Here is a 121,896-nt window from a genome sequence, read left to right on the forward strand (position 1 = left end):
ATTTTTATTTTTTTTTGCCAGTCCTGGGGCTTGAACTCAAAGCCTGAGCACTGTCCTAGGACTTTCTCAAGCTAGAGCTCTACCACTTGAGCCTCAGCACCACTTCTGGCTTTTTTTCTATGTATGTGGTACTGAGGAATTGAACCCTGGTCTTTGTGAATGCTAGGCAAGCACTCTACCACTCAGCCAAACTCCCAGGCCCTATGCTAGTTTTTAATATAAATTACAGCCAATTTAATTACCAACTTTACTCATAACCTCTTTTAAGATATATCATTTGCTATATATTCAATCCCTTTGGGGTTTGTCCGACGCTGTGTGGATCGACACATATGCATCAGACACCTGAGCTGTCAGAGAAGGGAAAGAGAAGCTCTCCCACTGCTCCTTTGGCCTGTAGGGCCGGATTATCTTCAGAACTGCCTCTAGGAGAATAACTGTGACTATCCAGCAGGTGATAAGGCAGAGCCGAGCAATTCCTTAGAATTTTACATTTATTTCACGGTTGGCTAAGAGCTGAGCTCTCATTCCTTTTACTACTTTCACTGATAAAGATTTCCTTTTAACAATTGCAATCTGAAGCATAAAACAAAACTTAAAGATTTAGGCAGCCACAGAGTTAGACAGATTTTCCATGCTTAAATGAACATTGATAACAAGAAAATAATTTGGGCAAAGCTTTGGAGGGAGAGTGGAAGTCACATGAAATTCCACCATGGGGCCATTGTCTCTCCTTAGGTGGATGTAAATCTTTTGGACTTTCAGAGAATTAGAAGAGGGGTTGCTAAATAGGCTTCTAAAAGGAGGATTGCACTTTTAACATGTAGATGTTGTAAGGGGAGGATTTGGCCCAGTGGAGGTACTGAAAGTGAATGTTTAGCAGTTTGGTAGAGCTATTTGATAGGGAAGAGGTGAGAGAAGGATTTTCCCTGCAGCTTCCTACTTTACCTTAGGAAGAAATTAAGAATCCAGATTTGGGGGGTGGCGGAGGGAAATGGGGACAAAAACATAACAAGAGGTATCAATGTGTGAGAAGTAATGCATCTCCTATCTGGCAAATGTAACCATAACCCCCCTACACATTACCTAATAATAAAAAATAAAATGGAAAAAAAATCCAGATTTTGTAGGGAATAGGCTCAAGAAAGAGTAAAGGAATGGATTCATGTCCAAGTCCTGAAGGCAAAAGGATAGCTATCTAACTGCTTCCAGGCTAGAAGCAGACACACAGTTTTCACTTAGAGAATCCAGCCTGGCTTCAGAGAGGAGGAATGTAGTTACAAGAGGAGGGATGAAAAAAAGACTTGGGCTTATGGAACTGCTGATCCAGGACAGCCAGCCTTTAAGAGAGAAACCAGAGGGGTATCCCTGGGACCCAGCCTGCTTATTGAGGAACAGTGAGGGGTACAGACCTTCCTGTGGGATTGGAGGTTGTGTAGGGACTAGATTTGGGGTAAGTACATACAAGACTTAACAAGGAAACAAAAATAAATGGGTCATGGTCTCTTGGGGGCCCAGGCTGGTGTCTTTAGCAAGGCCCACAATGGAATGCTCTACTTGGGGTGTAAAACCAGAATGACCTGCCTGGAGACAAGCTTGTGAGTGTGCGCCTGGTACTTTGCTTGATCTTGGGGAGCAAGACAAGACTTAATCCAATATATTCCATCTTTAGATTGGGCCTAGAGGGAAGAGGCAGATCCTTCAGGGCAGGAATAGTTTGCTCCTTTGACTAAATGTTGCAGTTTATAAGGGCGCGTGTGTGACGTTGAAAGAGAAAATAGTGCTTGTGTGCTTTTAGTTACTCTGCTTCAGATAAATACAATAGTAGTCTCTGAATTCCTGGGTGCTGTTTCACATGCCTGGTTTTCCCTGATCTCTCTTACCCCAAGCTTTGTCAATCCATGGGAGACCTGCAATCCTAGCTACTCAAGAGGCTGAGATCTGAGGATTATGGTTTGAAGCCAATACTGGGTAGGAAAGTTCCTGAGACTCTTATCTCCAATTAACCACAAAAAACTCCACTGGAACTGTCGCTCAAGTTGTATGGTCCTAGCTTTTGTGGTAAACTGTCAGGATTGGCTATCTAATTCTATTTTTTGTTTTTTAAATGCTTGAACTGCTTGACCATTGAAGAGCCAGAGTGACTCCATTTTGTGCTAGTAACCCCCTTTTTGCCCAAGCTTGACCTGGCTGTCACCTCCATCCCCTGTACCAGGATCTAAGCCCCAGGCCCTAGATAAACAATTCCCAGAAGAACTTCAAACCACCCCCCAGGGGTTACTGTCCAGACCCCAGGGATTACTGTCCAGATGTGGCCCAACACTTGGTGTTAAAGATTAAACTAGCCAATGGTAAATGCCCAACTTAGCCTATTATTACCCCACCCTGTTATTGTTACCCTATCCTGTGTGTGTCAGCTTGGAAAGTCTTTAAATTTATTTGCTCACTGCTATAAAAACTGCCGTAAACCTTGTGCTCCGGGCCTCTTTGTGTCACTGGCTGTGGGTGCGCAGAGGACCAAGCTCAAGCTTGCTTACATTGGTCTTGGACTCTGGTGGTCTTTCAGGGGTCCCCAGAACTTGAGTATTACAACTATCTGGTGTGGTGTTTTCCTGATGAGCAGACCACCTGTGTGTGGTGCTCTCCTTTAAAAGCTCAGCCCCAATGAAGTTTGGGGCTGCTCTCTGTCGGCCTGAAGGTGGAGAGTGGCCACTGCACTGCTATTAAACTCACTCCGAGCTCCATTCACTGAGTGCTGGTGACTTTATTGTTAGGGATTTCAGGGACCCCAAAATGGCTGGGATATTACAGCTTTGAGCAAAAAAAAAAAAGCTCAGGGACTGGACAGTGCCCAGGCATTGAGTTTAAAATCCCACAACAGACCCAAAATGAAAGAAAAGAAAGACAAAGAAAGCCAGGAATGTGGCTTAGCGGTGGAGTGCTTGCCTAGCATGCATGAAGCCCTGGGTTCAATTCCTTGGTACCACATACACAGAAAAAGCCGGAAGTGGTGCTGTGGCTCTAATGGTAGAGTACTAGCCTTGAGAAAGCTCAAGGCCAGTACCCAGGCCCTGAGTTCAAGCCCCAGGACAGACAGAGAGAGAGAGGAAGAGAGAGAGGAAGAGAGAGAGAGAGAGAGAGAGAGAGAGAGAGAGAGAGAGAGAGAGAGAGAGAGAGAGAGAGAGAGAGAGAGAATTCATTCTAAGTTCTAGGCAATTCTAGTGTAGGAAGATAAAGCTGAGTCCAGCCTGGGGAGCAGACTCAGGCACCCAGAGCAGCCATTTTGGCTGCTTAGCCTTACAGGGAGCCGGCCCCACCCACAGCTTTCTATCAAAACTTGTTGGCAAACTCTCCTTTTTCTCAGAAATTTGCCTCTGTTCCATCCACACCCAGCCTCTAAGGGAGCCTGGTTGAGCCCTAGGTACTGAGATGCCCCTAACTGAAACTTCATTGATTTCCAGACTTCTGAAAGGGGGCACTTAACAAGAGAGGTGCCCTGCTGAGGCTAGGAGGCTATGTAAAGCATGTCTGTAATCACTGGATGCATTTGTTTAAAAAAAAAAAAGTCAGGGGTGGGGGAGCCCTGACCAGGAGCTCTAGCCTTGAGAGAGCTCAAGGACAGTGCCCAGGCCCCGAGTTCAAGCTCAAAGACTGGGGAAAATAAATCCCTCCCTAAACAAACAACCCCTCTCTAAAAATAAATAAATAAATATGCAAGCCAGACTCCAGTGGCTCACGCCTGTAATCCTAGCTACTCAGGAGACAGAGATCTCAGAATCAAGGTTCAAAGCCAGCTGGGGCAGGAAAGTCCCTAAGCCTCTTATTTCCAATTAACCACCAGAAAACCAGAAGTGGTGCTTTGTGGCTCAAGAGGTAGAGTGCTAGCCTTGAGAAAGCTCAAGGACAGTGCCCAGGCCCTGAGTTCAAGACCCAAGACTGGCAAAAAAAAAAATACAATACTAACAAACCAGATCAATCCCAGTGGAGAGCTGAGATGGGACACCATGTTGACTGGAGGAGAACCAGGAGACATGTACAAGAAGACACATGGCATAATGGTAATTAGGTCCAGGACTAAATATGGTCAGATCAGAGGGCACAGTCACAGGAAAGTTAGAGTTTCCTACTCAAAACTGGCGGGTCCAGTAACCCATTGTGCAAGTCTCCACTCCTGTCTCTAGGAATTCAAGCATGCCCATTACCTGGGAGGTTCGGGACTTCTGCTGCCTCCATTGTGAAGACAAGGTAGCCCAACCAGACTTAACTCCCTACCATCCACCATGTGGCCAAGATGACGCTGCCAGATCCATCATCCCAACTTCAGCTCACTCACTCATCAAGGCTATGACAAGAAGCCCGGGGTCTTGTGTGTGCAACTGTGGCAGGCCATGCTGATGAGATGTCCAGAAGCCTCTGCCCTGACTGCCCAGCCACATTCTCTGCATTTTCATCTCCCCTCCGTACAAACAACCCTCAGCATCTGAGCACTCAAAGGTGTAGTTTATGGGCCGCCCACAGCAGTAAAGTCTCCAACACTCAGTAAATCAATCTATGAGTCATTGCGTTAGCTGTACAGCAATGGCTCCCCACATTCAGGATAACACAACAGCCCCTAGGGCCGGGAGTTTGGCCTAGTGGTAGAGTGCGTGCTCAGATGTAGGAAGATCCGGGTTTGATTCCTTGGTAGCACCTATATAGAAAATGCTGAAAGTGGTGCAGTGGCTCAAGTGGTGGAGCTCTATCTAGCCTTGAAAAAGACCAAGAACAGTGCTAAGGCCCCGAGTTGAGGCCACAGGACTGGCTAAAAAACAAACAAAAAACCCCAGCCCCATGCTTCAGTGGAACTGAGTTTTTGTTTTTCCTTCTGCCAGTTCTGGGCTTGAACTCAGGGTCTGGGCACTGGCCTTGAGCTATCTCAAGGCTAGTGTTCCACCACGTGAGCCACGGCACTATTTCCTATTTGTATGTGGTACAAGAGAATTGAACCCAGGGCTTCATGTACCCGGCCACACTCGTGGCCCAATGAAGCTGGGGTTGAGTTTTGTTTTGGTTTGTTTGTTGGTTGTGAGGCTTGAACTCTGGGCCTGGGTGCTGTCCCTGAGCTCTTCAGCTCAAGGCTACCGCCCTACCCCTTGAGCCACAGCGCCACTTTCAGTGTTCTAGTAGTTGATTGCATATAAGTGTCTCACGAACTTTAGTTCCCAGGCTGGCTTTGAACCTCGATCCTAAGATCTCAGCCTCTTGAGTATCTAGGATTACAGGCATAAGCCACCTGGCTGTGGCTGGGTTTTTAAAGGTAAAAACCACATGCAGGTGGTCATCACCATATGCTGCCTAAGCAATAACCACAAAGATGAAACCACACACAGGTGGTTAAAAGCACACGCAGGTGGTCCAGTGAGTTAAGCAATTTTACAAGTGTGGCATTTAGGAGATAAGCATAGCAGGGTATTACACAGGGCTGCATGGGAAACTCCTGCAGACTGCATGGAGCCCTCTGATTGGCTCTGGGGACTGCTATGGCCTGCAGGCTGTCTAATAATCATGAGAGTCATATAACTCTCCCTTAGGGTCACCTTATTAAACTCACACAATGCACACCAGGCAGCACTTCCCTTCCCCCACCCCAGATCCCCTGCAGCAGGAGCTCTGCTTATACTTTTCTTCAACAAGTCTTTGCTATTTTACTTCTCCCTGTCACTTGACTCATTGTTTAAGACAAAGGATCCCATCCAGGCATTACTGGTACCTGGACAGGCATTGCTTCTTGCAGTGATCCAGTGTCTGGAATGTGTGACTCATACCTGACCTGGCACTGGGACTGCTTTCTACAGTCCCAAGATTACTCAAATGAAGGTAGATGATGCTTTTTTTTTTTTTTTGGATGTTTCCCATGAACTGTTTCAGGGAGGCTGGCTTTATGGTCAATTACTTGGGGAAAGAAGGCATCAGGAGGTGAAGCAAACACCCAAGTGGAAAAACAGAATTATTGTTGCCTGGAGAAGTTAACCCATTCATCAAGCTCAGGTGCGATATTCCAGTTCAAAGATGAACAAGACCCAGGGGACCCTATCCACAGCTGAGGGAACTATACTGAATAATGTCATTCTTAGGCAATGTGGTGTAAGCCTAGACTACTAGCTACTCTGGAGGCTGAGATCTGAGGATCGAGGTTCAAAGCCAGCCCAGGCACTTAAGTCGGTGAGATTCTTATCTCCAAATAATCCTAGCTACTCAAGAGGCTGAGATCTGAGGATCGAGGTTCAAAGCCAGCCCAGGCACTAAGTCCGTGAGGTTCTTATCTCCAATTAATCATCAGAAAACTGGTGCTGTGGCTCAAGGGGTAAGGTGGTAGCCTTGAGCTGAAGAGTGTTGTAATCTGCCAGGATTAGCTGTCTAATTCTGCTTAACCACCTGCATGTGGTGTTTTCCTGGTGAACAGGACTGTCTGTGTGTGGTCTCCATTAAAAGTTCAGCTCCCCTGTGGCTGGGAGTTTGGCCTAGTGGTAAGAGTGCTTGCCTACCATGCATGAAGTCCCAGGTTCGATTCCTCAGTATCACATACATAGCAAAAAGCCAGAAGTGGTACTGTGGCTAAAGGGGTAGAGTTCTAGGTTTGAGAAAGCCCAAGGACAGTGCTCAGGCCCTGAGTTCCGTCCCCACCACTGGCAAAAAAAAAAAAAAGAAAAGTTCAGCCCCACTGAAGGTCAGGGCTGCTCTCTATCAGCTCCAAGTGGAGAGTAGCTGCTGTACTGCTATTAAACTGACTCCTAGCTCTGTTCACTGAGTGCTGGTGACTATTACTGGGGGCCCAGGGACCCCAAAATGGCTGAGATACGACAAAGAGCTCAAGGACAGTGCCCAGGCCCAGAGTTCAAGCCCTACAACTGACAAAAAATAAATTAAATTAAATACATTCAATTAAAAATAGTATTGAGGGGCCGGGAGTTTGGCCTAGTGGTAGAGTGCTTGCCTAGCATGCACGAAGACCCGGGTTCAATTCCTTGGTACCCCACATACATAGCAAAAAGCCGGAAGTGGTGCTAAGGCTCAAGTGGTAGAGCTCTAGCCTTGAGAAAGCCCAAGGACAGTGCTCAAGCCCTGAGCCCAAGCCCAGGACTGGCAAAAAATAAATAAAATAAAAAATAAAAAATAATATTGAGAACACATTACGTCACACAGATGAACCTTTTTAAACCCTCTTTTAAGGTTTCCTAAGGGGCAATTTTAGAAATACCAATCACATCATCCACATTAGATCCTCCAGTCTCAATCTGCAGGGAAGAATTCAGAGTTGGTCCACTCAGCCCTTCCAACTAGGTTTAGATGAATGGTCTTCACGCCAGCTTATTATCTCCCACCATGGGTGGACTTATCTTGGGGCTGGTCCCTTTTTCTCCCTCTCTCTCTCTCTCTCTCTTTTCTTTTCCTTCTTCTTTCTTTTTTGCCAGTCCTGGGCTTGAGCCTCAACACCACTTCTGGTTTTTTTCTATGTATATGGTACCAAGGAATCGAACCTGGGTCTTTGTTCCTGCTAGGCAAGCACTCTAACACTAGACCAAACTCCCAGGCTCCCTTTCTCTTGATACTTACATATCCAAATGGTTTTAGATATACAGAACAAAGTTTCTGATAGTAATAGACTTTCACATTTAAATTTCTAATGCTTGAAGTGAGGAACCAGAAATCCCCCTAAGTCCCCCTCAAATACTCCCTTAATAAAACCCTTAAGTGGAAATTAACTTCTCAACAAGTAAGTGTTCAGTTCTGTATTTCATAAGGCGCTTTCGTTAGGTTATAAAAATGGCTTGTAGGGCCAGGAGTTTGGCCTAGTGGTTAAAGTGCTTGCCTAGCATGCATGAAGACCCGGGTTCGATTCCTCGGTACCACATACATAGATAAAAGCCAGAAGTGGTGCTGAGGCTCAAGTGGTAGAGCTCTAGCCTTGAGAAAGTGCAAGGACAGTGCTCAGGCCCTGAGCTCAAGCCCAGGACTGGCAAAAAAAAAAAAAAAAAAAAAAAAATGGCTTGAAAAAGATGCTTGCTAAACAATTCTGTAAGAATGCTTGCTAAATGATTTTTGCTAAATAATTGCATAAAAAAGTTATAAATGGAATAAGAATAAGGAAGAACTGCACGTGCAAGACATGCCTGTGGTTTGAACCTAAAACTGTCATTTCTGCTTGCTCAAGCCGTCAGCCTTTAAAAGGACTGTGCAAAATGTAACCGGTGACTCTCCCTCCTCCGAGCTAGAGGGTGAGTTCCCAGCCATAAACCCTTGCTGTTGCATTTCGGACTCCTCGATCTCTATGGTCTTCATTGGGGGATTCCTCCGTTGGGCATAACAGAAGGATTGATCCCCACCTTATTTTCCCATGTACATACAGACACCAGGCAAGCCCCCGAAGTGCAGACTTCCTGACCCCAGGGCAATCTATCTAAGCCCAGCTGTAAACATTCCATCCTGGGCCCAGCCAAAAAGCCCTATATGATCCTTGCCTTTTTCATTAACCCTTACCTCCTTGCTTAAACCTTATGGAAACCCAACTCATGTTTCCAGGTCGAACACACACACACAGACTCCAAGCCCAAGAGAAGGCTGTGTCCCTCCATGCTCTATTTCAATAAATTATCCTCTCCTGTGGAAGATCAAGTCCACTTGTTCCCTTCCTGTCTCCTTTATTTCCCTAACAATACTTGACCCCAGATTTTACCCAAAGGAAATAAATCCCAAATTTCCTGATGCATTTTTCTAAACTAGATAAACTGGTCACAGTGTAAATAGCTTTATGTCTTAAATGCCATATCTCAACTTACAAATCAAAAGATCCTTAAATAGCCATGTTTGGTTTTGCCAGTCCTGGGGCTTGAACTCAGGGCCTGAGTACTGTCCTGGGATTCTTCAAGGCTAGCACTCTACCACTCTGAGCCACAGTACCATTTCCAGTTTTTCCTATGTATGTGGTACTGAGGAATTGAACCAAGGTCTTTGTGCATGCTAAGCAAGCACTCTACCACTAGGCCAAACTCCTGGCCCTAAAAGGCCTTTTAAATGCTAAAATCTGAAGATTGTTTTAGAGCTTAAATTCACTCACCCATTTACCTTTTTGAGTGCCATGCCCATTGGTTTTGTTCAGATTTAGTGACTTGAGCCATAAACGCTGGTCCACTGTCACGTCCATTTACCTGAGGGAGACCAAACTTTGGCACTATTTCCTGCTGCAACTTCTTAACATCTGGGTGGTCTCTGTCTTAATCGGGTAAGCCTCCAGTCAACAGGCAAATACCTAGATCCATATTTCCTTAGCTCTACTGTAAGGACTCATTTTTAGCCTGAGTAACTCCATCTTATTTGAACAACCATTGTGTTAGTATGTAAAAGTACAAACTGACCTTGCCTAAAAAAGAAAACCCAAAACAAAACTTATTTAAGTTCAAACTGACCTGACTATGAAAAGACTAAACATTACTTACAAAACAGTTTCAAAAACCAGTCAGTATTCAATAACAAGGCCCAGTAACAAGGTCGGGACAGGCCGACTGGAGACATCCAGTCAATAGAAGCACATATGTAACTGTACAATGTGTAACCAATCAGCATTTAGCAGGTCCAGAACTATGGTAAACTTGTGCTATGCAATTTTTCCCTATAAAAGTTAGCCTGGGGCTGAGTTTGGCCTAGTGGTTAAAGTGCTTGCCTAGCATGCACGAAGACCTGGGTTCAATTCCTCAGTACCACATATGTAGAAAAAAGCTGGAAGTGGTGCTGTGGCTCAAGTGGTAGAGCTCTAGCCTTGAGAAAACCCAAGGACAGTGCTCAGGCCCTGAGCTCAAGCCCAGGACTGGCAAAAAAAAGAAAAAAAAAGTTAGCTGTGAGGCTAGGAGAAGTTTTTTCTCTCTCTGTAGAGATGGCCCTGACCGGTCAGTGTATTTCTCAACGCTTTGCTAACTTTTTTACTTTCTGTCAGTCTCGTTCCTTTGATAAAGGACCCACTCCAATATTGGGGAACACCCCCAATACTCCCTCAGTAAAATGTACGTCCCACAACTCTCCAGGTAGAAGTGCCATGAGCTTTGATTCCTGGAACAGAGGTTGTTTGATTCATTACTCACTGGCACCCAACACACCTAGAAACAATACTATGTACAAGATTTTCAGGTAGGGAATTAAGTAGGTCTTTGACAATAGTTGGTAAAGCTTTGTTTCTCCCTAGCATGTGTTTTGATCTGTTTGTTGCACAAGTTGTTTCCCTAATGCACGAGAAATTAAAATGCTTGGATCGTCTAATGCCTTCCAACTGCCCCGGCAGGGTTCAGTCAACTGAGACCCGAGAGGGAGCCATACCTAAATGAGTGGGACAGACAAACAAAGAATGAGACCAAGACAGTGTTCTGATCAAGGTCTGTTTATTGAAAGTCAGAGGGGGTTATATAGGGCTCTAAAGCAGGGGCTAGCGCAGCGGAATTTTTAATTTGCAAGATTCATTATAGGCAGGAAAAGGGGGTTTGCAAGAATCTCATTATAAGCAGGAAAGGGGGTTTGGGAAGACAGGAGATGGAGCAAGTCGACCTGTCGCCATAACACTTCCAACATTTCTTTAACGTAAATCAGAATAGTCTACAAATCAACTGTCAAGATGTTTCTTAACACAGATCAAAGCAACGTAAAGCTATTACTAAGCCTATCATATTAAAAGTCCTAGGCAACAAGTTAAGAGGCCCAGAGGCAGTCTCCAACATCCAACCTGAAGGCTAAGTATTTAGAGGCATTTGTTCTTCTACCTGGGTCACAACTACAAGGTTGGTGGCTGCCAGCCTGGCTATTTTGTCAGTATCCTTGTTTCCCCTTTCCTCCGGGGAATCATTCCTTTGTTGGGTTGGGTAATGTATAATGGACACCTTTCAGGGGACCCAGACTCTGTCCAACACTGTCAAGATCTCTTCCACATTCTTTGTTTTCCTGCTGCAGTTAATCGGCCTCTTTTTTGTATAATGCCTCATGGACATGAGCCGAGATAAAAGCAGTTTTACAGTCTTGTCTTCTGCCTACCTTAGAGCTTGAGTTAGGACAATCAGTTCTACTTTCCGGGCTTCAGTTTGCCAGGAGTTCGGCCTAGTGGTAGAGTGGTTGGCTAGCATGCATGAAGACCCAGGTTTGATTCCTCAGTACCACATACATAGAAAAAGCTGATGCTGTAGCAGAAGTAGAGTGCTAGCCTTGAGAAAGCCCAAGGATAGTGCAAGCAAAGAGGTGTCCCAAAGAACACAACCTCTGATGCAGTTAGCACAAAGCTTATGAAGGCAAAAACCATTCCAGACATTGGTGGCCTATGCCTGCAATCTTAGCCACTCAGGAGGCTGAGATCTTAGAACTGTGGTTCAAAATCAGCCCAGGCACAAAAGTCCATGAGACTATTGTCTAGAAAACTGGAAGTGGATCTGAGGCTCAAAGTGGGAGAACATTAGCCTTTACCACAAAACCTCAGGGACAGGACTTGGAGTTTGGCCTAGTGGTAGAGTGCTTGCCTAGCATGCACGAAGGCCAGGGTTCCATTCCTCAGTACCACATACATAGAAAAAAGCCGAAAGTGGTGCTGAGGCTTAAGTGGTAGAGCTCTAGCCTTGAGGAAGCCCAAGGACAGTGCTCAGGCCCTGAGCTCAAGCCCAGGATTGGCAAAAAAAAAAAAAAAAAAAAAAGCTCAAGGACAGTGCTCAGGCCCTGAATTCAAGCCCCACCCCATGGACTAAATAAACAAAAAATAATAAAGGTAAACCCCACATGACTGTTGTTGTTGTTGATTGGTTGTGGGGCTTTAACTCTGGGCCTGGGCTCTGTCTGAACTCTACTGCCGGGGCCAACCGGCAGCAAACCAGGGTTCGCAGATTGGGGTTCCTGAAATAGGGGGCAAGGACTAGGAAGAAATAGAAGAGAGACAGACACACCGGGTCCGGGATGTCCGCAGTCCAGGCAGAGACTGCCGAGACTGCCGCGTTTATTTTCCACTCCCCCCTCTTCCCTCCTCCTGACCCAGGGAACCTCCAGGTGTTACATTCATATGGTAATTCTCAGGTCACTTACATAGAATAGGGCCAGAAAGCAATAAGACAATAAAGCCATCGTCTGATGCAAGTCAAGGTACAGTTCGATTCCACTCTGGCTCCCAACACTCTACCACTTGAGCCACAGTGGCACTTCCAGTTTTCTGGTAGTTAATCTGAGATAAGAGTCTCAGGGCCGGGGCCGGGAGTTTGGCCTAGCGGTTAAAGTGCTTGCCTAGCATGCACGAAGACCCGGGTTCGATTCCTTGGTACCACATATATAGAAAAAAGCTGGAAGTGGTGCTGAGGCTCAAGTGGTAGAGCTCTAGCCCTGAGAAAGTCCAAGGACAGTGCTCAGGCCCTGAGCTCAAGCCCAGGACTGGCAAAAAAAAAAAAAAAAGAGTCTCAGGGCCTTTCGTGCCTGGGCTGGCTTTGAACCAAAATCCTCAGATCTCAGCCTCCTGAATAGCTAGGATTACAGGAGTGAGCCATTGGTGCCCAGCTAAGTATGTTTTGCAGAAGTAAAGCAAGCAAGTTAAAGGTTATCTAGGGGGAGCAATCTAGGGCAATCAAAGGCAAACATTTTTGAGCAAGACTTTCCTGGATCTTAAATATTGAGGATACATCTGCAGCTCAGAGAAAGTCCTGTATTCCCCTGTAGAGTTCTGGGAACTGGAATATTTTGGAATATTCTGGTGAACATTCTCATCTATTAAGACACCAAGATGGCAGTAAAGACAAGATGACATTACTTAGAACCAGTATCCATATTGCATTCTTAACCCCAATAGAACAATGCAAAGTAGTCTGAAAAATCAATTTACTCTGCCAATCCTTCTATCTCTGGATTCTTGGAAGTTTTCTTTGATCAGCCACTGTGTGTGTGTGTGTGTGTGTGTGTGTGTGTGTGCGCGTGTGTGTGTCTTTCTGTTCCAGTCCTGAGACTTAAGACTTGAATTTAGAGCATGAATAATGCCAGTGAGCTTTTTTTTTCTTTCTTTTCTGGTCCTGGGACTTGAACTCAGGGCCTGGGCACTGTCCTGGATACTGTCCCTGAGTTTGTTTTGCTCAGTGCTAGCACTCTATCACCCGAAAGCCACTGCACCACTTCCATCTTGTTTTTATCTTTGTTTTTTCAGTTGTGGTACGAGGGAATCAAACCCTGGGCTTCTTATATGCTACACAAGCACTGTAGCACTAAGCCTCATCCCCAGCCCCAATAAGTCACTTCTTACAGCCATCCTGGGACCTCTGACTGGGTGGGGGGAGTTCTCCACCCAATGTAGAAAAGCCTAGAGAGAGAGAGAGAGAGAGAGAGAGAGAGAGAGAGAGAGAGAGAGAGAGAGAGAGAGAGAGAGAGAGAGAGAGAGAGAGAGAGAGAGAGAGAGCGCTCTTTCTTTGAAGGCAGATGGCTTCAGCTGAGCCAGCAGGGCTCTGCTTCAGAGAAATGCAAAAATCATAGCCTTAGGAAAGCTTTGCATATAGAGAACACTGTGATTCTGCCTTGATTATTACCTTAAATGGCCTGAATCACTCACCTCTGAGATTTTCCCTATCTGAAAATGCTGAGATGAATCTCCTATATGGAAGGTTGAGGTAGGTCTTCCCTAGATGGAAAAGTTTGGTACCTAAGCTTGAATCTAAGGATGTCCATATAAGGTTTGCTTTTGTTAAGGCTTGGTTTCCACCCCAAGCTTGTGGCTGTTGTCTTTAAAAGTTTGGTGTAGCCCTGCGAGCTGGCTCACACCTGTAATCCTAGCTACTCAGGAGGCTGAGATATGAGGAGCACAGTTCAAAGCCAGCTGTCCAGGAGACTCTTATCTCCAATCAACCAACAGAAAACCACTGTGGCTCAAGGGGTAGGGCGGTAGCCTTGAGGTGAAGAGCTCAGGGACAGCGCCCAGGCCAAGTTCAAGCCCCATGACCAAAAAGCAAAACAAACCAAACCAACAAACAAACAAAAACATGAGAAGGGGTATCAATGTGAGAGAAGTAATGCACTCACTATCTGACAAATGTAACTGTAACCCCTCTATACATTACCCCGGCAATAAACTTAAAAAAACAAACAAACAACGCTTGGTGCTGTAATACCTACGTCGCAGGACCACCAAGAAGACCACCGAGAGCCAGACGTTCTGAAATGCAAAAGCAAGGCTTCATTCAGGCGAGCTCTGCCCATACACCAACGCATGCATACACAGCGGAGCTTAGGAAGAAGGGCCCGAGCTGAACTTTTACAGGGCTTATAAAGGCAAAGACCACAGATTTACAGCAATCAGATGTTTGAGCAAGATAAGGTGGGGGTTAGGGACATTCCAGGGATTAGAGCTAATGGGAAGTTCCCACACCGGTTGAATCCTAATTAGCTATCTGGGAGTAGTTTCATGGCTTAAAACAATGCTGTCCCTGGCATTCATGCGAGCTCTGGTTAATTTTAACATAGACAGGTCAGTTCCTGGAATTTATGGGCACAACAATTCTGTTCCTTTAATTTATGTGCTCTTTGGGTCACTCATAGTTTAGTATAAACAACAAGATGGCTACTGCCTCAGAATGGAGGCGCTTTTTAGCTCCTCAGTGCAAGTTCTGTTCAGGGCTAATGGTCTTTGACACAGGAGTATTTCAGGCAGTTGTTAGCCTTCTTTCTTTCTTTCTTTCTTTTTTTTTTTTGCCAGCCTTGGGGCTTGAACTCAGGGCCTGAGCACTGTCCTTGGGCTTTCCTCAAGGCTAGAGATCTATCACTTGAGCCACAGCACCACTTCTGCTATTTTCTATGTATATGGTACCGAGAAATTGAACCCAGATCTTTGTGCACGCTAGGCAAACACTCTACCGCTTGGCCAAACTCCCAGCCCCCCAATTTTTGGCCTTTTAATGAAGACTCCTGATTCAGTCTTTCAAAATGTGCCTTCTCTGTTTTCTCACCCTACAACATTGTATTCAAGGCTAGTGCTCTACTAATTAAGCCACAATGTCACTTCTGGCTTTTTTGAGTGGATTATTAAAGATAAGGGTCTCTTGGGGTGTTAGGAAAATGGAGGGGGGCCGGGAGTGTGGCCTAGTGGTAGAGTGCTTGCCTAGCATGCACAAAGCCCTGGGTTCAATTCCTCTGTACCCCATACACAGAATACGCCAGAAGTGGTGCTGTTAATCAAGGGTAGAGTACCAGTCTTGAGAAAGCTCAAGGACAATGCTTAGGTGCTGAGTTCAAGTCCCAGGCAAGATTGGTAAGAGAGAGAGACAGAAAGAGAGGGGGGGCGGATAGACCACAGATTCATCAACAGGCTGGGACTATTTATTGACAGCAAAGGACACAGACCTTCCCACAGGTTTGGAGATTGTGCAAGGGACTGGATTTGGGGTTCCGCTTCTATGGGTCTTAACAAGGAAATAAACAAGTAAAAATCAGGCTGTAATGACGGGGGCCTGGGCTGGGTACTCTCGGTTGGATCCAGAGTTGAAAGTCCTGCCTGGGGTGATGGGAACTTCTGGCTGAGCTCAGGTGGGAATGGCTGCCTGCCAGCGGGCAGGTGAACATGCACCTGGTGCTTGGCTTGACCTGGGGGAATAGGGCAGTGTAAGGTTTGCCCAGAGTAAACCACCACATTGGTCCAAGTAGCAAAGCATTTATTAGAGAGCAAACTGCTGTCCCATCTCCATGGAGGAGGGCTGGGGTCTGTGTTTAAATAGTGTGTGTGGGGGGGGGAGGAGATATGATCAGGGAAATTTAGGATGTGACCTCAGAAAAAGGAGAGGTGACTGCCTCCAGGTGTGCCAGTTACCTAGGTAACGGCAGGTAGGGAGGTGTGGGGTGGGGGAGAGGCGCTTCCTGGGTGAACCTTACAACTTAGCTTTTTGATAATTGTGAAAAAATATGCAGATTGTCTCTGGCTACTTCCTGCTGGCAAGGTACATAGACACTAGTGGGGTAAAATGGAGGGGGGTAAAAGGCAGAGAGGTAGTTTTCTCCCCCCCACACCATGGAGGAGAAGGCAGCAGCCGTCTCTTGGTGGTACACACCAGTCCTTGGGTGAAGTTTGGAAGTAGTCCCATGAGGCAGGGGCTGGACCACAATAAAAGAAAAATATCACTGGAAAGAAAAGGTTGGAGGTCGGCTCACGGTTATTTACTCTGGTCTTCTTCAGGGATGTGAGACTGTTTTACCTTGATAGGTCCAAGGGGAAAACAGGTGTACCTTGAAGTCATTGTTGGTATAGAAGGGGCAGGGGCCATTTTTATTTTTATTTTTTTCCCCCCAGTCCTGGGACTTGGACTCAGGGCCTGGGCACTGGTCTTGAGTTTTTTCAAGGCTAGCATTCTACCCCTTGAGCCACAGTACTACTTTTGGCTTTTTCTGTGTATGTGGTGTCGGGGACATTCTCCCGCTCCCTGAATTCTTGGTGTAAGAATGTGCCTGCATCTTGTAATTAGGTGACTAAGCAACACATGCCTGCTCGCGTTGGTATGCAAACATCCTACCACCTGGCCTCTACCCCGAGCAAACATCCTACTACCGGACCCCCTACCCCGAGCAGTTCCTATACCCCAACCCCTTCCTGCCTCTCCTGAAGAGGCATATAAACCCCTGTGTGAAAAATAAAATTTGCATCTTGATCAGAACGCTTGTCTTGCTGCCTTTTTAGTGACCCCTGTCCCTCTCATTCCTCCCTCTAGGTACTTGGCCCTAGTTGACGCCCCGCTGGTCCGGACATGTGGTACTGAGGAATCGAACCCATGTCTTTGTGCATGCTGGAAAAGCACTCTACCACTAGGCAAAACTCCCCACCACACCCTTTTTACACTTGACAGATGAATCTACTGTAGACTGTCCCTTGAGCTTTGCCCTGGCCCTCCGGGTTCTGTCAACTGAGACCCGAGAGGGAACCGTACCTAAATGAGTGAGACAGACAAACACAAAGGAATGAGACCAAGACAGTGTTCTGATCAAGGTCTGTTTATTGAAAACCACCAGGGGTTTATATAGGGCCCTAAAGCAGGAACTAGGCTCAGTGAAAAAAATTTTTTGTCAGCATGAGTCTGTGAAAACAGGACATGGGGCAATTTGGTCTTGAAGATAAAGGTCCAGATGTTTGTGGTCTTTCCTGAGACAGAGTAGAGCAGCCTAAAACCTATCAGCTTAAAAGTCGTAGCCAACAAGTTAAGAGACCCTGAGGCAGTTTCCATCAGAGCTCGGCTATGGTGGGATTCACCAGCAGAACTTGGTGAGGAGCTGTCCACCTAGGATGTAAACCGGATGGATTAGGAGCCTTTAGAAAGACTTGATCCAATGGGGTGAGGTGGCTCATGCCTGTAATCCTAGCTACTCAGGAGGCTGAGGTCTGAGGATCATGGTTCAAAGCTAGCCCAGGCACTAAAAAGTCCATGAGACTCTTATTTCCAATTAATCACCAGAAAAACGGAAGTGACATTGTGGCTCAAGGGATAGGGTGATAGCCTTGAGCTGAAGAGCTCAGGGACAGCACCCAGGCCCAGAGTTCAAGTCCCATGACTGACCAAAAAAAAAAAAAAAAGTAAGATTTGATCTAGGGCCAGGGATTTGGCCTAATGGTTAGAGTGCTTGCCTAGCATGCATGAAGACCCGGGTTCCATTCCTTGGTACCACATACAGAGAAAAAGCTGGAGATGGTGCTGAGGCTCAAGTGGTAGAGCTTTAGCCTCTAGAAAGCACAAGGTCAGTGCTCAGGCCCTGAGTTTGGGACCTGGGACTGGCGGAAAAAAAAAAAAAAAAGAGGCCTGGGACATTCTTCAGCATGCTGGTGTAACGTGTCTAAGAGAAGTTAGGACAGGAAGATGGTGTATCAGTGGGGTCTTTGTATCATTAGTGGGGAATTTTCCATGGCGGAAAGGTCTTCCATACCTTAATTCAAACTGGCTAAGGAAAGTAGGGTGATGGGTGGGGTGGGAGGAGGCTTCCACTGGATAGATAAAGAGGCTATCACCTGTCTGGTCACTTTGTGAGATTGAAATGACCTGGATAGGCTTGAACCTAGGGATAGTAAGATAGAAGCAAGGGTCAGTAGTCTCTGTCATTGTGAGTTAGGCCTCAATCCATCCTGAAAAGGTATCCACCATAGTTTGAAGGTATTTCTACTGCTCACATGGAAGCATGTGAGTGAGTTGTTCCAGTCTTCTCCTGGGGTCTGCCCCCAGGCTTGGTGTGTGGGGAATGCAGCCCGGAGGTCGAAGACTTTGGTAGTAGTTTGTGTGTGTGTGTGTGTGTGTGTGTGTGTGTGTGTGTGGTTTTCTTTTGTCTTTTTATTCTTTTTTTTTGTATTATGGTATATTTTTTGAAAGATTTTATTAACACGGAATTTTGCATCATATTTCAAATGTTATGTTTAACAAACAAGAAGGGAATCTCTGTATGAAATCTCTGGCACATAGATTTTAGAACAATTAAAATTAAGTTGAGGGTTTGTATGTCATAGATACATATTAATCTATGTAAGACATTATGTGTATAGATTATATATCCAATCATAGATGTTTATTGTTGGGGACATTCTCCCCCTCCCTGAATTCTTAGCATAAGAATGTGCCTGCATAGTTCCTTGTCCTAAGGGCAACATTTTGTAAATTAGGATAGTAAGCCACGCATGCCTGCTTGTGTTGATATGCAAACATCCTACCACCTGACCTCCTACCCTGAGCGGTGTCCCAACCCCCTCTTGCCTCTCCTGAAGAGGCATATAAACCCCTGTGTGAAAAATAAAATTCGCAGCTTGATCAGAATGCTTGTCTTGCTGCCTTCTTCGTGTCTCCTGTCCCTTTCATTCCTCCCTCTAGGTTCTTGGCCCTACTTGACGTCCCGCTGGACAGGACAGTCTATGTCTATGTGGTTATGTTTATATCTCCAAGGTCATGTCCATAACCTTGGCTACCCAATTATTGAGTCATCGCTCTTGTACCATTTGGATCTATTATCCACAAATCAAGAATACCATGTGCCTTTTGTTCCTTTGGTGTTGACTTACCTCACTCAACATGATTCACTCTAGATTCATCCACTTCCCAGTGAATTCCATTATTTTATCTCGTCTGTTGGCTATGTAGAATTCCATTGTATATGTTAAGCTCGAATTCAGGAAGCCTTGTCCCAAAAGACCATCAGAGACCATCACCAATGTAAAAGCAAAGGAGTCTTTATTGCAAGCTCGAGCTTGGGTCTCCCACGTACACAACCGCAACCAGTGACACTGAGAGGCCCTGAGTCCAGGGGTACAGCACCTTTCATACATTTTGGAGGGAGAGGCAGAGGCTGAGCATACATCATAGTCCTTTGAACGGATTGAGTGACACCATTAGGGTGACTCGAGAGGATGCATGCCAAAGTTGAGGGTTTGTGGTCTAGATGGTGATTACCAGACTCCAGGAGCGGCTGTTCTGGTATTATAGAGATAAGCACCATCTGTGGCTCTGGGAATTGTTTTGCACTAGGCTTTTTTCCTAGTATTAGGGCAGAAAGTGGGTGAAGGGTCACAGCACAACATAGGGCCTCAGCAATATGGCAGTGAAGAGGGTTACAGAAACAGAATTAGCAGTTAGTGACTACACAATGGTGGTTACAATTTTCTGTATCCATTCATCTGCAGTAGGGAATCTGGGTTGTTTCCATCGCCTGGCTATTGTGAATAGTGCAGAGATGAACATAGCTGAGCAGGTGTCCTTATAATATCTTGGGTCATGATGCTCAGGATAGATGCCCAGAAGTGGTATGGCGGGATCATAGGGAAGGTCTATTTTCAGTTCTTTAAGAAACCTCCACACTGCTTTCCAGAGTGGTTGAACTTGCTTACAATCCCACCAGCAATGCAGTAGGGTTCCTTTTTCTCCACAACCCCACCAGCATCTGTCATTGTCTGAGTTCAGAATATTGGCCATTCTAATTGGAATAAGGTGGTATCTTAGGGTTGTTTTTATTTACATTTCCTTTATGACTATGGATGGTGAGCATTTTTTTTGCCATTTTAATCTCTTTTAATAAGTCTTTCTTTAGTTCCCTTACCCATTTAGTGATTAGTTTTTTGGGTTTTGGGGTTTAGTTTCTTGAGTTCCCTGTAGATATTGGATATTAAGCCTTTGTCTGATGAATTATTGGTAAATATCTCTTCCCGGTTGGTTGATTTCTTTCTACTTTAGTAGATATGCCATTTTTTGGTCACTGTTTAAGGAATTTTATTAAAGCAAGATCTTTATAATCCAAATTACATTTCCTCGCACAGTTATCAATTCTGTTACTTAGAATTGACATCCTGAGCTATTCCACAGTAAAGACTTTCAAAATTAAAGAAAGGAATGTAACTATGCCTTTGTGCAGAAACTTTTTGTTTTTAGGTAATCCCATTTGTTGAGTCTCTCTGTTCTGTTGTGACCCTGGGACTCTGTTCAGGAAGTTTTTGCCTGTGTCTATGAATTCCAGTGTTTCTCTTACTCTATCATGTAACAGTTTCAGGTCTGATATTGAGGTATTTAATCCATTTTGAGTTAATGCTTGTGCATGGTGATAGGCTGGGATCAATTTTTAGTTTTCTGCATGTGGCTGTCGGGTAATAGTTTTTAGTTGGGCAGTTAGACCAGGACAATGGAGTAAAGGTTTAAGAAGGTGGGAAAGTTGGGCCCCAGTGGCTCACGCCTGTAATCCTAGCTACTAAGGAGGCTGAGCTCTGAGGGATTATGGTTCAAAGCCAGCCCGGGCATGGAAGTCCATGAGACTTTTACCTCCAATTAACCAGCAGACAACCAGAAGTGGCCCTGTGGGCCAAATGGAGAGTGTCAGCCTTGAGCTGAAGAGCTCAGGGACAGCACCCAGGCCCAGAGTTCAAGCTCCACAACCAACAACAACAACAACAATAAAAATGGAAGGTGGGAGAGAGGCTATATTAGATGTGGAGGGGTCTGGTGCTGTCTCATGGTGTCTCTGGAAGAACACATTTTCCGCTTAGGAACTGTGCTCCCTGTGCTTTCTCGGCTTCTTGGTGTGGAAGTTCTTCTAGCTCCTGTGGGGTATAAGAGGGTTGGATGGAGGCAGTAGCAGGAGTGAGGAAGGTGGCTGTATCTGGGCTGCTAGCTCTGCCTCCTGGGTCTGCTTTTGAGTTGCTGACTGTGAACGCATCCAGTCCTATCTGGTATCTGCAGCAGTGAAGGGCAGTTAGTTACCTGTTGGGGAAAGGAAGTCACATTAGTAATGGATCCTTTAGTCTGTGGGGAGAGCAAAAGAGAGTGGCTGGCCAGAAGGGCTCAGTCCTTCAAGGGGACTTTTCTGCTTGGGCTGGCTTGGAACTGCGATCCTCAGATCTCAAGGAGCTAGGATTACAGGCATGAGCCACTGGCACTCAGCTCCCTTGAGTTTTTTGTTGTTTTTGTTGTTGTTTAAGGCTAGATGCTACCATTTGGGCCACAGCTCCACTTCTTCCTTTTTGGTAGTTAAAGAGTCTCATGGATAGACCTGGAGTATGGCCTAGTGACAGAGTGCTTGCCTAGTATGTATAAAGCCCTGGGTTCAATTCCTCAGTAGCACATACACAGAAAAAGCCAAAAGTGGTGCTATAGCCAAGTGGTAAAACACTAGCCTTAAGCTCAAGGCCATTGCCCAGGCCCTGAGTTCAAGTCTCAGGACTGGCCAAAAAAAAAAAAAAACCAAAAAGTTTCATGGACGTTCATGCCCAGGCTGGATTTTAACCACAATCCTTAGATCTCAGCTCCTGAGTAGCTAGGATTATAGATGTGAGCCACCAGCACACAGGTTTGTTTTTTTTAAAGAAAGAAAAAAACAGAGTGAAAGAAATAGACAGGAAGGAAAGAAGGAAGGAAGGAAGGAAGGAGATACAGAAAGAAAAGAGACAAGGAGAGAGGAAGAAAACATCCTGGAAGTGTCATTATTAATAGCGCTATTGAAATCAGCTGCTGTGTGTTGGGCAGTGTTGCATTTTTGCACTTCTGGTGTCTACCGAGGTCTCAAGGTCATGTCAAGTGTGGGTCACGTGCGGGGAGGGGTAGGGATGAAATGGGAGATGCCATCTGTCTCTTTTTTAGCAACCCTAGGCTACATTAGCAGAAGTCAAGTGGATTGGAGGAGCAGAGCGCTGGCGGGTGAGTGAAAGTCTCCCTCAGGCACAGGCAGAGGGCTTGCTACTAAATAAAGTGTCCCCCACCCTGGCTGCTGACCATGGATGGAGCCATTCAGTTCTCAAATGATGGCTGCTGGCTACTTGATCTGCCTGCCAGGGCCCAGGCTTTCATCTCTGGCTGGCACAAAGCTGCCCCGCTGCCTAATTATAGGTCACTGATACATTAAGAGGAGAAAATAGGTTGAGTAGACCTAGGGACAGGTCACTATGCTAGCTTCAGGGGGTGGGGCAGGTCTCAGTGCTCTTGGGATGAAAACTAGCCTCGTAAAGCCACTGCCAGTGGCTCACACCTGTAATCCTAGCTGCTCAGGAGGCTGTGATCTGAGGATGGTGGTTCAAAGCCGTTCTGGACAGGAGTCTGTGAGATACTGTCTCATTGTCCCCCCTTTTTTTTTTTCTTTTTCCCATTCCTGGGTCTTGAACTCAGTGCCTGGGCACTGTTCCTGGGCTTCTTTGTCGGGGTCCTTCATCCCCGGTCCCTCTCTACTAGTAGGGAGATGGGGAAAAAACACACCCCAAGCAGGCCAAGCCGCAAGAGGAAGGGGCCACTGTCCTCCCACACCCAGCCTTTTTACCCCAGAGCACAAATAGAGACGCCACGCAGCTTCATCAAGGCAGGAAGATCTCTCTCTTTATTCCCTAAATCCCTCCTCCTTATATTGGGTGAGGGAGCCTATCAGTATACAAGATGCACAGGACAAAGAGGTCCACGTGTTTTATCCCTACTTCAAGCCTCAGCAGAAAGTTATTAGACACGGCGTTACTCGGCCCCCACCACTTCTTTTTGCTCAAGGCTAGCACTCTAACACTTGAGCCACAGCACTATTTACAGCTTTTTGTTTTTTTGTTCTGGCCAGTCCTGGACCTTGAACTCAGGGCCTGAGCACTGTCCTTGGGCTTTCTCAAGGCCAGAATCTACCACTTGAGCCACAGCAAGACTTACAGCCTTTTCTTATATAAGGTACAGAGGAATCGAACCTGGGTCTTCATACATGCTAGGCAAGCATTCTATCACTAGGCCAAACTCCCGGCCCACTTCCAGCTTTTGTTGTTGTTTATATGGTACTGAGGAATCAAAGCCAGGGTTTCATGCGTGCTAGGCAAGCACTCTACCAGTAAGCCACATTCCCAGCCCATGTGAGACTCTTATCTCCAATTAAACTGTGGCTCAAAGTGGTAGGATGGTAGCCTTGAGCAGAAGAGCTCAGGGTCAGTGCTTAGAGACCCCGAGTCAGCTTCTACTACCAAAAAACAAACAAGAAACATATCTAGACATATCTAGGTGCATTCAGGGAATGCACCCTAGATTCAAAAGCCATAGAGAGCTGGGAATGTGGCTTAAATGTAGAGTGCTTGCCTTGCATGGGTGAAGCCCTGGATTCAATTCCTCAATACCACACAAGCAGAAAAAGCCAGAAGTAGCACTGTGATTCAAGGAGTAAAGCTCTAGCTGTGAGCTAGACTTTAACAGAAAGAAATAAACAAGCTAAAGGTAAGATAATATCATTGGGGGTTGTTTTAGAAGCAGAAATCTCTGTGAGCTGACAGGAAATGTTTGCTTGTTTGTTTGGGAGGGGGAGGGGTTATCTATCATTTCAAAGGAACAAATAATCTGAACCTTGCAGATAATAACGGAGAATGGAGACTTAAAGGCTTCACCTTGTCATAGGTAAACAAGGACATCATCTGTGGAAGCCAGGAGAAAATTCTAGATCTTTTTCAGCCTTGTGGGAAAAGGAAATCTTAGGTATACAAGTACCAGGGCTTGAACTGTGGGCATTATGCTCTTGTTAGCTTTTTTTGTTGAAGGCTAATGCCCTACCATATGATCCATGCATTCCTTTCCAACTTTTTGTTGGTTCACTGAAGATAAGAGTCTCATGGACTTTCCTGTGAGGACTGGCTTTGAGATCCTTAGATCTCAGCCTCCTGGATAGCTAGAATTGCAGCTGTGAGTCTCTGGGGTCTGGCTTCAGCAACATTTCCCTTCACAAATAATTTACTACTGAGAAAGCAATCAATCAGAAAAGCACTCCCATTCACAGAAAATAAAACACTTAGTAATAAATTTAAATGAAGAAATAGAAGATTTCTCTATAAACTATGATGTACAGATAAAAGAAAAGCATATAAAATGGGGAACCTTCTTATATGTGTACATTGGGAGAAATAATAATAAAATGTTAGCCACCAGTGGCTCACACCTGTAATCCTAGCTACTCAGGAGGCTGAGATCTGAGGATCGCGGTTCAAAGCCAGCCCAATCACTAAAGAATGTGAGACTCTTATCTCTAATTAACCGGAAGTGGGGCTGAGGCTCAAGGGTAGGGGTGGTAGCCTCTTACTGAAGAGCTCAGAGACAGTGCCTGTCACGCCCGGGCCCAGAGTTCAAGCCCCACTACGGAGGGAAGCGGGGAGGCGGGGCAGGGGGGAGTGTAGAAGAAAAAACACTATCCTGGTAAGAGAGATAACCTTCCTTATCTCAAGGAAACACATGCATTTTATGACAACAGGCATTCTTGCCTAGAAGAAAAAAGAAATGTCCCATACATCCAAAAACTCAGAAAGTGAAGCACCAGGAGTGATTAGAGCAAAGATAAAACACTTATTTTTGCATGATTATGAACTCAGACCACTGCCTTTGAAGTAGGTTATGCCCTTAAGCCTGACAGAAGTAACCATTTTGTCCCTCAAAGGAAAAACGCTTCTAAAAAGAGCCAAAAGCAAATATTGTTGTATGGAGAGAAACAAAGAAGCCACATTTTGAGAGATACAAGTCATATTTTCCCCATTTTAGATTGACAGCCCTCATCTCAGGACATCCATGGGCCAGGCACATTCCCACCCAAAAGTGCACATATCCCCAGCCCCAACTACGTCAGCGACATACTGTCACCTTAGTCCCATTCCCAGTCACACACTATCTCTAGTGTCCAGATACAAGATGCCCGGGCCTGACCATGTCCCCCAGTATAGGATGTTTTCTGGTGATAAGCCACAGAATGTGTTGTCTCAGCTATGTGCCAGATGTACAGGATGGTTTCCTGGCACGATGCCAGCTATAGGCTGTTTGCCCCAGGCTGGTTAATATCTCCAGGGTCCTGCTGCAGCTTCAAAGATTTCCTGCTCTTAGCTCCTTCTCTAGTCCCTCCCTGCCCCCCATAATTACCTCCTCTGCCTGAGAAAAATTTACTCTTTGGTGTCTCTGTGGGAGTTCAGGCTGTCTGCTTCTGTGGACATTAAATCTTGCTTTCTTCTATACGACTTGTGTCCCTGTGTTTTTGTGGGACGGTGTTTACACCCATCTTCTATTAACTGATAGTAAGATGGCAAGATGTTTGTGGTGTAGCTTCAGTATCCTTACTGCAGTTTGAGGACATGAGTTTGAGCTTCAGTACCTGTCCACAAAATAAAAAAACCAACTAAGGAGGAGGAAGGAGGAAGGGAAGGAGGAGGGGAGGGAGGGAAGAAGGGTGAGGGGGCTGAGCTTGCTCAGGTTTATTGCAGTGCTATTATCTTCTGAGCTCTCTTGCTTTGGCTTGGCTTTGACCTCTCCTCCTCCAGATCTGAACCTTCTGAAGAGTTAGGGTTACTAGTGAGTCCCTTGACCCTAGGCGGGAGTTTTCAAAATAGAGGATTTCAGGAAAAACAACAACAACAACAAAAGGTATTGTTTGTGGCGCTTTTTCACAGTTTTGCTGTCTAGGAACACAGGGCTGGAACAAGGCCACCGCATCAATGTCAGTGTTAGCAAAGTGGAAGACAAAGAAAGGATGGGCTGGGAGTTTGGCCTAGTGGTTAAAGTGCTTGCCTAGCATGCACAAAGACCCGGGTTCGATTCCTTGGTACCACATACATAGAAAAAAGCCAGAAGTGGTGCTGGGGCTCAAGTGGTAGAGCTCTAGCCTTGAGAAAGTCCAAGGACAGTGCTCAGGCCCTGAGCTCAAGCCCAGGACTGGCAAAAAAAAAAAAAAAAAGAAAGGAAAGTACAAGCCAGACTTCATCTCAACAGGCTAGGACAGCAAAGGACAGACACCTTTCCACGGTATGGAGGTTTGTGTGAGGCGATGGGCTCAGGAATAGGGTTTTATGGGGTCTAAGAGAAGTGGGGGGGGCTTCTCTATTGGGCCCCCAGGATGGGATGTTTACAGCCAGGCTTAGATAGATTGCACTGCTGGAGTCAGGCAGTCTGCACTATGGCCTGCCTGGTATCTGTATGCACTTAGGAAAACAGCATGGGGGACGCGGCAGAGGGGGATGTCATTCCTTCATACTCCATCTTTGAATACCTTGAAAGAATGGGCAGAGGGGAGAAACAAGTCCTTCACTCCGCAGACGGGATGAAGGTCCCGTCATCATGGCATCACTTGCACTCTTTATTCACTCTTAGAAAGGGTTTGTTAGTTCACTATGCATCTCACAGTTGTGAGACAATGCTGCCATCACGTGGTAAGATCCAGCTCATGACTTTGGACCTGAAAAGAAACAGGGCATCTAAATTCCAGAGCCCTGCTGTAATTTTCCTTCCTTCCTTCCTTCCTATCTTCCTTCCTTCCTTGCTTCCTTCTTCTCTCCTTTTCTTTCCTTTCCTTTTCCCTCTCTCTCTTTTTCTCTTTCTCCATTCCCCTTCCCTTTCTTTCCCCTTCGTTCCCCTTTCCTTTCTTTATTTTTAATTTTTATGCCAGTCCTGAGGCCTGAACTCAGAGTTTGGACACTGACCCTGAGGTGTTTTGTTTTTGTTTTGCTCAAAGCTAATTCTCTACCACTTAAGTCATAGCTTCACTTCCAACTTTCGGTTGTGAGGTTTGAACTCTGGGCTTGGGAGCTGTCCCTGAGCTCTACCCCTTGAGCCACAACACCACTTCTGGTTTTCTGGTGGTTATTTAGAGATAAGAGTCTCACTGACTTTTGTGCCCAGACTGGCTTTGAACCTTGATCCTCAGATCCCAGCTTCCTGAGTAGCTGTTGGTTATTTGGAGATACAAGTCTCCTAGACTTTCTTACATAGGCTGACTTTGAACCATGATCCTTACATCTCAGCCTCCTAAGTAACTAGGATAATAGGTAGAAGCCACCATTGTCCAACTTGGCTTTATTATTATTATTAATTTTGGTGGTTAATTGTAGATAAAAGTCTCAAGGAGGCTGGCAGCATGGACTGGTGGAGAGTGCTTGCCTAGCATGCATGAAGACCCGGGTTCCATTCCTGGGTATCACATACATAGAAAAGGCCAGAAGTGGTGCTGAGGCTCAAATGGCAGAGCTCTAGCCTTGAGGAAAAAGTGTCCAAATGTTATGCTCGAGTTCTGAATCCTTACCCAAAAGACCTCCAGAGACCGGAACCAATGTGAAAACAAAGGAGTCTTCATTGTAAGCTCTAGCCTGGGCTCTCATGCACACAGCTGCGACCGGTGATGCTGAGAGCCCTGAGCCCAGGGTTACAGCGTTTTCATACTCTTCTTTGAGGTACGCAGGGACTTCACATATCTCACAGTGATTGTTACATACTCTGGGAAAGTCATAAAACAACTCTAACACTAAGTGGAGAAGAACTTCAAAAGGGGCCGATATGGCTGACAAACTTCTTACTGATTAGTGAGCGCCACCTGGGGTGTCCCAGGAAGCTATATGCTTAACTGCAGGGCTCTGCCCTAAGCAAACACTGTGGCGCCCTCCCGTCTTAGACACACACCATTTGTCTATCTGCAGGACACTCTGCCCTGAGTAAACATCATCCATCCATCTATTGTTTTTTCTGAAAATCATTAGTACAAGGCTCTCTATAGAACTACGGTGGATCAGGGGTTTAGTCTCAGAAAGAGATCTCAAGTAAAATGAGGTTGCCCAGATCTCTCACAAATACAGTGCCCAGGCCCTGAGTTCAAGCCCCAGGACTGACAACAAAACAAAACAAAACAAAAACAAATTAAGGGGGGGAGGGGCTAAAAATTATGGCCAGGTGCTGGTGGCTCATGCCTATAGTATTAAAGAACGGATGGGTACAAAGGCATATGAGAGGGAATAATTAAAATCATGACTCACAGTCCTCTAGAGTTTCCTTCAAAGAAATAATTTTCCAAAACAGTGAGAAACTAAAGCAACTTCTGAGAACAGCCTATTTCTAGCTTTTTTTTCGTACTAATTGGGCTTCTGAAAGATTCAATGTCTAATAAAATCATACAAAGAGGCAAATATATTTTGCTAATAGAGACCAGATAAGTATAAAGAGTCCTAATCCAATATATCAGTGTGTGTGTAGAGGGAGTAGTTTTTACAGACTTAGCCAAAAAAAAAAAAAAAAAAAAAAAAAGGAAGCCAGGGCGAGGTGGTTCATGCCTATAATCGTAGCTACTCAGGAGGCACAAAAGAACCTGAGACTCTTATCTCCAATTAATCTCTAGAAAATGGGAATTGGGGCTGTGGCTCAAGGGTAGGGCGGTAGCCTTGAGCTGAGTTGAGGAGCTCAGGGACAGTGCCCAGGCCGAGATCAAGCCCCAAGACCCACCCCCTCTAAAAAAATGGGCCTGGAGTGTGGCCTTGTAGTAGGGTGCTGGTCTAACATTCAAGAAGCCTTGTTTGGGTGTGGGGAAAGAAATGGGGACCAAGACATGAGAATGGATATCAATGTTTGTGAAATCATGCACCTTCTGTCTGGTGAATATAATGTAACCCTTCTGCTAATTACAATAAAAAATATATGGAAATAAAAAAAGAAGCCTTGTGTTTGATTCCCCAGCACCACAAACATACACAAAAGCCAGAAGTGGTGCTGTGGCTCAAGTGGTAGAGCACTAGCCTTGAGAAAGCTCAAGGACAGTGTCCAAGCCCTGAGTTCAAGTCCCAGGACTAGCACACATTCCAAAAAAAATTTTTTTTGGCTGGTCCTGTGGCTTGAACTCAGGGCCTGGGCACTGTCCCGAAGCTTTTTTGCTGAAGGGTAGTGCTTTACCACTTTGAGCCATGGTGCCACTTCTGGTTTTCTGGTGTTTAACTGGAAATAAGAATCTCACATATTTTCCTGCTTAAGCTGACTGTGAACTGCAATGTTCAGCTCTCAGCCTCTTGAGTAGCCAGGATTATGGGCATGAGCCCCGGGCACAAGGCTTAACAATAAGTTTTTCAGAGTGGGACTATTATACAATTGTCTGGTGTCTTTGGTTCCCCACCTGCTAAATGACGGAGCACTCCTAGAAAATTCCTCCTCTTGATACCTAAAACAGAGATTTAGATTTTAATTTCCAAATTACCCTCTAGTGGACAGTGCTGTCACCACAGAGAATAGCTTGTGGGAAATCAGATAGTCCATGATGCTGGGAGGCTGGCTTTACTTAACAGTGAGTCTAGGCAGCTAGGAATATGACTTAGTGGTAGAGTGCTTGCCCAGCATGTGTGAAGCCCTGGGTTCAAATCCTCAATACCACATACATAGAAAAAGCCAGAAATGGTGCTTAAGAAAAAGGAGTTCAGGGATAGCACTCTGGCCCTGAGTTCAAGTTTCTTAACTGACCAAAAAAGGAAAAAAATAAAACAATGGAATACATACATACATACATACATACTTGCTAGTTCCCTAGGGAAACTGGAAATGCTGGTGGTACCAAATACATCAAAGAAAGAAATAAAATTTCAAGACTACAGTTTTCATTTAAATTGAACAAGATTTTCCTTCCTTCCCTATCTTTCCTTCCTTTTTTTTTTTTTTTTGCCAGTCCTGGGCTTGAGCTCAGGGCCTGAGCACTGTCCTTGGACTTTCTCAAGGCTAGAGCTCTACCACTTGAGCCTCAGCACCACTTCCAGCTTTTTTCTATGTATGTGGTACCGAGGAATCGAACCCGGGTCTTCGTGCATGCTAGGCAAGCACTTTAACCACTAGGCCAAACTCCCAGCCCTCTTCTTTTTTTTTCTTATGTAGTGGTACCAAGGAATTGCATGCTAGGCAAGCACTCTACCACTAGGCCAAACTTCTAGCCCATCCTTCTTTCTTTTGCTTCTTCTGAGCCATAGATAGCCCCATTTTACAGCTTTTTGGTGGTTAATTGGAGATAAAAGTCTTATTGACCTTCTAGCCTTGGCTGGTTATAAACCTAGATCCTTGATCTCAGCCTTCTGATGTGCTGACATTACAGGCATGAACCCCTGGCACCTGGCTTGAAACAAGTCTTTTGTATTTAAATTGGCATTTGTATACCATTATTCCCCAAGTTCCAGCCCAAAGATGATTTTATTTCCTTTGTGCCCATATAGAGCTTGAACTGTAACATAATGACAGGGCAAGCTCGTTACTGGTGGCTCATACCTGTAATTCTAGCCACTTAGGAGGCTTGGATGGAAGTTCAAAGCCATCTGTAGCAAGAAAGTTTGTGTAACTCTTATCTTCAATTAACTAGCAAAAAATCCAGAAGTGGAGGTATGCCTTAAGTGACAGAGTACTAGCTAGTGAAAAAGCCAAGTGAGACCATGGGGACCTGAGTTTAAGGTCCAGTACTGGCATACACATTCAAAAGAAGAAGAAGAAGGAGAGAAAAAGAAGAATTAGAGGAAGAAGAAGAAGAAGAAGAGGAGGAGGAGGGGGAGGAGGAGGAGGAGGGGGAGGAGAAGGATCAGAGCTGGACACTGGTGGCTCATGCCTGTAAGTCTAGCTACTCAGGAGGCAGAGATTTGAGATCACAGTTCAAAGCTAGCCCAGGCAGGAAGTCTAGGAGACTTTTATCTACAATTAACCACCCCCAAAAGGCTAAAAACATGGCATTTTGGCTCAGGGGGTAGAGCACTATCCTTCAGCAAAAGAAGCTCAGGGACAGCACCTAGACCCTAGAGCACCTAGAGCTCAGGGTCCAGAACTGGTGCTTGCAAACACATCCATCCACACCCTAATTGGAGGTGTGGCTCAGTTAGCCAATGAGTGAAAGTACCAAGTTCAGGTCTTACCTTGAGCCTAAAAAAAAAGAAAGAGGAAAAAACTCTCATGGAGACTTGACTGAATCAGCTGATTCCTCACCAGTAAGGTAGTTTAATAGTCATTAGATTGCTGGTTTCAATCATGTGCAGTAATTTTCTGCCTCTTAAAGCAGCAGTACAGTGTGAAGGGGTCCTTTGCCCTGCCATTTGGGCATGGAGAGAGCCTGTGACGAGAAGCTGGGCTTTCTGAACTGGGTTTCTGTTGGGGGCTGAGTAACGCCATTCTAATAACGTTCTGCTGAGACCTGTAGTAGGGGTAAACAAGTGGACCTCTTTATCCTGCCCACCTGTTGTGCTGATAGGCTTCCCGCACCCAATATAAGGAGGGGAGTTTTAGAGAGATTCTTGCCTTGATGAAGCTGCATGGCTGATCCTAGGGCTTGGGCTTGGATACTGTCCCTGAGCTTCTTTCAGGCTAGTGCTCTACCACTTGAGCCATAGCTCTACTTCTGGCCTTTTTGGTAGTTTATTGGAAATAAGGGACTCACGGACTTTCCTACTTGTAAGGGCCATGGTTGTAAGCCAGCACATCTCAGCCTCCTGAATAGCTAGGATTACACGCATGAGCCATCAAGGCCTGGGCACTGTCCCTGAGCTCTTCAGCTCAAGGCAACCACCCTACCCCTTGAGCCTCAGTGCCACTTTCGGGTTTTTTTAGTGGTTTATTGGAGATAAGAGTCGCATGGTCTTTAGTACCCTGGCTGGCTTTGAACTGCAATCCTCAGATCTCAGCCTCTTGATTAGGATTACAGGTGTGAGCCACTTCGCCCGACTACTTCTACCTTTTAATAGTTTTGATTGGACATGAGTCTGCTGCATTTTTTCTACCCAGGCTGGCTTTGAACTGTGAATACCTAGGATGACAGGTGTGAGCCACCACTGGGTTTATTATAGACTCTTAAAAATACACTGCAAACACTGAGATGGCTATGTTGCTCTTTATTTTCCTCAAACTTCTATCTAAAACCCATCTATGATGGTGGTGGCTCACACCTGTGATCCTAGCTGCTCAGGCGGCTGAGATCGGAGGATTGTACCTCAAAGCCAGCCCCTGCACAAAAGTCCATGAGACTCTCACCCTAGCTAACCACCAGAAAACTGAAAGTGGCACTGTGGCTCAAATGGTAGAGCTCTTCAGCTCAGGGGTAGGGCCCAGGTCCAGAGTTCAAGCCCCACGACTGACAACCCCCTATAATTATTGTGGAATACCAGGTTTGTTTTGGTCTTATGGGTGCCACAGTGCCTGAGTTCTGTTTTGCCGAACTCTACAGCAGCTGAGTCATATTTTGGTTAACATCTAATGAAGCAATAATGAATGAAATAGCATTAGAAATCTGTTTCTTTTTTAATAGAAGGAAATTCACTTAAGGTATAATTTCCTTTTTTGTATTTGTTTAAAGCATGAGCCATATTACAGACACACACATCTACATACATATACACGTCGTGTGTGTGTGTTTCCTGGGGTTTGAATTCAGGGTCTGAGTTATGGTCCCTTAGACTTTTTTGCTCAAGGCTAGAACTCTACCACTTGAGCCACAGCTTCATTTTGGCTTTTTTGTTGTTGTTAGTGAATCAGAGATAAGCGTCTCATGGACTTTTGGCCTTTTCAGACTTTCCTGTCAGAGCTGGATTTGAACTGTGTTCTTCAGATTTCAGTCACCTCAGTAGATTATTGGCATGAGACACTGACATCTGGCTGCATGATTTTTTTTAACCAGTCCTGGGCCTTGAACTCAGGGCCTGAGCCCTGTCTTTGGGTTTTCTCAAAGATAGAACTTTACCACTTGAGCCACAGCACTACTTCTGGCTTTGTGGTGCCAAGGAATTGATCTCTGGTCTTTGTGCATACTAGGCAAGCATTCTACCACTAGGCCAAACTCCCAGCACATCCATGTTTTTGTTAGTTTTTTGTTTTTTTAATGCTCCCCCCCACCCCAATGTGCACTCTAGAAGTGCATATTGGGTTTCAGAAAAGTGTAGAGCTTTTCCTGAATATATTCAGATCTGCTTTCAGACATGAGGGGTTCCTAATGAAAACAAGCCTTATCCTTTCACCCTCTGTCAAGTAGCAATGACTGTAATTTCACGATCTTGGGTTTATAAATTCAAAAGCGGAGAGCTAAAGGCAGAGAGAGGGAGCTCTCTAAGGAGGAAAAGGACAAAATGGATGGATCTAGAACAAATAACGTTAAGTGAGGTAAGCCAAGCTCAGACACAAGCAGCAGTTGTTTTCGTAGATCTAAAATCCACCATGGGCTGGGAATGTGGCTGAGTGGTAGAGTGTTTGCCTAACATGCATGAAGCCCTGGCTTCTATTCCTCAGTACCATATACACAAAAAAAGCCAGAAGTGGTGCTGTGGCTCGAGTGGTAGAGCTCTAGCCTTGAGCACAAAGAGGCTCAGGGGCAGTACCCAGACCTAGAGCTCAAGTATTCTTACCACTAAGCCACATTTCCGGTTCTGTCTTTTGTTTTTTTATTGTTTTTGTTGGTCATGGGGCTTGAACTCAGGGCCTGTATGCTGTCCCTGAGCTTTTTGTGCTCAGTGCTAACTCTCTACCACTTGAGCCACAGCTCTGCTCCCATTTTCTTTGATGGCTAATCAGATTTACCTGCCCAGTTTGGCTTTGAAACCATGATCCCAAGATGTCAACCTCCTGAGTAGCTAGAATGTTGGCGAGAGCACCAGGGCCCGGGGAGTTTTTGCTTGTCATCTCAGTTGGGAGGGCAGCGTGGGTCTCCACACCGGGCCACTCTCGTCAAGATGGAGTCTTGCATTTTTTTTTCCCACCTGGCCCAGAACTACAGCCCTTCCTATGTCACCCTCCCAGGTAGCTGAGATAATGGGAACCCAGGTGGAGCCAGGAGCGTGGCCTAGTGGTAGAGCGCACACCTAGCAATGCACAAAGCCCTGGGTTCGATTCCCTGGAACCACATACACAGAAAAAGCGGGAAGTGGCGCTGTGGCTCAAGTGGCAGAGTACTAGCCTTGAGAAAAAACATGTTCAAGGACCATGCCTAGGCCCTGAGTTCAAGCTCCAGGACTGGAAAAAACAAAAGGAACCCAGAACTCCAATGGATATGGAGGGTTAAATGACCTTACCCAAATCCTGCAAGTCATGCACATGAACTCAAACCTTGTGGCTAGTGGTACAAGGCAATGTCTATTTCAGTGTCTCCACGGGGACATGATTTGTGATTCTCAAGGGTAAAGATGGAGAGGATGCAGAGAGACCTGGGGTAGGAGAGAGGCATGTGACCTAGAAGTTCCATTAGAAGCTGATAAATCTTGGCCATGATGCTCACGCCTATAATCCTAGCTACTCGGGAGGCTGAGATCTGAGGACCATGGGATCAAAGCCAGCCAGGACATGAAAGTCTATGAGACTCTTGTTTTTTTTGCCAGTCCTGGGCTTGGACTTTCTCAAGGCTAGAGCTCTACCACTTGAGCCTCAGCACCACTTCCGGCTTTTTTCTATGTATGTGGTACCGAGGAATCGAACCCGGGTCTTCATGCATGCTAGGCAAGCACTTTAACCACTATGCCAAACTCCCGGCCCATCTATGAGACTCGTATTTCCAATTAACCACCAGAAAACCAGAAGTAGAGCTGTAGCTTAAATAGTAGAGCACCAGCCTTGAGCCTTGAACTCGGGGACAGAGCCCAGGACCTGAGTTCAAGCCCTGCAACTAAGTAAAAAGAAAATGAACCACCTGCGGTGGTGCATGCCAGTAATCAGTGAAGAGGATGAGTCTGAGACCAGCCGGGCTACACCTTTGCCAGGTACCAGTGGCACTACCTATAAACCTAGCTACTCAGAAGGCTGAGCTCTGAGGATCATAGTTAGAAGCCAGCAGAGCAGAAAAGTCCAGGATGCTTTTTATTTCTGATAAACTATTGAAAAAATGCCAGAAATGGTTCAAGTGGCAGAGCGCAAACTTTGAGCACAGAGGCTCAGAGACAGCATCTAGGCTCAGAGTTCAAGCCTCAGGACCAATAGAAAGAAAGGAAGGAAGAAAAAGAGGAAGAAAGGAAGGAAGAAAAAAGAGAGAGAAAGAAAGAAAAAGGGAGAAAGAAAAAAGAGAGGGAGAAAGAAATAGAAAGAAAGGAACATTGGCAGGTCTTTAGAGAAGCTGTTCTCTGCGTTTATTTTCTAATCTGTAAACTGGTAATATTATGACTATTTTATATATTTTGTGGGTTTTGAACTTAGGGTCCAAACACTGTCCCTTCTTTATTTACTCAAGGTTTGTGCTCTACCACTTGAGACACTGGCTGGCTAGAACTTCCATTCTCAGATCTCAGCCTTCTGAGGAGCTAGGGTTACAAGTGTGAGCTACTGGTCCTTGATTCACTTTCTAAAATTTTTAAAAAGAAAGGAAGAAGTAAAATGTGACAACAAAAACAAATAACCAAAAAAAAAAAAAACTGGGTGAAGTGGCTCAAGCCTGTAATTCTAGCTACTCAAGAGGCTGAGATATGTGGATCACGGTTCAAATCTAGCCCGGGTACTGAAGACTGTGAGACTCTTATCTCCAATTAACTACTAGAAAACCAGAAGTGGCACTGTGGCTCAAGGGATAGGGCTGTAGCCTTGAGCTGAAGAGCTCAGGGACATGCCCAGTCCCAGAGTTCCAGTCCCATAACCAATGACAGCAAACAGAGAAAGAGAGGAAAGAGAAAAAGAAATAGAAGCTGGGAGCTGGTGGCTCCTATCTGTAATCCTAGCTACTCAGAAAATAGAGATCTGAGGATGATGATGGTTCAAAGCCAGCTTGGAATAAAGTTGCTGAGACTCTTATCTCCAATTAACCACTAGAAAATTGAAAGTGGGGTGTGTGTGTGGGGGGGGAAATGGGTACCAAGACATGTGAAAGGGTATCAATGTATGTGAATTAATGCACCTTCTATCTGGCAAATATCATGTAACCCTTTTACTAATTACAATAAAAAAAAAAGAAAATTGAAAGTGGCCCTGTGGCTCAAGTGATAGAATACTAGCCTTGAGCACAAAAGTCCAAAGAGCTTCCAGTCTCCAAGTTCAAGCCCCAGGACTGGCATCAAAATAAAAGGAAAGGAAGAGAGAGAGGGGCGCTAAGAAGTTGAGTTGGGTATATAAAATTGCCAAAGAATGAACTTCTTTCTATTAGGAGTGCAAGAAAGCATTTTAAAACGGAAACACACGTCATTGGTTAATGGATGATTTTGCTAGGTCGAGTACAAATGTTCTGAGCAGGCCTGTTAGCCATGGCATCCACGTGGTTGCCATGACCACCGAGTAAGCACACTTCCAGCAGCTCTTACAACGGAGAAGTGTTTGATTACCATCTGAAAACTACTCTCTAATGTAAGACTTTTTTTTAGATCTGGAACAAGGGCACAGGCTATTGTCCTGATGCTTTCATTTATTGGCTGGCATTTCACTAATGAACCATGCCTCCAGCCAAGGGAATTTTCTTCCTCTTCCTCCTCCTCCTCCTCCTTCCCCTCCTCCCCCTTCTTTTCTTTTTTCTTTTTTTTTTGCCAGTCCTGGGCTTGGGCTCAGGGCCTGAGCACTGTCCTTGGACTTTTTCAAGGCTAGCACTCTACCACTTAAGCCTCAGCACCACTTCCAGCTTTTTTTTCTATGTATGTGGGGTACCAAGGAATCGAACCCGGGTCTTCGTGCATGCTAGGCAAGCACTCTACCACTAGGCCAAACTCCCGGCCCTCCTCCCCCTTCTTCTTGTTGGTTGTGAGCTTGGATTCTCAGCCTTGGCACTGTTCTTCAGCTCAAGGCTAGTACTCTACCACTTTTGAGCCACAGTGGCACTTCTGGTTTTCTGGTGGTTAATTGAAATCTCAGGGACTTTTGTGCCTAGGCTGGCTTTGAACTGTGATCCTCAGATCTCAGCCTCCTGAGTAGCTAGGATTATAGACCCACTTCTGGGTTTTGCTGAATAATGAAGTTAAGAGGCTCATGGACTTTCTTGCTCATGCCAAACTCACGGCCCCTGCAAAACTCTTATCTCTATCTACTCAAAATAAAGAAAATGAAAATGGAGCTGTTGCTCAAATGATACAACATCCAGGCTCTGAGTTCAAGCCCCAGGACTGGGGGGGGGGGGAGAGTGGGGGAGGGAGAGAGAGTGGCAGGTATCATTCACACATAGATGGCAAGTAGATCCTTGGAAATTGTCAGAGTAGGGTTTACACTGTAATCTGCTCTACTGGGAAGGCTGAGATCTAAGGATCTCAGTTTCAGGTGAGCTAGGGCACAAAAGCCCTTGAGAATCGTATGTCCAATTAGCCAGCAAAAAGCCGCAAGTGGAACTGTGGCTCAAGTGGTAGAGTACCAGCTTTGAGCAAAAAGGTAAGCAAGAGAGTGAGGCTCTAAGTTCAAGCTCTAGTGCCTGCACATGTCCACATGAAAAAGAATTCCTAAAATAAGGGTGTTTTCTACTGGTGGAAATGTAAACTAGTATAATCACTCTGGAAAGCAGTCTGGAGGTTACTCAAAAAACTAAACATAGACCTTCCCTACAGCCCAGCCCTACCCCTCCTAGGCATCGACCCAAGCAACTGAATCAGGATATGATGACACCTGCACAGCCATGTTCATCACTACACTGCTCACAATAGCCAAGATATGGAAACAGCTCAGATGCCCCACAATAGATGAGTGGATCCAAAAAATGTGGTACCTATATACAATGGAATTTTACACAGCCATTAGAAAGAATAAAATAGTGTCATCTGCAGGGAAATAGATGGCATAGGAACAAATCATGTTAAATGAGGTAAGCCAAGACCTTACAGATAAAACTGTACATACTCTCTGATATGTGGAAGTTAGATCTAAAACATCCTGGGATATGATAAATGATACAGGACTCGAGATACTCATACACAGTGAGATCAAAAGATATTCTTAGAAGAGAACACAAAGGCACAAATGCCTAAGCACCTCTCCATATTGATATAAACTAACATACAGGCTGGGACTTTGGCTTGCCTAGCACGCATGAAGCTCTGGGTTTGATTTCTCAGTATCACATACACAGAAAATTCGGGAAATAGTGCTGCGGCTCAAGTTGTAGAGCTCTAGCCTTGAGTTCAGAGACAGAGCCCAGAGACTGAGGTGAAGGCCCAGGACTGGCAATAAATGAATGAATGAGTGAATGAATGAATGAATGAACTCCAAGGTATGGGGGGTGGGGGAAGACTTTCCTTGTTTCATGGTTCTGCCTTCTTTACCTTCTAGTGTATTGACATGTACATCTTTGGGAGGGTGAGAGGAGGGGGCACAGACCTGGAGGGAAAAGGATGAAAAAGCGCAGCACTCCCTGGACACTGGTGAAAGTAAACTATACAACTTGTGGGTGGTGATGGGAAGGAGAGACTGGGGGAGACTGAGGGAAGGAAAAGTGTCATTACCTGACTCATATAATTGTAATCCTCTGGACTCCACCTCTATAATAACAATAACGTATATTTTTTTAAGTAACAGCTTTTTTTGAGGGAATAACTGCCGTGCCTTGGGCGGTGCTGGGAGGTTGTTTTTCTGTCCACAATGATAGTGGGATAAGTGAAGGCCGAGAAGCTGGGGGAGGTCGGGGTAGGTGGTTCACATCTGCAATCCTAGCTACTGGGGAGGCTGGGCTACGAGGATTGTGGTTCGAAGCCAGCCTGGGCAGGAAAGTCTGTCTGATGCTCCTCTCCAATTAATTAATCACAGGAAAAGCCAGACGTGGCGCTGTGGCTCAAGTGGTAGCGCGCCAGCCGTGCGCGAAGGAGTTCAGGGTCAGCGCCCGAGTTCAAGCCCCACGACCGGCGAATAAATAAAATAAAATAAACATCTGGGCGAGGCCGGGCGATGCGTGGTGAAGGCCTGGGGCTCGGGAGGCCATCGCTGCCCTGGGGGCGGGGGCGAGGGGCGCCCGGGCAGCCCGGCCTCTGCAGGTGCAGGGCTGGGGGATGGCGGGAGGGGCGGGGGAGGGGGGAGGGGGAGGGGGAGGGTGCCCAGCAGGATCTGTCAGGCTGCTGGCCTCCCCAGGCGGATCGGAAGCGGGTGAGAGCGATGGGGGGGGGTGTCCGCGGGGGTGGGGGCGCGGCGGGCGGGGCCTGCGATCGCCGCTCGGGAGGGAGGCTTCTGTCCGGTCCGCGCCCCCCCCCGCCCCTGCGCGGAGCGCAGCCGGCACTGCATCATTTCTTTTTTCTTTTTTCTTGTTTTCTGATTTGCAAGGCTGCGGCAGGGCCGCAGGGGAGCCGGTGGAGAGCGCGCGGCGGGCGGGCGAGCGAGCGCGCGGTCCTCGAGCGCGCCGGACCTGAAGGAAGACTGCAGTGACGCGGGGGCCCGGAGACATGGCGGCCTCTGAATAAGCAGAATCCCCGGGCGGCCCCCGCCCCGCCGCGCCCACCCCAGCATGCCCGGCCGGCGCTGAGCGCAGGCCGCCGCCCCGGCCCCCACTCCCCGGCTGCCGCCGCCCCGGCCCCCGGCCTCGCCCGCGCCTCCCGCCCGGCGCCCCGGCTCGCGTCTCCGCCCTCCGATCGCGTCCTCCCCGCTCGCCCTGGACCATGGCCGCCGAGGAGGCCCTGCCGACGGCGGACCACTACCGGGCGGAGATCGAGCGGCTGAGCCGGGAGCTGGCCGAGACCACCCATGAGAAGATCCAGGCGGCCGAGTACGGGCTGGTGGTGCTGGAGGAGAAGCTGACGCTCAAGCAGCAGTACGACGAGCTGGAGGCCGAGCACGACGCGCTCAGGCAGGAGCTGGAGCAGCTCAAGGAGGTGAGGGCAGGGCGGGGGGGGGGCCCTCCCCAGACCCCCACCCCGGCGGTCCCCAGGACCCCATCCAAGAGGCCTTTGTGGATCCGAGATTCGTGAGAACAGGGGCCATTGTGACCCCGCTTACACACACACACACGAGGAAAATAATACCCTGAGAAATGAATGCTGTCTGCGCTGGCATTGGGAAGGCCGGGTAGGTAGGGGCGAGGGGAAGGAGCTTCCCTCCCCCACCTCCGCATCTAGGTTGCAATGTCCGTGTAACTTCTCCAAACCGCCCGTGGCCGCCCCCGTCATCCCGGCTTGCTCAGGAGGCTGAGATCGAGGACGGCAGGTGGAAGCCAGCCGGGCCAGGAAAGCCCAGGCGACTCGCATCTCTCCAGTTCACCAGCAAAAAAGCTGGACGTGGAGGCGTGGCCCAAGTGGTAAGAGCCTTGAGGGGGAAACGCAAGGGACAGCACTCAGGCCCTGAGTTCAAGAACAGTACTGGCACAAAACACAAACCGCACACACACACTGCTATGATCTCATTGTTGATCGCATTATATACCCAGCTTTGTCACTGCGGATCTAGAATTTCAGGCCCGTGGGGATGTGGCATGTAATGGCCCTGGCTGAATTGTAACTGGTCTGGGAGAGGGCTAACGATGGTTAGAGAGCCTTCCGGCCATTCTCGTCCTGAGACTCACTAACTTGGCTGGCTGACTTTGCAGTCTTGATGGTGTCTCTGACTGAGCCAGGCAGGGCCAGGCTGGAGTCCCTGGGATGTCACCCTGACCGTAGCAAATTGCCTTCCTCTCTAGATGATCTGACAAACCACATCTGGGGAGCCCAGCCTTTGACATGAGGCTCTTGAGGTTGAAGTGACTTCTTACATCACACAGCACCCGTGGAGGTGGGAACACTGGGCCTCTGTAGTCTTTTGGTATTTGGTGGTGGTTGTTTTGTAAAGGTTAGCTATCAGCTACTTACACCTAATTTTTAAAAAATTGGCTAAGGCGATAGAAGAAAATAAGGTGCTTGGATTTTCCATTAAGCATTTATAAGAATAGACATACTAGCAAAGTCTGCTTTATCTGTTTATAGAGACACAGTAACAAGTTAACCAAGAATAAATTTGACTTTACATATGCTCTGCTTTTCTGGGTGACAAGTTTTTCACTTAGTTAATAGCTAGTTAAGTTGTTTGTTGATTTTTTTTTTTGATCGGTGGTGGGACTTGAACTCTGGGCCTGGGTGCTGTTCCTGAGCTCTTTAGCTCAAGGCTACCACTCTGCCCCTTGAGCCACAGCACCATTTCCAGTTCTGGTGGTTAAATGGAGAAGAGTCTCACGGACTTTTGTGCCCTGGCTGGCTTTGAATAGCAATCTTCAGATCTCAGTCTCCTGAGTAGCTAGGATTACAGGTGTGAGCCACTGGCGCCTGGCTTTATTTATTGATTTTTAAGTGCATACTGTCATTTAAATTGTTAGCCATGTAATATACAGAAAAATCTTTTTTCTTTGTAAGGTTGTTTTAGGGGGAAGAAAAGGTCTTGTTTGTTGTGGTTTTGCTGAAAAGACCTGGTTTTTGAGATTCTGAAAAAATCTGCCTTCTGATGTAATACAGATAGGATAAATGTCTCATGTCTCATTTTTATTCAGATGATGAAGTATCAAAAATCAGTGTACTAAAATAAATCCAAAGGAGAAAAAAAAATTTTTCATACTAAGCTGCAAGTTCTGGTTCCTGATTTTTCTTGCTGGGCAGATCTTCCCATCAGCCAGTCTTGTTTATGTTTTTCAATCACATTTATAGACTTATTTATATACTTACAGTGCCAGCCTGGGACTTGAATTCAGAGCTTAGGTGCTGTCCTTGAGCTTTTGTTGCTTAAAGTTAGTGCTCTACCATTTGAGCCACAGCTCTACTTCTGGCTTTGCTTTTTTTTTTTTTTTTTTTTATTTTTGTGGGTCATGGGCCTTGAACTCTGGGTCTGGGCACTGTCCTTGAGCGCTTCAGCTCAAAGCTTCTACCTTATCCCTTGAGCCACAGCTCTACTTCCCGTTTTTTTTTTTTTTTAGTGCCTAATTGGAGATAAGAGTGCCACGTTCTTTAGTGCCCAAGCTGGCTTTGAATTGTGATCCTTTGGAGTAGCTAGGATTATAGGCGTGTGCCTGGCTTTTTTTTTTAAGTTTATTGGAGGTAAGAGTCTCATGAACTTTTTGGCTGCTTGATTGCAGGTAAGAGTCTCTCCGATTCATGTGCCTGTTTAATCCTCAGATCTCAGCCTCCTGGGTAGCTAGGATTACAGGTGTGAGTCACATTACTGCCCTGCTGATGTTTCCTGTTTGAAAAGTAAGTCCATCATAGGAGCCTTTCTACAAGTGGATTTTTCCACCAGCTAATCTTTTCCTGGTGTTTCAAAAAAAAGGGGGGGCGGTGGCTGGGAATGTGGCTTGGTGGTAGAGTGCTTGCCTAACATGAATGAAGCCCTAGATTGGATTCCTCAGTACCATATACACAGAAAAAGCTGAAAGTGGCTCTGTGGCTCAAGTGGTAGAGTGCAAGCCTTGAGCAAAAGAAGCTCAGAGACAGTGCTCAGGCCCTGAGTTCAAGCGCCTAGACTGGCCAAATAAAAAAGGGAAATTCACAATAATTGTGCAGGTATTGGAGGTGTGGTTCAAGTGGTAGAGTGCCAGCCAATGAGCAAAAACATTAGATAATGAGTTCAAGTATCTGATTATGCCAATTGAAGTATTCCAATGAGGGTGGCATACAGAAGCTATTTTTGAGCCAGTTGCCTACATCTTTAATTTTAGCTTATTGGGGAGTAGAGATTGGAATTATGAGTTGAGACCAGCTTGGATAAATCAGTCCACAGTTCTCATTTCAACTGACAGAGTTGGGCATGGTTACATGTTCTTAATGTCCTGGCAGCAACTGAAAATGTAGGGAGATCGTAGTTGATGGCAAAATGTGAGACTATCCCAAAGGCTAGGCAAAAAGGACTAAGGAAAAGTAGAGGGAGAATGCTGCCTATAAAGTTTAAGACCTTGAGTTCAAATCCCAGTATCACTACAAAAGGCATACATATTTTGACAAACATATTTTGTAAGAGCATTGCTTTTACAAAGGAAAGTTTAGTTTATTATTAAGAATTATGGGATATGTTGAGTGCTAGCACTTGTGGCTAACTCAGGAGGCTACGATTTGAGTATGAAGGTTTGAATCCAGTCCAGGCAGTCAAAACTGTTTTTTGTTTTTTGTTTTTTTTTTTTTTCTGGTCCTAGGGCTTGAACTCAGGGCCTCGGCACTGTTCTTGGATACTTTTTGCTCAAGGCTAGCACTCTGCCACTTAAGCCACAGCACCACTTCCATCTTTTTCTATGTGTGTTGTACTGAGGAATTGAACTTGGGTCTCTGTCCATGCTAGGCAAGCACTCTACCAGTAGACCAAACTCCTAGCCCCAGACAGTCAAAATTCTTGGGTCATGGGGCTTGAACTCTGGGCCTGGGTGCAGTCCCTGAGCTCTTCAGCTCAAGGCTACTGTCCTATCCCTTGAGTGCTACTTCTGGTTTTCTAATAGTTAATTGAAGATGTCTCATGGTCTTTAGTGCCCAGGATGGCTTTGAATCTTGACCCTCAGATCTCAGTCTCCTGAGTAGCTAGGATTTCAGGCATGAGCCACCGCACCCAGCCCTCTAAGAGGTTTTTATCTTCAATGAACCAGCAAGAAGCCAGAAGTAGAGGTGTGGCTGAAGTAGTAGAGCATTGGCCTTGAATATAAAAAGCCAAATAAGAATGTGAAGACTTGGGGGCCTAGTGGTAGAGTGGTAGAGTGCTTACCTAGCATGCACAAAGTCCTGGCTTCAATCCTTGGTATCACATACACAGAAAAAGTCAGAAATGGTACTGTGGCTCAAGGGTAGAATGCTAGCCATGAGAAAGCTGAATGACAATGCCCAGGTCCTGAGTTCAAGGCCCAGGACTAACAAAAAAAAGTGAGGATTTGAGTTCATTGCCAGTATCAGAAAAAAAAAAAAGAAAGAAAAGAAAGAAAGAAGAAATAATTAAACTTTGTTGTTAAATTATAGAATACAAGTGGCATACATGAAATCCAATACCTCCATACCACATACCACTTTTTCTGTAAAAAGCAGGAAGTGGTGCTGTGGCTCTAGTGGTAGAGCACTAGCCTGAGTTCAAGACCCAGGACTGGAAAAAAAAATCAATGAAGAAATCAGGGGATCACTTGTAAGTTCTTTCAACAAATATGAGCCTTTGAAAAATAACTGGACCAATTTATGGGAATGTCAGCAAAAAGTTATTGCATTAAATCCAAGTGAGGCATTAATGCTTTTTTTCTTTTTTTCTTTTCTTTTTTTTTTTTTTTGGTGCTAGTACTGGGGCTTGAACTCAGGGCCTTGGTGCCGTCTCATAGCTTTTTAACTTAAGGTTGACATGCTACCATTTGAGTCACACCTTCACTTCCAGGTTTTTGGAGAAAAGTCTTATGGACTTTCCTACTTGGGTTGGTTTTGAACTGTGATCCTCAGATCTTAGCTTCCTGAGTAGCTAGGATTATAGGCATGAGCCACTGGTGCCTGGCTCTATGGCTTAATCTTTGTAAATTACTTTGGTGTTTGGGGTCAGCATCTCAGAGAGTTGTTCTTTCTTGCCTGGACACTGATGAAAAAGCCAGGAAGGAGTGTATCCTGAGGATGTACAAAATTATTAAGATGAATTCCTTCACTAATGCTTTTATAATTGTTTCTTTCCTTTTTTGGCCCAGCTTGGTATTGTTTAGGGATCTGCTTTGTGCTTCATTACGTGGACTGATACAGTCTTACACACTTGAAAGAAAAATGAAAGTGATGTGAAGACAAAGTGACTTTCCCCCAGCTCACACAATTGGCTGGGCTTGTTCCTGGCTAATGCTCTACCCCTTGAACCATGCCCCCAGTACACTACCTTGCTGGTTAGAGTTGAAGTTCTAAGGTCTTTTCTGCCCAGCTCTAATCCTCCAGATCTCAGCCCCCTTGGTAGCCCCTGGTGCCTGGCAGAATTCTTGCTTCTTTATGGGCCACTTATAGAGGCCTGGTTGATTTTTGTATATTTAGGATGTTGTGTCAGTCAATACTATGTGTCTGAAATCTGGGCCAAAGTGGTGTTTGAAGAAGAGTTATGGTTCCAAAATAACCTGAAAATGACAAAAATCCATACCCACATACATATCTTAGATTTATTTTTTATTTTTTGTTGGTTGTGGGGCTTGGACTCTGGGCCTGGGTATTGCCCCTGAGCATTTCAGCCCAAGGCTACCACTCTACCCCTTGAGCCGCAGTGCCACTTCTGGTTTTCTAGTGGTTAATTGAAGAGTCTCACGGACTTTAGTGCCTGGGCTCACTTTGAACCATGATCCTCAGATTGCAGCCTCCTGAGTAGCTAGGATTATAGGCGTGAGTCACCTCACCCGGCAGATTTAACTATTTTTGTTGTTGGTTGTGGGGCTTGAACTCAGGGCTTGGGCTCTGTCCCTAAACTCTTTTGCTCAAGGCTAGCGTTCTTCCACAGCTCTACTTCTGGCTTTCAGGTGGGTAATTGGAGACAAAAGTCTCACCACTCTCAAATCTCAGCCTCCTGTGAAGCTAGGATTATAGGTGTGAGCCATGAACAGCCAGTTTTAGATTTCTATTTTTAAAAGTGGAATCCTGCAATTAATCAATGTCTTAGCAATACTAGGGTTTGAACTTAGGGATTTCTGCTTGCTAAGTGGTCATTCTATCACTGAGCCATAATGGTGGGATTTTTTTTTTTCCCATTTGTGAATAAACGTGAAAAAAGTTAAGAATCAGCCTGAGCTTTTATTTTAAGATCTCTTATTGTTAATCATTCATTCATCTATTATTCATGTATTAATTTATTTATTTACATTTCTAGCCCATACTAAGGTTTGTACTCAGTGCTTACTCAGTTGGTTTGTGCTTTACCATTTGAGACGCTGCTCCAGTTTATTTTTTTTCTGGTTGTTTTGAATATTGAATCTCCTGAACTTTTCTGCCTGGGCTGATTTTGAACAAGATCTTCCTGATGGAAGCCTTCAGAGTAGCTTGGATTACTGGCCAGAGCCCTTAGCACTGGCTTTTTGCTGTTCTTATTCTTTTTGTTTTTACAAAAAAACACAACAACAGCAACAACAACAAAAACAAATCATGTGGTAATTTGTAATCTGGAGTTATCTTGAATAGTATATCCTTTTTAAATGCATGCATCTGAAAAAGCTGGAAGTGGGCTGGAAGCGTAGCCTTGTGGTAGAGTGCTTGCCTACTATGCATGAAGACCCAGGTTCAATTCCTTGGTACCACACACACAGAAAAAGTCAGAAATGGTGCTGTGGCTCACGTGGTAGAATGCCAGCCCTGAGAAAAGCCCAAGGAGAGTGCCAGGCCCTGAGTTCAAGCCCCAGGACTGGGAAAAAAGAAAGAGAGAGAGAGAGAGAGAGAGAGAGAGAGAGAGAGGGAAAGGGAAAGGGAAAGGAAGAAAATATGTGCATTATGAGCATTACAGGCTCACCCTTGTAATCCTAGCTACTCAGGAAGCTGAGATCTGAGGGTGGTGGTTTGAAATAGAGACTCTTATTTCCAGTTAATCACATAAGGTCAGAAGTGGAGGTGTGGCTTAAGTGGTAGAGTGCTAGCTGTAAGCACAGAAGCTCACAATGCTCAAGCCCTGAGTTCAAGCCCCAGGACCAGCACAAAAAGAAGGAAGGAAGCAAGCAGCAGGTGTATAGCTGGCACCTAGGAGGGAGACAGATACTTTTGGGGTGCATTAGTGCTCTTGTCTCCTTGTCTGGTGGGCTGTCCCGGGGATATGTGGCTGTCAGTACCTGGCTCACGTCCACGACAGCAGCAGCCGTTCCTGCAGTGACCACGGCATGTCCATCCTAGAGCTTGGTATAAAGCCCAGATGACTCCAGCCTTCGGGGCTCCTGCATTTTCCTCTGTTTACCCTCTGACTGCTTGAGTTTTGAGACACAGTACTTCAGACCACAGGCTGACTTTCACAAGAGCCTGTTTGGTTGCATTGAGTGAGGGCTGTAGCCTCTAGAATAACTCCTTTTTTACACACGAAGAACACATACGTGCATGCACACACAGGTGTGCTAAATTATGTAGTTGTGTGTGTGCACACATGTGTGCATATGTGTGTGTGTGCCTGATCTGGGGCTTGAACTCACGACCTCCCAGTCTTGTTTGGCACTCTCACTCAAAGCTGGTACTCTACTACTTGAGCCACAGCACCCCTTCTGGCTTTTTGCTGGATCATTGGAGGTAAGAGTCTCACAGATTTTCCTGCCCAAACTGGCTTCGAACCAGGATTCTCACATCTCAGCCTGCTCAGTAGCTAAGATTACAGGCATGAGCTATGAGTATTCACAGCTAAATGAGGACACATCTAAATGGTGCCTGCCTATAGAAATTGTAGCAAAAGTAGCTGGGGTTACCGGTAGAAGCCATGAAGCCTGCTCTTGTCTTTCTTGTTTGTTTTAGTAAAGTTATTGTCTCTTTCGTATGTGTATTTTATTGGCTTTTTCTGATTTGTAAATAGAATATTAAAAAAAGATTTCTTTGATTTTTTTTTAATGTAAGGATTATTTCTGATTGTTCGTTCCGTTGTACCTACCTGGTATTTTCAAACATTATTTTGGGGAGGAAAAAAAACAAAGCACTATTCCAGAATGTGATATTTAACTGCCTAGTTTCTATCTTTGAATTTAGAGTTTTAAATGCAAATGTGTTTACCAAGAGAGAGGAGGCAGTGACAGTTGCAATTTCCTGAGTGGAATGTTTTGTTTCCCTGTGAGGCGTGGGTCTCTAGCAGGGCACTGAGAGTCTGGTTCTTTGTTTTGTATACTGCCGACCTCTGGGGAATAAAATGCCATCACTAAAGCTTTTGCCATCACTTTTTGGAGCTGAAAAGGTTTGGATTGTACTACAGACGGGCCTTTTGCTGATTGCTCTTTGATTTTTCTTTTGTGCACTCCTGGGCCTTGAACTCAGCCTTATGCTTTTGCTTAGCTGTTTCTGCTCAAGGTTTGTGCTCTATGAACTCAGCAACAGCACTACTACTTTGGGATTTTTGGTGGTTAATTGGAGATAATTCTCACAGACTTTCCTGTTCAGGTTTGTTTTCAAACCACAATCCTCAACTCTCAGCCTCTGGAGTAGCTAGGATTTCAGGTTGCAACTGGCATGTGGCCTACATGTCTGCTTTCCCTTCGAATCACAAACTTGTTTTTGTTTTGCCAAGGCTGTGTGCTCAGAGCCTTTAAGCTGAAAAGCTCAACAAAATATACTTATTAAGAAATATCCAGATATTAGTGGCCTACACCTACAATCCTAGCTACTCAGGGGGCTGAGAGTTGAGAATCCTGATTCAAAGCTAGCTCAGGAAAGGAACATTCGTGAGACTTTTATCTCCAACAAACTATCAAAAAAGCTATGGGTTTTTTTTTTAGCTGTGGCTCAAATGGTAGAGCATAAGCCTGGAGCAAAAAAGCGCAAGGACAGCACCCAGACCTTGAGTTCAAGCCTCAGGACCACCTCCCACCCCCAAAAAATTCATTGTTGAAAGACAGAAGAAATACTATGACCTTCCATTATTTATAAATAGGTTTTCAGGTAATGACTCTTTAGATTACTTAAAAAACAAAACAATTGCTGGGTGTTGGCTCACATATATAACCCTAGCCAATCAGAATGCTGAAACCTGAAGCACTGTGGTTTGAAGCCAGCCTGGGTAGGAAAGTCTGTGAGACTCCCGTCTCCAAAACAACTAGAAAAAAGCTGGACTGGAGATGTGGCTCAAGTGGTAGAGACCAGCCAAACAAATAAAGTTAGCTAGCGGGAGGCTAAGTGTAAGCTCTGGTACAGGCAACATAAATATACACATGAAGTTTTGAAAAAATCGGAAAGCTTCATTTGAGAAAGCATTGAAGAGTGAGCAAGGATTTTTTTCCCCCAGGGAGAGAAGAGTGACAGGGCCTTCAGGGACTGCATCTGTGAGGTTGGGGTAGGGATGGTTGAACAGGCCTGAAAGAGAGGTGGGTGGTGGGACAAGAAGAGGTTGTGTGAGGCCAGTTGGTGAAGACCCTGCCATTTCCTGATTGTAACAAACTTGGTCCCAGGAAGACTCAGCCGTGAGCACCGGGCCTGGGTACTGGAAAAGGACTTAAACCGATCGTTGCTGTCTGCATGACCCCTGCTGTGTATGAGAAGAACCTTGTGAATTAAAAATGACTGCTTGAGCCAGGCACGGTGGCTCACGCCTGTAATCTTACTCTGGAAGCTGAGATCTGAGGATTGCAGTTTGAAGCCAGCCCAGGCAAGCAAGTCCACGAGACTCATCTCCAGTTAATGACCAGAAAAAGCCGCAAGTGGAACTGTGGCTTCGGTGGTAGAGTGCTAGCCTTGAGCAAAAAACTCACAGCATCCAGGACCTGAGTTAAAGCTCCAGGACTGGCAAGTGAGAGGGAGGGAGGGAGACAGACAGAGAGACAGAGACAGAGACAGAGAGAGAGAGAGGGAGGGTGGTGGGGAGAGAAGGGGGAGAGACAGAAAGAGAGAGACAGAGACAGAGAGTGACAGACAGACAGACAGAGATGGGGGGAGGGAGAGAGGGGATAAAAAAGGAAGGAAGGAAAAAGGAAGAAAGGAAGGAAGAAGACAGCCTGCCAGGAGGCTCTGATAGCTTAAGCCTATAATCCTAGCTACTCAAGAAGCTGAGATCTGAGGATCCTAGTTTGAACCCCATCCTCTGAATTCAGCCTCCTGAGTAGCTGGGATGACAGACATGAGCCACCATGCCCAGCTTGTTTGACTACTCTTAAAAGAAAAAAATTGGTCTTTATCTCTATTCCTATACACTTAGCCCACTGTCTTACTATCAGAGCTTTATTTTAATGGTTCTAGATAGCTGTTGGAATAATTCTTACTTTGCTCTTAAGAAGTCTGGGTCTTGGTTTGGAAAACTTGCCAGTTACAGCGGTGTGGGTCAGAGACCTGTATACGTTTGTTTCCATTCTGGTGATTGTGTTAAGGGTTGTTTCTGTTTTTATAAGCAAAGCAGACTGGCTCCAGCAAAAGTCAGTTGTCTAATTAGATGTTGCCAGAAACCTTCCTGGGACCTCTGATCTAATTCTTGAAAAGTCACTTTTGGAGAAAAACAACATTTGTAAACTTTTTTGTTTTTGCCAGCCCTAGGGCTTCAACGCAGGGCCTGAGCACTGTGCTTGGACACTTTTTCCTCAAGGCTAACGCGCTACCACTTGAGCCACAGCACCCAGCAACACTTGCAACCTTTTCTATGTATGTGGTACCGAGGAATCGACCCCCGGGCTTCATGCATGCTAAGTGAGCGCTCTACCACTAGGCCACACTCCCGGCCCCCCAGTTCCTTTTGTATACAGTGATTGAGCAAGAGCAACTGAACTTTCCTCTTGGTTTTGTTTTGGTGTAGTAATGGGGCTTGAACTCAAGATCGTTTTTTTCTCAGTTTGACTTTATTCACTTAAGCCTGGCACTCTGTCACTTGAGTCACATGTCACTTTGGGCTTATGGCTGGTTAATTGGAGACTTTTCTGCCTGGCCTGGCTTCAAATCAGGATCTTTGGATCTCAGCCTCCTGACGAAGCAAGGATTACAAGCATGAGCCCCCAGCACCTGACAAGTCTTTTCTCTTCTTATGAAGTGAAGCCAGACCTATTCTCGTAACATTCTGTGAGATTCCCAATCCTGTCATGAAAATAGATGTTGGCATTTTCTTAAGCCAAAGAGTGAAGGGAATTATTTATAGGAGGCAGTGTGCGTGTGCTCTTGATTAGGAACATGGAGAATGGGGTATAAATATGTCCTGAAGCTGGAATTAAAGGGGCAGGGGCAAGGAACATGACTGGCAGGAATATAGCTCCCTCTTCTCTCTGGTGGAACTTGAGGGCTTTGTAGATGTCACTAGACACATCACACAGTCTCTAAGAGTCAGGGAAGGAGAGTCACAGGCTGGATAGAAAGCTGTCATGAACAGGTTCCTGTGGCTCATGCCTGTAATCCAGGCCACCCAGGGGCTGAGATCTCAAGATCCTGGTTAGAAGCCAGTCTGGGTATGAAACAGACTCTTATCTCCACTTAGCCAGCTGCAAGTGGTAGATCCTTGAGAGACAAAAAGAGACCACCCAGGCCCTGAGTTCAAACCCCAGTACCACACATACATAAAAAAATACTAGTGACATTGGGGCCTGGGATTTGGCCCAGTGGTAGAGTGCTTGCTTAGCATGCAAGAAGATCCAGGTTCAATTCCTTGGTACCATATACATAGAAAAAGCCAGAAGTGGTGCTGTGGCTCAAGTGGTAGAATTCTAGCCTTGAAAAAGCCCAAGGACAGTGCTCAGGCCCTGAGCTCAAGCCCAGGACTGGAAAAAAAATACTGGTGACAAAAACCTTGTGGACGTGTGTCTGTTTCCAGAGTCTTCTATGTGGTCTTTACTGCAGGCAGGATATTTGGTGCCATCTGGGCCTGGATCTAGGATGGCTGTCAGCATCCTGACCCCGGAGCTCATGGTAATTAAGTCAGCCACGGGAGGCCCTGTACAGAGGCCTCTCTCCACAGGGTAAGTGCAGAGCTGTGTCACACACCATGCTACTGTATGGGGATAGATATTTTTCTTTCCCTTGATTTAACAGCAGGATTCTCTGAGCATCTTCCAAGAAGCTCCTAGTTTTCTTGAAAATAAATGGCAGATACATTTTCTTTTATTTTCTCTTTGCCAGTCCTGGGGCTTTGGACTCAAGGCTCGGGCACTGTCGCGGGGCGTTTTCATTCAAGGTTAGCTCTCTACCGTTTAAATCACTCACTTCCATTTCTGGCTTTCGATGGGTTAATCAAAGATTAAAGTCTCATGGACTTCCAGCCTAGGTGGATTTCCAACCATGATCCTTAGATCTCAGCCTTCTGAGTAGCTAGGATTACAGGTGTGAGTGCAGTGCCTAGCTTTAAACACAGTAGATTTTCCATGTTGGTACTACACCAAAGGAAAAATTACTATGCAAAATGTAATGTCTGTGTTAATCAGGTAAATTTAAGTATTCCATAATGATAGAGAAGAATACCACATTACACCCCACAAATGTGTACAATTATTCTCTGTGAATTAGAAATAAAAAAAACAACAAAAGAACGTATCTTTTGTGGGGTGCCCTGTAATCTAGCTATTCAGGAGGCTGAGCTCTGAGATTCATGGTTTGAAGCCATGTAAGGTAGAAAAGGTCCTTGAGATTTCATCTCTAGTTAACCAGCAAAAAGCCACAGTGGAAGTGTGGCTCAAATTGTAGCGTGCCAGCTGAGCAAGCTGGAGGCCTTGAGTTCTGGAAAGGAGAATGTTGTATAAGAATCTGACTATGCTCTTACTCTTTTTTTCTATAGCTTGCATTTCTGTCTCCAGTTAAGCCTTGCTTACCACATCTGCCATGCTCTGTCACTCTTCTTTTTTTTTTTTTTTTTTTTGGTACCACTTCTGAGGCTTGAACTCAGATCCTAGGTGCTGTTTGTGAGCTTTTTTGCTCAAGGCTAATGCCCTACCACTCGAGCCATTGCTTCACTTCTGGCTTTTTGCTGCTTAATTAGAAATACAAATCTTATGGTCTTTCCTGCTTGAGCTGGCTTAAAATTCCAATCCTCAGATCTAAGCCTCTTGACTAGCTAGGATTACAAGAGTGAGCCACCAATGTCTAGTTTTTTTGTTTGTTTTGTTTTGTTTTGTTTTTTTGTTGAAACAGTCAACCCCTTCTTTATCTATCATTGATGTTGCCTCTACTTTTACTGATCTTTGTTGCTTCTGGTCTATCCTGCTTGAATACTTCAGTAAGAAAGAACAGTTTTGGGGCTGAGAAGGTGGCTTGCCTAACATGCATAAAGCCCTGGATTCCATTTCTCAGAACCACGTAAACAAAGTCAGAAGTGGGGATTTGGTTCAAGTGCTAGTCTCAAGCAAATGAAGCTCAGGAATAGTGCCCAGGCCCTGAGCTCAAGCCCCAGGATTGACAACAACAACAGTCTGCTTTCATAAGTTTGTGTGTGAAGGGGGGTCAGGCAGTATGGGGGCTTGAACTCAGGACCTCTCATCTGGGATTTGAGGGCTTGGAGCTTGCTAAACAGCCATACCCTCAGCCCTTTATGACTTTATATGCAAATCTTGGAACCCAGTGTAATGAAATTGCATCTACAGACGTTTGAGTTAGTAAATTACTCATTCTGAGGTAAATAGCAACACATCACAGTAGAGAAATGTAAGGTTTCTATTTGCCCACATGTAAGAATGTTTTGGTTTCAGTAGTAATCATCATCAACAGGTATAAACCACAGTAGGCTGGTAACTCACACCTGTAATCCAGGCTATTCAGGAGGCTTAAGATCGGAGGATCCAGGTTCAAAGTTAGCCTGAGTAGACAAAGCTGAGACTCATCTCTCATTAAGGAGCAGAATGGCAGAATTGGAGGGTGTGGCCCAAGTCAGAAAGCCAGCTTTCAGTGAAAAAGCTAAGGGAGAGGTGCAAGGCCCTGAGTTCAGGTCTCAGTACCAACACACACACACACACACACACACACCTCTGAGGGTTGTAAATGTCAAACACTGGTTTCAATTTATAAAATATACCATTTTAGATGCAAGAACCATCTTGTCAAATAGCCTCTGACATCATCTGTGCTGCTAGGTGAAGAATCACCAGTAGATATCATAAAGTAAAATTATTCCACTTAGTGGTAACAGTGCTTGGTAATTGCGTTCATTAATCAAGTTAGGTTAATATATGATCTAACTGCATATGAATGTCATGAAGGCTATTTTACTGAAACCTGTGTGTGTGTGTGTGTGTGTGTTGGTACTAAAGCTTGAACAAAGGTCTAGGATCTCTCCCTTACAGTTTTCATTCAAGCCTGGTGCTCTTCCACGGCAGCCATAGCTCCATTTCTGGCTTTCTGGTGGTTCATGTAGATGAGTCCTACAGCCTTGCCAGGAGCAGTGGCTCACATCTCCAGTCCTAGCTACTAGAGGCTAAGATCTGAGGATTAAGGTTCAAAGCCAGCCCGGCATCAAAGTCCATGAGACTCTAATCTCCAGTGAACCATAGCAAACCAGAAGTGTCTTTGTGGTTCAAGGGATAGGGTGGTAGCCTTGAGCTGAAGAGATCAGAGACAGTGCCCAAGCCCAGAGTCCAAGCCCCATGACCAAAAAAAAAAGAGTCTTACAGTCTTTCTTGCCCAGGCTGGGTCCTCAGATTCAGCTTCCTGAGTAGCTAGGATTATAGCTTTGAGCCACTGGTGCCCAGAAAAGGTCAGATTTCAATGGTGAAGATGAATCCGTGGCTGGGGGTGTGGCCTAGTGGAAGAGTATTGCCTAGGATGAAGCCCTGGGTTTGATTCCTCATTACCACATACACAGAAAACCAGAAGCGGTGCTGTGGCTCTAGTGGTAAAATGCCAGCCTTGAGCAAAAGAAGTTCAGGGGCAGTGCCTGGGTCCTGAGTTCAAGCCGAAGTACTAGCCAAAAAAAATAAAAAGAGATAAATCCTTTCATCCCTCCAACAAAAACCTTTCAGTGGCTTTTTCCTCTTCTTGGTGTATCAAATCCACAGTCACTTCAGCAACTTCTAGCTGTGGACACTGATACATGTGACATTGTGACTCACTTAACCTCCTGCTTTGTCCCTCGCTGGGCCCTCCCTCATGCAAATCCACTGCATACCCAAAGACTAAAGTATGCAGACATAATATGTGCACAGGAACTTTCATGAAGTCATTGACAAGAAGGAAAGACTGGGCTGGGAATGTGCCTTAGTGGTAGAGTGCTTGCCTAGCAGGCATGAAGCCCTGGGTTCTGTTCCTTAGTACCACATACACAGAAAAAAAGCTGAAAGTAGTACTGTGGCTCAAACGGTAGAGTGCAAGCCTTGAGCACAAGAGGCTCAGGGACAGCACACAGGCCCTGAGTTCAAGCCCCAGGAGTCGGGGGCAGGAGGGGGAAGGAAAGACTATTGCTTTCAAAGAAAAAGAAACCTATGTCTCCTTCTATGAGTCTGCATGTGATCTGACCACCAGGAGAGACCCAACTCTTGTCTAAATAAGAGGTGGTGGCACATACACCTAGGCTGGCATTCGACCTCAATCCTCAGACCTCAGCCTCCTGAGTGGCTGGGATTCCAGGCCTGAGCTACCCGGCTGAGAGTGGTATTTTTAAATGCTCATTTCAGCTGCCAGAAAAGAGAAAGTACTTAATAAATCTGTCTGTGATCTGCTGTTTTCTGTGGCCCACACAGAGAAAGATTTTTGTAACAGATGTGGTGGCTGAAGACATATTTGAATAAATTCTCCTGTTTGTGGAGTTATTTCTGTAGTCATATTATAACCTTTCATTTTTTTTCTCTTTTCTCTTTTTCTTTTGCCAACATTGGGCTTGAACTCAGGGCCTGGGTGCTGTCTCTAAGATTTTCTTTTTTCTCTCAAGGATAGTACTCTGTCACTTGAGGCACAGCTCTACTTCTGGCTTTTTGGTGCTTGATTGGAGGTAAGAGTCTCAAGGCCTGAGCTGGGAGTGTGGCCCAGTGGTAGAGTGCTTGCCTATCATGCACAAAGACCCGAGTTCCAATCCTTGGTACCACATACATAGAAAAAGCCAGAAATGGTGCTATGGCTCAAGGGGTAAAGCACTAGGCCTTGAGAAAGCCCAAGGATAGTGCTCAGGACCTAAGTTCAAGTCCGAGGACTAGCAAAAAAAAATGTCTCAAAGTCTCAAAACCTTTCCTGCCTCAGCTGGCTTTGAACTCTGATCCTCAGATCCCATCCTCTTGAGTAACTAAGATTGCAGGTGTGAACCACCAGTGCCTCACTCAACTTGTTTTGAAATTTCTTCTACATACAGTGTGGATAAGGCGGGGCTTTTTGCCTTTTTTTTTAAATTAAGTGCAGACTTTCCCCCAGCTGCACTCCAGCATCCACTCTCATTTCACTGGATTGTTGAAAGGCATCAGCAACCATTTGCACTCATTATTACCCTAGGGCCTTTCAAACTGTTACTCAGATGCAGCCAAGCCTGTATTCACCATCTGTGCATGATAAAACCAGAAGGTGAAGAGAGTGAATCTAATTAATATGCAAAATGGAGGATTTCAGCTGTCCAGCTATGGAGATTAAAATTCAGCCTTGGTAGGCTGAGGGTTTCAGCTGTTTTTGGTGTTTTTAAATAAAAACCTTAATTTTAGCATTCTCAGAGAGAGAACTAGAACTCTCTTATAAATGGAAACAGGAATATCTCAAAGTTTTATTTATTTATTTGTGCCAGTCCTGGGGCTTGAACTTAGGGTCTGGGCTGCTCCTGAGTTTGTTTTGTGCAAAGTTAGCACTCTCCCACTTGATCCACAGCTCCACTTCTGGCTTTTTGGTAGTTTATTGGAGATAAGTCTGGTGGACTTTCCTGCCCAGGCTGGCTTCAAATCATGATCCTCAGATCTCAGACTTCTGAGGAGCTACGATTACAGGTGTGAGCCACTGGCACCCAGATCAACGTATGATCTTTAATAGATGTGTGATATAAAAAAAAGTAAACTGCAGAGGAAAGCAGGGTTTCATACAATAGCAAAACAACTGTACATTTACTTTGTGTATATATTTGTTTGTACCTTAGAAGTCTTTTTGGTGGGGGGATTTTAGGAATGAGCCAGCAGTGCCTGGCACAAATCCTGGCACATCTGAGAGGCTTTGGTTTGCAGTGACTTCTTCACAATTGCTCTTGTGACACGCATTCATTTATGCAGTCATTAGGACTTATAAGTAAAAGATACTAAGATAGAGATACCTCTTGCTTGCTAATTTTGAAACATTTCTGTACTATTAAGGTGTGGCATAACTGTGCACACATACTTTTCTGCCCCATTAATACCTAGCATTGCCCATAATTAGTTTAGACCTAGCACACAATGACTGAAGTGTTGTTAATATCTTCAGACTCCCCCAAATCCGATCTTTAACACAACTGACCGAGTCCCTCGTGTGCTAAAAGATCTCCTTGGCAAATCATTGCACTCCATACCGCTGAGTGGTCACTGCACCCAGGCAAGTGATGGCAAACTGTAATAACAAGTGAAAACACATTAGTGAAATCAATATTCAGCCAAGACCCAGGCTCCATTACCGACACGTCAATATGACCAATTCCTTTCTTCAGTCCTGACATCAGACTGTACCTTTCCCTCATCCCGAGGACACAATAATTCTGCTTCCCGTAACTGCTGGATATTTTCCCTTGTCATTACTCTGATCTCATTTATTTATTTATTTGTTTTTTGTGGGTCATGGCAACTGTAGGCCTGGGCGCGGTCCCTGAGCTCTTCAGCTCAAGGCTACCACCCTACCCCTTGGAGATAAGAGTCTCAGGTCCTTTTGTGCCCAGGCTGGCTTTGAACCTTGATCCTCAGATCTCAGCCTCCAGAGTAGCTAGGATTACAGATGTGAGTCACCACACCTGGCTCCTGAACTCTTTGAGCCACAGTACCACTTCCAGTTTTCTGGAGATAAGAGTCTCATGGACTTTCCTGCCTCTGACTGGCTTTGAACCTTGATCCTCAGAATTCAACCTCCTGAATACCTAGGATCACAGCTGTGAACCACTGATGCCTTGTACAAAGTGACATTTTTCTTTATTTTCCTGCATATTTTATTATTTATATATGTATATTTGTGTGTGTGTGTGTGTGTGTGTGTGCCTTGAGTGAAAAAGCTAAGTGAGAGTGCAAGATGCTGAGATCAGGCTCCAGGATAGCACGTGCGCGCACACACACACACACACACACACACACACACACAGTAATAAAGTTAAATTGTTGGGATTTATGAATAGGTTTGTTGAAATAGCCTGTTTTAATTTTCTGATAATTGATAGAATTTATACCAGTGGTATCGATTTTCTACTAAAAAAATCTCATTCATGCACTTCACAATAATTTCTTTGCACAATGTAAACTGTAGATAGATTAGGATATATGGTTTAAAACTGAAAGACTAGGTCTGGGAATGTGGCTTAGTGGTAGAGTGCTTGTCTAGCATGTGTGAAGTCCTGGATTTGAATCATTAATACCACATCAACAGAAAAAGCCAGAAGAAACACTGGCTCAAGCAGTAGAGTGCTAGTAGTGAGCCAAAAGAAGCTTAGGGACAGTGCCCAGGCTCTGAGTTCAAGCCCCAAGACTGGCAAAACAAAACAAAACAAACAACAACGAAAAATCCCTTCCCCAAACGCTGAAAGGCTAGCCTGGTTTCTCAGGAAGCTGAGATCTGAGGATCATAGCTTGAAGTCAGATCAGGCAGTATAGTCTGTGAGACTCTTTTTTTTTTCTGTCAGTTGTGGGCTTGAACTCTGGGCCTGGGCACTGTTCCTGAGCTCTTCAGGTCAAGGCTAGTGCTCTACCACTTGAGCCACAGAGCCACTCCCAGTTTTCTGGTGGTTAATTGGAGATAAGAGTCTCTCGGACGGGCTGGGAGTTTGGCCTAGTGGTTAAAGTGCTTGCCTAGCATGCACAAAGACCCGGGTTCCATTCCTTGGTACCACATACATACAAAAAAGCCGGAAGTGGTGCTGAGGCTCAAGTGGTAGAGCTCTAGCCTTGAGAAAGTCCAAGGACAGTGCTCAGGCCCTGAGCTCAAGCCCAAGACTGGCAAAAAAAAAAAAAGAGTCTCTCGGACGTCCTTGCCACAGATGGCTTTGAACCATGATCCCCAGATCTCAGCCTCCTGAGTGGCTAGGATTACAGGCGTGATCCATTGGCATCCAGCTCAAATTCTTATTCTTATTAATTGTTATTATTATTTTATATGCTGGTACCAGGGTATGGACTCAGGGCTTGGGATTTTTTTTATTCCAGGCTAACATTATTACCACATCTGGCCTTTTGTTGGTTAATTAAAGGTAGGAATTGCATGGTCTTTCAGGCTGGCTTCTAACCAGGATCCTCAGCTCTCAGCCTCTTGAGGAGCTAGGGTTACAGGTATAAGCTACCTACACCATAAGAGTAGTGGAACTGTTGAGTAATAAATGAGGGTAGGGGTGTAGTTAGCTGGCCCTGTCTTGCCTTTGCTTTGACAAAAGGAAGTCTCTGGGGAAAGATTCAAGAGGGACCATCCTAGAATGGGTAGAGCCTTCCTGGAGCAGCTGAAATTCTTATCAGAGATCAGGGAACTTCATTAAAGATGAATTAGGAACTGGTCATGATTGTACGTGCCTGGAACTCCAGTGATTGAATTCTGCTGGCCAAGGTGGGAAGATTTTGAGTTCCAGGTCAGCCTGGGCCGTATAGTCTAACCCTGCCACACACAAAAATGAGGGTAACTCCTTTCCTCTGAATGGAAATTATATCATTATTCTCTTTGCAGCTTTTTCTTAGACTTACTTCATTTTTGAGGTGTTTTAATCTCATCACCACACACAGACACAGATGCAAACACATACAGAGTGTACTGGCTTTCAGAATTTGAATATTTGTTTAACCCTACTCCTTAATATCCTCTCTCTCTCTCTCTCTCTCTCTCTCTCTCTCTCTCTCTCTCTCTCTCTCTCTCTCTGTCGTCAGTCATGGGGCTTGAACTATGGGCCTGGGCACTGTTCCTGAGCTCTTTTGTTTCAGGCGTCACCCTACCACTTGACCCATGGTTCCACTTCCAGCTTATTTTATAGTTAATTGGAAATAGGAGTTGCACAGACTTTCCTGCCTGGGCTGGCTTTGAACCACAATCCTCAGATCTCAACCTCCTGTGTAGCTAGGATTATAGATGTGAGCCACCAGCAGTGGGCTCAGGTATACACATTTTCCACAAGAATGAGCAGATCACTGATTTTATCATTTAAAATGACAATAGAGATCATCTAGGCAGGTGATTCTCAACCACAAAGATGTTTGCTGGTTTTCTGCAGTTGTTGCAACTGATGTTGCTGCCGCTGGAATGTTGCTAAACAGCTAAGAATGTGAAGATACCATATGCACTCAACTCCTACACCCAATACTTCCAAGCTGAAGAAAGACCCTGTTCTAGAACAGACCAATTATCTTTCAGATAAACTGAGAGTTTCATTGATCATCCTCCATCTAGAAAAGTTTCAATAGATTTACTCAAATTCATTGATTTGGGGCTTGAACTCAGGGCCTGGGAGCTATCCCTAAGCTTTTACGCTCAAGGCTAGCATTCTGCCTCTTGAACCACAGCTCCACTTCTGGCTTTTTGGTGAATAATTAGAGGTACTAGTCTCCTGCCTGGGCTGGTTTTGAACCACGATCCATTTGAGTAGTTAGGATAACAGATGTGAGATCCAGGTACCTGGCCCTCTGCAGTTTTCTTCAAAACTAGATTTTTTTTTTTTTGGCCTACTTACTTGCAAGAAATATTTGCCTGGATAAATGAATGGGAACTTTTTAGGGTTCTCTTAGTCCATAACTGGTTTCCTTCTAAGATTTCCACAAAGTACTTTTTTCCCCCAGTCCTGGGGCTTGATCTCAGGTCCTGAGCACGGTCCTTGGACTTTCTCAAGGCTAGAGTTCTACCACTTGAGCCACAGCTCCACTTCCAGCTTTTTCTATGTATGTGATACCCAGGAATCGAACCCTGATCTTCATGCATGCCAGGCAAGCACTCTATCACTAGACCAAACTCTGTCCATCCCAGAAAGTACTTCTGGATTAGAAGAAAATAATGAGAATCTGGACACTGGTGGCTCACACCTGTAACCTTAGCTACTCAGGAGGCTGAGATCTGAGGATCATAGTTCAAAGTCAGCCTAGGCAAGAAAGTCCATGAGACTCTTACTTCCAATTAACTAGCAAAAAGTCAGAGGTAGAGCTGCGACTCAAATGGTAGATCACTAGCTTGAGCAAAAACAATCTCAGGATCAGTGCCCAGACCCTGAGTTCAAGCCCCAGCCATCCCCTCATGCAATGAAAATCAATAAAAATATTTTTCTGCATCTCATATAGTTTCTAAAATAGCCTTCCCATAATAATCTTGAACATATTTTCATCTTTTTTTTAATAGCAGAAATGAAACACATCATCACATTTTTTCTTTTTGGGAAGTTCTTTGTTTCCTCTGTGAGTTTATAGGCCATCTTTGTGTTCTGGGAATTTTATCACTCTGTTTTGCAAATAGTTTTGCCTTCTTTACTTCTTTTATTTTTTTTCCATGTGTTGTTTCCTTACAAAAATATAACTACACTGTTGTTTTCTTGCTAGTTGATTCTTTTAATTTTCTTTTCTTTTTTTAGTGGTTCTTGAATTGAGGGTCCTTACCTTGAGATTGCTTATTTAGAGCTGGCACTATATAACTTGAACTGTGCCTCTATACTGTGCTTTATACTGGTTACTTCGAGATAAGAATCTCATGTCCTGCCTGGGCTGGATTTGAACCATGATACTCGGATTTCAGCTCCCTGAGTAGCTAGATCATAGGCATGAGCAACCAGTGCCCGATTTCATCATTCCTTTAAGGCCACTGAAATGTCAATGTCTTTTTGTGGGGGGGGGGAGGCGGGGGATGGCCTGCCTCTGTAGAAGCTACAGCCTGGGGATGAAGCTGCTCATTTATAATGAGGTCTGATGTACTTCCCACCAATTCCATGAATGATTGTCAGTTTCAGCCTACTGGTAGAGTGCTTGCCTAACACACACAAAGACCCCAGTTTGATTGCTTGGAACCACATACATAGAAAAAGCTGGAAGTGGTGCTGAGGCTCAAGTGGTAGAGCTCTAGCCTTGAGAAAGTCCAAGGACAGTGCTCAAGCTCTGAGTTCAAGCCCAGGGACTGGCAAAAAAAAAAGTGCTTGTAAGAAAAAAGAATATCAGTTTCTTGATGAAGAATATCTTACCAAGTTAGAAGCATTGCCTTATTGATATATTTACAGCCACTCTATATTAATTATCGAACCTGACAGAAAAAAAGTTGATCCCTTCTTAAAATAGGTAAGACACATTTCGAGCTAAATAGTTTGTTTTCTTCTGACCAAATGTTTAAAAAAAACCAAATGACTTGATGGATGAAATACTAAAGGACTCTTAAGTTTTGCTTTTTCTTTTTTATGTGCCAGTGCTTGGACTTAAATTCAGGGCCTGGGACTGGCCCTAAAGTTTTCTGCTCAAGGTTAGTGCTCTACCACTTGAGTCACAGCTCCATTTTTGGCTTTTTGGTGGTTCATTGGAAATAAGAGTAACATAGCCTTTCTTGTGCTAGCTAACTTTGAACTGTGATCCTCAGATTTCAGCTTCCTTAGTAGCTAGGATTACAGGCATGATCTATGAATGCCTGTCTAAAGGTAACTGAAAAAAGCTTTAAACTAAAAAAAAAAATTACATTTTAGGGGCTGGGAGTGTAGCTTAGTGGTAGAGTGCTTACCTAGCACGCAGGAAGCCCTGGGTTTGATTCTCAGTACCACATAAGCAGAAAAAACTGGAAGTAGCACTGAAGCTCCAATGGTAGAGCCCTAGCCTTGAGCAGGAGAAGCTCAGGGACAGTGCCCAGGTCCTGAGTTTAAGCCTCTGGAGTGGCCAAAAAAAAAAAAAAGAAAGAAAGAAATGTATTTATAAATTGACACATTGAATTGAGAAATCCTTTGTACAAGTACTTAAATGTAAGTTTAAAAGATGAAATAAAAGAGCCAGGAACCCATGGTTTACACCTGTAATCTTAGCTACTGAGGAGACCTGAGGATCTCAGTTTGAAGCCATCTTGGACAGATGAATCCATGAGATTCTGATCTCCAATTCACCAGCAAAAAAAGCCAAAAGCAGAAGGGTGGTTCAAATAGTAGGGGCAGCTGTGATCAAAAAACTCAGGGAGGGCCACGAGTTTGACCTAGTGGTAGAGTGCTTGCCTAGCATGCACGAAGAACTGGGTTTGATTCCTCGGTACCACATCCATAGAAAAAAGACGGAAGTGGTGCTGAGGCTCAAGTGGTAGAGCTCTAGCCTTGAGAAAGTCCAAGGACAGTGCCCAGGCCCTGAGTTCAAGCCCCAGTGCTGCTACTCTCTACCCCCATACACATAAGAATGAAAAAGAAAAGTCAAGTAGTTCATGCTACTAATTCTAGCTACCCGGGAAGCTGAGATCTGAGGATCGTGGTTCAAAGCCAGCCTCAGCTGGGAAGTCCATGTGACTCTTATCTCCCATTAACCACCATAAAATCAGAAATTGGGGCTGTGATTACAAAGTGGTAAAGTGCTAGCCTTGAGCAGAAGAATTCAGGGACAGCATCCAAGCCCTGAGTTTAAGTCCCAGGACTTGAAAAAAAAAATGATTTCCCATGTCTGTTTGTAGTTTTGGGGTGCCCTTCACCGTCCCCTCTTTCTTCCCAAACACTGCAGGCATTTGGGCAGTCATACTCCATCCACCGGAAAGTGGCTGAGGATGGAGAAAGCCGAGAAGAGACACTATTGCAGGAGTCGGCCTCGAAGGAAGCCTACTACTTGGGCAAGATCTTGGAGATGCAGAATGAGCTGAAGCAGAGCCGGGCTGTGGTCACCAACGTCCAGGCGGAGAACGAGAGGCTCACGGCCCTTGTGCAGGATCTGAAGGAGGTGAGAGGAACAGGTCCAGTTGCCTGCATGGGGACTGAAGGAGGTCATGTGTTTTCCCTAGGAAACAGGAGTGCAGGAAGTCCTGACTTTCTTGCCTTTCCAGAGAAATGATGATTTATTTTTATTTTTATTTTTGCTGTGAGGAGTCTCTGTCTCTCTCATTTCAGAAGGGAATGGGGTGGCTCTGGGCTTTGAATTTACCACCTGGGTGCTGCACCTGAGCTTTTTTTGCTTCTTTTTTTTAGTGCTCTACCACTTGAGCCACAGGGCCTCTTCCAGCTTTTTGGCACTTCATTGTAGACAAGAGTCTTACAGACTTTGCTGCCTGGACTGGCTTCAAATCGCAATTCTCAGATCTCAGCCTCCTGAGTAGCTAGGATTACAGGCTTAAGCCATTGGTTTAAAAAAAAATTCTAAACTACGTTTTTATGGAACGGTGCCAGTGGTTTATGCCTAGCTACTTAGGAGGCTGAGATTCTGAGGATCCCAGTTCAAGATTCTAGTCCGGACAGACAAATCTGAGGGACTTTTATCTCCAATTGACCAGCGAAAGGCTGTAAGTAGAGCTGTGGCTCAAGTGGTAGAGTGCTAGCCTGTAGGAGAAAAGTTAAGCAAGAGCACAAGGCCCTGAGTTCAAATCCTGCCTTGGACACACACACACACAAAATAAAGCTTCTTTGAATTTTGTACGTGAAAACTGGCCTTGCTAGTTTTGCCAAGGGTTTAAACTGTACAAGGATCCTAAGTCATTATCTTCCTGTTACCTGACTTAATACCAAATTGAGAAGACACTGCAATCTTCTGCCATGGAGTGGTGTAAAGTCAGAGTGTTAACGCATGAGTCTTCTCCCTTGGGAACAACTCTGAGAAGGTTCTAGAAGTGTCGTAATGTTTCCAGTAATGTCTTCTGGTTAAAGAAAAGGCAGCAAATTATAACTTGGATGAATTAAGTCTACTCCCATTGATACTGGGGTTTGAACTCAGGGCTTTGCACTCTGCTTGGCTTCTTCCCTCAAAGCTGGTGCTCAACCAGTTGAAGCCACACCATCATTGCCAGCATTTTGTTAATGAGAGATGAGTCTTCTGGACTTTCCTGCCCACGCTGACTGTAAACTATGGTCCTCAGATCTCAGTTTCCTCAATTAGGATTGTAGGAATTATAGGTGTGAGCCATAAACTGCGGCTTTTTGGTAGACCTGGGGTTTGGACTCAGTTCATGTTCTGGTTACACAGGCACTCTACCACCTGTACCACACTTTCCGCCCATTTTCATCTTTCTTGTTGTATATATGTGTGTGTTTTTTAAATCATTTCCAGATTTACTTGTAAACTCAGTGTTGTTTTTGAAATCTGTATGTTGACTGACATGTGGTGGTCAAAAAGAGAAGGTAGAGCTTAGACAAATCTTGACATTATGGTCCACACAAGGTGGACAAAGAGCCAGGCGCCAGTGGCTCACACCTGTAGTCCTAACTACTCAGGAGGCTGAGATCTGAGTGAGAATTGCTGTTTAAAGCCAGCCTGGGCTGAAACTCTTATCTCAAATTAACCACTAGAAAACCAGAATTGGCGCTGTGGTTCAAGGGGTAGGGCTGTCGCCTTGAGCTGAAGAGCTCTGGGACAATGCCTAGGGCCAGAGGTCAAGCTCATGACTGACCCCCCCCCCAAAAAAAAATGCCATGTTGTTCTAGCCCTTTGCGCTTGAGAACAAGGACTTCCCTCCATTCAGAAGATGCAGAAGGAGAAGCAATTTTCCTCTGTCTCTGTTGGGTGAGGCTGCAGTCTCCATCCAGAGGACACAGGAAAGGCACCATCTTGGCCACCGAGCCTAGCTTCTAGCCTCCAGAGCTGTGAGGAATGCAGTTGTCTTCTTCTTTCTTCTTCCTTTTTGTGTGTGTCATGGGGCTTGAACTCTTCAGCTCAAGGCTACCGCCCTACCCCTGTAGCCAAGCCCCACTTCCCCTTTTCTAGAGGTTAAATTGGAGATAAGAAGTCTCAGGTCCTTTTGTGCCCGAACTAGCTGGTCATATCAGCTACAAAGGAAGCATAAATAACAGAATGACGGTCCAAGTCAGCCCAGGTGGAAAGCGAGACATGATTAGAAAAGTAAGGAAAGCCTAAAAGGGCTGGAGGTATGGTCTACGTGGTGGAGCACTCACCTAGCAAGGCAAGCCTGGGGCGGACAAAGACTAATGTGTGGTCCTATGCAGCACAACCCTAGCTGCAATCCTAGCTACTCAGGAAGCTCAGTTCTTAGGCTCGCAGTTGGAAGCCAGCTTGGCCAGGAAAGTCTGCGAGGCTCTGATCTCCAGTGAAGCAGTGGGAAAGCCAGAAGTAGAGCTGTAGGCTCCTATTGCGCATGCCCAGACGTGAGCCTGGGCGCTGAGCGGATCCAGGGCTGTGCGACCCGCTGCGCATGCGCTACGATGGCTGCGCATGCGCTACGATGGCTGCGCATGCGCTACGATGGCTGCGCATGCGCTACGATGGCTGCGCCCTCCCAGCATGCAGTCGGCCCTGGCGGGTCGGAAGAGGCGGGCGTTCTGGTAGGAGCCATGCGCTTTTAGCTTCCCCATGACGAGTAATGGGCTCCATTCTCTTATGGATTCGTTCATTTTTTCACTCATTCATTTATTGTGCTGGTTGTGGGGCCCTGTGCACCGAGATTTTTTCTTCTTCCTGTTTCCTTTTTCTTTTTGTGCTCGTCCCGGGGCTTGAACTCAGAGCCGGGATGGACACTTGTCCTTGAGGGGGTCTGTTGTTGTTGTTTGTTTTGTTTGTTTGTTTCCTCTCAAGATTGGCACTGTGCCATTCGAGCGACAGCCCCACTTCTGCCTTTTTGCTAGTCAGTTGGAGATGTGTCTTTTGCATGTATCTGCCTTGGCTGGCCTTGAACTGGGCTCCTCAGCTCCCAGTTTCCTGACTGGCTAGGATTACAGATAGGACCTACCAGTGCTTAGAAAATGATTTCTGTCCATGAGAACCAGTCAGGTTTTTGTTGTTGTTGTTGTTCTGTTTTGTTTTGTTTTTGTCAGCCATGTGATTTGAACTCTGGGCCTGGGCACTGTCTCTGAACTCTTCTGCTCAAAGCTAATGTTCTACTACTTTGAGCCACAGGCCCACCTCCGGTTTTCCGTTTGTTAATTGGAGATAAGAGTTTCACAGACTTTGGTGCCAGGGCTGGCTTTGAACCATGATCCTCAGATCTCAGCCTCCTGAGTAGCTATAATTACAGATGTGAGCCACAGGCACCCAGCTCTAATTAGCTTTTTAATAGATCAAAATGATGCTTCATGAATTTTCTTTATAAATAACTTTATATTATTATTATTATTATTATTATTATTATTATTATTATTATTATTATTATTTGCCAGGCCTGGGCTTGAGCTCAGGGCCTGAGCACTGTCCTTGCATTTTCTCAAGGCTAGAGCTCTACCACTTGAGCCTCAGCACCACTTCCAGCTTTTTTTTCTATGTATGTGGTACCAAGGAATTGAACCCGGGTCTTTGTGCATGCTAGGCAAGCACTCTACCACTAGGCTAAACTCCTGGCCCTAAACATAACTTTATTATTTTTGAACTTATTGTGGGAAAAGTTGTGAGGATATGAATCTCTGTAATCTCAACTACAAAGAGGGGAAATGTTCTTGTGCATGTGCGAGTGTGTGTATATGTTCGTCAGTGCTGGGGCTTGAACTCTAGGCCTGGGTACTGTCCTTTAGCTTTTTTTGCTCCAGGATGGCTCTCTGTTATGAACCACAGCTTTACTTCCAACTTTTTGCTTGTTCATTGGAGTCAAGAGTCTCATGGGTATCCTGGGGCTGGCCTTGAAAATCGGTTTTCAGATCTAAGAAGCTAGGTTATAGGCATGAGCTGCCAGCACTTCTTTTCCAAATTTTAAGCCATATTGAACATATTCCCAATGCCCAGATAGTTGGACATCATTTGGCTACGGCTTCCCCTATGACAGGTACATTGATTTCCTGCCCCACTGCAGTCATTAAATCAGTGGCCAATGGAGAATTTAAAGGGGAATCTGCAAGGAAAGTCAAGCTAAAGTTAGAATTGTTGAGAGAGCATTGCTCAGAATACAATGTCAAAATGGTCGCTGGAGAAAATAGTTGTTTTTTTTTCCTTCTTAATCTGTGTGGATAATTTGCATAGCTGGTATATTCTCAAAATCCAGAAGTTTTCATGTATTACCACTCAGCATTTACAAATATGAAGCAGTAAGAGGCAGCCTACTTTATATTTATTTATTTTTGTGCCTTTACTAGGTCTTGAACTCACGGCCTGGGTACTGTGCAATAGCATTTTTTTTGCTCAGGGCTGGCACTCTTACTACTTAACTTGAGCTATAGAAACATTTCCAGCTTTTTGCTGGTTATCTGGAGATGAATCAGATTTGTCTTCCCCCTACCTGGCTTTGAAATGGGATCCTCAGATCTCAGTAGCTAGGATTACAGGCATAAGGCACTTGGCAAGGAAGTCTTTTTTTTTTTTTTTTTTAATGGCAGCCTACTTTTTGAAAAGAAGAACTGGCAGCCAGGTACTGATGGCTCACACCTGTAATCCTAATACTCAGAGTAGAGGATCATGGTTTGAGGCCAGCCAGGGCAGGAAAGTCCTTGAGACTCTTATCTCCAACTCACTACACACAAAAAAAATCCAGAAGTGGAGCTGTGGCTAAAGTGGTACAACAGTAGACTTGAGCAAAGTCTAGGCCCTGAGTTCAAGCCCTAAGACAGGCATTAAAAAAAAAAAAAAACAAAAAAACAAATTAGTATGAACCTAAGGTCTGTCTTGGAATTTTGTGCCACAGCGCCACTTGCAGCTTTTTCTGAGTAGTTTATTGGAGATAAGAGTCTCATGGACTTTTCTGCCTGGTCAGATCTTAGCTTCCTGAATAAAGCCTGGCTGTCTTTATGGATTTCCTCCCCCTCCCCCCCCCCAGGCTCCCTTTCCTCTTTCTCACCTCCTGCTCTTTCCTCTCTTGTCAGTAGAGTCATTCCTATCTCTTGGAACAAAAGAAGAAGGATCTTGTACCCAAGCCATTTTGCACACATCGATTTTGGGGGCTAAAAATAGCTTGATTTGATTTGAAATTTTCTCTCCCACTCCAAGCTTTGGTTTTTTGTTCCCTGCTCTGCCTGGTAGATGGCGAGGTAATGCAGTCAGCACTTCAGTTAGAATGCTTAGTGGACAATTTTAATCTTGTTTTTTTTTTCTTCCTTTTCTTTTAACATCTTGACCTCTATTTCTAGAGAACGCCCCTGGTTGGCAGGTCCAGCCTGATTAAGATTCTGTTCAGGCATTTAATTCTCCTAAGGGAATTTACAGCTTAATCTCATAGCCAAGGATACTCAAATTACTCAGGACTGAATTTCTTCAAGGTTATAGGAAACTCATACTTGAACAACCCAATGAGTATCACCATCAGCAATTTTCATGTTCATATCTCAAATTATACTTTTTTATGCCCATCCAGGAGCTTGGGTACTCAAGGTTCATACTTTACCACTTGGGTTATGCCTCCACGTCTGGTATTTTTGGGTGTTTAATTGGAAATAAGAATCTCATGGACTTTGAATGCCTTTGAATGTTGATGCTAAGATCCCAACCTCCTGAGTAGCTGGGATTACCAGTGCTTAGCTTCATTACCTTTTTTTTTTTGCCGGTCCTGGGGCTTGAACTCAGGACCTGGGCACTATCCCTGGGCTTCTTTTTGCTTAAGGCTACCACTCTACCACTTGAGCCACAATGCCACTTCTGGCTTTTTCTTTATATGTGGTACTGAAGAATCAAACCTAGGGCTTCGTGCGTACTAGGCAAGCGCTCTACCACTAAGCCATATTCCAAGCCCCTCATTATCATTTCTTTAAAAAGCTTTTGAGGCATATTTTCCAGGTTGTCACAAAATGAAAATGCTCAGATATGATTTGAGCTTCAGGAAAATCATAAATTGTTATAATAACTGAGACTTTTAGCTGGGCATGGTGGGGCACCACTACTTTAGAGGAAGGTGCAGGAAGATCATGGTTCAAAGGCTACTGTGGGCAAAATTGGTGAGAACAGTAAAAAAGAAAAAACAAAACTGGAAGTGGAGTTGTGGCTCAAGTCCTAGGGCATTATCCTGCAGTGAAACAGCCAACCAAACAAGACCACAAGTCCCTAAGTTCAAGCCCCAGTTCTGGCACAAAAAAAAAAAGAAGAAGAAGTGGGGGATAGGGGCAGAGCTTGGATGATGGCATCAGTTCTAGCTAGTCTGAAACTATGAGTTCCATTCCCAGTGCTTCATGCTGCCTTCCCCACAATGGAAATTATTTTTCTTTCCTCCAATTACCAATCTTTATCTTTTAGGAACTTTACCAGTGTGTGTGTGTGTGTATGTGTGTCTCCTAGTCCTTGAACTCAAGGCCTAGGTGCTGTTCCTGAACTTTTGTGCTCAAGGCTAGTACTCTACCATTTGAGCCATAGCTCTGCTTCTACCTCTTTGGTGGTTAATAGCAGATGAGTCTTATGGGCTTGCCTGCCTGAGCTAGCATTGAATTGTGATCCTCAGGTCTCAGCCTCCTGACTAGCTTGGATTACAGGTGTGAGCCAGCAGTGCCAGGCTTACATCCATGTTTTATTGGTCCTGTAACACCACTTAAGTGGATTAAAACAACACAGTCTGATACTCTTGAAGTTTTAGAAACCATAAGTCTGTAGATTAAAGTTGGCTGGGCAGCTTTCCCTGTGGACACAAGACAGACAGACAGACGGACAGGGACACACACACACACACACACACACACACACACACTCTCCTTTTCCAGCTCCAGAACTGTCTTCTTTAGTTCATTAGCATTCAGCCCCTCCCCCTGCATGGTTCTCCATCTTTCCATACCAGCAGCAAAGTAGCCTCTTGTTAAGGCGCTTGTTAGAAAAATGATGGGCTAAAATTAATAGACGTTAACCTAGGTGCTGGTAGCAAATGCCTGTAATCCTAGCTACTCAGGAGATTGAATTCTGAGTTTCCTAATTCAAAGCCTAATTCCCGGGTTGGGAAAGTCTGTGAGAATCTGATCTACAAAGAGCCAGCAAAAAGCTGGAAGTGGAGCTGTGGCTCGAGTGGTAGAGTGCCACTCTTGAGGAAAAATAAAAAAGCCCTGCAAGATCCTGAGGCCCTGAGTACCAGCGCACGTGTGTGCATGCATGCGTGCGCACGAGCACACACACACACACACATACACACACACTCATGATGAACAGCATTTGCAAGAGTAGAGTTGACATGGCTGTTTCCCTGGTCCAGTCAGCCGAGAAGGCAGTGAATGAGTCACTCAAAGGTCAGACAGTGTTATTAGCATGGCATTGTCATGGCCAGATCCACCCTTAAGCTTCTGACTGAGAGGAATACTGTTGCGCTGGCAAATGCTTTGCGTGTGGACGTGCAGCCAGCCAGAGGTGAGCATGGTTTTGTAGATGATTGGAGATTCGCTGCGGAACCTCCTTTTCTAGATGAATGGAGATACCGCCACGCAGCCACATCTTCTCCAGTGGGACACAGTTTCATAGCTCTGTGCTGCACAGCGGCCTCTCCTGGGCTGCAGCCTGAATCAGGAAACACCTGCCCTGCACCAGTCCCATAAGTACCCTTGGGGAAACACATGCCTAGACACCATTTGGCCAGTGTACCCTGAAAGAACTGGTATTAATTCAAGACTTAATGCCAGGTAACTGGCTTGTTTGATCTAATATTTAGTTTGTTTATGAATTGAGACTGGATCTTATTAGATAAATGCGGGCAGGCCTCAAACTTGAAACCTTCCTGCCTCTGCTTCCAGTGCTGGGATGACAGGTATTCACTCTCACACCTAGCTTTTCCATTCTTCTTCTCATTTATTCACCTATTTTTAAATTCTTATTGTAAAGATGGTATACAGAGGAGTTATAGTTACATGAGTCAGATAATGAGTGCATTTCTTTCTTTCTTTCTTTCTTTCTTTCTTTTCTTTTCTTTTTTTTTTTGGCGAGTCCTAGGGCTTGAATTCAGGGCCTAGGCACTGTCCTTGGGCTTTCTCAAGGCTGGCACACTACCACTTGAGCCGTAGCACCACTTCCGGCTTTTTGTTTCTATGTATGTGAGACCAAGGAATTGAACCCAGGTCTTCATGCATGCCAGGCAAGCACTCTACCACTAAGCCAAACTCCCAGCCCCGACATGGTTACATTCTGCCCATGAGTACATTTCTTTTTGGACAATGTCACCGCTTCCTTCACTCTTTCTTCTTTCTTTCTTTCTTTTAATGTATTGCCTAGAGAACTAGATTATGAGATAGATCAGCTTTCTCTTAGCAATCTGGGCTTTATACCTTGATCTGAAATAAGTAGAATCAGGATTATTGCTATGGTTTGAATATGTCATCTTCCCCCCCCCCACCCCCCCGCCAGTTAGGTCTAGTTCACGTCAAAGATGGGTCCTAGCCTAGTGCTGGTGGCTAGCCTTATAATTCTAGCTACTCAGGAGGCTGAGATCTCAGGGTCACATTTCAGCCCAAGCAGACCCCTTTCCCTTCTCTTCCCTCCCCGTCTCATTCCCCTTTTTCCTTTCTTGTTTTTTTCTGTTCCAGTCCTAGGGCTTGAACTCAGGGATTGGATACTGTCCTGGCGCATTTTTGCATTCCACCACTTATGCTATGGCCTTACTTTTGGCTTTTTGGTGGTTCATTGGAAATAAGAGTCTCGTGGTCTCTTTTTTCCAGGCTAGTTTTGAACTGTGATCCTCGGATCTCAGCCTCCTGAATAGCTAGGATTACAGGTGTGAGCCACCAGCACCCAGTTAACAGTAACACAACTGTGTCCCTTACTGCTATATCTCAAGCCTCCAGAAGAATGTCTAGTACTCGAAGATACTCAGCAAATATTAGCTAGGGGAATTGTTTGCTGAATAAACAAAAGGAGATGTTTGAACCATCCTTTGTGAAGTCTATTTTGAAATCCACAGCCAGCAGAAGCAAATAAATAAACATTGTCTTTCTTTAAGAACTTTCATCTCCGTTCAGTGGGCTGCTCTCAAGAGCAATGCAGGCTAGGCTCACAGCTGGAATCCTAGCCTTTCAGAAGGCTGCCATCAGAGAATGAGTTTAAAACCGACCCAGAGCTAGATGCAGGTGGCTCACACCTATAATCCTAGCTACTCAGGAGGCTGAGATCTGAGGATCATGGTTTAAAGCCAGCCTGGGCACAGAACGCTTTCTCCAATTTACCATCAGAAAACCAGAAGTGGTTCAAGGGGTACAGCGGTAACCTTAAGCTGAGGAGAAGAGCTCAGGGACAGTGCTCAGGCCCAGAGTTCAAGTCCTGCAATTGACAAAACACAAAACAACAACAAAAACAGGGGTCGGGAGTTTGGCCTAGTGTTTTGGCCTAGCATGCATGAAAACCAGGGCTCGATTCTTTGGTACCACATACATAGAAACAGCCAGAAGTGGGGCCGGGAGTTTGGCCTAGTGGTTAAAGTGCTTGCCTTGCATACATGAAGACCCGGGTTCGATTCCTCGGTACCACATACATAGAAAAAAGCCAGAGGTGGTGCTGAGGCTCAAGTGGTAGAGCTCTAGCCTTGAGAAAATCTAAGGACAGTGCTCAGGCCCTGAGCTCAAGCCCAGGACTGGCAAAAAAAAAAAAAAAAAAAAAAGAAACAGCCAGAAGTGATGCTGTCGCTCAAGTGGTAGAGCTGTAGCCTTGGGAAAGTCCAAGAACAGTGCTCAGGCCCTAAGCTCAAGCCCAGGACTGGCAAAAGAAAAACACAAAAACCAAACCAAAAAAAGCAAAAAATCCCCACAAAAACTCAACCCAGATGGATAAATCTGAGAGACTCTTATTTTCTATTAAACGGCAAAAAGCTGGAAGTGAAGATGTGGCTTATGGTAGAGCACCAGCTTTGAGGGGAAAAAGCCTAGGGAGAGCACAAGCTGAAAGTTCAAGTCCCAGGGCCAGCATTCCCCCCTCCCCGCCCCACACCACAACGTCACAATGCAGTTGCATGTAACATTGTCCAATCCATTGAGACCATCAGGGAATCTTCTTGTGGAGTTGAGCCTTTCAGAAATCAGAGGAACGGAATCCGTGCCCAGAGCTGGGGAATCAGTGGATTCCTTTGTCCACTTTGCCTGTGGGACCATTAGGAAAGAACAATGGACTCATAGACGGCAGTGCTTAAAGAGCACTGGCCTTTGTGATTCCTGCTTTAATGAGCCTGTTTTCTTCTGGTTGAGCTCTAGAGACAGATGGACTCAGTTCTTTCACTGAGCTTCCATCTAGCTTGGATCAGAGCTGGGCCTGCTGAAACTACCACTACCAAATACCCACATGACACCACACAGCCCAGTTCCTGCCTCACAGCTCTGGAGGCTGAGAAGTCCAAGTTTCTGATGCTTGGGGGGTGAGGGGTGGGGGGAGAGGGCATGCGCACACCAGTCCTGGGCTTGAATTTAGGGCCTGAGTGCTGTCCCTAAGCTTTTGTGCTTAATTGGAGATAAGAGTCTCTTGGGCAAGCCAGGCTGGATTCAAACCATGATCCTCAGATCTGAGCCTCCTGAGTAGCCACCCATGTACAGCTTTGCCTAAGTTTCTTGGTGGGGACCCAGGTCATCTTGCTTGTGACTGCCATCTTCTCCGCATCAGGTGGCTTTCCTTTTGTCCCACAGGGAGCTCTCTGGTCTCTCTGTCTCTGTCTCTGTTTCTCTCTGTCTCTCTGTGTCTCTTTCTGTGTCTTTCTCTGTCTCTCTCAGTGTCTATCTGTCTCTGTCTCTCTCTGTCTTTGACTCTCTCTGTCTCTGTCGCTCTCTCTGTCTCTCTGTCTTTCTCTCTGTCTGTCTCTCTCTTTCTCTGGAACTTGAACACAGGGCCTAGGCACTGCCCCTGAACTTTTGTACTAGACCGTATCTAGGCCTTTATTTCAAGCCCAAGGACTGGCACAAAAATAGAACTTGGAAGTCTGGCTCAGATAGTAGAGCCCCATACCAGAAAGAGTGAGGCCTTGAGTTCAAATCTTACCACTAAAAAAAAAAAACAAGTACTATAGAATTGACAAAGATTTGTTTGTTCTACTAAATTTTTGCTTTGAGAATCTGAATAAAATCTTAAACTTGCCAAAGAGCTGCAACGACCCTGGAGAGAAGAGAGGAGGAAATGACTCTTGGTGAGAATTTTGGAACTGTATTTTAGCCCCTGGCCAGCAGAGGCTTTGTCCAGAGTTATTTTGTAATTCCGGTATTTATGTGATGCTTGCTACAAGTTAGGCTTATACCAACAAAAGGTTCAAGGAAGCCCTATCAGAAGATTGCTGGAGTTCCCTCTCCATGTTTCATTTCCTTCCCAGCATTCTCTGCACACCCACCCTCTCATCATCCCAGCAGGCCTTGGAATCCCCTGGTTTCCCTTGAGTGCATTTATAGTTCCGACCTCCTCCCAGTGGAAATTTGGGGCTTTTCTTCCTGCTCGGCTTGTCTCCCAGAGATAATCCTACAATCCTGAACATAACCATTTCATCTCTTTTTGTACTATTTCTAACTGCCCACCTTGAAAACCTTAAGTCCTTCCGTTGTTATTTATCCATGACTAGGAACAGAAGTCCAGGTTCAAGTACATTTGTTCAGTGAGAAAGAGTAAGGCCGGGCTTCCTGGTTCGTGTAATCCAGGCTGAAGCAGAAAGACTGTCTCCAAGAACAAGAGGGCGTGAGGGAAGGAAAGAGAGAGGAAGGAGGAGGAGACAATGAGAATGCATGTGAAATTTTTTTTTTTTTGCCAGTCCTGGGCTTGAACTCAGGGCCTGAGCACTGTCCTTGGGCTTTCTCAAGGCTAGAGCTCTACCATTTGAGCCACAGCACCACTTCCAGTGTGTGGTATGGAGGAATCGAACCCTGGTCTTTGTGCATGCCAGGTAAGCACACTACCACTAGGCCAAACTCCTGGCCCCCCTACATGTGACTTTGAGACAATATTACAATGTCATTGTTATTTGCTAAAGACATTTTGTCTCAGTAACTTGCTTCAAGAACAGACTTGGCTTCCTGTTGGAGTGAGAGAGAGTGGAGACTAGAATTATACAGCATATATATCTGCTACAGGGCTGGAAGTTTAGCTTAGTGGTAGAATGCTTGCCTAGCATGCATGAAGCCCTGGGTTCAATTCCTTAGTACCACATGCACAGAAAAAGCTGGAAGTGGCGCTGTGGCTCTCAAGTGGTAGAGCTCTCGCCTTGAGAAAGCACAAGGACAGTGCCTACATCCTGAGTTCAAGCCCCAGAACTGGTCGTGGGACTTGAACTCTTGAGTCTGGGTTTGTCCCTGAACTCTTCAGCTCAAGGCTACTGAGCTTGACCCCTTGAGCCACAGCAACATTTCCAGTTTTCTGGTGGTTAATTGGAGATGAGTCTCAGGCTTTAGTGCCCAGGCTGGCTGGCTTTGAACCTCTCAGGCCTACTGAGTAGCTAGGATTATAGGCTTACAGGACATACTTTTGAAACCTGTCCTCTCCCATATGTGACAGAAGTTCCTCTGGCTGCTAGTGGCTGTCATTGTATCATACTGCTCACTGGCCACCCTCCATAGACTAAGTGCAGTCTCCCTTCTCTCTCCCTCTCTCTCCCTCTCTCTCTCTTTCTCTCTGAGTCATTTGTTGGATTGGTGCCTACGATGCTAATTGGCATTCTGGCCCAGAAAGCTACCCTGCTTTTGTGTGTGGATGGATGAAAACCCTTCTCACTGGGCCTGCTTCAACAAAGGCCTCTCTGCTTTGCACCCCAGCAGGGACCTTGCCTTGATGTGTGGGAGTGGGGTCTTCAGGCCACTGCAGACAGAACTGTTGCCCACCCGCCCTTCTGGCTCTTTCTCCCAGGAGCTCACAGGCTGGTGGAGCTCTTTCCCAGGGCTGGGGGAAGGGAGGCAGCCCCCATGGCCCTTGGATGGAGTCTGAGTCTCTTACAAGTCTTTTCACTTATATTTATTTTGATGCTGGTCCTGGGGCTTGAACTCATGGCCTAGGTGCTGTCTCTGAGCTTCTGTGCTTAAGACGAGTACTCTACCACTTGAGCCACAGCTTCACATCCTACTTTTTTGGTAGTTGATTGGGATGAGAGTCTCATAAACTTTCCTGCCCAGGCTGGCTTTGAACCATAGTCCTCAGAACTCAGCCTTCTGGGTAGCTAGGATTACAGGGGTAAGCTACTAGCACCTGGCTTTACCAAGTCTTTTGATATCCTTCTAGCATTCCATTCCCCTGCCCTGAATTTGTGACCTTTCTTTGAGACAAATAAGACTTTACTTAGAGATTGATGCTGTGACTTAGCTTCTCTGTTTTGATAGGACTTAAAATTTGGAGGCCCCCTCCCCATTAGAAGTGTCTCTGAAATTTGTCTGCCCAGGCTGTCTTTGAGTCACAATCCTCAGGTCTTAGCATCCTGAGTAGCTAGGATTACAGGTGTGAACCACTAGCCTTGGCTCCAGACTTCTTTCTTGACTCCAAAGTCAAGGTGACAGCGGAAGACCTTGGTAGGGACAGTTGGTTTTGTTTTGTTTTTGGTGTGTATTGGACATGAATTGTAAGTGGTAGAAGGTAACTGACATAACATAAATTGTAAGAGGTAGAAGACTGATTTGCTTCTTGAGTTGTTTTAGACTTTTTTTGGGGGGGTGGGGGGAGTGGGGTCTAAGACCAGGACTTGAACTAGGTACCTGATGCTTTTGCTCATTAATTAGTGCTTTACCAACTGAACCATGCCTCCAGCTCCTAGGCTTCTAAGATATCAAATGGAATGCCAATAAATGTAAGAAATCAGTAATTCTGGCATTTTCCTTTCCTTCCTGTATCTTCTGGCCTATGGGTTTGAACTCAGGGCCTAGGAACTCTCCCTGAATATTTTTGCTCAAGGCTAGCATTCTACCACTTGAGCCACAACTTCACTTTTGGATTTTTGGTGGTTACTGGAGATAGAGTCCATTGGACTTTCCTGGCCACACTGGCTTCAAACTGCAATCCTCCTATCTCTGTCTCCTGAGTAGCTAGAATTACAGATGTGAGCCACTGGCGCTCTACTTAAGTCTATCACTTTTAAAAATCTATCACAGTTTTGTTTTGTGCTGGTACTGGTGTTTGAACTCTAGGCCTTGTACTTTCACTTGATTTTTTCATTCCAGGCTGGCACTCTACCACATGAGCCACATCTCCATCCAAACAAGTAGGAGGACTCAAACTCTACTCATTTTTACACAAAGAAACCATCTGTGGAGAAGACACAAGAAGGGGGCTTAGCCTGAGGACAGAAAATTGTGAGGAAAGCTAGAAGGAGTGAAGGATTATTTTGGTACCAGTTTGTACAGATTTAACGGAGCATTGATCTAGACTGATCATGAGTTTTTTCGTTTTTGTTTTTGTTTTTCTTCCTGGCATAGCTCTGGGAAATGCTAAAGCCTGTTTTTAAATAGAAAGAGAGTGCACACTTGCGGTTTCTCCATTGCCTTCTGCTCATAATAGTCAATATTCTACAGTGGTGGATCTGGGCGTGGGGTGGCCTAAATTCACTGATTGCTACTCACCGAACTCGCCTATCTTGTCTTGCCTTTTGAGAGAAAGAGAGAGAGGGGGAGAGAGGGAAAAAGAGGGAGAGGGGGAGAGGGGGAAAAAGAGGGAGAGGGGGAGAGGGGGGAGAGAGAGAGGGAGAGAGAGAGAGAGTCTATGTCTGTGTCTGTGCTGTTCCTGGAACTTGAACTTGGGGCCTGGATGCTGTTTCTGAGCTTTTGTGCTCTACCAATTGAGCCACAGCTTTTGGGTGGTTATTTGGCGATAAAGAGTCTCATGAACTTTCCTGCCTGAGCTGACTTTGAACTGTGCTCTTCATATCTCAAGTCCCTTGAGTAGATAGGATTATAGGCATTCGCCGTCAATGCTGGCTTGTATTGCCATCTATCTATCTATATTCTTGTGGTTTTCGTTTCATGCCATTATTGAAATCTAAGGTCCATTCCCCCTTTCTGCAGTAGGAGGAGAGATATTTTCTTGCTCCTGCCCCACTTCTGCAGATACTAGCTTTTTCTACTGCCTCAGAGTCTCAGTGGATTTTGTTTTGTTTTGTTTTTTATTGTATCTGTGGATTGTTTCAAATGTTCTTTATAAAAAAAAAAGCCAGAAGGTTTTGTAGTCAAATCAATTTGGCAAATGGTGCACACCATACCTTACTCTTAGGAAGTTTTGCTGTGTTGCTGGGCGCTGGTGATACACGCCTGGCATCCTAGCTGCTCAGGAGGCTGAGATCTGAAGATCACCATTCAAATCCAGCTCCAGCAGACTCTTTTGGCAGTTAATCAGCAAAAAGCCAGATGTGGCGGTGTGGCTCAAGTGATAGAGCAGCATCCTTGAGTGAAAAAGTTAAGCAGGAGCAGAATGCCCTAAGTTCAAGCCCAAGTTTCCACCCCCCCCCCAGTACATACACACACATATATACACACATACACACACACACACACCTACCTACCTACCTACCTACCTACATACCTACATACATACATATGTGCATGGGAAAAGAAACTTTTCTGTGGTGATGACATTTAAGATCTTAAGGAAAAGGCAGCAGTTTGAGTTGGGAAATGGCAATTTCTAGCAGAGGACACAGCTGGTGTAAACACTCTAAAGCCAGACCCAGCTTGAGGTCTTTCAAGATCCAGCAGAATAGCGGGCAGCCGACAGTAGAGGAAGATTCTAATGAGTTTCTGGAGTGAAGCCAGAGTGAGGCCACAAAAGATTGAGATTCATTTGCATATAGGGGTATATTTCAAGTTCAAAAGGCCTGACTGAGTTAGGGGACAGAAAAGACAGAAAACGCTCCAGAAGCAAATCTGGAATACTTACATGAACTGGCTCAAGGCTACTACTCTTCCACTTTGAGCCACAGCTCCACTTCTGGAACTGTGACCATTGTATCTCAGCCTCCTGAGTGGCTAGGATTATAGCCATGAGTCACCCCAACACCTAGCTCTTTTCTCTATTTTGAATCATTTTACTATGCTCCATCTGAATGAATATGTAATACTTTCATTATTATTATTTCCTTTACATAACAAATATTTATATTATTTCCAACTCTTAAGTATATATAGATTTAGTTCTTATTTTACGCCACCAGCGCCCTGCACAAATAAGGACATTTTGCACTCATCATTTATTTTGTTGTTGCAGAACAATGAGATGGTGGAGCTGCAGAGAATCCGGATGAAAGATGAAATCCGAGAGTATAAATTCCGAGAAGCCCGTCTCCTTCAGGACTACACAGAGCTAGAAGAGGAAAATATCACACTGCAAAAACTAGTGTCCACGCTAAAGCAAAATCAGGTGAGCTTTTGGAAGGTGTTTTGTTTTTCTAAGTTATACTCTAGATGGATCCTTATTACCTGACAGCTGGTGTTCAATTTCCTGTCTTATTTCCTAGAAGCTTATCAATTAATTTTAGTAGCCATCAGTCTTCTCTCAGCAATAGTTGTGCTTTACAAATTTCCCAATCTTCCTATTTGACCTGAAATGTGAAAAAAAGGGGGGTGGGGTGGGAAAATATACCTATAAGTAGCATAATTTCTAATAAATGCTAAAACAAATTTAATATTGAATAAGAATAATTCTACTTGGGGCTGGGAGTTTGGCCTAGTGGTAAAGTGCATATTTAGCATGCACAAAGACCCTAGTTTGATTCCTAGGTACCACATATATAGAAAAAGCTGCAAGTGGTGATGTGGCTCAAGTGGAAGGGCTCTAGCTTTGAAAAAGCCCAAGGACAGTGCTCAGGCCCTGAGTTCAGTCCCCAGGACTGGCAAAAAAAAAAAAAAGCAAAACCCCCAAAACGAATAATTCTACTTATATTTTAGTACTATATTTCAGAAAGAAGTTTAAAGGATCGTCATGAATGAAATCTGACAACTTCTAATTATAAGACAGGTGTATAAACTTGCTTTTTGTTTGGTTTGGTTTTGTGCTGGTCCTGGGACTTGAATTTTAGGTCTAGGCGCTGTCCCTGAGGTTTTTTTGCGCAGGGCTAGTACTTCACCACTTGGGCCACAGCTCCACTTTTGGCTTTTTTGCTGGTAAATTGGAGATAATAGTTTCACAGACTTTCCTGCCTGGACTGGCTTCAAACCACGATCCTCAGATCTCAGCCTCCTTCACAGCTAGGTTTACAGGCATGAGTCACCAGTGCCTGGCTGAATATCCCAGGCTCAAATGGCTTTCCCTTCTCCACATTTTGAGGGTTCCAGTCATAATGTTAATAAAATCAATGAGGTTTCAGGAGAGGTGTCTAAAAGGGAGGAGGCCTTCTCCCTGGCCCTTGAGGACCATGTTTTGTACAGGTCTCTCCTCTATTGAGGAGAGACCAAGAAAGGTTATGGGAAGGTGGGCGCTGGTGGCTCACACCTAGAATCCTAACTACTAAGGAGGCTGAGATCAGAGGATCACAGTTTGAAGCCAACTTGAACAAGAAAGTCTATGAGACTTTTCTCTCCATTAAACTACAAAAAAAAAAAAAACAACAACAGCTGGAAATGGAGCTGTGGCTCAAGTGGTAGAGCACTAGCCTTGAGGATGAAAGCTCAGGCCCAGGGTTCAAACTACAGGACTATTACCAAGAGAGAGTGGAGAGGAGAGAGAGAGAGAGACAGAGAGACAGAGAGAGAGAGAGACAGAGAGAGAGAGACAGAGAGACAGAGACAGAGAGAGCAAAAGAATGACAGAAAGATTGTAATGATCCAGATGTTGATGCCAGCACATCTGCTAGTGAATAGAAAGAGAACTAATGTCACAGGCAGGGAGAGGAGGGGATTGACTCAAATGCTCCCCTTTTACTCAATGCTTGCTGCATTTAGTCATTTTTGCTGTTGTATTGTTTCATCAATTGGGCCTAGAGATTTCAAACCAGCCCTGGCACAAAAGTCCGTGAGACTCTTATTTCCACTTAACCATCACAAAATCAGAAGTGGCACTGTAGTTCAAAGTGACAGAGCACTAGGCTTGAGTTGAAGAGCTCAGGGACAGTGCCCAGGCCCAGAGTTCAAGTCCCATGACTGACCAGGACAAAAAAAAAAGATATTCTTACTCAGATTCCAGAGTACACTTAATTATTTGATTAATTATTACTATTTAATTAATTCTTATTATTATCCTAATTCTTCTTATTATTCCCTTTTTTGTGTTCTGGGACTTGAACTTAGGACTTGGGAACTGTCCTTGAGTTTTTTTTTGCTTCTAGCTTTTTAGTGAAGATAAGAGTATCATGGACTTTCCTGTCCAGTCTGACTGAACCTCGAACTTCCATCCTCAGATCTCAGCTTCCTGAATAGCTAGGATTACAGGCACCACTGCCTGCCTGGCACTGTGTGTGTGTGTGAGTGTGTGTGTGTGTGTGTGTGTGTGTGCCTGTGAGTGTGTGCCTGTGAGTGTGTGCGCGCACGCGCGCATGTGCTGGTCCTGGGCTTGAATTCAAGGCCTGGACACCGTGCCTGAGCTTTTCTGCTCTAGGCTAGTGTTCTGTTACTTGAGACACAGTACCATTTGCAGCTCATGGACTTTCTTGCCGTGGATTCAAATTGTGATCCTCAGATCGCAGCCTCCTAAGGTTACAGGTCTGGAGGGTTTTATGATTTTTCTTTTGGCCAGTCGTGGGTTTGAACCCAAGGCCTATGCACTGTCCCTGAGCTTCTTTTGCTCAAGGCTAGCACTCTACCTCTTGAGCCAGCTTTGTCTGTATATATGGTACTGAGGAATCAAACCCAGGGCTTCATGTGTGCTAGGCAAGCACCCTACCACTAATCCACATTCCCAGCCCTTTTTATGATTTTTCTTTTTTTTTTTTTTTTGCCAGTCCTGGGCTTAAGCTCAGGGCCTGAGCACTGTCCTTGGATTTTTCCTCAAGGCTAACACTCTACCACTTGAGCCTCAGCACCACTTCCAGCTTTTTCTAAGTATGTGGTACCAAGGAATCGAACCCGGGTCCTCGTGCATGCCAGGCAAGCACTTTACCACTAGGCCAAACTCCCGGCCCCTATGATTTTAATTTCTAGCATGCTGTTAGAATTCCTTTTCAAGATTTAGGTTCACTAGAGTGTCCCAGGACGGTTTTGTAAGACCGAAATTTTAGTTTTATGAATCTTCTCTAACCTATCTAATCCAGGTTGAATATGAGGGCTTAAAGCACGAGATTAAGCGATTTGAAGAAGAGACGGTTCTGTTGAACAGCCAGCTGGAGGATGCCATCCGACTGAAAGAGATTGCCGAGCACCAACTGGAAGAAGCCCTGGAGACATTAAAGAATGAGAGAGAGCAAAAAAACAACCTGCGGAAAGAGCTGGCGCAGTACATCAATCTCAGCGACAACCACATCAGCATCTCAGTGGATGGACTCAAGTTCTCCGAGGAGGCAGGTGAGCCAAACAATGATGAGAAAATGAATGGACATATCCACGGGCCTCTGGTGAAGCTGAATGGAGACTATCGGACCCCAGCCTTAAGGAAAGGCGAGTCTTTGCACCCCGTCTCGGATTTATTCAGTGAGCTGAACATTTCAGAAATACAGAAACTGAAGCAGCAGCTGATGCAGGTAAGACCTTGGCTTGGAGCTGGTTATAGGATGTAAAAAAAGTTTTTTTTGTCCCTTGAGGATCATGTTTTGTGCAGGGAAGAATTTCGGGATCTATTGAGGAGAGACCAAGAAAGGTTATGGGAAGGTGGGCGCTGGTGGCTCACGCCTAGAATCCTAACTACTAAAGGAGGCTGAGATCAGAGGATCACAGTTTGAAGCCAGCGTGAACAAGAAAGTCTATGACTCTTCTCTTCATCAAACTACCAAAAAACCAGCTGGAAATGGAGCTGTGGCTCAAGTGGTAGAGCACCAGCCTTGAGTATGAAAGCTCAGGCCCAGGGTTCAATCTACAGGACTATTACCAAGAGAGAGTGGAGAAGAGAGAGAGAGGAGAGAGAGGGAGGGAGAGGGGCTTGAACTCAGAGCCTGAGCACATGGTCTCTGAGCTATTTTGCTCAAGACCATGAAACGTCTTCAGTTAACCACCAGAGTGGTTGATGACCAAAAAGTCAGAGTGGAGCTGTGACTCAAGGGGGAGAGAGATACTCTTGAAGGAAAAAAAAAAGAATGCTCAGGGACAGTGCTCACACCCTAAGTTCAAGCCCCAGGATTGGCACCAACAGACCAAAAGACAAAGGCAAGATGGGAGCCAGTGGCTCACGCCTATCATCCTACTTACTCAGGAGGCTGAGATCTGAGGATTGTGGTTCCAAGCCACCCTGGGCACTAAAGCCCATGAGACTCCTATCTCCAATTAACCACCAGTAAACCGGAAGTGACGCTGTGGCTCAAGGAGCAGGGCTGTAGCCTTGCGCTGAAGAGCTCAGGGACAACACCCAGATTCAGAGTTCAAGTCCCACGACAAACAAAAAAAAAAAAGACAAAGGCACAAAAATCTCCTAGATATAAATTATAAACACAGAATACAGATTGAAAATCTGAAACCAAAGTGTTTTAGGTATTCTAACATGAGTTAAGTCTTCGATTTTTAGTATCACCCAAACAAATGTCTTATAAAGAGTTCATTTGGACTCAACTTTACCTTAGTATACTGTGTCTTTTTCTGTTTTTCTTCTTTTCTTTTTCTTTTTGTCAGTTGTAGGCCTTGACCTCTGAGCCTGGGCTCTGTCTCTGAGCTATTTTGCTCAAGACTAGCACTCTACTACTTTGAGCCACAGCTCCAATTCTGGTTTTCTAGTGGCTAATTAGAGCTAAGAGTCTCATGGACTTTATTGCTTGGGCTGGCTTTGAACAATGATCCTCAGATCTCAGCCTTCTGAGTAGCTTGGATGACAGGCATGAGCCATAGGCACCAGCCTGTGTCTGAGTCTATTTTAGCTTTTTGTCTTTCTGCTATTCCCTAATCAAATGATAATGGAAATCTTGTTTGCCAAACTGTGGCTTCGCTGCCATCTGGGGCTTATTTGTTCTGCAAATTACTGAACTCCTATAGATTGACTCAACTAGGAATTGGCTTCACAGGCCTGGTAGGTGATTAAATTGGAAGTTTACCCTTTAATTGCAATATTATCCCTCCTATTAATGAGAGATTTAAGACTTGGCTAATCATTATGTTTTTGAGCACAAAATTTCTTTTTTCTTTTAAAATGTTTTATTGTTGGGTGATATTTAAAGGGATTACAGTTCCATTTATCAGGTAGTGGGAACATTACTTCTTGTTACCCCTTCCCATGTTTTTCTCCCACTTTTCCTTCCCTGCCCCCTCCCATTCATCTTGTTTGTCCCTTCCCTTTCTCAAATATATAAATAAACATATATACAATATACCAGGTACCCAAGTCAGATACAGTAACAACATGAGATAAACCTTAAGGGGAAAAGAAGAGAAGAACACAAAATGTCTAAGAGTATTTGCTTTTCCAATACATAGAATTTGATTTACAAGATGAGGCTATAAGACCATAAGAGGCTGAGTGGTGAGAATCATGGTTCAAAGCCAAGCCTGGGCAGATAAATCTGTGAGACTTTTACTCCAGTTAACCAGCAAAACAGCCAACGTGGAGGTGTGGCTCAAGAGAGCAGAGACTGGAGTGAAAAACCCTTGATTTCAAGCCCTAACTAGCAGGGTTAAAAAAAAAAAAAAAAAAAAGAGGTTGGGTGCCAGTGGCTCAAGGCCTATAATCCTAGCTACTCAGGAGGCTGGGATCTGAGGATCACAGTTCAAAGCCAGACCAGGCAAAAAAGTCCGAATAAGACTCATCTCCAGTTAACCACTAGAAAACCAGAAGTGGCGCTGTGGCTCAAGAGGTAGGGTGGTCGCCTTGAGCTGAAGAGCTCAGGGACAGCACCCAGGCCCAGAGTTCAGGTCCCATGACCACCACCACCAACCAAAAAGAATGTTAAAGAACAATTAAGTGTACAGGAAGAGGTACTCAGTGGTATCATGTGGGAATGTGACAGACCTCACTGTAGACACTGTCTTCCAAGTTACAGGAGGCTCAGTATTACTAAGCCCAACTATGCCTCACCCAGTAAATACCAGTCACATCTCCTTGACCAGTGTAATGATCAAAGCTCCCAGGCAGTTCAGCTGACTGAGGATCAGCTACCAGTTCTTTCTTGGAGGCTCAGCACTTGAATTTCCTGTACTATAGGGTTATGAGAGCCCTGCACTGGTGGCTTACATCTATAATTCCAGCTACTCAGGAGGCTGAGATCTGGAAGATCGCAGTTCCAAGCCAGCCCAGCTAGGAAAGTCCACAAGACTCTTATCTTCAAAGAATCACCAAAAAGCCAGGCAGCTGTGACTCCAGTGATAGAGCACTAGCCTGGAGCAAAAAAAAAAAAAAAAAAAAAAGAGCTCAGGGACAGCACCTAGGCCCTGAGTTCAAGCTTCAGGAAAAGAAAAGGCCGAAAAAAGGAACAATTATTTTTATCACTTAATTTATAAAGCACTCTACATTTTTGCCTGCTGCTGTTGTTATTATTATTATTATTATTGACAATACCAGGGCTTGAATTCAGGTTTGCATGCTCACTCTGTTCTCTCACTGCTGGCATGCTACCACTTGATTCATTCTTTCAGTCTAGCATTTTGCTGGTTCATTAGAAATAAGTCTCTCAGATTTTTCTGCCGGTGGTTGTCCTAGAATTACAATCTTTCGATCTCAGCCTTCTGAGTTAATATACGACATTTCTTTCCAGCTTTTGAACATTGAATTGTAGCTGTGATAGGCTTGGCATTGCTGCCACTTCTATGTCCTATGGTCCCCAGTTTATTGGGAGATGATAGTTGGTATTTTCACAGTCTCTAGCTCTCATGTCATCTCTGGGAATTAATCCAAAATAGTATTTAGTGACAGCTGTGCACCTGCATGCAGTCATTGTGGACAGTTTGTGACAACAGTAAGGCTCACAGACCAAGATCTAACATCCTAAAGAGAAAAGTGGACAACTTTTTTCTTTCTTTTTTTTTGTGAGTAGTGGAGCTTGAACTCGGGGCCCGGGTGCTATCCCTGAGCTCTTTTGCTCAAGGCTAGTTCTCTACTTCTTTGAGCCACAGGTCCACTTCCAGTTTTCTGGTGGTTAATTGGGGATAAGAGTCTCATAGCCTTTCCTGCCCTGGCTTATGCTGAACTGTGATCCTCAGATCTCAACCTTCTGAGTAGCTAGGATTACAAATGTGTGTCACCAATGTGTGGCAAAATGGACAATGGACAGCTTTTTTTTTTCCATCCTGTCTTTTATTTTTTTATTTATGTTTTATGGCACATACAATTTATTAAAATATTATAATAAAATGCTATAATACAGGTGTTCAAGTATTTATTTACAACACTATGTAATACACTTAGAAATGAGAGCTATTCCGTACATTAAATATCCACAGCTGTTTGAAAAGCACATATTTCTCACCCTACATCATTTTGTGTGGGATGGAACTAAGGTTTCACCTCAAAGTTTGTACTTGATAGTAAGGTGCTCTACTGTTTGAATCATACTTCCAGCTTGCCGGGGCCAGCCGGCAGCAAACCAGGGTTCGCGGATTGGGACTCCTGAAATAGGGGCAAGGACTAGGAAAAAATAGAAGAGAGACAAACAGATGGATTTCGGGAGGACTACAGCCCAAGTCAGCAGTCCAAGAAGACTGTGAGCTCCAGACTGCCGCCTAAGAGACTCTCTCGTTTATTTTAAGTTCCGACCTTAAATACTCTTCTTAAAACTAGGGAGTTGCCAGAGGCTGCATTCATACAAAATAGTAAACAAATCACATATAGGATAAATGAGAAAGGATTAACATTGCTTAAAGTCATCATGATAAGAACTGATTGACATTGCTTAAAGTCATCATGATAAGAACTGATTGACATTGCTTAAAGTCATCATGATAAGAACTGATTGACATTGCTTAAAGTCATCATGATAAGAGTTACTTCCTTGTGTATACAGTTGTGTAGGTCCAAGGTCAGGTCCAAGGTCATTGACCCCACAGTCGGTCCCCTACACCAGCTCTTAGTGAGCAATAGAGACATGCAACAATATCAGTTGGATTAATATATTTATAATGTGCTTAACTCTTTTTTTACGCAGGTACTGAGGTTTGAACTCAAGGCCTTGAGCTCCTCTCACTGAGCTTTCTGGACAGTTTTTAAGTTTCTCTCCCCCTCCACCGCCCCGCTGGTGGCTCATGGCACCAGCTAGAGCACTAGCTTTGAGTGGAAATAGCTAGGGATGGCACCCAGGCCTTGAGTTCAAGCCCCAGCACTGGCAAACACACACACATACACACACACACAACTAAAATAGTGTTTTTATTTTTCAAACCACAAAGAAAGCAGAAATTTAAAGTGAGAAGTATATGAGATCATACATATTTTAGCTCAATTTAGCCATTTCACAATGCATCTGTTTCAGAACATTCTTTTGGGCATGTTAAATGTTACTTTTGTCTGTCAGTTTAAATTAAATGTAAAGCTGGGCACTGAAGGCGCACGCCTGTAATCCTAGCTACTCAGTAGGCTGAGATTGGAGGAGAATGGTTCAAAGCTGGCTTGGACAGGAATGTTCATGAGAGTCTTATCTCCAAGTAACCAACAAAAAGCCAGAAATAGATGTGTGACCCAAGTGATAGAACACCAACCTTGAGGAAAAAAGAGTTTAAGCCCTATTTTACACACACACACACACACACACACACACACACACACACACACACACACACACACACACATATATACACTCACTCTTTCCAAGTTGGTGTTATACTGCCATCTGCTGGAAGACAATAAGAATAAATATCAAAATCTAGCTGGGCACGGAAGTGAATGGCTGTTCTGTTGTGACAGGCTGTCTAGGGGCTGCCTCCAGAAGATGGCTTGCATTCAGGAATTCAAGGCTGCATGAATGAACACCATGACTCTCGCCTCAGAAATGTAGACAAACTTAAAACCCTAGAGGAAGCACTCTACAATCCTGTAGCATTGTTAGCATCTACGTGGAAACCACTCTGTTTTTGAGGCATCAAGTAGGCTCTGCTATCATTTTATTGAACGTTTCATTGAATATATGGACCCACAGAAAGGGTGCAGAATGCAAAGGCCTGTATCTACATCAGCCTTTATGTGAAGGGTGTGTGTGTAGGTACAGGGGCTTCAACTCGTGACTTTGTACTTTGCCTGGTTCTTCCAGCCATACTCCCCTTGTGGCTTTTTAGTGGTTAATTGGTGGTAAGAGTCTTGTGGGCTTTTCTGCATAGGCTGGCTTTGAACTGTGATCCTCGGATCTCAGTTTCCTGAGTATCTAGCAGTGCACAGCTAGAGGGTATCTTTTTCTTAGAAGAAATTTGAGGTATGTGTGTGTGTATATATATATATATTATATATATATAATATATATATATGTATGTATATATATTCCTCGATCTTGAACTCAGGGCCTGGGTACTGTCCCTGAGATCTTTTGCTTGAGGCTAGTGTTCTACCACTTTAAGCCACAGCTCCCCTTAAGTTTTTTTTCAGGTGGTTAATTGTAGATAATAGTCTCCTGGAGTGCTGGGTTCAGAAGCTCACATCTGTAATCCTAGCTGTTCAGGAGGCTGAGATCTGAGGGTCACTGTTCAAAGCCAGCCCGGCACACTAAAGTCCATGTGGCTCAAGGCATAGGGCGGTAGCCTTCAGCTGAGGAGCTCGGGGACAATGCCCAGGCCCAGAGTTCAAGCCCCATGACTGACAAAAAGCAAAAAACAAAAAAAAAGTCTCGTGGACTTTCCTCCCTAGGTTGGCTTCAAACCTCAGATAACAGCTTCCTGAGCACTGGGATTAAAGCCATGAGCCACTGGCATCTGGAGAGCTTTCCATTATTACTGGAAACATTGCTTTGACTTTTTGGTGCCCTGAAGACCTCACTGATTCAAATAGATCACAGCTGATGTTTTCCAGTGACAGACAAATACCTTAATTAACTTTATTAGAATGAAAATACGTCGCCTGTCTGGAAAAACCAACTAAATTACTTAATCTATTTAAAGAAGTCTTGAAGGCTAGTGATGAAACTTCTTCCTGCCATAAGCAGCCACTGCTTAACTTTACATTCACAGTCTAAACAGAGACTCTTCTCTTCTTCTTCTTTTTCTCCTCTGCCTCTCCCCTCCCCTCCCTTCTCCTCTCTCCTTTTCCCCCTCCCTCGTCTTCTCCCTCTTCCTACTGACTATTTTATTTATTTATTGCCAGTCCTGGGCTTGAGCTCAGGGCCTGAGCACTGTCCTTGCACTTTTTCAAGGCCGGAGCTCTACCGCTTGAGCCTCAGCACCACTTGCAGCTTTTTTCTATGTATGTAGTACTGAAGGATTGAACCTGGGTCTTTGTGCATGCTAGACAAACACTCTACCACTAGGCTAAACTCCCAGCCCAGGTTATATAATTTTAGAGATGACTAGCACTAATGCCTCACACGTGTAATCCTTTCTTTTTTCTTTTGGTTTGTCATGGGGCTTGAACTCTGGACCTAGGTGTTGCCCCTGAGCTCTTCAACTCAAGGCTAGTGCTCTACCACTTGAGTCGCAATGCCACTTCTGGTTTTCTGGCCATTTAATTGGAAATAAGAGTCTCACCAACTTTCATGCCTGGACTGGCTTTGAACCAAGATCCTCAGATCTCAGCCTCCGGATTAACTAGGATTACAGGTGTGAGCCACCAACATCCAGCTAATCCTAACTTCTTAAGGGGCTGAGATACAGAGGATGGAGGTTCAAAGGCAGCTTGGTAGTCAAATCCATGAGACTCTTGACTCCTGTTAACCAGCAAAACACTTGTCTGGAGGTATAGGACAACTGGTTAGAACACCAGCTGTGAGCAAGAGAGACAAGCAAGAGTTTCAGGCCCTGAGTTCAAATCCTATTACTGCCAAAAAACATAATTTCACATACAGTGTGAGAAAACAACAATGTTTCTGTAAAATATAAATTAGTGCTTTGTTGTAACCTGGTTGCTATTGAAGAAATGGGTCCATGTTATATTTGGCTGTACTCTATTAAAGATAATTTTCTTTCTTCTTTTTTCCTGTAAGAATGACCAGAGGGGCCAGGTGCCAGTGGCTCACACTTGTAATTCTAGCTACTCAGGAGGCTGAGGTCTGAGGATCTCAGTTCAAAGCTAGCTTGGGCAGGGAAGTTGGTGAGATTCTTATCTTGAATTAACTCTTGCTGCTCTCCAGCAACAGGGGTATGAGAGGGACACCCAGGGTCAGCCTGAAGTCCTCCAGAGCCTAACGAGATGGCAAGTATCCATGACCCAGCCCTCCCCCAATTACCAGGGAGAAAACCACACTGAGCCAGGAGCTGTGTCAGCCATGAAAGCGCAGCAGATCTCAGGTTTATTGCTTCAGGGACTTAGTTATATACTGTGGGGAGAGAGGGAATGGGAATTGGGAAGCTAGCCAATAGGAAGAGGGCCACCGTGCTATCACTAAGGGTCAGGGCAAACGTTTAGGTTCTGGGCAGGACCCGTGCAGGAACGTGCGAGGGCTGAGGACCTCAAGAGAGGTATGCAAGGACTGCGAGGAATGCCTGGCCAAAGCCCATTAATGGCCGCTGAGCCAGAATGAGGCCTCAGAGATGGAGATCGGGCCCCAGCTTTAACAAAAAGCCAGAAGTGGCACTGTGGCTCAAACTGGTAGAGCACTGGCCTTGAGCTAAAGAGCTCAGGGACAGTGTCCAGGCCCAGAGTTCAAGCCCCATGACCAACAACAACAAAGAAGAATATTATATGGGTCATATTTCTCTTTGCGCACGCGCGCACTCACACACACACACACACACACACACACACGAACTGTACTTAGGTTGCTATAAGAATGATACTGATCATTCAGGTGTTGAGAGTCAGATGACTCAACAAAACCTAAACATAGAAGTACCATGTGATTCCTCAGTCCTGCTTCTGGGAAGAGAACCAGAGGCATTGAAGTCAGTGCACAGGATAGATGCCTGTCTGCATTCCCACGTTATTAGAATAACTAAGATCGGAGATGACCAAAGGTAAGGAAAATGTGGCTTGGGCATGTAGACGCATTTCTGTAATCCCAACTGATAGGAAAATTGAAAATTTTAGACTAGCCTGTGTTGCATTGACTGACTCAAAGAAGAAAAAAAGGAGGGTGCAGGGAAGGCCTGGGCTCACACCTGTACTCCTAGTTATTGAGGAGACTTGAGATCTGAGGATCTCACAGTTTAAAGCCATCCCAGTCAGGAAAGGCTTATCTCCAAATCAGCATTAAAAAAAGAAAAAAGAAAACTGAAAGTGTAGCTGTGCCTCAAGAGGTAGAACACAAGCCTTGAGCACAAAAGCTTGGAGACAGTGCCCAGGCCCAAAGTTCAAGTCTTAGGAACAGCGCGCGCGCGCACACGCACACACACACACACACACACACACACACACACACACACACACGTTCTAATAGGAATTTTGGTTATCTTTTCTTTGTTCTTTCATGAATCTAGTCAGTTACATGCAAATATATTAACACTAAAACAACGCAACTAAAAATAACTTCAGGAAGGCATACTGACAGCAGTAAGGACTAACATATATTGTATTTTTATGCTATATTTTACATGTGCCACATAGTTTTTCTGGCCACATAACCTGCAATACCCCTAAAAAAATCCCTCCGTTCCAGAAAGAAGACTAAAAGAAGAGGAATAAGTAGCTATTCTTAGTCATGATACAAGACTATAATTAACTCAGCAAGTCTCTTAGATACAAATGTCTTCGTCTACAAATGGAGATGAAAATAGTGGCACTTAAAATATAACGTCATTTTTAACTTAAAAGTACACCGCATTTATTCATGAAAAGCACAAGGAAGCTAGGATGGTCTGAACACTTGCGCTTGGAAATCCACATCCCATTTAGAGTACACAGAACCTTGATAGAATGCTGGAAGCTTATACATTCACCTGTAACCTAGTAATTTAATATTTTTTTGGCTAGATCACCTTAATTATCTAGGGAAAAGGTCTCAGTCAGGCATATATATTATATAATATATACCTACATAATACATAAACATATATTGGACAATACAGTATATAATATCACATATATAATATATGATGTATGTAAATATATTTTATGAAATATATGCACATATAAATATACATTTCTATTGATCATAATTTTGTTATTTGTTATATTTATAGAAACATATGTATGTGGTTACATTTGTATATTGTAAATAATATATAATTATGTATACAATATATCAATGTATAATATATACTAATATAAATTTAGATAGATACCATTTCCTACTCAATTGATTTTTTTTTTTGCCAGTCCTGGGGCTTGAACTCAGGGCCTGAGCACTGTCCTTGGGCACTTTTTGCTCAAGGCTAGAGCTCTGCCATTTGAGCCACAGTGCCACTTCTGGCTTTTTCTGTGTATGTGGTTCTAGGGAATCAAACCCAGGGCTTTGTGCATACTAGGTGAGCATGCTACATTAGGCCATGCTCTCAGCCCTGATTTTTTTTTTTTTGCCAGTCCTGGGCCTTGAACTTAGGGCCTGGTCACTGTCCTTGGGCTTTCTCAAAGCTAGAGCTCTACCACTTGAACCTCAGCACCATTTCTGCCTTTTTTTCTATGTATGTGGTACTGAGGAATTGAACCCAGATCTTCGTACATACTAGGCAAGCACGCTATCATTAGGCCAAACTCCCAGCCCAGGGCCTTCCTTGTGTTCTTGCTTGTTTTTTTCACAGCTCATGACTGGTGCTCTATCACTTGAACCCCACCTCCACTTCCAGCTTTTGCTGGTTAGTTGGAGATAAGTTTCCCCGGTACTTTTCTCCTCAACCTGATTTCGAACTGCGATCCTCAGAGCTGAGCGTCCTGGGTAGCTAGGATTACAGGTGTGGGCACAAGTGCCCACTATGCCTTTCGTTTATCAGAACACTTTTCCCTCTGAAACAACCTTGCGTCACTGTTGATTTTGGTTTTCTCCAAAGGCTTTTCCTATTGTAGGGCTTTTGGAAACAGCTTTGTCATGTCCACTAATGAAGTATATTGAGGCTTTTAGAAGAAGGTCATTGAAATTTCAAGGAGGAAAAAAAGAGCAAAAACACCCTGGACTCCATTTCTACTGAGATTGTTCATAATGCCAATAATTGAAATATATAGATTCTCCATTTCCTTTATGAAAAATTCAAATGGATTTGCTTTCCATCAAATACCATATTGTGAGTTACATACTTTTTAGAATAACTTCAAAATTGCTGAGTAGGCCATGTGCTGGTGGATCACACCTGTAATCCTAGCTACTCTCAGATCTGAGGATCACAGTTCCAAGACAGCCTGGGCAGGAAAGTCCATAAGTCTCTTATCTTCAATTGATTAGCAAAAAAGTGGAGCTGTGGTGGAGGGGTAGCCTTAAGCGAAAAGTTAAAGGACAGTGCCCGGGCTCTGAGGTCAAGCTCTAGTACCAGTACAAAAAAGGAAGGAAAGAAAAGGAAAGGAAAGGAAACCCACCCTGTTAATTTCAAATCAAGGGAACATCGGTTCTGCTACAGTTTTTTAAATTTCATTTTATTTTTTGTATAGTCCTAGGGCTTAAATTCAGGGCCTGGCTATTTTCCCTCGGCTTTTCTGCTCAAGGCTAGCTAGCACTCTACCACTTGAACTATATACAGCTCCACTTCCAGTTTTTTGCTGGTTCACTGGAGATAAGAGTTCCAAGGACTTTGCAGCCCAGACTGACTTTGAACCTCAATCCTCAGATCTTGGCCTCCTGAGTGGCTAAGATTATAAGCAGGAGTTCTGGCATCCAGCACAACTATAGTTTTGTTTTGTTTCTGGACTTGAGTCTAGAACTCAGGGCATGGGTGCTGTCGCCGAGCCTTTTTGTGCTCAGGGCTAGCACTCGACCACTTGAGCCCCAGTGCCACTTTCACCTTTTTCTGAGTAATTTATTGGAGATAAGAGTCTTATAGACTGGGCTGGCTTTGAACTGCGATTCTCAGATCGCTCCCTGAGTAGCTAGAATGACAGGTGAGCTACCAACACCTAACTTGCTAGCTTTTTTTCTTTTTTTTTTGAGCATGTCAGTGTTTATGGGCTCCCACTCCTCACGGCATTGAAGCCATTCAGAGGCTGTCTTTTGCGTTGCAGGTAGAGCGGGAGAAAGCCATTCTCCTGGCCAACCTGCAAGAGTCACAGACCCAGCTGGAGCACACCAAAGGCGCATTGACAGAGCAGCACGAGCGAGTCCACCGGCTCACGGAGCACGTGAATGCCATGAGAGGCCTGCAGAGCAGCAAGGAGCTAAAAGCAGAGCTGGATGGAGAGAAGGGCCGGGACTCGGCAGAGGCGGCCCACGACTATGAAGTTGACATCAACGGCTTAGAGATTCTCGAATGCAAATACCGGGTGGCGGTCACCGAGGTGATTGACTTGAAAGCAGAGATTAAGGCCTTAAAAGAGAAATATAATAAATCGGTGGAGAACTACACAGAAGACAAGGCCAAGTACGAGAGTAAGATCCAGATGTACGACGAGCAGGTGACAAACTTAGAGAAGACCACCAAGGAGAGTGGAGAGCAGATGGCACACATGGAGAAAGAGCTGCAAAAGATGACCAACATCGCCAACGAAAATCACAATACACTGAACACAGCCCAGGATGAGCTGGTCACGTTCAGCGAGGAGCTGGCGCAGCTTTACCACCACGTGTGTCTGTGTAACAATGAGACTCCCAACAGGGTGATGCTCGATTATTACAGACAAAGCAGAGTCACCCGGAGTGGCAGTCTGAAAGGGCCAGATGACCCCAGGGGACTTTTGTCACCGCGGCTCGCCAGGCGAGGGGTGACAACTGCAGTAGACCCCAAGAGCTCATCCGATCCAGGTCCCAAAGAAAACCCCGAGGCCAGCAAAGAGCCGAGCCCCACAAAGACCCCCACAATCTCCCCCGTCATTACCGCTCCCCCTTCCTCTCCAGTGTTAGACACAAGTGACATTCGCAAGGAACCCATGAATATCTACAACCTCAACGCCATTATTCGAGATCAGATCAAGCATTTGCAGAAGGCAGTGGACAGGTCCTTGCAGCTGTCCCGGCAGAGGGCGGCGGCTCGGGAGCTGGCTCCCATGATTGACAAAGACAAAGAAGCCTTAATGGAAGAGATCCTCAAGCTCAAGTCCTTGCTGAGCACAAAGCGGGAGCAGATTGCCACGCTGCGGGCTGTACTGAAGGCCAACAAACAGGTAATTCCTGTCTGCCTGCATCAGCATGCTAGTGCAAGATGACTTCACTGAAAAGTTCCTGGCTCACACTTGTAATCCTAGCTACTCGGGAGGCTGAGATCTGAGGGTCAAGTTCAAGGCCAGCCTGGGTAGAAAAACCCATGAGACTATCTCCAGTTAGCCAGCAAAAAAGAAGTCAGAAATGGAGATGTGGCTCAAATGGTAGAGCACCAGACTTAACGTCAAAAAGTCCAGAAAGAACCAGGCGCCGGTGGCTAGTGCAAAAAGGCCCCGAGTTCAAATCCTGCCCTGCTACCAGCAATCTCTCCTCCCTACCACGAAATTGCTTGATACGAATGCAAGCAGTGTTAGGAAACAGAAGTGGTAGTGATGATAGAGAATGAGAGAGAAGGCAAATGTTTTAGTCAGTGCTCCTGTCCTTCTCCCCCCATCCTTGCACACCTCAGTTCAGCTTTCTGGTTCTCCTCATCTGTTCCCTGAGTTCCCTGCGATGGCTTTACTCTAAGTGCTACTATAACTTGCACTCCATACATCTCATGTACCCAGCTAAGGGCAAAGTGGAACTTTTATTTTGACCATTACCTTAATGGAGTAGAAAATGTCAGTGTCTAGACAGTCCACGATACACAATTAGGGTCTCTCTCTCTCTCTCTCTCTCTCTCTGTTTCTCTCTCTCTCTCTCTCTCTCTCTCTCTCTCTCTCTCTCTCTCTCTCTCTCTCTCTCTCTCTCTCTGTTTCTCTCTTGGAGCTGGTCCTTGGGTTTGAACTCAGTCAGGGCTCAAGGCTGATGCTCTACCACTTTGAGCCACAGTTTTCTGGTTATTTAACTGGCGATAAGAGTCTCATGGACTTTTCTGCCCGGGCTGACTTGGAACTATAATCCTCAGATCTCAGCCTCCTGCGTAGCTAGGATTACAGACATAAGCTACTGGCCCTATTTATGTCTTTTAGTCGATGTTTCAGGTCCACACAGCATGGCACAAAAATATTTGGTTTGTAATATATTTCATTAGGAATGTGTACTCTCTCTCCCTCTTTTTTTAACTTGTTTATAAAAGCTTTCTTGGATAAAGTGTAACTTGGGCTCCCACCATGGCTGAAACCTCTACCCCTTATCAATCTGCATGAAGTGTCTATTGACTACTGTCCTGACCATTACCCTTGACACTGATGAACTTACAGCTGGGCAATTTTTAGGGCACTTTAACACAATATCATTTTACAGCGTGATTTGACATTTAAAAAGACATTCATTGTTAGGCGTTGATAGCTTACACTTAAAATCCTAGCTACTCAGGAAGCTGAGATCTGAGCGTTGTGTTTCAAAGCCAACCCAGGCAGGAAACTCTATGAGATTCTTATTTCCAATGAAACACCAAAATGCCAGTAGGGTTGTGGTTCAAGTAGTAGAGCATCGACCTGAAGCACAAAAGCCTTAGTGTAAAGTACCATACTCAGGCCCCAAGTTCAGACCCCAGTACTGGCACAAAAGGAAAAAGAGAAAACTTTCCTTTATGTCCAATGTATGTGTTTATTTTATTATTTATTATTTTTTTTTTTGCCAGTCCTGGGCTTGAGCTCAGGGCCTGAGCACTGTCCTTGGACTTTCTCAAGGCTAGAGCTCTACCACTTGAGCCTCAGCACCACTTCCGGCTTATTTTCTATGTATGTGGTACCGAGGAATCGAACCCGGGTCTTCATGCATGCTAGGCAAGCACTTTAACCACTAGGCCAAACTCCCGGCCCCCAATGTATGTGTTTATAATTAGCGGGGCTGGTGGTTTAGTAGTAGAGCCCTTGCCTATGATGCATAAAGCCCTGCGTTCCGTTCCTCAGTGCCACATACACAGGAAAACCCAGAAGTGGCACTGTGGCTCAAGTTGGTAGAGTGCTAACTGAGCAAAAGAAGCTCAGGGACATTGCCCAGGCCCTGAGTTCAAGCCCAGGACTGGCACAAAAATTAAAAAAAGGAAAGAAAGAAAAAATAGAAGTAGCTTCCTTTGTTCCTTGTCCCTGGATGAGAGGCACTGGCAGGCCCATGAATACACGCGCTTGACCGGCTGTGCGGTGGACTTTTCTGCTTCAGACCGCTGAGGTAGCCCTTGCTAATCTGAAGAACAAGTATGAAAATGAAAAGGCAATGGTGACCGAAACGATGACGAAACTCAGGAATGAACTGAAGGCTTTGAAAGAAGACGCGGCCACCTTCTCATCCTTGAGAGCCATGTTTGCCACAAGGTAATTCCTTCTTGTCCTCTTCGGGGTGACACCTCGGAGGGACACTGCCAAAGTCACAGGTGTGTCTTTATGCATGGCGCTGGCTGTCTACTCCAGGACAAAAGAGCTGGAAGAAAATATAAGAGAAGGGCTGGGAATGTGGCTTAGTGGTAGGGTGCTTGCCTAGCATTCATGAAGCCTTGGGTTCCATTACATAGTACCACATGCAGAGAAAAACCTGGAAGTAGTGCAGAGGTTCAAGTGGTAGAGTGCTAGCCTTGAACAAAGGAAGCTCAAGGATACTGCCCAGGTCCTGACTTCAAGCCCCAAGACCAGCAAAAAAGAAAGAAAAAAAGAGAAAATCTATAAGGCCAGGCACTAGTGGCGCACACCTATAATCCTAGCTATTCAGAAGGCCAAGATCTGAGGTTCGAGGTTCAAAGCTAGCCCCAACATGAAAGTCTGTGAGACTCTTATCTCTAATTAACCACCAGAAAAATGGAAGTGGAGCTGCGGGTCAAGTGGTAGAGCACTAGTCTTGAGCAAAATAAGCTAAGAAAGAGCTCACGGCCCTGGGGTTTGAACTCATTGCCTGGGCACTGTCCCTGAGCTTTTGTGTTTAAGGCTAGTGCTCTACAACTTGAATCACAGCTCCACTTCCAGCTTTTTGGTATTTTTTAAAATGTAATTAGAGATAAGAGTCTCACAGAACTTCCTGCCGTAAGCTGCCTTTGAACCGCCATCCTCAGTTTTCAGCCTCCTGAGTAGCTGGGATTACGGGTATGAGCCACTGGTGCCATCATAATTTAGGGCATGTAATGACATTCAGGGGACCTCAGGTTCCTGAAGCTGCAGTTGAGGGCAGCTCTGAACACGTTCCCTTCAGATCCAGTCATGTTGCCACCCCTACCCTGCCCTGTCTCCTGCTGATGCACTGCTCTGTTTGGGGTTCCAGATGTGATGAGTATGTAACACAGCTGGATGAGATGCAGCGGCAGTTAGCGGCCGCAGAGGACGAGAAGAAGACGCTGAACACTTTGTTGCGCATGGCTATTCAGCAAAAACTTGCCCTGACCCAGCGACTGGAGGACTTAGAGTTTGACCATGAGCAGTCACGACGCACCAAGGGCAAACTGGGGAAGAGCAAGCTCGGCAGTCCTAAAGTAAGTGAGGCGGTTCCAGCCACCCTGCCCACCGTACACACTTACCCCCTGCATAGGCTGCACTCACAGACACCCAGCTCGAGGGTCGGCCCTGGCACTCAGAGGAAAAGGTATGCCTGAGTGATTTGCACACTATGACCTGTGGTCAGGCTTTGATTAACGGGGTTCTTATGGTGGAGAATGGGTAGGGAAGGGGAGAGGGGAAGGGGGAGCTGGACTTTCAGTGGGACTTGCTTGTGTTGGTGTCTCCAGATGAAAAGCAGAGAAGAATTGTGTTTCTGTGTTCCTTTTTTTGCCAGTCCCAACTCCTGATTAACTATGATTCATTATTATTTGATTGCCTGGTCCTATGTTGGCTTGGTATGTATCAAGAGTATCTTTCTCTTGTCTCCAGCTTAACAATGGATAGGTAGAAAAAGATGAATGTAAAACATGAACCATCCTGTGGCCAGGTGCAGTGGCTCACGCCTGGAATCCTAGCTACTCAGGAGGCTGAGATCTGAGGATCGAGGTTCAAAGCCAGCCCAGGAAGGGAAGTCAGTGAGTTTCTTATCTCTAATTAATCAGCAAAAAAGCCAACAACTGGAAGTATGGTTCAAGTGGTAGAGCGGTAATCTTGAGTAAAAAAAAAAGCCAAGTAAGAATGGTAGGCCCTGAAGTTCAAGCCCCAGTATTGGCACTAATAATAATAATCTATGTCCAAGACAGGCTATCATTTTAAATGTCATTGAACCCCCTATCTTCCAGAAATGGAATTATTACTCTTCAACGGAGATAGGATCTGAATCTGTTTATTAAGAGAATTCTTGTCTGTACCACTCAGTCTGCTCTGATTTTAAAAGTATGCTTATGTTTAGGTAGATTGGAAAATGGATGGTCCTTTTTATAAGAACAAGTTTTTATGTCTTGTTTTGTTTTCCTTTTGTGCCAGTTCTGGGGTTTGAACTCAGGGCCTGGGCACTATTTTGAACTCTTTGCTTAAGATTGTATGCTTTTTTTTTTCCATTTGGCATGTGAATATTGCTTATAGAAGCACTTGCAAGCTTTCAGTGGCCTGATTTTGTGACATCCCTCCCCCCCACCAAAAGAATCCTGGCTATTAAGTTATACATCTTATTTTTACAGGTCAAATATGCTTCAGGATTATTTTAGGACTTTTAAAAAAAATCAAAGAATACCAGTAGTTTTTATTGGTGGTTCAAATTGACTACATATATACTAAATATCTTTTCCAGTATCCAAAAAAAGAAGTTTCCAAAATGGGTTCTATCTTGATGTTAAAACTTAAATATATATACACACACAAAAATTAAGTAGCCAGGTACCAGTGGCTCATGCCTGCAATCCTGTCTATTTGGAGACTGAGATCTAAGGATTGTGGTTCAAAGCCACCCTGGGCAGGAAGACATGAGATTCTAATCTCCATGTAACCATCAAAAACCTGGAAGTGGAGCTGTGGCTTAAGTGGTAGAGCGCTACTAGCCTTGAGCAGAAAAAACTCAGGGACAGTGCTCAGGCCTTGTGTTGAAGTCCCAAAATTGGCACCAAAAAAATTGTTTTTAATGAAGTGGCGATAGAAATAATGTGATCACTGGTGAGGCGTTGAAAGGTAATTAAAGTAAAACTCTTTTGTTTCCTATGTGTATTTTTTCTTGGATCTCCTGCAAGACAATTTTCACCTTCCCTTTGTGATCAGAGCCTTCCCAGGACTGCCGGGGCTCCTTACCTACAGAATTTATTAAGAGTTCCCCCCGACCCCACCTCCAGTGAGTCATTTCTTCTGAAAGGCCCCCCTTCCATGAGTGAATTCATCCAAGGGCACCGACTCAGCAAGGAAAAAAGGTTAACCGTGGCTCTACCAGGTAAACATTTTTTCCTTGGGTGCATGTGACTGCAATGGTAGTTGAATAGACTCCCCCTCCTCCCAGCCCCTGCTCCCCCTTAAATCCCTGGAGTCAGACCTTGAGGAGTTACAAATTCCTACTACCCACTTAGCTCAAAAACTTCTTCCTATAGAACTAGAAAGTTCCTTCTTGACTGCAGCTGTGAGAAGTGTGCAGAGGGCTTCTTAGCTAACAGCCAGGGAGGAAAAAGGAAGACTTGGAAGGAATGGGCGAGAGGACTGTGCAATTTGAGCTAGCGAACCTTGCAAGACAGATGTGGTCAGAGTTTTGTGTTTCAGTCTTGTCATCTGTGCTGTAATTTCAGCGAAGGGAACTCGATTTTGTCACAGGCCTTTTGCAGTGACTCAGCCTGTCCCCTCTGTCATGTGATCAGGACACGCTTACGTTCACGTATGTCGTTAGCCTGGCCCAGTCACGTGCTGGCTATGGCTGTGAGGACCAGTCTCCACCTTTGCCAGTCTCTACCATTTCCTCTTAGACTTCCGGCCTGCTGTTTTTCTATTCTGTCCAGGCCTTTAGTGTAGCCTTTGAGTTTGCCACCTTTGCAAGTTAGTTGGTATTGTTGCTTTTTCTTTTTAATTCAGTTTTACTTCCTAACTTCTTTTATTTCAATTTGACCTTAATTTTCCTTTGTAGAAACATGAACCTTGGACACTTTAGTACCTTTCTCATGTGATATAGGAAATCCAGTGTAAGGATTGGGATTCAAGTAAGTGGTAGGATAACTTACAGCACAGAGTTGATTAATTCTTAATGTTCTCACAAAAGGAAGAAATATAAATGAAAAATGCATTGGAATGGCATTATAGGCCAAGGAGGTGTACACACACACATACACACACATACACACACACACACACACACACACACACACACACACCCTCATGCACGCAGTTCCCCTCCCAGCTATGTCTGCTTCCAGAATTCCCTTCAGAAGATATCTGGAATATTCTGTGAACCACCAAAGTATTAACAATTAATCAGGGCATCTAACTTGGATAAAACCCACAAAAATTATTTTTAGTGTTTCAAATGGGTTTAACAGTCCTATCTACCTGCCTTTAGGATAGACAGTGGTGTGCTTAATAAATGATTTCTGTTGTGTTTGTTTGTAGTCTCTTATCTTATTGGCCTATCAAAACGGTTGAGATGAATAAATATTAACAAAGCATCTTCATTTGGTTATGTTTGATCTGTTTGGTCCTTGTCTATGTGAATATCTGTTTGACATCATTGTCATTGCATTGTGAAAACCATTCCTACTGTATCATAAGCCTTTCCCCTTTTCTATTTCATCTTTTTATCTCCATTTATTCTACTTTAAACATCATTCCGGTGTTAGTTCTGCATCGGTCACTCTACCTTGATGGTTCACTGTTGGTTAGGGGGTTAGGCGCAGCTGTAGGCATCTTCCTACCTCCTGCTCACCTGCCCTGTTTGTTCCTCAAGACCCAGATCACAAGTTAGAAAGTTAAACATTGTAAAAAAAAAAAAGAGAGAGAGAGAGAAAGAAAAAAAGAAAGAAAGGAAGAAAGTTCGTTAAACATCGTGGGGCTGGGAGTTTGGCCGAGTGGTAAAGTTCTTGCCTAGCATGCATGAAAACCCAGATTTGATTCCTTGGTACCACATATACAGAAAAATCCAGAAGGGGTGTGGTGGCTCAAGGGGTAGAGTGCTAGCCTTGAGAAAGCCCAAGGACAGTGCTCAAGACCCAGGACTGGCAAAAAATTTTAAAAAGAAAAAAAGAAGAAGAGAAAGTTAAACATCTTTATGGTTTGGGCTGCATTCTAAGGCTGCTGTCAAAAAGAGGATACTAGAGCCAGGAGCTGGTGGCTCAGACCTGTAATCCTAGCTATTTGAGAGGCGGAGAGCTGGAGGATCATGGTTTCAGGCAAAGCCAGACAGAAAAGTCTAAGAGACTCCATTTCCAAAATAACCAGCAAAAAGCAGGGCTGGAGTCATGGCTAGAGTGGTAAAGTGTCACAGAGCAAGCAGCCGAAGGAGTCCATGGGTCTTGAGTTTAAATCCTAGTATTCCTCCCCAAAAGGAAAGATGTATATTAGTGAAGTAATTAATCTCATTAAATGTTTTTCCTATTTTCCATTCAAATCTTTATATTACTGTATACACACTATAAGTGCCTTTTACTCTAAGAGTAGTTAGACTAGGTGAACAGGTGTTTAGTTATGTGATCTAAATTCTTTACTATTAGCTGAGTACCAGTGGCTCATGCCTGTAATACTAGCTGCTCGGGAGGCTAAGATCTTAAATACTGAAGTTCAAAGCCAGCTTGAGCAGAAAAGTTGATGAGATTCTTATTTATAATTAAAAAGTTGGAGATGTAGCTGTGGCTTAAGTGGTAGAATTCTATAATAAGACAAAAAAAATCTCAAGGACAGTGCCCAGTTACCCAGTTCAAGCTCTTAGACCAACACACACACACACACACACACACACACACACACACACACAGCACTAGTTCTGTGGTAGAGTACTTCCCAGAATGTTTAAGGGCACAGATATGTGAGCCAGTGGCTCACACCTATAATTCTAGATACTCAGAAGGCTGAGATCTGAGCATTACAGTTCAGAGCAAGCCTGGGCAGAAAAGTCCATGAGATGTTGACCTCCAACTAACCACCAGAAAACTGGCAATGGAGCTGTGACTCAAAGTGATAGAGCACTAGCCTGGAGCAAAAGAGCTCAGGGACAGTACACAGGTCCTGAGTTCAAGTCCTGGGACTGACACAGAAACAAACATAAATGAATGATTAATTCATATTTCCTAAAGTATAAAGTTGGGAAGATGCCATATAACTCCTTCATTTATTGCCCTTCCAGTATCACCTCTCAGCTAAAATGAAAGTCACTGATGAAGTTTAAAATCACTAATAAAAGCCCAAATTTTCATTGTTTTAGCTGTTACTAAACTGCTACTACAGGACCTTTTTCTCTCTATCTCTCTTTATTCTTTTCTTTCTTTCCTTTTTGACATTAGATTGTTTTTGTCACTTCACTGTGCCAGTTGGGGAGGCATTCTCATGTAACTGCCTTGGTTTTAGAATGTTCTCAGGACGTGAGGAGAGTCATCATTGCGCCGCTTAAAGAAATGGTTTAAAAGTAATGTCCAGGATTGCAGAATCCTGCATTTAAAGATTTATGTCAGAGGGCTGGGAGTTTGGCCTAGTGGTAGAGTGCTTGCCTAGCATGCACGAGGACCTGGGTTTAGTTCCTCGGTACACATACATAGAAAAAAGCTGGACGTGATGCTGAGGCTCAAGTGGTAGAGCTCTAGCCTTGAGAAAGTCCAAGGACAGTGCTCAGGCCCTGAGCTCAAGCCCAGGATTGGAAAAAAAAAAAAGATTTATGTCAGAATATAGCCATTGGTTTATTGATTTTAGGATAGAACTATCAACTTAATTAAACTTATTTTTTTCTGATACAGGGGCTTGAATGCAGGGCCATGCATGCACTCTCCCATTTTTTTCACTAGTTCTGGGGTTTGAACTCAGGGCCTGGGCACTGTCCCTGGGTCTCTTTTGCTCAAGGCTAGCACTCTACTACTTGAATCTTAGTGCCACTTCCACACTTCCAGCTTTTTCTGTTTATGTGGTACTGAGGATTCCAACCCAGGGCTTCATGCATGCTAGACAAAGCATTCTACCACTAAGCCACATTCATTTTTTTTTTCCAGTCCTGGGCTTGAGCTCAGGGCCTGAGCACTGTCCTTGGACTTTCTCAAGGCTAGAACTCTACCACTTGAGCCTCAGCACCACTTCCAGCTTTTCCTATATATGTGGTACCAAGGAATCGAACTCGGGTCTTCGTGCTTGCTAGGCAAGCACTTTAACCACTAGGCCAAGTTCCTGGCCCCACATTCATTATTTTTAGTCCTCACTTTTTTTTTTTTTTTGTGGTTTGTGGGGCCTGAACTCTTGGGCATGGGTGCTGTCCCTGAGCTCTTCAGCTTAAGGCTTCTGCCTTACCCTTGAGCCAAGCCCCATTTCCCATTTTCTAGAGGTTAATTGAAGATACGAGTCTCAGATCCTTTTGTGCCCGGACTGGCTTTGAACCTTTATTCTCAGATCTCAGCCTCCTGAGTAGCTAGGATTACAGGCGTGAGCCACCGTGCCCAACTTCCTTCCCTCCCAGTCCTTCACTGCATTTAAAATAATATGTAGTACAAATGCACGACCAGTGTGTTGTGGGTGGGTGTCATCAGAACTTAAGTAGAAACTGAAGGTAGGAATAAGTGCCATCTGCTTCCCACTGAATGATAATATCTGCTTCTAGTCAAATGGTACCATCTCCTTCCGGTTAGATATTACCATTCTGCTTCTGGTCCAGTGGTAACATTCTACATCTCGTCCCATGGTACCATCCTCTTCTAGGGAGGTGGTATAGCATCCTCTTCTGGTCAAATGATACTATCTGCTTTGGGCCAACGGTTACCATTCTGCTTCCCACCCAATGGTACCATCTGCTTCCGGTGTAATAGTCATCTGCTTCCGACCAAATGGTAACCAGATCCCTGGTGCAGACTTTCCAATGAGTGTGTTACAGAGTGCACAACAAATGCTTTTTTTGTTTGTTTCTGGCTATCCAGAGAGCCCTTACCTAATCTTTATTCATAACATCCTTTGAAAACCATATAGTAGGTATTTACAGAATAAGTCATTATGTTAGTGACATCAGCATCAGATAAACATAAATTTTTTTCTCTTTTAATGCACTACTTGACATCAAAAGCAAAAAGAGGTAAGTTGGTGATAAACTTGTAGGTGAGCCTTGTTTTCCTTAGATTTATTCCTAAATAGCTATGTATTTAAATTAAGTTTCTACAAATCAAATCCTTTTACATTAGATGAAGCTTGTCATTGTAAATCCTTTGGTTTTTTTTTTTCTTGAAAAAGGTTACCTTATATAAATGTGGATTTTTTAAGAAATAGATACTGTTTGAACATAGTTCTCTTCCTTTAAGTTATGTTTGATTTACATGTAGGAACACAGAACATGATGAAACACTTGGCTTAGTGTTGGAGTTTCTGTGTGGTTTCCTCCAAAAACTGTTAACAAGGATTTCTTTTCTTTCTCCTTTTCTTTCTTTCTTTCTTTTTTTTTTTTTTTGATCGATTTGTGAGGGTTGAACACTGGGCCTGAGCACTGTGCCTGAGCTCTTCAGCTCAAGGCTAGTGCTCTACCACTTGAACGCTCTACCCCTTGAGCACCACTTCCGGTTTTCTGGTGGTTATTTGGGGATTAAAGTCTCATGGACTTTTGTGCCTGCATTGGCTTTGAACTGCAATCCTTAGATCTCAGCCTCCTGAATATCTAGGATTACAGGCATGAGCCTTGGCAAGGATTTTTGGCAAGGATTTCTTAAAAATAAAAACAAAGAAAAAAGGTCAGCCAGGAGTATGGTCTAATGATAGAGTGCTTGCCTAGCATGCACAAAACCCTGGGTTGGATTACTTGGTACCATATACACAGAAATAGCCAGAAGCCAGAAATGGTGCTGTGACTCAAGGATAGAAAGCTCAAGGACAGTGCCCAGGCCCTGAGTCCAACCCCCAGCAGAGAATGCAAGCAAGAAAGCAAGCAAGCAAGCAAGAAAAAAAGAAAGAAAGAAAGAAAGAAAGAAAGAAAGAAAGAAAGAAAGAAAGAAAGAAAGAGCAGTGATGAAAATCTATGGTTTTCAGATCCACAAATTTACAGAACGGATACTTGAATTTCTCAGAATATTTTCTAGCATGATTTTTTTTTTGTGTGTGTGGCCATACTTAAAGAAAATGAACAGGGCTGGGAGTTTGGCCTAGTGGTAGAGTGCTTGCCTAGCATGCATGAAGACCCAGGTTCGATTCCTTGGTACCACATACATAGAAAAAAGCTAGAAATGGTGCTGAGGCTGAAGTGGTAGAGCTCTAACCTTGAGAAAATCCAAGAACAGTGCTCAGGCCCTGAGCTCAAGCCCACGATTGGCAAAAAAAAAAAAAGAAAGAAAGAAAGAAAAAGAAAATGAAGAACAATTGAATAAGAAAAATCACATTCCATTGAGTTGTGTCTCGAATGTTTCTTGTCTGTTGTAATAATTGAAGTGTTTAGTGGATTCAAGTTATAGTTTGATTAACATCTATATTAGTATTATTAGTTGTTGTTGTTTGTGGGGCTTGAATGCTGGGCCTGGGCACTGTCCCTGAGCTCATCAGCTCAAGGCCAGGGCTCTACCACTTTAAGCCACAGAATCATTTCTGGTTTTCTGGTGGTTATTTGGAGATAAAAAAAATCTCATGGACTTCCATGTCCAGGCTGGCTTTGAACTGTGATCCTCAGAGCTCAGCCTCCTGAGTAGCTAGCATTACAAGTGTGAGCCACCATGCCAGGCTTTCTCTTAACTCTTTTGGATGATGAATGACTTGTGAGCTTCATTTGTGTATGCTAATTAATTTAGCTTATGAAAGACAGGCCAGCTTCTTATCTTGAGTTAAGTGTTCTGACTGGCATTGGTCTTGAGAAGGTAATTTCTGAGCATAAAGTCATGTTCTAAAAGGAATAGAATTGAGTTGGGCATTGGTGGCTCATGCCTGTAATCCTGGCTACTCAGGCTGAGATCTGAGAATGGAGGTTCAAAGCTAGCCTGGGAAGGAAAATCCATGAGATTCTTATTTTGCAATTAGTTACCTCAAAAACTGGGAAAGGAGCGGTGGTTCAAGTGGTAGAGCACTAGCCTTGAGAAAAAGTGCTCAGGGTCAGTGCCAGTTCCTGATTTTCAGAACTGGCACAAAAACAAGTGTAATTCTATGAGACTTGAATCCCCAATTAACCACCCCCAAATCAGAAGTGACACTGTGGCTCAAGAGGAAGGGCATAGCCTTGAGCAGAAGAGTTCAGGGATAGCACCCAAGTTCAGAGTTCAAAACTTTGTTTGATCTGCTAGTTCTACAAAAGCAAATGGACAGGCTGAGTGGAATTTTTTTCTGATCCATGGTCATGGAGAACTCTAAAAATGCCTTTCACCTGTGCTGATGGGGGCTCACACCTGGACACCTGATTGCTCAGGTGGCTGAGATCAGAGGATTAAAATTTGAGGTTTAATACAAGCAAGAAAGTCCTTGAGACTTATCTTCAGTTAACCAGCAAAAAGCCAGAAATGGAGCCGTGGCGCACTTGGTTGAATGCCAGCCTTGAATGAAAGAAGACTAGCTGGTATAAGTCCCTGAGTTAAAGCCACAAAATCAGCACAATGCTAGAGCTTGTGTGTGTGTGCGTGCGTGCGCACCCACAAATGCCTCTCTCCTGCTGAACAAGTCAGATTCTGCTTCCTCATTACTGAACATCATTTTAATGCTGTTCACTAAAAAGTGTTATAAACTATCCATGCTTATTTCTGGAAGAGCTAGATTTTTGGGGGGGGAGGGGGGTTGGTCATGGGGCTTGAACTCTGGGCCTGAGCACTGTGCCTCAGCTCTTCAGCTCATGGCTACCGCTCTACCCCTCAAGCCACAGCTGTACTTCCCCTCTAGTGGTTAATTAGAGGTAAGAGTCTCAAGGTCTTTAGTGCCTGGGCTGGCTTTGAACCACAATCTTCAGATTTCAGCCTCTGGAGTAGCTAGGATTAAAGGTGTGAGCCACCGTGCCCAGCTAAAAGCTAGATGCTTTTAAAGCTGTGTCATAGGTTTTTGTTTCTTGCTTGATCTATATTGCAATGTTTTAATGCATTTAACAATTCTGTTGCATTACTTTCTGAAATTTGTAAGTAAAAATGATTGTTTCTCTGAAGGATATAAATGTATAATCTAATTTGTTCTGTTAAACAGTGATGTAAAAAAAAAAAAGACTAAAATGTCTGATGATGTAATAGGTAGATCGTATTCCAGAAGGTTATACCCTTCTATCTGAAGATACTTTCCAAGAAACTAATGTACTAACAAGATAGATTAGCTGAGTGCTGGTGGCTTGTGCCTATAATTCTAGCTGTTCAAGAGGCTGAGATCTGAGGATTATGTTTTGAAGCCAGCCAGGGCAGGAAAGTCCATGAGACTCTTATCTCCAGTTAACCACCAGAAAACCAGAAGTGGAGCTGTGGCTCAAAGTGGTAGAGTGTTAGCCTTGAGCACAAAAGTTCGAGGACAGCACAACACACACACACACACCAGAAAAACCAAAGACACAAGACCCATAGTGTGTCTGGCTAAAGGGCTGAGATAGCCTACTCTAAGTCCCTGATTATAAAACGTTCAAGAGCATTCATTAGTCATGGCTTGTTAATGTCAGTCTAGCCTTTTGAAAAACATTTCAACTTTTTTTTTTTTTGTGCCAGTCCTGGGCTTGAGCTCAGGGCCTGAGCACTGTCCTTGGACTTTCTCAAGGCTAGAGCTCTAACACTTGAGACACAGCACCACTTCCAGCTTTTTTCTAGTTTTGTGGTACCGAGTAATCGAACCTGGGTCTTCATGCATGCTAGGCAAGCACTCTACCACTAGGCCAAACTCCCAGCCCCATTTCAACTTTTTTTTAAAGCTACTATTAGTATCTATGTATGTCTGTCCCATCCTCTTATTTTTAATACATTACTTCTATCTCGTTTGTCTCATTATCCCCCACCCCCAAATTCTCAATTCTGTGTTTTTCATTTCTATTTATTTAGGAATCCATAAAGCTGTTTAAATGTTCATGTTACTTCTACATGGAGAATATTCTTTTTTTTTTTTTTGTGGGTTATAGAACTTGAACTCGGCCTGGGCCCTGTCCTTGAGCTCTTCAACTCAAGGCTACCACCCTACCCCTGGGCCTGGACATTGTTCATGAGCTCTTCAGCTCAAGGCTACCACCCTATCCTTGAGCCAAGCTCCACTTCCTGTTTTCTAGAGATTAATGAGAGTCGAAGGTCCTTTTGTACCAGGGCTGGCTTTGAACCTTGATACTCAGATCTCAGCCTCCTGAGTAGCTAGGATTATAGGCGTGAGCCACTATGCCCGGCTACATGGAGAATATTCTTGGGGTTTATACATTCTCCATGAACTTTTTCTGTTCTGTCACTAACACATTATTAACTGTTTTTTGTAGATTTGGTGAAGAATGATTTAAGTATTAAAGTTATTTGACACATATAATGGCAATTAAAAAATCAAGGCCTGAGCACTGTCCTTGGACACTTTTTGCTCAAGGCTAGCACTCTGCCACTTGAGCCACAGAGCCACTTTTGGCTTTTTCTGTGTATGTATTTCTGGGAAATCGAACTCAGGGCTTCATGCATGCTAGGGGAGGTCTCTACCACTAGGCCAAACTCCTGGCATCCTTACGTTGCTAATTGCTCCCCCCCAAAAAAAATTAAAAGAAAGAAAGCAAGTTGATATCAGAACATGAACTAGAAAAATGCTTTATCACATAGTACCAGTTCTTTCTTTTTTTTCCCTAAATGCATTTTGATGAAGAATTCCCCTTTCTTCAAGCTGATCTGCCCAATATTTAATACAGTCCTCATAAAGAAACAAATCCAGACAGGCACTGGTAGTCGCACCTCTAATTCTAGTTACTCAGGAGGCTGAGGATTGTGGTTCAAAGCCAGCCTGGGCATGAAAGGCTGTAAGACTCTTTTATCTCCAAATAACCACCAGAAAAATGGTACAGTGCTAGCCTTGAGCAACAAAGCTCAGGGAGCACCCAGGCCATGAGTTCAAGCCTCATGACTTACCAAGAAAAAAAAAGAAAAAAGGAAAAGAAAAATCCAAGTCAAGTGCTTATGCTCCCATCTATAAACCTAGCTACAGGGCTCCAACGTTTGTCTTTGAGAAGCTGTGATTCAGACTTTCTAGATCTTTCACTAAAGTACAAGGAGAGGATAATCAGAAACTGTTTTGTTGTTGTTCGTCATTGTGCTTGACCTTCAGCGTCTAAGCACAGTCCCTGAGCTCTTTTGCTCAAGGCTAGCACTCTATCTCTCTGAACCTCAGGGCCACTTCCGGTTTTCTGTTGGTTAACTGGAAATAAGAATCTCACTGAGTCCTGATGGCTCACGCCTGTCTTCCTAGCTACTCAGGAGGCTGAGATCTGAGGATCGTGGTTCAAAGTCAGCCCAGGCAGAAAAGTCTAGTCTGTGAGATTTGTCTCGAATTAACAAGCAGAAAACTAGAAGTGGCTTTGTGGTTCAAGTGGTAGAGCACTAGCCTTGAGCTGAAGAGTTCCAGGACAGCTCTCAGGCCCAGAGTTCAAGCCTCACGACAGACCAAAAAAAAAAAAAATGTCTTGCCAGGCATAGTGGCTCACACCTGTAATCCCACTACTCAGAAGGCTGAGATCTGAGGATCACAGTTCAAAGCCAGCCTGGGCACTAAAGAACGTAAGACTCTTATCTCCAATTAATCCGTAGAAAAAGGGAAGTGGGGCAGTGGCTCCAGGGGCAGGGCTGTAGCTTGAGCTGAAGAGCTGAAGTACAGTGCCCAGGTCCAGAGTTCAAGCCTTATGACCCCCACCAAAAAAAAAAAGTCTCATGGACTTTCCTTCCCAGACAGACTTCAAACCATGATCCTCAGAGCTCAGCCTCCTGAGTAACTAATATTATAGAGATGAACCACCCAGTGCATGGAGACAGTCAGAAACTTGATCTCAGGTTCTCACCCTGCCGCTCTGTACTGAGCCCTGAGAAGATCACTTAATCCCTAAGCCTTAGTCTTTTTTTTTTTTTAAGTCAGTCTTGGGGCTTGAACTTGGGGCCTCAGCACTGTCCCTAAGTTTTTGTGCTCAAGGTAGTGCTTTATCACTTTGAGCCACAACTCTGCTTGCAGAGTTGTGGTAGTTAATTGGAGATCAGTATCTATGGGTTTTCCCGTCTGGCCTGGCTTTGAACGTCCATCCTCAGATCTCGCCATCTGAATAGCTAGGATTACAGGCATGAGCCACAGGTTCCTGGTTTGAGCCTCAGTCTTCTAAACTATGAAATAGAGATTATGCTGGCCAACAATTGAGTTTTTCTGAGTGCTTCAAAAGCTTTCATTCACCATTTAAAAAAAAAAAAAAGTGAGCAAGCAGGGTGGGATTGGGGCTTAGTTGGTAGAGTGCTTGCTACCATGCACAAAACCCTGGATTCCATACCTGATACCACATACACAAAAGAAGCCAGAAGTGATACTGTGGCTGTTGTGGTAGAGTGCTAGCCTTGAGAAGCTCAAGAACAGTGCGCAGGCCCTCAGTTCAAGCCCCAGGACTGGCAAAAGCAAAATCAAACAAACAAAAAACCCTTTTCTTGCAAATGCTTAGGCCTATGTCTATAATATATGGCAGTTTATACATATAATAAATTACGCTTATATTATCCTCCCTTCTTTCTACTCTTCTTCTGCCTGCCCCCCCCCCTTTTTTTTCTGTCATTGCCCCAAATCTATGTCCAGGTTTGCAGAAGGAGAAAGAGGGGTGCCCTTTCCTCTCCCATAGAATGGAAAAAAACAAGTCTCTCTCTTTGATCATTTGTCATGGAGTGTTTATCTTAATACATTTCACAACTCTGCCAGGCACTGGTAGCTCACGCCTGTAATCCTAGCTATTTAAGGGACTACAATTTGAGGATCATGATGCAAAGCCAGCCAGAGCTGGAAAATCGGTGAGACTCTCATCTCCAATTCATCACCAAGAAAGCCAGGAGTGGAGCTGTGGCACTGGTAGTCTTGAATGAAAAAGCTAAGGGACAACTGCCCAGGCTTCAGCTCAGATTCCAAGTCCAGCATAACAACAACATAATTCTATCAACTTCTTGTCTAGTTTCACAAGTACATATTTACATATTTATTCCATAACCGTTCTTGCTTTTCTACAAAATGTTCATTTCTTACCAATATGAGATCTTTTTTGTCAGTCCTGCGGCTTTGAACTCAGGGCCTGAGCACTGTCCTTAGTGGCAAGCACTCTACCACTAGGCCAAGCTCCCAACCCCTCTATATGAGGTCTTAAATGAATATCGACTGTCAGCTACCACTACATAAAATTTTAGTGCTATGTGGTATAGAATTGAAACTACTAGCAATATTATATTCCACATGGCCATTGTTTAAATAGATTGATTAAACTTTACTTAAAATAATCTTGGAGTCAGGAGCTGGTGGCTCACACCTGTAATCCTAGCTACTCAGGAGGCTGAGATTGGAGCATCCCAGTTCAGAGCCAGTCCAGGCAGGAAAGTCCATGACTTTCTTGTCTCTAACTAACCAGCAAAAAAAGCTGGAAATGGAAGGCATGACTCAAGTGGTAGAGCACCACCAGCCTTGAGCATAGAAACCAAGATTGCACTTGAGGCCTGACTTCAAACAGTACTGGCACAAGAAAGAAAAAAAAAATCTTGGAAACAGCACATCAAATACAATAACCATGTGTCTTAACAAGTGGCAGTGCTGTTGCTGCACTAAATGGGAGACTAGGAATCAACATGTTCCAGATATGCAAGAAGGAAGATATCCATTGGAAGACAGAGGAAGAGTTTACCAGGAAAAATGAAGGTGTGGGTAAAGGTTTGAGCCTTGGGGGCCGGGAGTTTGGCCTAGTTGTAGAGTGCTTGCCTAGCATGCTCGAAGTCCTGGGTTTGATTCCTTGGTACCACATATATAGAAAAAAGCCATAAGCAGTGCTGTGGCTCAAGTGGTAGAGTGCCAGCCTTGAGAAAGCCCAAGGACAGTGCTCAGGCCCTGAGCTCAAGGCCCAGGACTGGCAAAAAAAAAAAAAAGTTTGAGCCTCTGTCTGTACCTGAGTGTGGCTGAAAGAATGCATGAACTTTATGAGACTAGTTTCCTCATGGTCTCACCCACCCCACCTTTTCCTCCTTCCCTTCTGCCGCCCTCCCTCTCTCTCCCTCTCCCTCCCCCCCTCTCCTTCTCTCCTTCCTCCTCCCCCTCCCCCTCCCTGCCCTGGGATTCAAACTCACCCCTCAGAGGCTCTTCCACTTGAGCACAATCCCCATTCCCCCCCACCTCCAGTTTTTTTGCTTTCGTTATTTTTAGTTATTTTTCATATTCTAGCTGAGATCATAGGCATGCGTCACCACAAGTTTCAGCGACATGGGGATCAGACTTACTTTTGGCCCAGGCTAACTTTCATCCGTTCCCCTCCTGTGGCCATGCAATGAGTTCAAGTGAGAACAAGACCAAATCTAGCTTCCTGGCAAATGCCCCAGACGTGTTATCAGAACGTTTAGGGGAGCTAAACAACTTCATCTTTGTGTCTGGCAAGAGAAGCAATTGAGGAAGATGTGACCACAGTAAAGGTGATAGGAAAGTTTATTAGCCAAGAAATAGAGCAGAGCAAGGGAGCACATGGCATAGAAATGACATGGGTGCCACTGCCTCACACCTGTAATCTTAGCTGCTCAGTAGGCTGAGATCTGAGGAATCGTGGTTCAGAGCCAGCCTGGGCATGAAAGTCTATGAGACTCTTCTCTCCAATTAACCACCAGAAAACCAGAAGTGGTGCTGTGGCTCAAAGTGGTAGAGCGCTAGACTTGAGTTGAAGAGCTCAGGGACAGTGCCCAGGCCCCACAGTCAACCAACCAAAGAATGGCTACCAGAAGACATCCATCCCTTCAGTCCCTCTCAGCCATCTTGGATTGTCTCCTCTTTTCAGCGATTGGCCCTGTATCCAATAGGGAGAATTGGAGTCCTTGAAGATTGTCAAGCCAAAGATTTAGCATCCCTGTCCTTATTTCTTCATCCTTTGGGCCTTCTTCCTCATTCTCCTGTGGCCCTCATCTCCCCCAGACGTTTTGTTGTCTGTCAGGTCTTGGTTTATCAGCTTCTCTGGCATGTGCAAGTCATATGGGCTGTAATTCCCTGACTGGCAACTTTAGAACTAAGACATCTCAGGCTGGAAGTGTGGCCTGGTGGTAGAGTGCTTGCCTAGCACGCACAAAGCCCTGGATTCGATTCCTTGGTACCATATACACAGAAAAAGCTGGAAGTGGTGATGTGGTTTAAGTGGTAGAGCGCTAGCCTTGAGAAAGCTCAAGGACAGTGCCCAGGCCCTGAGTTCAAGCCCCAGGACTAAACCATCTCACTCAGTAAGTGCCAGGTAGTGACAGCCACCCTGTGACATGTAATCATAATTGGCTATAACATGTTCATCCAGATGCCTTTGTCGCCTCTGATAATTATTTATCCCCACTGGCCTGATTTGGGGGTAGATGGAGTTTAGAAGCCTGATTGTTGAGTGGCTGAGCAACTCTCATAGCTAACCGTGGCTGTGGAGTTTCTGTAATACCTGATCCATGGGTTATATAATTGTCTTTGTGTGTCAGGGGGGTCATGGGGCTTGAACTCTGGGCCTGGGTCCTGTCCCTGTGCTCTTCAGCTTAAGGCTACCGCCCTACCCTTGAGGCACAGCCCCACTTCCCATTTTCTAGAGGTTAATTGGAGATAAGAGTCTTGGGTCCTTTTGTTGCCAGGCTGGCTTTGAACCTTCATCCTCAGCCTCCTGAGTAGCTAGGACTATAGGCATGAGCCGCCTTGCCCTGCTAATTGTCATTGCAGGGTCTGAGCACTGTTCTAGAGCTCTGTCAAGATTAGTGCTCTACCACTTGAGCCACAGTACCACTTCCAGCTTTTTCTATGCATGTGGTACTGAGGAATCAAACCTGGGTCTTCATGCATGCTAGGCAAACTCCTGGCCCTATAATTGTCATTTTTTTATGGCTTCAGTGATTTACTGGGTGCTAATGGTTTGCACCTGTAACCCTAGCTACTCAGGAGGCTGAGATTGGAGGATCAAGATTCAAAGTCAGCTGAGGTAGGGAAGTCCTTGACACTCATTTTCAATGAACCAGCAAAAAAAAAAAAAAATCAGAAGAGGAGGTGTTTCAAGTGGTAGAGCTGCCAACCTTGAGCGAAAAAACCAATTGAGAGTGCCAGGCCCTGATCTCAAGCCCTACTGCCAGCACACAAGAAAAAGAGTATGGTTTATCTCTTACTAGCATTGTAAAACAAGATTCTTAAGTGGTTTGCAAAGTTGTTTTATTTTCCAGGTGTTTCTTTTTCATATATGCACTAACCCAAAGAGACCAGCAGAGGGCAGCACAAAACTGCATTACTTTAAAACCACGTGTCTGCTGTTGGCCCAGTAAATTCCAGTAGCTGCCTAAATTGGTCCAAAATACATCTAAATTACAACACATATTTTTTTTAAAGCTATTAGAAAATACAGAAGGAGCAAATACGTATGTGTGTGTGCACGTGTGTGCATGCGCACATGCATGCATGAATTGGAACTGAAGCTTGAACCCAGGTCCTGGGCACTCTCCCTTAGCTTTTTCTATTCAAGGTTGGTGCTGTACCACTTAACCCATACCTCTACTTCATGCTTTTTTGCTAGTTATTTGGGAGAAAAAAGCCTTATACCCAGCATTGGTGGCTCTCCCTAATCTTAGCTACTCAGGAGGCCGAGACCTGAGAATCACAGTTCAAAGCCAGTCCAGGCAGGAAAATCCATGACTCTTACCTCCAATTAAATACCAAAAAGCCAGAAGTAGAGTTGTAGCATAAATGAGCCAGCTCAGAGACCAATGCCCAAGTCTCAAGTTCAAGTCCTAGGCCTGACACAAAAAAGAAAAGAAAAAGCTTACAGAGTTTTTTGCCCAGGCTAGCTTTGAACCTCAATCCTCAGATCTCAATGTCCTGAGTAGCTAGGATTACAGTCATAAGTCACTGGTCCTGGTACCTTCATTTTTAGAGACATCAAAACACCAACGATGATTGTCTTCCTGTAGCCTTGATGTCCTTGAGAAATCTTGCTACTAATTTCGTGTCACTAATTTTCTAAATGGGCCTGTCTTTCCTGTTGGACCTTTCTTGGGGTGGGGGGAGGGAGGGGAACTGTTGAATCCAGCTGTTTCTGTGTCCCTGAACCTTCGTCACTCAGTCTCAGGCAGCTGCATAGAGACTATCACTAACCTCTGGCTCTGTCGTCTCTTTGTATATATGTCTAATTTATCAGTTTCTCGTAGATTGTCAGCAGCCTGCTGCCGCCGTACCGCCACAGTGCACACAACTAACTGCAAGGCCAGACTGCCCGACGGTCAGGTAAAACTCACAGCCTTCGCTTCTCCCACCCAGCTGCATGACTGACCCTCAAAGGCCGGGACGGAATGACCTCTTACCCTGTGTTATCTCACACCTGGGCTCATGAGTAAGGCTGGGTGCCTGATGCAAGAGAGCAAGCGTTTAGGTTGCACACAGCTAAAGGCCTTGGAGCCCCTGGTGACTCTGCAGCCTTCCAGCTGGAAGCCCAGCATGTACAGGATGTTTGTCCCACTTGGCTGTTTGTTTCTCAGACAGGCAAAACCAGGAAGAGAATGAACAGCAAAGATACGCAATGTAGTGAAGACTTTATTTTTTAAAAAATAATAAAACAACTTCCAAAGCCAGGTGCGGGTGTAATCTGAGCCAGTCAGAGCTGTCCTAAGACCATCAGCACTGCATTCCAGTCTGGACAGAAAAGAAACAAAAACAACAACAACAAAAACACCAGACCTGTGCTGAAGACTCACACCGTGTCATCCCAGCGCGTGGGTCAGGCCAGCCTCGGCTGCACACCAGGTCTACGAGACTTTTCTCTAGTGAAGCACCAAAAAACCAGAAGTAGAGCTGAGGCTCACGAGGTAAAATGCTAGCCTGGAGCCAAAAATAAAGCTCAGAAATAGTGTTCAGGCCCTGAGTTCAAGATCCAAGATTGGTGCAAAAATAAATGCTAGGCTGGAGGCATGGCTTAAGTGGTAATGTTCCAGCCTTGAGCAAATAAACAGTGTCTAAGGCCTGCAATCGAGCCACACACACACACACACACACACACACACACACACACACACACACACACACACACATACACACACTGTTAATGAGTGAGCTCTTTAGATTAGATCACCTGAAGAAATCTAAAAGCAAATTTGCCTGCTCCCTGGACTGCAGAGCTGATAACAGTTCATGGTCCTTGGGAAAGCACGTCACATCTGCCATCACTCTTCTCCCTCCTGACAGCCTCAAAGCATCCCACAGGCCCTTTCATGGATTACTCCATCCTGGCCTCCCTGATTCCTGTTGGACCATATGCTTTCCTAGTCTGGCTGTGGCCTTTATGGTTGTTCATTTGTGCGTGTTGCTATATCTGTCACCCTCACTCTAGGAGAGACTGCTGTACCCAAGTCTGTCTGAGGACTAGGTGTGGATGTAGACCACGTGTGGACCTGTCTTGGGGAGCTAGCAAGCCACCAATGCAGGACTGTGGCATTCAGGGGCCACGTGTCACATGGTCCCTGGGTCTATGGCGTTGTGTCACCAACTTGATAAGCAGAAAAAGACGTCTTGATAATTGGAAATCAGGGTCTCACAGGCTTTCCTGCCCAGTAGCTAGAATGACAGGAGTGGGCAACCTGCCCCTGACCTAGCCAGGATCTTGCTGGTGGTTTTTTCTTTTCAGTCACAGGGCTTGAACTCTGAGCCTGGGCATTGTCCCTGAGCTCTTCAGCTCAAGGCTACTGTCCTACCCCTTGAGCCACAATGCCACTTACGGTTTTCTAGTCTCATGGACTATAGTGCTCAGACTGGCTTTGAGCCACAATCCTCAGATCTGAGCCTCCTGAGTAGCTAGGATTTCAGGCGTGAGCCATAGGCATCTGGGATGGTGGTTCTTTCTGTGGACTATTGTAGCAGCACAGCTTTTATTTCAGAAAGGTTCTTTGCTAGCTTGTTCATACTACATTGTATTGGAAGTCAGTTGCAGAGCAGTTTCAATTATGGAAGTAACTGAAATATATGTATAAATATTCCATCCATCTTGATGGAAGTGTATACACAGAGTTTTAAGAAGGTGACCTATAACTGGGCCAGTAACTCACTCCTCCCAATTTGAAATAAACCAAAGCAGACAAATCTGACTCTATCTCCAACTAACCAGAAAAAAGCTGCATGTGGAGGTGTGGTTCAAGTGGTAGAGTGCTAGTCTCAAGTGGCTAAGTGAGAGTGTGAGGCTTTAAGTCCCAGTACTAGTACCAAAAAAAAAAAAAGCTGGATGCTGTTGGCTCATGTCTATAATCTAAGCTACTCAGGAGGTGGTGATTTGAGGATCATGATTAGAAGCTAGTCTGGACAGGAAAGTCTCAGATGCTTATCTCCAATTAACTACCCCAAAAGCCAGAAGTAGCACTATGGTTCAAGTTGGTAGAATTCTAGCCTTGAGGGGAAAGAAAAAAGCTCAGAGGCAGGGCCTAGGCCCTGCGTTTGAGTCCCAGGACCAGCGTACACACACACACACACACACACACACACACACACACACACACACACACACACACCACTACCACCACCACCACCAAGTAAATATAAGGAAAAAGAGCTCAACTGGCAATCCATTCACTACCGAGAAGCCCACTCTCTGTATAAGAGGGGCCAGAGGTGTGGATTTTGTGAGTGAATGGGGGCACGTGGTTGTCCCGATGTGTGGATTGGAATCCCACCTGTCACACCCCACACCCGTGTGGCCCTGCAGTTATGTCCTCTGGCTAAAGACTCTTGTGAATAGATCAGCAGAGCTGGGGGAAGGAATTCAGTGAGGCACAGGTGTCTGTTGCACTGTCCCTGATTTTTTTTTTTCTCAAGGCTGGTGCTCTATCACTTGAGCCATATCTCTACTTCTGGCTTTTTCTGAGTAGTTTATTGGAGATAAGTTTCACAGATTTTCCTGCCCAGTCTGGCTCTGAACTATGATCCTCAAATTTCAGCCCCCTGAATAACTAAGATTACAGAAGTGAGCTATCAGCCCCTAAGTTGCTCTAGGTGTTTTAAGAAGACCAGAAATAGTCTCTTCAAATGGTCTCGTTTTTGTGTGTATGTGCATCGTGGGGCTTGAACTCAGGGTGATTGGCTTGAGCCACAGATCCACTTCTGGCTTATTTTTTTTTTTTTTTTTTGCTGGTTAACTGGAAAAAAAGAGACTCAGACTTGCCTGCCCAGGCTGGGTTTGAACTATGATCTTCAGGTCTCAGTCTCCTGATTAGCTCAGATTATAGGTGTGAACCACCAGTGCCCAGCTAGGGAGGACACTTTTTAAACTTTATTTCACCTGGCTATTTTGAGAGAGAGAGAGAGAGAGAGAGAGAGAGAGAGAGAGAGAGAGAGAGAGAGAGAGAGAGAGAGAGTGTGTGTGTGTGTGCACATGCATGCACATGAGCATTCACCCTGGTCCTAGGGCTTGAAATCAGAATTTCTCTCTCTCATTTAGCTTTTTTGCCAAGGCTAGCATCTACCAATTGGGCCACAATTCCACTTGTAGCTTTTTTGGTGACTAATTGGAGACAAGAGACCCTTAGATTTGCCTGATCAGGCTGGCTTCAAATTGGGATATTCAAATCTCAAGCCTCCTGAGTAGCTAGGATAATAGAGATGAGCCACCAACCCCAAGTCCACCTAGCCTGGCATTTTTTTGCAAGTGGAGGTGGGTACGTTGTGGGGCTTGAACTGTCCTTGAGCTTTTTTTTGCTCCAGGCTCTGAATTTCTGGTGGGTTATTAGAGGTAAGAGTCTCACAAACTTTCCTGTTCAGGCTGGATTTTGAGCCATGATCCTCAGATCTCAGCTTCCTGATTAGCTAGGATTCCAGATGTGAGCCTGGCTCTTTTTTTTTTTTTTTAAGATCCACCCTGACTAAAGAGTTAAGTGACCCAATTGCTTGTGCTGAGGCGACTTACTTGAAAACCACACATTTTTATGACCTCCATTCTCTTCTCCCCAGCCCATGTAATGAAAAGAACAAATGTGCAGGGTGTTAGAGGCTCATACCAGTCATCTTAGCTACTCAGGATACTGAGATCTGAGGATCACAGTTCAAAGCCAATCCAGGCAGGAAAGTCTGAGAGACTCTTTGTCTCCAATCACCAAAAAAGCTGGACGTAGAGCTGTGGCTCGAGCCATAGAACACATCTTGAGCAAAAATGCACAGGGACAGTGCATAGGCCCTGAGTTCAAGCCCCAGGACTGGCACACATAAAAGAGAATATATTCCAGGTCCCAGTGCATTTCATTTTTTCTTTGTCCTGTCTTGTTTTGAAAATCTCCCCAGGGTTGCCGGCATGCGGTGCATTGAAACTGTTTTCTCGGCACCATTTGTACTCCTTTCTTCTTTTTCTCAGGATGCGTGTGATTTCTGAGCCGTGGTCGGTGCACTTTCTCTGACCCATGTGTTTCTGTTCTGCAGTCCTGATGGTGTTGGTCTGGAGGAGCGGCCACATTCCAGCTCGCCCTGCGTCCCTCTCCAATGTCTCTCACCACCGCCTCGCCCCTAAGCCTCACCTCCAGTGGATTCGGGGGCCACATCCAGGATACTGCCCAAGACCCAGTGGAGGAGTGGATTTTCTTCTCCGTAGTCAGATGAAATTGGATTCACCATCTGGAAAGAGGAAACGTGGAGAAGAAAACACAAAGCACAGACTGGTTGTGTGATCAGTGTGTTTATGACGAACTGCAATCAGTTGCCTACAGTGCACTTCGTAAAAAAACAAAACATAAAACATGTATCTCAGATGACTGGCTTTACCTCTATAGCAGCGTGTCCTATGACAATTTAAGGAGACATGTGTTATAAAATTACCTTTCTTCATCCTCCAAATTCAGCTGTACAGGAGGAGTCCAATTTTTTTTGATTGTTGATAATATTTATTTTGTTGGAGATTTTTTTCTTTTGCTACCTGATGTACGTCTATTGAGATAATTTAATTTCTGT

The 121,896-nt window shown here is 44.8% G+C and overlaps 1 protein-coding gene across 6 annotated transcripts; it reads left to right on the forward strand.

The window, feature by feature from the left end:
• The first annotated feature begins 39,706 nt into the window (after nt 1–39,706).
• Nucleotides 39,707–121,555, forward strand: Bicd1 (BICD cargo adaptor 1). Of its 6 annotated transcripts, none has more exons than XM_090319455.1 (10): nt 39,707–39,919; nt 63,343–63,555; nt 79,777–79,929; nt 82,754–83,179; nt 94,783–95,877; nt 97,964–98,115; nt 99,050–99,367; nt 100,926–101,119; nt 117,132–117,207; nt 121,372–121,555. In XM_090319455.1, the coding sequence occupies exons 1-10, from the start codon at nt 39,707–39,709 to the stop codon at nt 121,457–121,459; spliced, it is 2,928 nt and encodes a 975-aa protein (XP_090175581.1). In that variant the 3' UTR covers nt 121,460–121,555. The 6 variants fall into 6 exon arrangements, with proteins under 6 accessions (XP_090175581.1, XP_090175589.1, XP_090175599.1 ...); XM_090319463.1 differs by having other exon boundaries at nt 99,050–99,257; nt 100,954–101,119; XM_090319473.1 differs by lacking the exon at nt 100,926–101,119 and having other exon boundaries at nt 99,050–99,257; nt 117,122–117,207.
• Nucleotides 121,556–121,896: the final 341 nt, after the last annotated feature.

This window comes from Megascapheus bottae, chromosome 2 (assembly GCF_031878675.1).
Source record: "Megascapheus bottae isolate mThoBot1 chromosome 2, mThoBot2.hap1, whole genome shotgun sequence".
NCBI classification, from domain to species: domain Eukaryota; kingdom Metazoa; phylum Chordata; class Mammalia; order Rodentia; family Geomyidae; genus Megascapheus; species Megascapheus bottae.

Bases quoted from the DNA above. Each gene is read 5' to 3' on its own strand.
- Bicd1 (XM_090319455.1), top strand. From the start codon at position 39,707: ATGGCCGCCGAGGAGGCCCTGCCGACGGCGGACCACTACCGGGCGGAG. The intron at 79,930-82,753 runs GTGAGCTTTTGG...TATCTAATCCAG, and splicing joins CCACGCTAAAGCAAAATCAG to GTTGAATATGAGGGCTTAAA. The intron at 101,120-117,131 runs GTAAACATTTTT...AGTTTCTCGTAG, and splicing joins GTTAACCGTGGCTCTACCAG to ATTGTCAGCAGCCTGCTGCC.